General features: G+C 45.2%; 15 protein-coding genes and 2 pseudogenes across 15 annotated transcripts; 10 read left to right on the forward strand and 7 right to left on the reverse strand.

The window, feature by feature from the left end:
• Positions 1–43: 43 nt before the first annotated feature.
• LOC130485572 (olfactory receptor 52R1-like) lies at positions 44–1,036 on the reverse strand. The gene has a single exon (XM_056858788.1). It carries the CDS (start codon positions 1,034–1,036, stop codon positions 44–46), a length of 993 nt encoding a protein of 330 aa, XP_056714766.1.
• Positions 1,037–11,729: 10,693 nt separating this feature from the next.
• On the forward strand, positions 11,730–12,686 carry LOC130485573 (olfactory receptor 51G2-like). The gene has a single exon (XM_056858789.1). The coding sequence runs from the start codon at positions 11,730–11,732 to the stop codon at positions 12,684–12,686; it is 957 nt and encodes a 318-aa protein (XP_056714767.1).
• A 3,472-nt stretch (positions 12,687–16,158) lies between these two features.
• LOC130485574 (olfactory receptor 51L1-like) lies at positions 16,159–19,287 on the reverse strand. The gene is made up of 2 exons (XM_056858790.1): positions 19,259–19,287; positions 16,159–17,110 (listed from the first exon to the last, which is right to left on the reverse strand). Exons 1-2 carry the CDS (start codon positions 19,285–19,287, stop codon positions 16,159–16,161), a joined length of 981 nt encoding a protein of 326 aa, XP_056714768.1.
• Positions 19,288–29,230: 9,943 nt separating this feature from the next.
• LOC130485575 (olfactory receptor 51G1-like) lies at positions 29,231–30,190 on the forward strand. Its single transcript, XM_056858792.1, has one exon. The coding sequence runs from the start codon at positions 29,231–29,233 to the stop codon at positions 30,188–30,190; it is 960 nt and encodes a 319-aa protein (XP_056714770.1).
• A 7,291-nt stretch (positions 30,191–37,481) lies between these two features.
• Positions 37,482–38,649, forward strand: LOC130485576 (olfactory receptor 51H1-like). Its single transcript, XM_056858793.1, has 2 exons — positions 37,482–38,436; positions 38,570–38,649. The coding sequence occupies exons 1-2, from the start codon at positions 37,482–37,484 to the stop codon at positions 38,647–38,649; spliced, it is 1,035 nt and encodes a 344-aa protein (XP_056714771.1).
• Positions 38,650–43,064: 4,415 nt separating this feature from the next.
• LOC130485193 (olfactory receptor 51H1-like) lies at positions 43,065–44,003 on the forward strand. The gene has a single exon (XM_056858317.1). The coding sequence runs from the start codon at positions 43,065–43,067 to the stop codon at positions 44,001–44,003; it is 939 nt and encodes a 312-aa protein (XP_056714295.1).
• A 5,026-nt stretch (positions 44,004–49,029) lies between these two features.
• LOC130485577 (olfactory receptor 51V1-like) lies at positions 49,030–49,977 on the forward strand. Its single transcript, XM_056858794.1, has one exon. It carries the CDS (start codon positions 49,030–49,032, stop codon positions 49,975–49,977), a length of 948 nt encoding a protein of 315 aa, XP_056714772.1.
• A 2,020-nt stretch (positions 49,978–51,997) lies between these two features.
• Positions 51,998–65,211, forward strand: LOC130485222 (olfactory receptor 51H1-like; annotated as a pseudogene).
• Positions 65,212–68,401: 3,190 nt separating this feature from the next.
• On the forward strand, positions 68,402–69,340 carry LOC130485578 (olfactory receptor 51H1-like). Its single transcript, XM_056858795.1, has one exon. It carries the CDS (start codon positions 68,402–68,404, stop codon positions 69,338–69,340), a length of 939 nt encoding a protein of 312 aa, XP_056714773.1.
• A 4,433-nt stretch (positions 69,341–73,773) lies between these two features.
• On the forward strand, positions 73,774–74,712 carry LOC130485255 (olfactory receptor 51H1-like; annotated as a pseudogene).
• Positions 74,713–78,751: 4,039 nt separating this feature from the next.
• LOC130485020 (olfactory receptor 51H1-like) lies at positions 78,752–79,702 on the forward strand. The gene has a single exon (XM_056858134.1). The coding sequence runs from the start codon at positions 78,752–78,754 to the stop codon at positions 79,700–79,702; it is 951 nt and encodes a 316-aa protein (XP_056714112.1).
• Positions 79,703–83,953: 4,251 nt separating this feature from the next.
• On the reverse strand, positions 83,954–90,514 carry LOC130485579 (olfactory receptor 51G2-like). Its single transcript, XM_056858796.1, has 2 exons — positions 90,478–90,514; positions 83,954–84,906 (listed from the first exon to the last, which is right to left on the reverse strand). Exons 1-2 carry the CDS (start codon positions 90,512–90,514, stop codon positions 83,954–83,956), a joined length of 990 nt encoding a protein of 329 aa, XP_056714774.1.
• Positions 90,515–94,379: 3,865 nt separating this feature from the next.
• Positions 94,380–95,327, forward strand: LOC130485312 (olfactory receptor 51V1-like). Its single transcript, XM_056858477.1, has one exon. The coding sequence runs from the start codon at positions 94,380–94,382 to the stop codon at positions 95,325–95,327; it is 948 nt and encodes a 315-aa protein (XP_056714455.1).
• Positions 95,328–102,174: 6,847 nt separating this feature from the next.
• Positions 102,175–103,110, reverse strand: LOC130485580 (olfactory receptor 51E2-like). Its single transcript, XM_056858797.1, has one exon. The coding sequence runs from the start codon at positions 103,108–103,110 to the stop codon at positions 102,175–102,177; it is 936 nt and encodes a 311-aa protein (XP_056714775.1).
• A 3,144-nt stretch (positions 103,111–106,254) lies between these two features.
• Positions 106,255–107,190, reverse strand: LOC130485581 (olfactory receptor 51E2-like). Its single transcript, XM_056858798.1, has one exon. The coding sequence runs from the start codon at positions 107,188–107,190 to the stop codon at positions 106,255–106,257; it is 936 nt and encodes a 311-aa protein (XP_056714776.1).
• A 6,921-nt stretch (positions 107,191–114,111) lies between these two features.
• On the reverse strand, positions 114,112–115,071 carry LOC130485317 (olfactory receptor 52K1-like). The gene has a single exon (XM_056858484.1). The coding sequence runs from the start codon at positions 115,069–115,071 to the stop codon at positions 114,112–114,114; it is 960 nt and encodes a 319-aa protein (XP_056714462.1).
• A 4,273-nt stretch (positions 115,072–119,344) lies between these two features.
• Positions 119,345–121,299, reverse strand: LOC130485584 (olfactory receptor 52D1-like). The gene is made up of 2 exons (XM_056858799.1): positions 121,293–121,299; positions 119,345–120,294 (listed from the first exon to the last, which is right to left on the reverse strand). The coding sequence occupies exons 1-2, from the start codon at positions 121,297–121,299 to the stop codon at positions 119,345–119,347; spliced, it is 957 nt and encodes a 318-aa protein (XP_056714777.1).
• Between the last annotated feature and the right edge of the window lie 2,597 nt (positions 121,300–123,896).

Genomic DNA, 123,896 nt, shown 5'->3' on the forward strand with positions numbered 1-123,896 from the left:
AAATGCAGCTCTTCCTGGAATTGAACCTGGGCAGTTCTGCCTGCTAACTGTGCTCTGCCAGACATTTATGGCATAAAAGCTGTCTCTGCCCTCCTGAAATAAGGCACATAGTGAAAACTCGGTCCCTGATGGTCTTGGTTTTCACCCCGTACACAATGGGGTTCAGAGTGGGTGGGACCAGAAGGTAGAGTATGGCCACCATAATATGAACATGGTGGGGAACATTATGACCGAACCGGTGTGTGAGGAATGTGAAGAGAGCAGGAATATAGAAGGAGAGGATGACACAGATGTGAGAGGCACAGGTCCCAAAGGCCTTGAGACGTGCCTCACTGGACGGGAGCTTCAACACAGCCTTGAGGATCATGGCATAGGACGTGGCGATGACGAAGACGTCAAAGCCAACCACAATGAAAGCCACGAAGAGGCCGTAAACAACGTTGACTCGGGTATTCCCACAAACCAGCTTCACCACCGCCATGTGCTCACAGTATGAGTGAGCAATGAAACGGTGGTTGCAGTAAGGAAGTCTGCTGGCTAGGAAGGAGAAAGGACTGATGAGGACCACTCCACGCAGCAGGATGAGGCCACCCAACTTCATGATCACTGGCAAGGAAAGGATAGATGAGTGCCTGAGCGGGAAGCAGATGGCTACGTAGCGGTCCAGGGCCATGGCCATCAGCACACCGGATTCAACAGAAGAGAAAGCGTGGATGAAAAACATCTGGGCCAGGCAGATGTGGAAACCAATGGCTCTGGAGCCCAGCCAGAAAACAGCCAACGTTTTGGGCACGGTGGAAGTGGAGAGGACCAGGTCGGTGAGAGCCAGCATGGCCAGGAAGAGGTACATGGGCTCATGCAGGCTGGGCTCCGTCTTGACGAGGTAGAGAATGGTGCCATTTCCCAGGGTTGCAGCGATGTACATGATTCCCAAAGGGATGGCGATCCAGCCCTGCACCCGCTCTAATCCAGGGATGCCCACCAAGAGAAAGAAGGAGGGGTGGGAGGGGGTCCAGCTGGCATTCAGAGGAGACATGGCATGCAGGTGGCGTTATTCCTCAAGCCATGAGAGTTTCCAGCTCTTGCATCAGGGCATCTAGGAGGAAAGGTGGGCAAGGGTGGATTGTAAGGGGTCATGGCTCAGTGGTGCAGCTTTCCACTCAGAAGGTCCCAGGTTCAATCCCCAGCATCTCCAGTTAAAAGGACCAGGTAGTGGATGATTTGAAAGACCTAGGACTGAGACCCTGGAGAACTACTGCCAGTCTGAGCAGACAATACTGACCATGATGGAACAAAAGTCTGATTCAGTAGTAGGCAGCTTCATGAACCAACAAGTTGAAATTAAATCAAAAGACTTTCCAGCTAAACATTAGGAAGAACTTCCTGTTAGAGCAGTTCCTCAGTGGAACAGGCTTCCTCAGGAAGTGGTGGGCTCTATGGGAGTTTTAATCCACTTTCACTCTCAGAGTCAGGCCATGCTCAAGAGAGGACTGCAAAAACCACAATGGCCTAAAGCGTCCATCTCATGATAACCCACTGCAGAATATTTTGCATCTCCTCTCCACCACCCCCTAACCCTACGCTGCAGCAACCAGAGGGAAGAACACTCCTGTGTGGAGGAAATGTTTATGGTTTGTGGCAGGGGGATGGAAATTAGAGAGGGTGGGTGGGCTCTCCTTCTTTGGAGGTTTTTAAGCAGAGGCTAGATGGCCATCTGTCAGCATTGCTGATTCTATGAACGTAGGCAGATCATGAGAGGGAGGGCAGGAAGGGTTGCGCCAGTGTTTGGCTCTCGTGGCCCCTTCTTACACGCCCAGGGTAGTGCTGATCACCACTTTGGGGTCAGGAAGCAATTTTCCTCCAGGCCAGACTGGCCAGGGGTCCTGGAGTGTTTTTACCATCTTCTGGGCATGGAGCAGGGGTCACTGTGTGGGGAGGTGGTCATGAATTTCCTGCACTATAAACTTACAAAAGGTACCTGACTGGCAGCAGCTCTCCAGAGAGTCAGGCAGAGGAAGGTCCTTCTCAGCTCCAGAGGCCTCTCTCTTAAGCAGAAGGTACCATCTGCATGCAGAGAAGGTACCGACAGCCCCTACCCTCATAGGGGTTTGATCTTAGATGGGAGCTGCCAAATCACCACTAGGAATATGATCAGTATCCAAAGGCAACGCTTATCTCCACCCCCCAAGTCTCTGAGCTGCTACTGCCAAAATGGCACCCATAAATGCAATCTAGCTTACCTCAGTTCCCCCCATCCACTCTGCAGTGAGCATTGCTTATTGCCAAAGTAGACTTCTTCCTTTCCCTTTCCATGTGACCCCCTTGTCTGGATGCACCAGAGCATTTATGTGTTCATGTGAATTCGTTGGAAGGACAGACCCTCCCCTCCGCCCTACTGGGAATTCTCTTTGCAGGAACTAATTGCAGTGCTAATTGTGTTTATCACGGTTGGGACCTTTGGGAAGCTCCTGGCAGTCAAATACATTTAAAGAGTAATACATTTGAATTTGCTTCCTCCAATGTCCAAGCAAACTCCAGGGGCTGCCAGCAATCTGTGGAAATGAGACCAAATGTGGGACTGTCCAAGCAAACCAGCAATATGCGTAGTCATTCATCGGCATTTTGAACCCAGAAGCAAGTTTTCATCTTGGCAGCCCTCTTCTGTACTTTTCCCAGCCCCACAATATCCTTCTTAAGCTATGATGTCCCACCACAGTATTGTATGAGTACTAAAAAATGATGTTCCTCTCTAAACATGAGTCAGCAGTGTAATGCGGTAGCTAAAAAGGCAAATGCGATCTTGGGTTGTTATCAACAGAAGTATAGTATCCAAATCACGCAAAGCGACGGTATCGCTTTACTCCCCTCTGGTTAGACCTCATCTAGAGTATTGTGTTCAGTTTTGGGCACCACAATTTAAGAAGGATGTAGACAAGCTGGAACGGGTCCAGAGGAGGGCAACAAAGATGATGAGAGGTCTGGAGACCAAGTCCTATGAGGAAAGGTTGAAGGAGCTGGGTATGTTTAGCCTGAAGAGGAGAAGACTGAGAGGGGATAGGATAACCATCTTCAAGTACCTGAAGGGCTGTCATATAAAGGATGGTGCCAAGTTGTTTTCTGTTGCCCCAGAAGGTTGGACCAGAACCAACAGGCTGAAATTAAATCAAAAGAGTTTCTGTCTAGACATTAGGAAGTATTTTCTAACCTTTAGAACGGTTCCTCAGTGGAACAGGCTTCCTCGGTTGGAAGTGAGCTCTCTTTCCCTGGAGGTTTTAAAGCAGAGGCTAGATGGTCACCTGTCAGCAATGCTGATTCTATGACCTTATGCAGCTCATGACAGGGAGGGCACCTTGGCCATCTTCTGGGCATGGAGTGTGTGGGGGTGGTCACGGGGTGTGTGTGGGAGAGAGAGTTTGGAATTTCCTGCATTGTGCAGGGGGTTGGACTAGATGACCCTGGTGGTCTCTCTAAACTGCTATTACTTCCATCCCTGTTCTCTCTGAGGTAAACACTGGGCCGTGGGGTGGCGGAAGGCCTGATGGGGCTGGCCACCCCCCCCAGTTGCCTCAACAGCTGCTCATAAGAGCGAAGTTTTGTATGACAAATGTCCATTGTTTGGCAGGGACTCAGGGAATGAGACGCTGCATACCTCTCCATGCGGCAGATTGAGGGATGGGGCTCATAGCTGCTCTCGTCGGGGCATGGGCTTCCTGCCTGTGACATGTAGACAAGGGGCTGCCCCACAGCACACAGAAACCCTGGGCACCAAGCCCCCCAGTCCTCACATGCAGCAATCTCAAGTCAGAACCACTGAAAGTCCCCTTAGAACCCAAGACCAAAGTTATCTCTCCACACACACCCCATGCAGCATCTCCCACTCTCCCTCCCTCCTTCCTTCCTCTCTTCTTTCCTCTGCTTTCCTCCGTCTCAGCCACAAGAAGATGCCAAAGTGAATGGGCAGCTCTGCCCTTCTCCATTCATTCATCAGTAGTAGGTGATGCAAAAGACCTTTCTCTGCCTGAGACCCTGGAGACCGGCTGCCAGTCTGGGTAGACAAGACTAACCTTGATGGACCAAGGGGGTCTGATTCAGTAGAAGGCAGCTGCTTCATATACACATATGTACACTGGAGTTATTGTGTCTCATTTGGAGGAGCCCAATGTCCAGGTTGGACATTGCCCAAACTGTTTCAGCTGATTTGCCACCTGATTTTGCCAGCTTTGGTGAGCCCTATTCTTCCACACACACCCCTGGCCAATAATATTGGTTACCATCAAGGGGCCAAGCAGGAGACATTTGGGGGGTCTCAATCTAATTAGCAATGAATTGTGCTTATTTTTCCAATTTGAGTCACACTGTTATTGAGTTGGTGGTAATAGATGTAAGTCGTTGAGTCCTACTTAGTAGATGACTGGCTGAATAAGATAACATATCACTTCTCAGGAAGTGGTCCATTCTAAGAGTCATCAGAACAGCACGACCCGCTTCACTGGCACCCTAGATAAAGTGGGATGTCAGTGGGAGCAATGACTGAGAATGGTAGGGCTGTCAATTCGGTTCGGCCCGAACTGAAAATCAGCCAAATTTCCCTTGATTCGGCGGTTTTTAGTTCGGAAGGGGGGCCGAATTCAGTGAGTTCGTGAGTTCGCGAATAAATTCGGCCAATTCGGGGCCGTCAGTAAGCAGCATAACCTTCAGTAAGCAGCATTCTCCTCCCCCAGCCAATCGGTGGCCAAGCTGGGTCTTCTTCTGGCCAATCAGTCAGGATTGAGTACTGGAGGAATCAGCTGATGTGCGGCCAGCCGGGAAAGAGAGAGAGAGAGGGAAATCCTCATGTGTGTGTGAGGGGGTGCTTGTGCACATTCGCTCCTTTCCGTGGCTGCAGGGGGCGCATTTTTTGGGGTACAGACCCCAAACTTTCAGGGGATATTCAGACAGGTTTTCTTAAGAGACCACCCAAGTTTTGTAAACATTGGGTCAGGGGGTCCCTAGATATGGGCTCCCCCCTTTTTCTTTCCATGGCTGCAGAGGGTGCATTTTGGGGTGTGCCGACCCCAAACTTTCAGCGGAGCATCAGACAAGGCTTCTTAAGATACCCCCCAAGTTTTGTAAACATTGGGTCAGGGGTCCCGAGATATGGGCTCCACCCCTTTTTCCTCTCCCCACTTTTCCATTTTCGTGGCTGCAGGGGGCGCTTTTTTGGGGGTGCAGCCTCCAAACCTTTATCATAGCTTCAGAGAATCCCTCTTAAGAGACCACCCAAGTTTTGTAAATATGGGTTCAGTGGGGGCTGAAATATTGGCTCCCCCCCTTTTCTCTTTCCGTGGCTGCAGGGGGCGCATTTTTGGGTGTGCTGACCCCAAACTTTCAGCGGAGCTTCAGAAAAGGCTTTTTAAGAGACCACCCAAGTTTTGTAAACATTGGGTCAGGGCCCCCCGAGATATGGGCTTTCCCCTTTTCCCTATTGGGATGAATGGATCACCCTCGAGAGATGCATACATATGGATCATATTGGATACAAATGGAATCATATTGGATTACCCAGCCTCCCAGCCCCTCCTGCTGGAACAGAAGACAGCCACAGTAAGACCCCTTTGGGGGCTTTAATCTATAATTTTTCTTTTCTGTGTGTGTGGGGGGGGGAAAGCAGAGTCTGTGTGTGTGTGTGGGGAGGGAGCAGTTTCTGTGGGGGGGGAAGCCAAAGGGGGCTTTTGCCGGTTCTGCCTGGGGTGTGTGTTCCCCCTCCAGTCTCTCTCTCCCTGGTTTGAGGGGGGGCTTCATTTTTATTCTTCAGGTTTTTCCTCATTCATAAGATCAGTTAGGTTATTTTGATGCTTGCTCAAAACTGGTTTTCAAATGGTGACTTAAAGAATGCATCTGCCTGGTCCCAAGTCCAATGCAAAAGGAGAAATTCCACCCCCTCCTGCTCATTATGCATAGCTAGCTGCCTCTGTCCCTTTCCATGGTATGCAAACTCCCAGGTGTCAGGTGTTGCTTTGCACTGTTGCAAAGGTGTTGCATTGCGTGCTTGTGTTGCTTTGCAGTTGTATCGTTTTGCAAAATTCTTCACACCTGCCCCGCCCTTTGCATGTTTGCAAAGGTGTTGCTTTTCAGTTGTGTTGCTTTGCAAAGTTCTTAGCACCTGCCGCGCCCTTGCTCTCATCAGCTGTTTGTCGGGGCTGGGAGCTTTGTGCATGGGCGGCAAGCTCTGCTGAGAGATATACATTAAGGGTGGGGGGGACCCCTTTCAGGGCCCATATCTCAGCCCCCCCTGACCCAATATTTACAAAACTTGGGGAGTCTTTCAATATACGTCCTTTGAAGCTCTGCTGAAAGTTTGGGACCTCTAAGCCCAAAAATGCCCCCCCCCCGAGCTGCGGAAAGGCGCGATTGTGTTTTTAATGGTTTTATTCGGCCGAATTTTTTTCCCGAACTTTGAATTCCCGCCGAATTGAACGGATCCGAAGTGGGGGAGTTCGGACTTCAGCACGTACCGAACCCACAAGGGCCAAATTCGGCCGAATCCGAACTGTACCGAATTTTTTTTTTTTTGACAGCCCTAGAGAATGGAGCCAGCGTGGGGCTACCCAAAATGCTGGTAGCTAGGGTTGCCAACCTTCAGGTACTAGCTGGAGATCTGCCATTTCAACTGATCTTCAGCCAATAGAGATCAGTTCCCCTGAGAAAATGGTCGCTTTGGCAATTGGACTCTGTGGCATTGAAGTCCCTCCCCTCCCCAAATCCTGCTGTCCTCAGGCTCCGCCCCAAAAATCTCCAGGTATTTCACATACCCAGAGCTGGTAACCCTACTTGTAGCCATGATAGGCCATATGTTAGCCAGCAACCTGCCACCCCCCCCCAAAAAAAAGGATTGTTTAAACTTTTGCTAGCAGGGAGGATGTTATTAGCCAAACACTGGAAGCCGACTACTTTGCCGAGCCATAGAATCTGTTTATGAAAAATCTGGTTTGTTATAATCATGGATAAAATCACAACATTAAAGCTGGATTCCAATAAGAAGAATATCACTTGTGAACTCTTTGTGCAGCAGTGGTTTGTGTTTCTTGATTTCTGGGACAAGAATTTTCTCTGGAGTTGGCAAAAAAGGAAGTTCTGAGTTTGATGTCAGGTCTTGGTTTGTCACAACAGGATATTTATTTAGGTAAAAATAGGAAGAATGCTAAAGATTCCTGGATAATACTTATCTGAAATGATGTATAAAGGTTATTTAATGAATTCTGAAGTTGTACGTTTGTTTTACATACTGTTGATTGAAGCGGGTCATGCTGTTCAGATGACAGGCTCTTAGAATGTATCACTTACTGAGAAGTGAAGTTACCTTATTCAGCCAGTCATCGAGTAAGCAGGACTCAACAACTTTACCTACTTTTAAAAAGCAAGCCTTTTTATTGATATACTTCTAGTAAAATATGTGTAAATGCAGATTATCAAGTCTTTAACACTTCTATAAAAACTCTTGTCAAAGTACAATGTACGTATTTACAATGTATGAAGTAAAAGCAAGCAAGTCTTACATACTATTCAGTTTCAAAATCCAACTTCTAAAATATAACAGTCAAATTATTCTGATTCAGTTCAAAGTATCTAATTCATAAAGTCTAGAGCAATGTATTTAAGCCATACATACCAGTCAGCCTTTTCTTGAGAGCCTTTGGAAGGTTCTGATTCTCTGGGCTTACTGTGGCTGTATTTATACTGTTTCAGACTCATTAAGGGTGTTGATTTTACTATCAGGAGGGATATCTTTCTCCCCACTTTCAGATAACATGAGCAGTGCAATAATGTCTTAGTTGCAGCTGTTCAGGTTATTAGCTTCTCCCCATGACCAAATATGGGCTTCCTTTCCTTTCAGTCTATTTTGCTTAAAGTATAAACAATCATTTCTGAGCTCCATGATCACGCCATATACTCAATTTTCATACTATTCTCATCGTCAGTACAATACACATTAAATGAGACTATTTAGAAATCTACAATACAATATATAACTATATAAATCATAAAACACAATTATTGCTTACATTGTAACATTTAACCATCTGGTCAGTAGGAAACATAGCCCTCAGCAAGATTATAGAAAGCAAGAATCTTACTGCACTTTTAGCCTTGAGGTTTTTTAGTAGACCTTCTCAAGGATAGCAGGACTTTTCTGCTCTTGAGATATGAGCAGCTGACAGCTGAATCAGAATTTTAGATACACCTTTCTGGCAGATAGTGAAGAATAACTTTGTTCTTCTCCCTTCAAGGACAGGACCAGGGCAAGACAGTTAGCTCTTGAAAGAATTCAGACCTTGAGAGAATTCAGTCAGCCTGTTCTAAGGACATTTGCATTTTGCAAGCTGTTGCCAGGCTTTTCATTACACAAACTTCTACAGTTTGTGGTTCAGTTTTATATGTTGTGTTCAAGCTCTACATGGAATTAATTCTGCACATGTACACAAAATACCATAATTATGTCAGAGTCTGTGACATGATGTTTGCCATTTTTTTACATTTATAATAAAACATATGTTGTTAAGAACTCACCCATTCTTGGTAGTTGTAGGGAACAACACTTATTGCATCACTAATTACCATGCAAAAATGTCATATTTTAAAGTCTGAAATAAGTGATGTATCTCAGGAGCCCATTACAGATGTAGACGATGAATTTTCAAAAACCACCGTTCCATCAACCAACCACGTGTCCACCTGTGACTGTTCTGCAACAGAGACCAAGCCTGCCAGGGCTTTGGGCTTCTGGGACTGGATAAAGTTTGCAGCTTAGCCATGCTGGTGGGGGGGAGGGGGCAGCTCCCAGGGGTGGCAGGCCCTGAAGTCCCAGGGTGGGGCTCTCGGGAACATATAAAGGCTCTTCCCCTCTTGGAATCACAGGGACATACACGTTTGTGTGCAGAGATCGCCAGATGGACGTCTCCTCTTTGTAGAATCTGAGGCTAACCCCCGAAGGCATTCAAGACAGCCGGAACTGAGCTGCTCAGGGTCCTCCAGCTGGAGGGGAGGTCAGTGAGTATCCTATGCCATAAAGTGTCCAAATCCACAAGTATGGGTGTACGTGTCTAGGCTGCCGATTTAGAACAGACGAGGGTAGAATCTAATTCTGGGATGTGTTGGGTGTTGGCAGCATGCCTGTGCAGCAGTCCGGACACTGAATGGTCTAACATTATAAAAGGGCAAATTCCATGCTGGCCATAATTAGACAAGCAATAGAGAATAAAACTGCTGCTATCATACTGTGATGAGACCACACTTGGAATACTGTGTACAGTTCTGGTCACCACACCTAAAGAAGGATATTGCAGAGCTTGAGAAGATGCAGAACAGAGAAACCAAAATGATCAGGGGGGCTGGTGTCGTCCAGCGCCTGGAGCTTGGCACCCCAGGGCCAGAGCAACGGCCCTGTGAGGAGCGGTTAAAATGCTTAGGGCTGTTTAACTTTGAAAGAAGGTGGTTAAGGTGAGATATGATAGAGGTATATAAAATTATGTATGGTATGGAGAGAGTGAACAGGGAGAAGCTCTTCTCCATCTCTCATAATACTAGAACACAGGGTCATCTGCTGAAGCTGGAGGGTGAGAGATTAAAAACAGATAAAAGGAAGTATTTCTTCACACAACACATAGTTAAATTGTGGAACTCCCTGCCCCAGGATGTGGTGATGGCTTACCACTTGGAAGGCTTTAAGAGGGGAGTGGACATGTTCATGGAGGTGAGGGGTATTCATGGCTACTAGTAAAAATGGATATCAGTCATGATGCATACCTACTCTCTCCAGTCTCAGAGGAGCATGCCTATTATATTCGGTGCTGTGGGGCACAGGCAGGAGAATGCTGCTGCAGTCGTCTTGTTTGGGGGCTTCCTAGAGGCACCCGGTTGGCCACTGTGTGAACAGACTGCTGGACCTGATGGGCCTTGGTTTGATCCAGCAGGTCCTTTCTTATGCTCTTCTTATGTTCTTAAAGCTTTATTTAGGAACTAACAAGCTAGTGATGTGACAAGGACACAATGCAATCTCATATATTCTTCTGCGGAACTACTTGTAAGGAAGATTTCCTCCCTAAGTGGCCTTGGGCAAGATGCTTGACCAGTCTGCATAGGACTCCCTCAGTTTAAGAGAATGAGCATTCTACAGCCTTTTGTATGCTACAAGGAGAAAGGCTTTGCAGTGGGGAGGGGGCAGTGGCTCAGTGGTAGAGCATCTGCTTGGCATGCAAATGGTCCCAGGTTCAATCCCCAGCATTTCCAGTTAAAAAGACCAGGCAGTAGGCTATATGGGAAAGACCTCAATGGCTCATTGGCGCAGCACCTGCTTGGCATGCAGAAAGTCCAGGGTTCAATCCCCGGCATCTATGATAAAAGGCAGTAATTTATGTGAAAGACATCAGCCCGAGACCCTGGAGAGCAGCTGCCAGTCTGAGCGGGCAATGCCGACATTGATAGAGCAATGGTCTGATTTGGGACAAGGCAGCATTATGTGTTCATGTATCTGTCTCCACATCTGTCCCTTTGCTATCTGAAACCACCCTTGATAATGGCACTTCCTGCCAGACTGACAGCAACACCTTTTCTTTTGTCCATCTTCTGTTACCTCCGTGAAAGAGGAGAGTTACCAGAGGGAGGCTGGTCAGGTTCTCAGTCCAAGAGGAAGACTGAACTCTTGCCCTCTGAAATGCCTCTTCAAGAGGGCTTCTTGCCTTCTCAGCAGTTTCTCCCTTGCCACGCCAGCATCACAACCAAAACTGCAAAGCATTTCTGGTGGCACATTTTCTGACAGGTAGCAGACACAAGAAAAATGTAGACAAGCTGTAAAGTGTCCATAGGAGCGCAACAAAGATGGGGAGGGGTCTGGAGACCAAGTCCTATGAAGGAAGGTTGAAGGAGCTGGGTATGTTTAGCCTGAAGAGGAGAAGACTGAGAGGGGACACGAGAACCATCTTCAAGTACTTGAAGGGCTGTCACATAGAGGAGGGTGCCGAGTTGTTTCTGTTGCCCCGGAAGGTCAGACCAGAACCAATGTGTTGAAATTAAATCAAAAGAGTTTTCGTCTAGACATTAGGAAGAACTTCCTAACAGTTAGAGCGGTTCCTCAGTGGAACAGGCCTCCTCAGGAGGTGATGGGCTCTCCTTCCCTGGAGGTTTTTAAGCAGAGGCTAGATGGCCATCTGTCAGCAATGCTGATTAGATGACCTTAAGCAGATGATGAGAGGGAGGGCATCTTGGCCATCTTCTGGGCATGGAGTAGGGGTCACTGGGGGTGTGGGGGAAAGTAGTTGTGAGTTTCCTGCATTGTGCAGGGGGTTGAAGACCCTGGTGGTCCCTTCCATCTCTACGATTCTATGATTTTATGATTCTATCACATGGACACATGATCACATCACCTACTGCCTGGTTCTTTTAAGTGGATATGATGGGGATTGAACCGGGGACTTCCTGCACACAATTCAGATGCTCTGCCACTGAGCCCTCCCTAAAAGAAAAAAAGGAGGAGATATTTTTTGTTCAGAAACAGGTCTTTGGAGGAATTGAAAAGAATGTAGCTAAAAAAAGAGATGTCTATATTTCTCATTTAGGCTCTGATACTCACACTAGGAATGTATGGTTGGCTGGACCATCAAACCCAGAAGGAAGGACTGGGCTGCCAAATAACCACACTATTTTGTTTTCTTTCAATAGGGAGGTACAGAGACAAAAATCCTTGCAAGGGTGTCATGCCCTCCTCCAATCAATCTCTTGGTCCCCCAGCTTTCTTCCTGACAGGATTTCCTGGGCTGGAAAACTCCCATGTCTGGATTTCCATCCCCATCTGCTCCATGTACTTTGTGTCCATCGCTGGGAACTGCACCATCCTCTTCATGATCAAGACAGACCAAACCCTCCACGAGCCCATGTACTATTTCCTCTCCATGCTGGCACTCTCAGACCTGGGCTTATCTTCTGCTACCTTGCCCACCATGCTGAGCGTCCTTTGGTTCAACCACCGCTGGATCCACTTTGACGCCTGCCTGACGCAGATGTACTTCATCCACACCTTCTCCATCATTGAGTCAGGCATTCTACTCTCCATGGCCTTTGACCGCTTAGTGGCCATCCGCAACCCACTGAGGTACACATCAGTCTTGACCAATGAAGCCATTGTCAAGATTGGGGTGGGGGTTTTCCTCCGGGCCGCCTTCCTTGTCTTCCCAACTGCCTTCCTCCTTAAGAGGCTGCAATATGGAAGAACAAATGTGCTCTCCTATTCATTCTGTTTGCACCAGGATATTCTGAATGTGGTGCGCTCAGACAGAAGAACAAGTAGCATCTATGGCTTGATGGTGGTCCTCTCCTCCATGGCTGTTGACTCTGTATTGCTCATTGTGTCCTATATCATGATCCTCAAAACTGTGCTGAGCATCGCCTCCAAGGTGGAGCGGCTGCGGGCCCTGAACACCTGCATCTCCCACATCTGTGCTGTCCTCACCTTTTATATACCCATGATTGGTCTCTCTATGATCCACCGATATGGGAAAAATGCCCCACCAGTGGTTCACATCCTCATGGCCAACGTCTACCTTTTGGTGCCACCCCTGATGAACCCAGTTGTGTACAGCGTGAAAACAAAACAAATCAGAACACGGATCATTAGAAAGTTCTGGAAGGATAAAGGTTCAACGGAAGCCTCTTAGGTCTACCATCTTGACCAAGAAAGGGGTGGCAACGTGTCTTTGTTTTTCTCAAGTCAGGGCTGTACCACTTCTGAAATCACACATGCAGGAACAAAGACTGCTGTAGTCTGGGTTGTAGATTCTGCAGCGAGATTCTGCATTTATGCTTAACCAGTGAATAACCAGACCTGGCAGTGAAGGGCTCTTATTAGACAAGCAGGCACGGGCCAAAATCCATTCTTCAAGATTAGCCCCATTATCTGTGGTGACTCCATAGGCAGAGCACCATTTGGTGTACCTTGGGGGGCATTTCCAACTATTTTTCTCTCTTTTCTGTCTGTTGTTGATCTTCTCTAGAAGGACAGCCTACCTAGAACACCAAGCTATCCAAACTTGTTGTTTCACGAAAAACTTACCTTTTGGTGTCAATGTGTTCAGCTTTGACTCAGTTTGTTTAAGAAGCTGTTCCATATTCTGACTGTATCTTTTAGAGACTGAAACGTGTTTGAACATTGAACTTAACCTGCTTACTGTGCCTGTTTGCATTTGAGTCTAACTCCCTGTCCTCTTAGATTAGTGATTTGTTTGCAATGTAAATGAAGTGGTACACACGAACACATGAAGATGCCTTGTAGTGGATCAGACCATCAGTCCATCAAGGTAAGTGTGGTCTAATTAGACTGGAAGCAGCTCTCTTGGGTCTTAGGCTGTCTTTCTCTTTCTTTCTTTCTTTCTTTCTTTCTTTCTTTCTTTCTTTCTTTCTTTCTTTCTTTCTTTCTTTCTTTCTTTTATTTAGTGAAGTATGCAAAATATTACAGAATATACCAAAGTATACAAAATATGCAAAAAAACATAGTAAGAAAGAAAGAAAGAAAGAAAGAAAGTGAAGAAAAAGTGAAATATAAAACAATACAAAAACCAGCTTCCAACTCTCCTCATACAGAACAGAATATTATATATGTTATTTCTTTTGTGAATAACACTTTAATTTTATCTGTTTCTACTTTATTTATTATTTAGCTATTTTCATCTTAGTCTACAATTTAGTAAGTTTAGGTTCTAAGACCTAGGGTCATTTTTCTATCCCTAAAATACTGATTTATATAAATTGACCATACCTTCCAGTCTGTATTAAAGTCGGAAACCCAGCTATCTTCTATATACTTACTTAACTTGGCTATCTTGGCCAACTCCATAACTTTCTGATGCCATTCATGCAATGAGGGTACTTCTTCTGTTCTCCATTTTTTCGCCCATATGATTCTTGCCGCTGTTGTTAAATATCTAAAGATATCTCCCAACTATCTTTCAAATCATCTACGACCCAACCAGTTTTTAGCTGAAGATGCTGGGGATGGAATTTGGAACCTTCTACATGCAAAGCAGATGCTCAACCACTGAGCCACAACCTCTCCCCATTTTTTCCTGTTTTTAAAGTTTGTATCACCTAATTTTGTCTTACTCTATTTTCATTTAATTTATGTTCCAAAATTTTAGCTATAAAGAAAATATTCCATTTTTCATTAAATTCTAAAATTCATCGATTATGTATAAGAGATGTCAGTTTTGCAATAATTGTGTACTCTGTTAGTTGATTAATCCATTCATCTAAATTTGGGTATATCTCTGTTTTCCATTTTCCCACATAGATCACTCTTGCCACCATCACCATATACTTAAATAGTTCATTATGTGTTTTTGAGACTCCCCCTTAGGCGACAGCATGGGCCCCTGTGCCGTTCTGGCGCTGGCGCAGCGGTTGCACTGCCACTGGCTCTCCACACCAGCCTAACTCCTCCTACGCTGGCGTCCACACCAGTTTAGACAGTGTAAGTGGCACTTATGCCAGCGCATGCCTTTCCCCACCTCTTAAGATGATTCGGCCCTCAACCTCAGGAATGGGCTGTTATTCTGCTTCTACATTGAAACCATATTCAGTATGGTGTAGCAGATAAGTGTAGAGCCAGCGTGGTGTAGTGGTTTAGAGCGGAGTTTGGAGCGGTGGACTCTGATCTGGCAAACTGGGTTTGATTCCCCACTCCTCCACATGAAGCCAGCTGGGGGACCTTGGGCCAGTCACAGCTCTCTCAGCCATTGAATATGCAATTATAATATTCAAAGAAGGTATAACAGAATAGAAGTTATAGAGTAAGTACCATTATAATGTAAGTATCTGATGTGTATGTTTATATGTTTGTATTTCTGTAAATTTTGTAATATTTATTTGATTTTTTTTTAAAAAATGTTTTTTTTTAAAAGAGAATAGGCCAGGCATTCTTTTGGGTTCTGACAACTCATCAAGTTTCTCCTATCTTTTTGTTGGAACCCTGGAAAAGCAATCAATTCTTTGTCTCTGGCTTTCCTGCCAGCTTACCTCCTACTGCCTCAGGACTTATTTTGGGGTATAAATATTGGTCCTTTGGCCATTCATAGGGTGTGTGTGTGTGTCTTGGATCCATGCGTGCACCACCCTCATCTGTGTGAGGGTCCCTTTCCTTTTGCTCCTGGAAATGCTGGTCATTTTTCATCTTCAGTGCTGCTTTCCCTGGACGTCCCTTCAAGACTGGTAACTGTCACCCATCTCTGAAACTCTGTATAATTTCTTCTCTTTCTCTTAGTTAGCTCTTGTATGCTTTGTGTGCGTATGTTCCTTGCTTAAAATATATTTCTTGTTTTACTGCTTTTATTCTTTAATAAAACAATTTTTTAATTGTACAATCGCCTGCTCATTTGAAAATTTTCACCCAGGACAATCCTGCTATACACAGGTTATCAATCTCAGTTACCCTCCTCTCGCTCTGTCTCCCCTGCTAATTCCCCCAACTAAAGTGGAGACTGCCTACTTAGGGTAACACACTGACTTAGCTAGCATTATAGCTGCAGAAGCAAGTTAATGCAGCTACAAGAAGTCATTCCTACAACTTCATTTAGCCTGGATGATGGCCCCTGCCTTGACTTGGCTGATCTGGCCATGTGAATCCATGCTATGGTTATCGCTGGGCTAGACTACTGCAATGTGCTCTCCATGAGTTTGCCCTTAAAGGCAACTCAAAAACTCCAGTTGATGTAGACTGCTTCAGTTGGGTTACTGTCAGGCACTAGGTGGAATAGGGCATGTCAAACCCATTCTGCAAGCACTTCATTGGTCTCTATACCGGGCTCAATAAAAGGTGCAATTTATCACCTACAAAGCCCTTAATGGCCCTGAGCCCATATATAGGCAGATTGACCTTTAATGTTTTAATAATCAATTATATTACTTTCATCTGAAAGGATCTGCCCCTTTTCCAACTCCATCAGCAACATGAAATCACTCCATTTTCTTTCAAGAGTTGCCGTTGCTGGAATGTTTGACCATTGTTCGAACTGACATTTTTATTTGTGAATTGCCAAAATGCAGAATAGAATTTCGAGGAGGGGGAATGAACAAATAAGTAAAGTTTCATTGGAACCTGGCCCAAGATTTGCTGGTGGAAATGGAGATGGTCAAAACTCACTGGAAATGGGTGGTCCTTCTCCTACCAAATGCCCACAGGATCCCCTTGCGAATTGGCTGGGTTTTCACACTGTACACAATGGGGTTGAGAACAGGGGGAATGAGGAGGTAAACATCAGCCATGAGGATATGGACAATGGAAGAACTGTGCCTTGCAAAACGATGCAGCATGGACACCCCAATCACAGGGATAAAGAAAATCAAGACAACACAGATATGGGAGACACAAGTGTTGAAAGCCTTGAACCGTTCTTCCTTGGAGGCGATGGCTGTGACAGCCCTGATGATCTTCATGTAGGACAAGAGAATGAGGAGAGAGTCAATGACCAGCGTGGAGAGGACGACGCACAAGCCATAGATGCTGTTGACTCTGGAATCGGAGCACGAGAGCTTCAGTACATCCTGGTGCAAGCAAAACGAGTGGGAAAGCTCTTTGCTTTTGCAGTACCTGTATCTCCTGAGTAGCCATGGTGTCGGGAACACAATGGCCGAACTCCTGGCAGCAATGGCCAGGCCAATCTTGACCAACACTGAATTGGTCAGGATGCTGGTATACTTCAGTGGGCTGCAGATGGCAACGTAGCGGTCAAAGGCCATGGCCAACAGTACTGAGGACTCCATGAAAGAGAACGTGTGGATGAAGAAGAGCTGCACGGCACAGGCATTGAAGCCAATCTCCCTGATGTTGAACCAGAAGAGGCCCAGCACCGTTGGCAACGTGGAGAGGGACAAGCCCAAGTCTGTGATGGCCAACATGGAAAGGAAGGCGTACATAGGCTCGTGAAGACTTCGGTTGGTCTTGATGACAAAGAGGATGGTGCTGTTCCCCAGCAGTGCAATGAGATAGATGGAACAGAAAGGTATGGAGAGCCAGCGGTGATACGTCTCCAACCCAGGAAATCCCCTCAGCAGGAAGATTGGGCCACTGCTGTTGCTCAATGGAGACATGATCTGGAATCCAGAAGGGATACCGTTGCAAGCTGGAGACACAGACTTCTGGACAGAAAAAAACAATGGGAACCTTCATTGTCATACAATAACCTAGCTGCAAATGATTTATCTTTGAACACCTTGTGGACTGTGGCCCAAATCCATATGCCATAAGATATGGTCAGAGCACCAGGCGATATCTGTGAATGAGAGCCAGTGGGGTATAATGGTTAAGAACCAAGTTGTTTTCCCCACTCCTACATATGAAGCCTGCTGGGTGAACTTGAGCTAGTCACAGCTCTCTTAGAACTCTCTCAGCTGCACCTACCTCACAAGGTGTCTGTCGAGGGCAGAGGAAGGGAAGGCAATTGTAAGCCAGTTTGAGTCTCCTTAAAGGTAGAGAAAGTCAGGGTATAAAAACCAACTCTTCTTCTTTTTCTGCCCCACAGGCCACCCCTGAAACTTAGGGGAACTTATTTATTTATTTCATTTATACCCCACTTTTCTCCCCAGTGGTGACCTAAAGTGTTGTATCCTCAAAACAATCCTCTGAGGTTGGTTGGGCTGCGAGTGTGCAAGGTCTCTCTCCATGCTCCCATGGCTGAGTGTGGATTCGAACCTAGGTCTCTTACATCCTTGTCTGACTCTCTAACCATTACATCGTACTGGCTTTCCGAGGCTGCCTCCCATGTAGCATTGACAATTGCTCTTGAGAATGAAAACAGTGAAATCCTGGCGTGTGCACACAATCAGAAGTCTTTGCATGCCTAAGAAGTCACATTCTGCATCACAGCTGTTGTTCTCCAAAATATTACCCCAGGGGCATCTAGTGATCAGTGTGCCCATTTGCCTCCCTGCCTGGCCTATAATAATCAAAGGCAGGAATGCTAAACAGGAGGATGAATTTGTGGGGGGGGGGGTTGCAGGGAGAAGTCGAGGTTCCCAGGCATTTCTGAAAGAGGCAGGCTAGCAAAGTGTGTGCTTGATTGTTCTTGGTTTGAGCTACTCCTGCCCCCCAAATCCTGTACCCTCAAAGAACAGTCAGGAGGTACCTGGCAAATAACATGTAAATAGTGCATAACGTTAAGTTGAAAACCAGCAGAATAAAATCAGCAGGAGAATATCAATAAAAGTAAAAGTAAAAACAGAAAACAGAGCGCAGCTGTACCTGACCATAACAAAACTTACTTCGGAATAGGCAGGCACAGAATGTCACTGTAATATGTTGAGGGAGAGGGCAGAGAAACAGCAAGAGAGTCAAGCAAGTTGTGTTCTGGACTCACGCCAGATCAACAGCATGGGGACATCCAGCTAACCCCTCCAAAGCACCCCTTTTAACATTTAAGATTAACTGTTTGATCGTTTTACCAGCCCAGTCAAACACATTACCTATTACTGGCCCCTTGCATGCTCAGAATTGTGCCAAGTCATTGTAGAGATCCATGCATGGTTCATTGCAGACACACCCTTATTGTTAATGTGGTCTTAAAGAGAGGTAGTTGTTGCTGTGTCTATGCTGCTAAATTTGACATTTAGAGATTTTTGGATGACATAGCATCAGCACTGCACAATTTAAACTGGAAAAGATGCTAATAGATGAAAAGTTCATGGCATCTTGATGTATAATATTTTATCGGAGCTGGATCAATGCAAGCAACAACGACAGAGGGATTTTAGTTAGGCGCTAAAAAGGAGAGAATGGAATATAATTTTTAAAGCTCTGGGTGAGGTTTTTAAGAGCACAGATAAAAATTATTCATATGTAAAGTCTTATCTGTAAGCCGATTTGAGCCAGAATTTGAACAGAATTATAAATCTAATATGAAATATATTGGAAACATGTCAGAACAGGTGTTCCCATTTGTTGACCATTGCAAAGATGACATCTGCAGATGCTGCAGATAAAGTTGAACAGCCGGTGAAAAGACGTTAGGAAAAAACCAAGGGTAAATATTAACACACATTAGATATCAATAAAGACTAACACACATTAGACATGTGCATGATTCCATGCCAGGTACTTTATATTTCGTAGGAACTGTTTGTTAAGCATCTTTAGTTTGTTTTTTTGGAATGTAACAGTGGAATAAGCGAGATGAAAGCACCTCTTCTGAACTCTGTGGCTCTGGAATTATCCTAGAAAAGGGCCATTCAGAATGATGAGGAACTTGTGATCATCTCAGCTGTGCAGAACATGGGAGAATTAGGATTCACAAATGCCCCTTGTTAGTAAGCTGCAACAATAGCTGTGGAAACTGTCCAGAATGCCCTGCCCATAATAATTCGGAGTCAAAAGCCTCCGAACCAGCCCCAGGAATCTCTGATTTTGTTCACAAACTCAAACCCTTATTTAGGAAGTTTGTGTGTTTAACATTTATATACCAGATTTCAGAGGAACCCTCAAGGCAGCTTGTAATACTATGCAGTAGCAATTTAAAATAAGGGACACAAAAAGCTTTCTTGACTTTTTTGGGTGGGCAAGAAGGGCAGGTAACCCTCAAAGTTACCTTTATGTGCTCCTTATTTTTTGAGCCAAGAGCGCAGGCAGGTGTTTTGAGTCTTCTCCCATCCAGTCCTCCTGTTGATAAACCTGGCACTGCCCAGAGCAACTTCCGCTAGTTTTAGAGGCTGCCAGGCTGACCCACAGAGCTGCTCAGCCTGCAATGAAATAGGGGCCACACTGGCATGGCAGCTTCCAAAAGGGAGGGTTTTATTGCACCAGGAGAATCCCTTGCGTGAGGCATCGTTTAAGTAATGGAGGAATCCCACTGGACTGTACCTTCCTAGCTGCAAGAGAGCAGGATGCCAAGAAGAAACCTTGGAGAGCAGCAGACCTTGAAAGAGCAATTTGGATCTGGTCTTTGGGGTTTCCAGATGGAAAGTTTTATTGCATCTCTGTTCCAGCATTCCCGTGTGCAACTTTTGCACAAGCTACTCTGGTCCTTCCAGAAATAGCTCTCCTTTCACTTTTGTAAGCATTCAGTCTGAAGAAGAGTTCTGTGTCACTTAAAAAACTCACCCACCAGGTAGTGAACTTGGGTTGGTCCTAACCCAGGCATTGTCTCACGGCCCTGCTTGAATCACATTGTGGTGGACGGGCCTGGCTTCCCGTTTTCTTCTGTCATCCTCATGAAGGAGATGGTTGGGTCCCTTCCTGTGAACTGTGCAAAATGTAGTGAAGAGCCATCACCAGGAGCTGTGGATGCCTTATGTTTCCAACCAGGGGACACAGGGTGGGGAAGGGAGGGGCACACAGTTGGCTCCACCTGCAGGCAACCTTTGCGTCAAGTCATTGCTCAATGTCTCTGTCCTTGTGTGGGGTTTTTTGCATGATGGAGGGATCTTGCCCTCCCATAGACCAGTGGTCTATAGGGGTTGTGTAAAGGTATGTATGCTTAGGGAACATAAGAACATAAGAAAGGCCCTGCTGGATCAGACCCAGGCCCATCAAGTCCAGCAGTCTGTTCCCACATTGGCCAACCAGGTGCCTCCAGGAAGCCCCCAAACAAGACAACTGCAGCAGCACCATCCTGCCTGTGTTCCACGGAACCTAATATAACACACCTGCTCCTCTGATCCTGGAGAGAATAGGGATGCATCATGACTAGCATCCATTTTTACTAGTAGCCACGGATAGCCCTCTCCTCCATGAACATGTCCACTCTCCTCTTAAAGCCTTCCAAGTTGGCAGCCATCACCACATCCTGGGGCAGGGAGTTCCACAATTTAAGAGGAAAAGCAAAGATCCCTGGTGATTCTGCAAAAGGTACACTGAGTCAGTAAAAACAACTGGGAAGCTATTGGGGCTGTAAGGGTAATTTCAGAAAAAGAATTGATTTTTATACCCCACTTTTCTCTACCTTTAAGGACTCAAAGAAGCTTACAATCGCCTTCCCTTTCTCTCCCCACAACAGACACCCTGTGAGGTAGGTGGGGCTGAGGGAGTTCAGAGAGAACTGTGACTGGCCCAAGGTCACCCAGCAGGCTTCATGTGGACGAGTGGGGAAACCAGTTCGGTTCGCCAGATTACAGTCCGCTGCTCATGTGGAGGAGTGGGGAATTTCAGACTTTGGCATCTGTGTTGCCATCATAGGCAATCAGTCTCCTCCCCGCAGCCCCTTGGCCCTTCGCTGGATCCATCCCATTCTGTCTCCTGCCAGACATCTTTTCCTGCTGCAGGTCTCACAGTGGCTCTGTTGGCTGGCTGGTTTCTTTCTGACGTGTCCTCATATTTCCGGAGCAGGAGGGAGCATTTAATCAAAAAACAAGGTCTTCACTATGTAGACTTAAAAGAGAACAGATGGCCCGGGATTAGTAGGGAAAGAGGGACAAGATTGAGAACTATGAGAACAGGGGGGAGGGATTTAAGTAAGGTGGAGGGTGGATTTGCAACCCAACCCTAATCATGCTTGCTTGGAAATAAATCTGATAAGTATTGTCGAAGGCTTTCACCGTCAGAGTTCATTGGTTCTTGTAGGTTATCCGGGCTGTATAACCGTGGTCTTGGTATTTTCTTTCCTGATGTTTCGCCAGCAGCTGTGGCCGGCATCTTCAGAGGAGTAACATGAAGGACAGTGTCTGTCAGTGTCAAGTGTGTAGGAAGAGTAATATATAGTCAGAAAGGGGTTGGGTTTGAGCTGAATCATTGTCCTGCAAAAAGTATCAAAGGTAATGTGCTAACCATTGTCCTGTAAGTATCAAGATAATGTGCTAATGAGGGTGTGGTATGTTAATATGGAACCATTGTATCCTGAAGTGATCCGTTAATGTGTGAAATCCAAAGCTAATCTGCATGGCTATTGTTGACTGTAGTCTTTGTTAGTCTGGAGGTTTTCAGGACAGGAAGCCAAGCCTTATTCATTCTTAAACTCTCTTTTTTTCTGTTAAAGTTGTGCTGATGTTTATGAATTTCAATGGCTTCTCTGTGCAATCTGAAAAAATAGTTGGTAGAATTGTCCAGTCTTTCAGTGTCTTGGAATAAGACCCTGTGTCCTGTTTGGGTCAGTCCATGTTCAGCCACTGCTGATTTCTCAGGTTGGCCAAGTCTGCAGTATCTTTCATGTTCTTTTATCCTTGTTTGTATGCTGCGTTTTGTTGTCCCGATGTAAACTTGTCCACAGCTGCAAGGTATACGATATACTCCTGCAGAGGTGAGGGGGTCTCTTTTGTCTTTTGCTTATTGTAGCATTTGTTGTATTTTCTTGGTGGGTTTAAACACTGTTTGTAAACATAACCTACAGTTGCTGGCGAAACGTCAGGAAAGAAAATACCAAGACCATGGTTACACAGCCCGGATAACCTACAAGAACCAATTGATTGGCAGGATCCCCCCCCCCAATCCCTAATGCCATTCCAAGCCCACCTGCACCCGAACGCCTCAACTAGACGCTAATAACTGTGCAGCTCAGGGGGATGTTGGCTTATGACTGCTCACTCAGTCATAAGCCACCCCAAACCAAAATTGCATGCTGAAAAAAATACAGCTGCCCCAAAACTATACATCATCTTGTTGGAGATTAAAGGGATCGAGTAGGATAGGGACCAGTGTGTCAAAAAGAAACCAGCAGAACCCACAGGAGCACCACAAATAATGAAGCTAATCTGGATGTGTTTAACATTCTTCTTTGCAGGGGTGGGAGGTGAAAAAACGAGAGCCAGTGACGAAGAGCAGCTGCTGCACCTTAGGCTCCTCCTCTGAGGCCGTGACAGTGTGCAGAGTGCTGAAAGAGGAGCGTCAAGGGGCACACAGAACCCCCTTCCCTCACATTTCTGAGGCCTTCCTTGGGGAAGTAATGGTATGTATGCTTGTTGGTTGATTGCCATTGGTTATGCTGGGCTTGCAAAAGTGCACCATACCTTAAGTTTGTTTTTGCAGAGATTCTCTGGTTTGATATAGGTTCTGTTAGGTTTGCACTGCCAGATTGGGCCTGGTTTCTGCTTGGAATCTGTAAATTGCAATTGGTTCTGTTGGGCTTGAAAAAGTTCCCTCCCTCCCATGCTTAAGTTTGCTGTGCTGGGCTTCTGTGGATTGCCCTTGATTGTAAATAAATAAATAAATCCTGGGATTTTCTGGTCTGACATTGGTTCTATTGGGCTTGCACTGCCACATTGGCCCTGGGTTCTGCTAGGCTTATCTATTAGACATTGGTTCTGCTGGGCAAGCAAAAGTGCCCGCCTTTGCTTGATTTTTTTGTGCTGGGAGTCTCTGGTTTGACATTAGTTCTGTTGGGCTTGCCACATCAGCGGGTGGTTCTGCTGGGATTCATGGGTTCTGCTTTGGTTCTGTTGGGCGTGTGTTGGTTCTTGGGATGGGAGGCATTGTAGAATCATAGACTCATAGAGTTGGAAGGGACCACCAGGGTCACCTAGTCCAACCTCCTGCACAATGCAGGAAATTCACAACTACCTTCCCCCCCACACCCCCAGTGGACCCCCCCACTCCATGCCCAGAAGCTGTCCAAGGTGCCCTCCCTCTCATGAACTGCCTAAGGTCATAGAACCAGCATTGCTGTCAGCCATCTAGCCTCTGCTTGAAAACCTCCAGGGAAGGAGCGCTTACCATCTCCTGAGGAAGCCTGTTCCACTGAGGAACCGCTCTGTTAGAAAATACTTCCTAATGTCAAGATGGAAACTCTCTTGATTTAATTTCAGCCCGTTGGTTCTGGCCCAACCTTCTGGGGCAACAGAAAACAACTCGGCACCATCCTCTATATGACAGCCCTTCAAGTACTTGAACATGGTTATCATATCACCTCTCGGTCTTCTCCTCTCCAGGCTAAACATGCCAAGCTCCTTCAACCTTTCCTCAGAGGACTTGGTCTCCAGACCCCTCACCACCTTTGTTGTCCTCCTCTGGACACGTTCCAGCTTGTCTACATCCTTCTTAAATTGCGATGCCCAAAACTGAACACAATACTCCAGGTGAGGTCTAACCAGAGCAGAGTAAAGCGATACCATCATTTTGTGTGATCTGAAGTTGGTGACAAACAGCCTGCTGAAGGGAGACGATGCCATCTTCAAGAGCCACACCAACCCCCACCTGCCCCATGGCCAGCTGACATGTGCCACAACTGTCCAACCTGACCCCAATCAGTGTCTCAGGCTTCATCTGGAAAACTGCACCACAACTGCAGGGACTTGTGAAACTGGCTTTTAAAGTCCAATTTCCAAAGTTCCTTCACCGTCAGAAAACATTTTCTGTGCCATTGACTCCTCCTGGTGACCCAATCTACTCTCCAAGATCTGCAAAGGACAAACACACAATGACTTTAACTGTCATTGAAAATGTACCTGCCGCTAACAGCATACGTGCCCTGCTGCACAGAATTAAGGTGGCCAACTCCTGGCTCGATGCGCACTTTCCACCCACCACCTCCTTTTGTTATAATTTGGACCCATATAATCGAGTCCTTTTTCTACACGTTTGTGAGTCTCCCTTTTCCTTGTGCTTATTGATGAATGTCAACAACTTTTACACAAAGTGCTTCAAATTTTTTCCCCTCATCACTCAGTAGAGGAGAAGATGACAATGTAACTCACTCTGGGACCCTGTTGGAGAGGGCGGCCTGATGGAGATGATGTTAATTTCCCTGGCGAGGTCTGACTCCCGCACAAAGTCTTTATTTGAGTTACCATCTATTTTTTTATTTTACTTAAAGATCCAGGAGGAAGTCTTGGAGAATATCTGTCTCTCCACAAGCAAACTCTTATTCTGATCCAGTTGCACAGACAGGCAAAGGGGTGAATGCCGAAAGACAAGGGGGGGGGGGGCTTGATGTCAAAGGATTTCCTAACTAAGATGGCAGCCTAACAGGTGAGGAAACTGTGTTCTGAAGAGCAAACAGATGCTGGGAATTAACAAGAAAGCAGATTCGATATCAAACCGTTTCCCTTGTGAGGAAAGATGGTGCATTTGGGGAGGTGAATAATGGATAGTGACTAGATTCAGATCCATCAGGACAAGTCAGGGTGTTGCATACAGGCAGGGACCAGGCTGAGGTGCTTGGCCTCTGACCCCACTCCCAGCAATGGAGGGTCCTGGGGGGAGCAGAGCCTGTTGCGGTTTACTCTTCCCGGTAGTGCGGGCGGACTAAGTGCGGAACCAAGGCAGCACTCTAAACATGGAACAAGGTCACTCACCAGCACGAGTTCCTTTTCTTCAAGCTCTAGGCTAGGGCCTCCCAGGTTCTGCGGGGATGCTGGGGGGGGGGGCAGGAGCTGGTACCTAAGCAGGACAATACTGTGCACAGAGATCTCGGCATGAGCAGCAGAGCCTGGACTAATCAGCAAAGTTGTTCCCACACTGAATGACTTGACAGCCCAAGTTTTATGGCTCTTCCTCAGCACTCCCTTCCAGGGCCAGCTGTTCTGCATCACTCAATGGTGTCAGTTCTTGTAAACACTTACGACCAAGAGCTTCTGCTTCTAATCTCGCGCTTCAACTCCTCTCCCGTAAACTGAGCCGAACCTTTGATCTTTGCCAGGTAACTGGGCTGGGCGGGTCTGGAGGCAATAACTTTCTCTGTTCCTCTGCTCCCTGCCAATATGCACCACCATCTTCTGCATCCGCTGTCTTGCTGGCTCAGAGTTAAGGTCTAGTCGCCCTGGTAAGTCTTCCACAGGTGCAGAACCCTGTTCTGCCGTGCCTTCCTCCTCCTCTTCCGAGGAGAGTTCAGGCTGACTCACAACACAGGGATTCTTATGCCACTGCAAGAGAAGCAATCTTTATTTATTTTTTCTGGATTTCCTCAGAAGATCCAAATGTGCTCCAACCACTTCAGTTTTTGCACGATCCTGTAAATCTCCTTAAGAGCCAACAGTGGGATATTTATATATAATTTATTCATGTAATTTATCATCCGCCTTTCTCACTGGGACTCAAGGAAGTTGACACAGCATGAGTCTACACTGTCCACAGGCTGGGACATTCAATAAGCAATACACTGTAGTACAAACCACTGTCCCCAATCAATTATCCAAGTCACACTGTGAATTATTTTTGTACATTGCAACCCTATTGCCTGCGCAGAAAAACCCTCTTGACTAATTCCGTTTTGCACGGTTTGTGGAAAGCCAGAATCAGTGAAGTGCAAAGACGTTTAAGAACATTAAACAAATTTATAAAAGCCATGACACATTCACAAAAATGAAGGGGGAGGTTACTCATCAGTATTCCCATCAGACAGAAACACCTTATCCATCAGGTGTCTATGCTGTTCCACCATCACATTCCATACAGCAATAAACAAAAACCAATGAATGTGGAAGGAGGTCTAAAAGATGCACCATATTTTTTTGTGGTGGAAATATCAAGGTTTAAGTGCAAGGAAAGGCAACATCCTGATGAGAGAAGTGTAGTGTGGACTGAGCACAACAGGTGAGAAATGGATGCACATTTGGGGGCAAAATCCTGATTGCTTTTTCTTTCCAATTTTGATGTTACCAGGAGAGGAAAGCCTGAAGACTCTGAAAACGGCTTCTTGGATCTTTTTTGTCCTCACCCCATAGATAATGGGGTTCATCATGGGTGGAACCAGGACATAGATGTTGGCCACAATGATGTGGGCAAAGGGGGCCACACCGTGACCGAATCAGTGGGTCAGAAAAGAGAAGAATGCTGGAGTGTATGTCACCAGGATCACGCAGACTGGGGAGCCACAGGTGCCCAGGGATTTGAGCCGGGCTTCCTTGGAGGGAAGCTGGACGACGGTCCGCAGGATCGGTACGTAGGACAGAATGATAAGGATGAAATCCAGACCTCCTGTCAGAAAGGCAACAGTCAAACTGTAGGCTTTGGGTGCCTGGGTGTCAGCACAGGTCAGCACAGGTCAGTTTCACCAGGGCCATGAACTCACAGTAGGTGTGGGAGATAACATGGTACATGCCAAGGAGACTAGGTGAAATTCCTAGAGCGGCACCATCAGTGCTGTTTCCTCTCATTTTTCCCTCCTGCTTCTCAGATTATTGAGGGTGGGGCATTCAAGGTGGGAGCAAAGGGAATGGCTGCTACCAGAGGGTGTATGGCAAACCAACCCACAAGGGCCTACACTGCAGGAGACCCTGAAGGAGTTCTTGGTGCCACTCCCTCATGTTTGTTTGTTCAAGAATGAACTCTGTACCAATCTGTACAGTCCTTGTCAAGTTTTTGTTTGTGTTGCATCCAGTCCAGGGAAGGAAAGGCCAACTCACCTCCTCACCACCACTAAAAAGCCATGAGGGCCTGATCCCACCCCCCATGGCCGTTTTGGCACTTGAAAATGCATTGGGGTGGGTTGGGGAGGTGGGCATGGGCACCACATTAAGCCCTGGTGGCATTTCAAAATTATTTTTAAATAACCGCAGCATGCTCATGGGGGCCACGAGGATGCCGTTGCGTCTTGTTTGACCTTTCAGAAAAACACTTCTTCCTGACCCAGGAGCCTCAGGTTGGGAGGGACCCCCTGGTTACTGGGAGCATTTTTAAGTTGAGTAAATAGCCCTTTCACTGCACCAGCAGTTCCACCGGCTGGGTCACCATTCTCCTCCTCTTTTCATGGATCCTAAACTGAGAGGCAGTCTTGCCCAAGGCCCCCATCCAAGTCCCAGGCAGAGTTGGGACAGGATTTGGCCCCAACTTCGGAGCAGGCAGCAGGCCAGAAAGCAAGCAGGTCTTCCCTGGGGTTTGGAAGGTCTGCCTTGGCCTGCTGAGGGACTGTCCTTGACTTCTGAAATAACAGCGGTGTTTTGTCGTGTTCTTGCAAGCACAGCAACAATATTCCCCGAGTCCCTTGTCCACCAGCACCAAGTATCTTACGTCCAGCCCTGCTTTCCCCAAGGAGACTGCTTGCATGTTCCATAAAGATGACTTCATCATTCCTGTCTTTTACTCTCATGTCTCTCATGTCTTTTACTCTCAAGAATCCCTGTGCCAGCAGCTCCTATCACTTGCTACAGGACATGAGTAAGTTGGCCGGATCTGCCACCAGAAATGCTGCTGCTGGAGATTCGCTTCCTAAACTGGGTTATGTGTATAAACAGGCTTGCCTATGGGGTGTTGTTGAGTAGCCTAAGACTCCTGCCATGTTGAGCAGCCTAAGACTCCTCCCTTATGGCAACAGAGATTAGCTCTCTTTCAATATTTGAAGGGCTGTCACTTAGAGGAGGGCAGGGAGCTGTTCCTGTTGGCAGCAGAGGACAGGTCTTGCAATCATGGGTCTAATTTACAGGCAGAAAGGTACTGTCTGCATATTAGGATTTTTTATTATTATTATTATTATTTTTTACAGTGAGAGAAGTTCAGCAGTGGAATGGGCTGCCTAGGGAGGCGGTGAGCCTCCCCCTCTCTGGCAGTCTTCAAGCAGCAGCTGCACGAACACTTGTCGGGGATGCTCTAGGCTGATCCTGCCTTGAGTAGGATACTTCTATGATTCTATCTCCCCTTAGCTTCTCTGATCAGGTAGAGCTGAAAGCAGCTTCAATTAGAGCCCCACAAAAACCCTGTAAGCAGCAGCTCAAAGGCTGGAGATTTGGGACCCCCCCCCAAAGCACGCACGCACGCACGCACACACACACACACACATCCACGGGCATTGTTTCAACGAACCACCACATCAGGCACAGTGTCCAACCATACACCCATGGAAGGCACACAGACATTTCCCATGCTCCTCTTTCTTCCTGCAGCCCCTTCCAAACCCCAGAAAGATCATTCCTGGGGTCATGGCACCTACATGGAGGAATTGCTACTTGGAGAGCAGGAGGCTGGTGTATGGGCTGAAATCCCCCCCCCCCAAGCAGGGCTGTACTTACAGAAGGGGGGGAAAGCAATTTAACCCCCTTGTCCCAGACTGGCAATCCACCTAGCTCTTCCTCCACTGGGGTCCTCCACTTCCTCCCACAACCCCTGGAATGATCTTTTGGCGGGGGTGGGGGCAGAAAGGGCTGCAAGACTGGAGAGAAAAGGCAAAAAAAAACATGTTGCCTTCATGTGCAGCTGGTTGGATAAAAACTAAAGTCTCCATACATAGATGGAAGACGTTAAACAGCCCCTTAAAAACCCAAGCCACAAATGCCAGCCAAGGGCAGATTAATGCATCCAGTGATCTTTGGTGGCCTTTTTTCCACCTCCAGGATTCCACAACAGAGCCTGCTTGGGAGAGAGATGAGCCTCTTGCCTGTGGGAAACACCAGTTTCGACCCCACAACGTTCCTCCTGACGGGCTTCCCGGGGCTGGAATATGCCCACCGCTGGATTTCCCTCCCCTTCTGCCTCATCTACATGACCGTCATCCTCGGGAACTGCACCATCCTCCATGTCATCAGGACGGATTCGAGCATGCACCAGCCAATGTACTATTTCCTCTCCATGCTGGCGCTGACGGACCTGGGCTTGTGCCTCAGTACTTTGCCCACAGTGCTGGGCATATTTTGGTTCGATTCCCGCGAGATCCCCTTTAACGCCTGCTTTGCCCAGCTGTTTTTCATTCACTCCCTCTCTCTGGTGGAGTCCTCGGTGCTCCTCTCCATGGCCTTTGACCGCTTTGTGGCCATCTGTGACCCGCTGAGATACGGCTCCATCTTGACCACACAGCGGATCTTGAAGATGGGGCTGGCTTTTGTCTCCCGGAGCTTTGTGCTGATTTTCCCCCTGCCTTTCCTTCTCCGCCGGTTCCAGTACTGCAGGACCAACGTCCTCTCCCACTCCTACTGCTTGCACCTGGAGATCATGAAACTGGCCTGCTCGGATATCATCGTCAACCACATTTACGGGCTCACGGTTGTTGCCTTCACGGTGGGAACGGACTCTCTCCTGATCCTCATCTCGTATATTTGCATCCTGAAGACGGTCCTGGGCATCGCCTCCAAAGAGGGGCGCCGGAAGGCCTTCAACACTTGCGTCTCCCACATCTGTGCTGTCCTCTTGTTCTATGTCCCCATGATTGGCCTGTCCTTGATCCATCGCTTTGGGGAACGGGCCCCTCACATCGTCCACATACTCATGTCCTACGTCTACTTGCTGGCGCCACCTCTGATGAACCCGCTTGTGTACAGCATCAAGACAAAGCAGATCCGGCAACGCATATTCAAGAGGCTGTGCCCCAAGAAGACATTCCAGTTGTAGAGACAAAAGGCCAGTTGCTTCTCTTTCTCTTACAAGGCTTCCACCCACTACTAGCATGCTCAACAAATACATAATACAAATCAAGTAATGCTCAGCATATTATTCTATGTGATTTATTCTGCTTCTCAAAGGCATTCAGGGCCCATAAGCACACCTCAGGCAACTAGATTTCTGGGCCCATCATGTCTTCTTGGGCTAAAGGTAAAAGGTAAAAGTAAAGGTCCCCCGTGCAAGCACCGGGTCATTCCTGACCCATGGGGTGACGTCACATCCCAACGTTTCCAAGGCAGACTTTGTTTGCGGGGTGGCTTGCCAGTGCCTTCCCCAGCCATCTTCTCTTGGGCTAAAGGAATGGAAATTAAGGTTGTTGTGTCACTGGCTCATGGTGAAAGCACAGCAAACTTTATTGAGGAAAACGTAATGGAATGAAAAATCAACTGGGCTTGGGCTGTTGGCGTTGGGAAAGGGTTGACATTGTTGAAAAGGTGGAACATTCTCAAAATCGAAGGTGCTCAGGCTGCCCTCTACAGGTGTCTCCCACGGGTTCTTCTGGAAGGGCACACAAGCAGGGAAGCATTCATACAGACACCCTTTGAGCCAGTGAGTAAAGCCAACCAAGCAGATCTTGGTTGGTCTTACTCAAAGTGATGCACTGTAGGGAAAAGCAGTAATGCCTTTTTGCTTGGAAGCAGGCCAGCAGGGGCTGTGACCTTTGAATGCTGAGTCTGGACTGTATTTGCAGCCCTGGAAATGAGGACTGCCAGGTCTTTCACCAGCACCCACACTTCTTGACACTTCTCCTTCAGGCTCAGGAGGGGGAAATCACCATCATTGTGCATGACATGATGTCACTTCTGGGGGAACCATAGAGATTCCAGTGATTCCTAGAGTGACATACATCGCTTCCAGGTTTTTCCTTAAAGTGATGTACAAGACAACTACACCTAGGCTTGCCATTTCTCCATGCTGAGCTTGGAGCCAGGCTGGGTTGCCCAAATGCTGGCGTAACCCCCAAGAACTCGTTGATTTAGTCCATTAGGGGTGGGGTCAATACATGGAGCTTAGCAGTGGAGGAAGAAGCTGGTTGCTAGGGAGCTTGATAAGGTTTTCTGGGCTCTGATCACTTTATATAAGGTAACTGGAAGACTTTGTGAAAATTGGTCATTGAAGGGGGGTTAAATTTAGTTCAACTGGTATTGCTGTAGTAATTATATTGATATTGCAGGGCTGCATCATGCAAGCTGCAGATTGCAGTTAGATTACTGCTGTTTCCATTTTGTTGAAATTGAATCCTTTTGGAGGAGAAGTGGATGAGAAGAATTCTGAACTTTGGTGGACTTGGGGAAGTGGGACTTAACTCACCACAAAGTATTGCGAGCAAGAACCAGTTGTTTAGTTGAACTCAGAGAGACTATCTGTTGCATTTCCTCTTCTGTGCAATATTTTTGTGTTCCCTACCTCCATGTTGTTGCATTGTTCTGCAGGGTGGGAAGGCTGAGCTAAAGATCATGTCTTTTAAAAATCAATTTGTGTTGCGAGTTCTGTTCTTGAATTAGCCCCATAGAACCCACACAAATAGGCAGCTCTTAGGTAGCCCACACAATGGGGGGGGGGTGACTTTAACATGCAGTTCATATTCTAACAAATAAACCCTAGTTTAACCCATTTTGTCTGGTGTGTTCATTTTGGGGTATGGGGGCAAATGTCACAAAAGAATCAAAGGATATTTAACCAATTCCTCAGCATAGAATCATCAATGTTGATTCTATGACCTTAGGAAAGTCATGACAGGGAGGGCATCTTGGCCATCTTCTGGGCATGGAGTAGGGGTCACTGGGGGTGGGTGGTTGTGAATTTCCTGCATTGTGCAGGGGGTTGGACTAGATGACCCTGGTGGTCCCTTCTGATTCTTTGATTTGTGGTATGTTGCATCAGATTAGGCAACAAGGGTTTGCCAGAGCAGCCATGGGAGAGGATTGATTGATCATCCCATCTGATTAATTAGCACGCCTCCACAGTTTGTACCCAAAATGGATAGTGTCTGTTCCATGTACAAAGATGTCCCTAATCCCAAATGAATGTAAAATCTTAAAACACCAGGATAGTTTATGAGACATTCTGCAGACCCAAATTTTCCTGTATCGTCCCTCCCCGTAGATTGCTCCACAGACTTTCAGCCTGACGTCTTGGCAATCCCTGAGCTTTCCTCTTCCCCCTGGTCCAGATTGCAGAATGCCTGTGTTGTGGTGCTGCCACAATGGCCACTGCATTCACTGGATTATGACCATGACATCGCAGGCTGGGCTCAGGCACTCAAGGGGCCAAAAGGCCAGGGAGGTCCTTTACACCTCCACATGGTGCTGGGACCTTAGAAAGCTGCTGGTTACATCTTATTTGTCCATCTCTAGAACGCCAGGCTTGTCTCATGCAGCAGGGTCCAGATTCCCTAATAATTACTGGGCTGGATCCTACACCCTACCCTACCACTCCACTGAGCAAAGTTTATTGATTTCCTGATTTATTACCCACCTTCGTTTTGATTCAAATTTTAAGCTTTCTCCAATCCAAGGAGCCTCTGAACACATGAAGTTGCCTTATATGGAATCAGACCATCAGTCCATCAAGGTCAGTAGTGTCTACTCAGACTGGCAGCAGCTCTCCAGGGTCTAAGGAGGATGTCTTCCATATCACCTACTGCCAAGTTTTGTTTTTAACTGGAGATGGTGGGGATTGAACCTGGGAGATGGTGGGGATTGAATCTGGGACCTTCTGCATGCCAAGCAGATGCTCTACTACTGAGCCTAGCTTCCTTCTACTGAATCAAACCCTTGGTCAATCAAGGTCAGTAGCTGGCAGCAGCTCTCCACGGTCTCAAGCAGAAGTCTTTCACATCACCTACTCCCTGGCTCTTTTAACTGGAGTAGCCAGGAGATAAACCTGGGCCTTTCTGAAGCCACAGAGCCCTACCACTGAGCCATAGCCAGTGGTCTCCAGGGTCTCAGGTGGAGGTCTTTCTCATCACTTACTGCCTGGTCCTATTTTTTTAACTGGAGATGTCTGGGATTGAACTTGGTACCTTCTGCATGCCAAACAGATGCTCTACCACTGAGCCTTGGCTCCTTCTGAATTAAGCTACCTTCCACTGAATCAGGCTCTTGGTCCCTCAAGTTCAGCATTGTCAACTCAGATTGGCAGCAGCTCTCCAAGGTCTGAGGCAGAGGTCTTTCACAGCACCTGCCACCTGACTCTTTTAACTGGCGATGCCAGGGATTGAACCTGGGACTTTCTGCATACCAAGCAAATGCTCTGCCAACGAGCCACAGCCCTTCTCCAATGTAAGTGGCTCTTCTGTTGAAGGCTACGTGGGGGAGGGTTGGGCCTCACTGCCAGGACTTAAGATCCTCCCTCCCACTGGGTTTTTTCCTTTTGGTGGCTTGGGCCGCCTCCCTCCCTGAAGGGGAAACACAGCAGTGTTTGAACGAAAGCTCGAATGTGATAAAAAGCGCAAGCAGGATCTTCCTGGCATCAGCTCAGGCAGAGTCGCCCTGTGCAGCAAGAAGAAGCAAGACAGATTCACAGTCTGTGCTGCAAAGTCAGGTAGGTGCTAGAGGCTCTTTGTGATCTTCTTTTTAAAATAAATTTTATTATTTTAAAACATAAAACAACAAAACAAACACCACAAACATACATACAACCCATGCATACCGAAATTCCACACTTCCAAAGTATGCCTACACCTATCATATCATCAATTGCTAACCTCTTGAATATTGATAATAAAATCCATTTAACAGATACTATATTTAAGAACCACTAATGCTATATTAATACTGATTGTTACTGCTTTTAATTTCTGCTTTTCTACTTAATGTTGTTCATCTTAATAGTGATACAAAAACATTCTATCTAAAAATAGCTTTCTATATTCAAAACTGCTCATTAGTATCTTAAAATATCTACTCTAGCATTACAGGAAAATACTGTTGAAAAAAGAAACCATAACATGTCTAGCTTTGTATAAATTTCTAAGTCTCAGTTTGGGGCTCTTTGTGATCTTGAGACAAAATGCTCGGTTCTGGGGGCTACATCAGGACAGGAGCGTGGGAGGTTCAGGATTACACAGAAACCTGCAGCAGTCAGAACCCTACGACAAGGACAGAGCAGGAGTCTTTAAGCAGCTGCCTCCTCCCCATATCCATTCCAGGAATGCTTCCACTTCAGGAAAATTTTCATTGATGGAGCAAGATGTAAATATCTTAAATAAATGATGTTGCCCTTTAAGGAAGTTGTTCTTTTTAAAAGTTCTACTTCATTAAATGTCCTTCCTGTGCAAATCCAGCACTGGAGCAGCAGCTGAGTCCCCTTTTTCTTTCAAAAAAGTACCCTTTCCCTTTGCCCATCTGCAAGACTCTAATCTTAACCTCTTGATGAATTCTCGCAATAGTGTAGCTAGAACAGGGCTTGCAGGCGGAGGGATTTCTAAGTGCAGCATGTCGCAGTGGGCAGAAAGTCTTCTGGGATCATTTTAGCTATCAGTGTTTTTGCAGAGTTGCACTGATTTCCACGAATTCCCCCTCAGGACTTGGGAGACACCCCCCCCCCAAAGTACCAGTTCCCAGTACCAGTGAGTACCACCACAAACATTGGGAGTGGGAGAGGAGGGTATGGTTGCCAGATCCCTCTTTGCCACCAGTGGGAGGATTTTGGGGGCAGAGCCTGAGGAGGGCAGGGTTTAGGGAGGAGAGGGACTTCAATGCCATAGAGTCCAATTGCCAAAGTAGCCATTTTCTCCAGGGGAACTGATCTCTATCGGCTGGAGATCAGTTGTAATAGCAGGAGATCGTCAGCTAGTACCTGGAGGTTGGCAACCCTAGAGGAAGTATCAGTCCTTAGGAACGTACAGAAATAGCTCCCATGCCTGGTGGAAAGTAAGGTGACTAGAGACTCCTGAACAATACATAAATACACACAGAAACAAATAAGCTCCAATCTCTTTGTATCCCCTGCTATGTGTAGTGGTTAAGAGCAGTGGTTTGGAGCAGTGTGGACTCTGATCTGAACAACCAGGTTTGATTCCCCACTCCTCCACATGAACCGCAGAGGCTAATCTGGTGAACTGGTATCAGGTCCCAGGGCCAGAGGAGCATGGTCAAGAGAAGTCCGAATTCAAAGCCAAGAGTCAGAAATAGGTAAACCCACTGCAAGAGAATAGTCAAAATCCAAAGTCAAAGATTCCCGAAGGGTTTCAGGTTAGTAACTCACAGGAAACACAGAGTAAAAACACACGTTGTTCCCACACCAGCCTGGCTGCTAATGTTTGTTTAAATAGCCTAAGAGGACCCAGCTGTTGCTGATTCCTCTGACTCAGGAGTCCTTGCCAGAGGGAGCTCATCCTCCTCATCGCTGTCAGCTGGCAGGGTTCTCTGTAGAGCTTGCAATCTTGCACTTCTCTTACACTGGAGGAGGAGGCTGATGGAGCCAGGAAAAGGGCAGAGCAGAGGCACGGCTGAGGAAAGCACACACCAGTTGGCTTCTTGGTGCAGCCTAGACTTAGCTGGTGCAAGCACGCCCCAGTCAGCCTCCTGAAGAAAAGGGAAACGGAGGCTGGGCACTGGGAAAGAGCCAGGGGATGCACTAGAGTTGCCAACCTTCAGGTGGTGCCTAGAGATCTCCTGCTATTACAACTGATCTCTAGGTGACAAAGATCGGTTCACCTGGAGAAAATGGCTGCTGTGGAAGGCAAACTCAATGGCATTATACCCCACTGAAGTCCCTCCCCTCCCCAAACCCCACCCTCCTTAGGTTTCACCCCTCAAATCTCCAGGTATTTCCCAACCCGAAGCTGGCAACCCTAGGAAGCATGTGTTGTTCTGCAGTAGAACGGCTAGATTCAAGGAGCACCTTAGAAACTAGCAAAATGTTAGGGATCTGAGCTTTGGAGAGTCAAAGCTCCCTTATTCAGATTCAAGAGGAAGTCGGGAGGGGGGGAGAGAAGAAGCAAGGATCTCCCAGCCAAGCCCTGTGGAAGTCGGCTTGTAGCTGGGAAGGCTCCCATCCCCGTTCTAACTCCAAAAGTAGAGCCAGCAGAACTGAAAAGCTGTCAGACCCCACGGAAGCTGCTTGACCCTGAAGGCAAGGGGGACTAAGGACTAGCAAGGGGTGCTGGGAGAAGGACCACCAAGAACCCAATTTCTCTGACCTGCTACACTGACCTGTCCACCAGTCGGGGATGAGTGGGGTTCTCCTGGGCATCGGCAAATAGATGATGCAGCTGGAATGAAACATTCCACCTTTCTGAGGCCTTCTCCAAAGGAGCTAGAGACACACCACAGCCAGCCAAAAAAACTTCCAAAGCCTCTGGGATGTCTTCAAGTGCATCCTCACCAAGGCCGCTGCACTAATCCAATCCAAGGTTAATGTTTGCAACTTTGCATTGATTAGGATGGTAAGACGGACCAGGTCTAAAAGGACAATTCTCTTAATCATATGTAACCAACGAAAGGCACTTTTGGCTCCTATCTGGACCTGCTTCTCGAAGAGTCATGCGGGGCCCAAAAGCACTGTGAGACGGTTTACTTGTTGGGATAGGGATAGGTTTGCCTCAGTAAAAATAGGAACATGATCCTCCCTCTACAGCATCGATTGTACTGATCAGTATCACCTTTGTTTTTGTCTGGATACAGTTACAGCTTCCTGTCCCACATCCTCTTGACCACTGATCCAGGCATGGGCTCGAGATAGAAACAGCTCCATCAGGGGACTTAGTTAGAGAAATACAGAGCAGGGCATCATTCAGATATTGTCTGTATAATTGGAAGAGGAACAAATATGGAAAAATTGTGGGCTACGTTGGGCCATCCAGCAAATGCGTGACTGAAGAAAATATTAACCAGGGGCTTCACAGCTCACAGTTCAGACACATAGCCACCACATAGCCACCACATGAGGCCATATCTCTGGTACGAAGTCTATAGCAAAAGAGTTCTCCCAAGGTTCAGATCTCGTTCTCTACCTGTACACCACTTTGGCTCGGGAGATGACAGGTTGCATGCATTAATGCTCCAATTTGTACAGGATGGAACTGAGGGAATGTCAGAATTGGACAAGGGTAGAATCTCATTTGGGTAGTATTGCATAATGGATAGGAGAATAAAGTATTGGTCTACATATTATTTGTCACCTTTTATGTCTGCTGAGGAAGACAGTTGATGTTTTGCAGGCTCTGTGACATGCCATATTCACACAATCCTTAAAATTCAATAGTCTCACTGTACCAGAAGTCCTTTGGAGGATGAGATCAACCATCAGCTTCAACGGCAGCACCGTGAACCACCAAACCTTTGTCCTTGTTGGCATTCCTGGCATGGAGGAGCGCAACTCTTGGATGGCCTTCCCTCTCTGCCTGCTCTACGTCCTAACTCTCTTTGGAAATGTTGTGATCCTCTTTGTCATCAAGACAGAGCAAAGCCTCCATGAGCCCATGTACCTCTTCCTCTCCATCCTTGCCTGCTCGGACCTGGGCCTCGCCGTTTCTACCATGCCAACAATGCTGGGTGTTTACTGGTTCAACTCCAGAGAAATCTCATTCAATGCCTGCATCACTCAGATGTTCTTCATCCATCTGTTTCAATGGTTAGAATCTGGCATCCTTGTGGCAATGGCTTTTGACCGCTTCATTGCCATATGCAACCCCCTGAGATACAGCTCTCTCCTCCAAAATTCAGTAATTGGGAAAATTGGACTAGCCATCTTGGCCAGAGGATTCTGTGTCTGCTTCCCTGCCCCCTTCCTTATTAAACGGCTACCCTTCTGTGCTCTCAATGTGCTCTCTCACTCCTATTGTCTCCACCAGGATATGATGAAGTTGGCCTGTGCAGACACAAGAGTGAACATGTTGTATGGACTGATCATAGTCATTTGTACGGTATGTTTGGACCTCGTGATCATTCTTGTCTCGTACTTCCTGATTCTGCAGACTGTCCTGAGCATTGCCTCCCGTGAAGGACGTTCCAAGGCTCTGGACACCTGTGTCTCACATATCTGTGCCATCTTGACTTTTTATGTTCCAATGATTGGTATCAGTGCAGTTCATCGATTTGCAAGACACCTCTCTCCCATTGTTCACATGATGATGGCCAACATCTACATTGTGGTCCCACCCGTTCTTAATCCCATTATTTACAGTGTGAAAACACAACAGATTCGGCAAAGGATACTCAAAATGTTCCAGCAAAACAAATTCAGGAGCCAATTTTAAATAAACAAATAAACAAATAAAGTTTTGTTAATTAAATAGGTTTCTTTGTAATTGAAAGCCTTAAGAAGCAATCAAAGCCCAATTCAATGTGTTGAGTTTGACCCGTCATGGCTTGGGACCAGGTTATCTGAACAACCATCTTCTTTCCTGCCTGGGAGTTAAAATCGCTGGGAGAGGACCTCCTAACTGTCCCGCCAATTAAAGATGTTTATTTGGTGGTCACATTAGAAAGGGCCTTTTTGGTGGCAGCCCCACATTTGTGGAACAACCTTCTCATGGAGGTTCACCTGGCCTCCTCACTTTCAACCTTTGGGAGGCAGTTGAAGACGGTTCTATTTAGGGCTGATTTTGGTTAAGTTTAGTAGCAGTCCTAAGTAGTGGTTTTAAATTTTGGTTTTATGTTTTCAGTGTATCTTATTTGGTGTTTTCAAATCTACGTTTGTCAGCTGCTTTTAGCTCTGCAAGCTAGAGGCCGCTAATAAATGTTTGAAACAAACAAAATATCTTCATCAGATGCAGCACAAGCAAAGTTAGAAATACTTTTCAAGATAAAAAGCTTAAGCTCGTATTGAAAGTATCTTTAGGGAAACAAATTCTCTGAAAGACTTTTCTGAAAAAATTCATAGAATTTTATTTTCCCTTTATGCACTCTAAAAACTTAAACATTTACAGTGATGCAAGCATTGTTGTTTCGTGCAGGAACATTAAAAATGTGCACCTGCACACATACCTCAAGCGCATAGGGATGCCAACCTCCACTTCGGCAATTGCACTCTTTGGCACTGAAGTCCCTCCCCTCCCCAAACCCCGTCCACCTCAGGCTCCGCCCCAAAAACCTCCCGCCGGTGGTGAAGGGGGATCTGGCAACCCTACAGACACGCTGGATTAGAGCCCACTAGCACCATATTGGTTTCTAAGTGAAGATGGGATGGAATCAAGCTCCTTTCATGCAGACCGACTTGGCTACCCTGAGAAGAACCTCAGAAGAGCCCTGCTGGATCCGACCAGGGAGGGTCCATCTCGTCCAGCCTCCTGCCTCTGCCTCGGTGTATAGATACTTTTTCATCTGAGTGAAATTAACCTCTGGGAGAAAAGGCAGTTTAGGTAAATAATCCAAACTTTTGGCTTCCTTTAATTTGTCTTTTTGCTGACATGCACTGTAGTGGAATGTAATCTTAATTAAGAAATAGGAACAGGGGAGGAACAACTAACAGGAAACAGGACGTTACAAGGAGCCTGAGAAGAGAAAGAGCAAGCAGGCACGAGGGAGGAACTGTTGACTTTCCTTTTTATTACAGAAATTCAATAAACACCTTGTTATACAAATACCTGAAGTCCCTGGCATTAATAAGACATGCATTTGATTTTAACAGAGTAATCCTGAGGTGCAGCTGCTAGTCCGGTCCTTATAGGGTTTCGTTTCATGGCAGCCGGCAGGAAAATAGTGGGGAAGGGGCTGCCTTTCTTTGGTCATAGGGTTGCAAGGCCCCTCTTTGCTACCGGCGGGAAGTTTTTGGGGCAGAGCCTGAGGAGGGTGGGGTTTGGGGAGGGGAAAGACTTCAATGCCATAGAGCCCAATTGCCAAAGTGGCCATTTTCTCCAGGTGAACTGATCTCTATTGGCTGTAATAGCAGGAGATCTCCAGCTAGTACCTGGAGGTTGGCAACCCTATTTGGGCTCAACCCCGTTAGCCTCCCCAGCAACCCCACGGCTGCATTCCATGGAGGTGTGGTGGCAAGGCAGCAAGGGGTCTGATGGACAGGGCAGCCAGAACCAAGCAGGGGTTGCTGGGCACGGGGCCGAGCCAAGCGCCCGTCACAGCCCAGGGGCTGAGGGACGTGGCCAAGGAGGCTCGCTGGCCGTCAGCAGCCACCCCCAGCCTCTTAAAAGGACCGAGTTCAGTCAGACCCTTGTTGAGGCAGGCAGGAGGGGAAGGGGGCAGCCGGGGTTGGCAGGGAGCTGCCCCACTAGCTCCAACGGATGCGGCTTTACTTGTGCAGGCACGCACTCACATTTCTTTAAAATGTAGAGCATCCCCGCCCCAAAGGTTCACACAGAATAATCATGAAGTCTTCAACAAAACAATTGCTCCAATTTTTCCACACCTCTAGCTGAAGTGCCTGTGTTATCGTATTAATTTCCAATGGCAGTAACACGGGAGGAGGTTGAAGAATCAAAGAAGTTGTTTATTGGATCCAATATACATACCGGGTGAAACTGCCCAGATGCGCAGGACAGCTTGCACACCAAACAAAGGATGGTAACAACGTTTATAACCTCTGGTCAGGGGTGTTACAATATAGTAGATTCACTGTACGTTGGTTGTCTACATTACTTTAATTAGCATTTTGGATAGACATTGGCTGAAGCTGTTTCTAAGCAAGCATGAGGTCCTGGGACCACATTCCTAAGTGTGAAGGTAAGATGAACAGTTGTACCAGGCAGCGATGTAGTCTTTGTTCTTGCAGCTTATAATGGCGTTTGCCAGACTCATGCTAACTTAAATAATCTTACATTAGGGCCTTTGTTCCAAGGATTAATACTGTACCCCTTATACCTGGGGCTGCATGTCAATTACATATATGTGCTCTCACATGGTATTGTGCTAGATGCTAACCCTTATATTTTGGGCTTAGCATCTTTATAAATGTGAGTATGCGGACTGAGCATAGAAGCATACATTTTCAATACATTTCCCATAGCATATAATGATTTCAGGCATTACATAGCAAGTAAGAGATCTCCACACACCCTCTAGTGAGCCAGAACCAGTGCTGTTTTTACACAGGCTCCGCAGGGCTACCATGATCCCGGCTTCTGGGACTTAGGGAAATCCCCCCATGAGGTTTTCTTCAGAGGTATTTGGGTAGCCTCCCAGGAACACACAGTCTTTAAATTTGCCGAAGAAACCTGACTTCGGCTCTCGAAAGCTTATACCCTGAAAGTCTTGTTGACCTCTATGGTGCAACTGGACTGAACTGTAGATGTTCTACTGCAGCCCAATGTGGCTACCCTCTGAAGGAGCCTTTAAACAAGACCCTCCCGAAATAAAAAGTGCAGGGAGGATTTGTGTTGCAGCCGTTCAGGCAGAGGCACCCTTTGCAGCAAAGGAAATGGGGGCAGCAGGTTCGTGGTCTGTCACAAAGTGAGGTGAGAGCGTTTGAGATACAGAGGAGACAAACCTTTTGGTTTCTACGACTGCCTCTTTTCTTTTCTTTTTGACCCAATAGGGGTCATTGGGTGTGGGGGGGGAGGGGGGAAGGCTGTAGTGAATTTCTTGCATTGTGCAGGGGGTTGAACTAGATGACCCTGGTGGTCCCTTCCAACTCTATGATTCTGTGATCTTGCTGGTATTTAAGGTGCTTCTGGATGTGAATCTAACAGGAACACTTTAGGTACAGAGTTTAGCAACACACTTAAAAGGAGGGGAAAGGGGCAGATTCTAAATGGGCAATTGGCTGAAATTGAGATACTCCATTTGTATTACTCATCAAACTAAACCAGTATAGTCCAGAAATTCAAATGCACCCTTACTGGACAGTGTTTTGGCCATGATAGCAACTAGTCCCCCATGCTAGTTGTCTGAGGGTATTTTTAATTGTGTGTGAGTGAGTGTTGGTGGGTTTCCTACCCTTTTTTAATTTCTGAAGGAAGAGGGTGGTCCTTAAGACTTCTCTGCCCGGACAGTTATACAAATCATGATTTACAAAGCACTTACAATTCGACAGCATAATGATTATTATTTCCATTTGTCAGATGGTTTGCCAAACAGCAGTTCCATCAACATTTTTATTCCTTAGCAACATTTCATCAAATACCTTTGGAAGATTTCATTGTGATATCAATCGTTTTTTACTTCAGTGAGAGGCCTTTTGGATAGATGCTTTTGGCACTATGCAACACAGTGGTCTGAATGACCATTTGGATTTGTCGTCCTTTATCTGATTGATGTTTGGCCCCTTCACGATGAGTAGGTTTGTTAATTAGGCCTGAGTCAGCAGTTGCTTTACAGCTGTGATCTTGCACTGAGTAAGAGAGAAACTTGCCTGTTAGAAAGTGGAATCATCTGCTCTTCTTTTAATTGGCAATTATTTGGCTTTCAAGCTTATTTACTTTTGTGAATTTGATATGAACTAAGCATGTTAACGTTGTCTCACTGTGTTTAATGGTTACTTTACTGGCAAATATTTAATTCTTTCAGGTGGCTTTATACAAGACAGAGAGAAGCACGCTTTATATCCTAAGAAAAGAATAACATTTATCTGAAGAAGTTAATTCAAAATGTCCTGCTAGCATCTGTAATCTATATGTGTTATTCATAAGGCTTTCAGATTTTTGTTTTGTGACTAACTATGCAATGATGTTAGTCAGTTCTTCATGTGCAGCTTTCTTAGTCATGTTTACTTGTGAGTAGCCACTGGATTTTTGTTTCTAATATATATATTTTTCCATGTAATTTGTACAGGTTTTTCTAAGTAATTTAACATGATTTTAAAAATACATTTTTTGTATATTTTTCATTGGTAGTGGGTGGTTTTTTCCCTCTTTTGTGGGGATACATTTTTATAGGTTGTTTGGAGGGACTGCCTTGTTCTTTAATTTATTTTATTTTGAGAAATGCCAACCATCAGCTTCAATGACAGCACCGTAAATCACCAAACCTTTGTCCTCGTTGGCATTCCTGGCATGGAAGAGCGCAACTCTTGGATGGCCTTCCCTCTCTGCCTGCTCTACATCCTAACTTTCTTTGGAAATGTTGTGATCCTCTTTGTCATCAAGACAGAGCAAACCCTCCACGAGCCCATGTACCTCTTCCTCTCCATCCTCGCCTGCTCGGATCTGGGCCTCGCCATTTCTACCATGCCCACGATGCTGGGTGTTTACTGGTTTGACTCCAGAGAAATCTCATTCAATGCCTGCATCACTCAGATGTTCTTCATCCATATGTTTCAGTGGTTAGAATCTGGCATCCTTGTGGCAATGGCTTTTGACCGATTCGTTGCCATACGCGACCCCCTGAGATATACCTTAATTCTCTCAAATACGGTAATTCTAAAAATAAGCATAGCTATCTTATCCAGAGCATTCTGCCTCCTCTTCCCAATCCCTTTCCTTATTAAACGGTTGCCTTTCTGCAAGTCCAATGTCCTCTCTCACACCTATTGTCTCCACCCCGATACAATGAAATTAGCCTGTGCAGACATAACGGTCAATATACTGTATGGTTTGATTATCGTTGTTAGCACGTTGGGGTTGGATGTCGTGGTCATTCTTATCTCGTACATCCTGATTCTGCAGACTGTTTTGAGCATCGCTTCCCACACAGAGCGTCTGAAGGCCCTGAACACCTGTGTCTCCCACATATGCGCCATCCTTATTTTCTATATTCCAATGCTTGGCGTCACGGCGGTTCATCGCTTTGGAAGACACCTGTCTCCCATTCTGCACATGCTAATGGCTAACGTCTACATTGCAGTCCCGCCAGTTCTCAATCCCATTGTGTACAGTGTGAAAACCAAGCAGATTCGGCAACGGATTTGCAAAATGTTCCAGTAAGAGAAATTCTCATGTGGTCCCCATGAGAAAGGTTTGATGAATGGATAAATAGGTTTCAGTGAAACCAAAACTTATGGAACAATAAAACAAATGAAATAAAATATTTACATCAGTTTCACTACTAATGAAATTAAAAATACATTGTACAAGGGGAACTATCACCTTGGATGTTATTTTATAATTTTTCATAATAAATCAGAATATTTTATTGCTCAGTCTTTTGATTTCTGGAGATGTAGAGACACCCATTGTCCCATATTATTTGAGAAGACATCCTCATTCTCGTTTTAGCAATAATTTCTGTAAGAAATGATTACATTTCATGTTTAGCTAAATGGACCTTGCTTGTTAAGAGTAAGCATGAATCCTGGCTGCCGAGTCAGGGGACAGAGCCAGCCACCAAGTTCGTGCCCGGCACGGGAGGTCCCAGCAGCTTCTGTCTGAGTGTGGCCGGGATTCATGGAGCTGAATCTGATCTACTCTGGTCCTTCTTGCTGTCATATGAATGGTGTGGACTGAAATCTGTGACTATGCCTTCACTGCCACTTGGGGTTGTGCCCAGTCCTCACAGATCAACCGGGGATGTTTTGCATTTTCCTCAGCTTGCAAAGCTGTTGCTATGGCTGGTACCAGTTGCAGCTGTCACCCCCTGCCCAGAATTATATTGATAATTGGGTCCTGATGACCCCTGAAACTTACCACTGGTGGTGGAAAGTGCCATCAAGGCAAAGCCGACTTATGGTGACCCCATAGGTTTTTCAAGGCAAGAGCCAGACGGAGGTGGAAAATATCACTACTAGGTTACCCCAACGGAGTCATGGTGTTCAGGCTTGAGCCGGATCTGTCATAATTTCATCTGTGAGTAAACCCCAAAACCAGTCTGCCAAGGCCGCCTCGGCAGTTCAAAGGCACTGAAAACATTATCAAGAACAACCAGGCAATCAGGAGGGGGCAAACAGAGGATGCCGCCGTATCTCTCCTGGAAGGGTGAATAGTCACAGTAAAGTAAAAGTAGAGGAACATTCATGTGCCCAAAGAAAGGAAAATGCTGAATAAAGATTATCAGGAGGAGGATCTTCTTGCAAACCTGGGTTTTCTTTATGAAAAATATGACTATTTAAAGTTTTTGTTATTCTGTTTTTAAATCATTCACCGTGAGATTTGAGTCCAGTAGCGCCATAGAGACCAACAAGGTTTTTGGGGTATAAGCTTTCCAGAGCCAATGGCCCCATCAATAGATACTATATCTGATGAAGTGAGCTTTGCCTCTCAAAAGCTCATACCCTGAAAATTTTGTTGGTTTCTAAGACGCTCCTGGACTCGAAGCTTTCTCTTCTACAACATGGCTGCCCTCTGAAATTACCATTCACAATGCCCCCCGGAGAAAACAACTGGGTAAAAATTAACTGGCCATCAGGGAAACAGGGGGTTATGCCCAGATGTTTCACTCTTGATATAATACCCCCGATCAAAGAGAAAAGTAGAAACAGGAGGGGGTAGGCCATGGTTTGGTAGCCTGTCAGCTTCCATCCCTGTCTCTGTTGTGACAAGAATTTCCCTCATTGGCTCAGCTCTGCAAAGAGAGTTGCAGTCCAGGGTGCTGAAGAGGAGAAGGAAGAGAGGAAGAAGAAGAAAAAGAACAATTGGTTGTTATAAGCTGATTTTCTCTACCTTTTAAAGAGAATCAAACCGACTTACAATCTCCTTCCCTTCTCCCCACCTACCCTGTGAGGTAGGTGAGGCTTAGTGAGCTCTAAGAAAACTGTGACTAGCCCAAGGTCACCCACAGAGTTCCTGGAGAGGAGCCTATGCATAGCATGAACCTTAAAAGAACTGAGGAGACTTTGCTTAGTTTATCTCAAGCTAATTTAGTCCAGGTTCCATGTGCTATAAGGCAGATGTTCTGCCCTGTCAGCAGTTCTTTCTGTTGGTTTGCACATCGTTCCTTGGCTCTCAACAGTTTTGGGAAATCTCTGGGTATGACAAGGGCAGGCTTTTGGAGAGGCCCAATCACATCCAGCTCTTCCAAAACTTTACATGTCCAACTGAGGGCCAAACTAGACTACATTTTTTGAAGAGTAAAATCCAGGTTTGCTGGACTCTTCCCTCTCTCCAAGCCACAGAACAGTAGCTGTGGGGACAGTCTGTTTAAAAATAAAGCAGAGTCCAAAATGTTACAATGAGGGGAGTAGGGGCTCTTTCCTTTTGCTCCAAGCCACAACTCCCCCTACCACCCCAAACTCAGCTTTTCCAAAAACATATCACCTAGTCTTGCCCAAAGGCAGGCCCTTGGTTATAGAATCATAGAGTTGGAAGGGACCACCAGGGACATCTAGTCCAACCCCCTGCACAAAGCAGGAAATTCACAACTACCTCCCCCACACCCCCAGTGACCCCTACTCCATGCCCAGAAGATGGCCAAGGTGCCCTCCCTCTCATCATCTGCCTAAGGTCACAGAATCAGCATTGCTGACAGATGGCCATCTAGCCTCTGCTTAAAAACCTCCAGGGAAGGAGAGCTTACCACCTCCCGAGGAAGCCTGTTCCACTGAGGAACCACTCTGTTAGAAAATTCTTCCTAATGTCTAGATGGAAACTCTTTTGATTTAATTTCAACCTGTTGATTCTGGTACGACCTTCTGGAGCAACAGAAAACTCTGCACCCTCCTCTCTATGACAGCCTTTCAACTACTTGAAGATGGTTATCATATCCCCTCTCAGTCTTCTCCTCTTCAGGCTAAACATACCCAGCTCCTTCAACCTTTCCTCATAGGACTTGGTCTCCAGACCCCTCACCACCTTTGTTTCCCTCCTCTGGACACGTTCCAGCTTATCTACATCCTTCTTAAATTGTGGAGCCCAAAACTGAACACAGTACTCTAGGTCTGTCAAGATCAGTCTACCAGGATCGCTCTGACTGGCAGTGAATATCCAGGGTTTCAGGCAGAAGACTTTCTTGTCATTTGACATTTTTAACTGGAGATGCTGGGCACTGAACCTGAGACCCTCTGTATGCAACGCAGGGGCCCTGCCCCTGTGCCTCCGCCCTTCTCTAAATGAAGATGCCATGTCCTGAATATGGTGCATGTCCCTTAGAGGGCATTCCTAAGCAGAGTTACATACTCCTAAGTCTACTCTGATGCAGCAGAACATGGGGCTCAAGAGAGTATTATTATTACTGCTGCTGCTGTTGTTATATGCATCTGCAGGTGCATGGGCCCTTTTCTAAAACATCCAGTCCAACACACTAGCCTCTCCTTGTCTCTTTTAAATCATATTCACCCACAATTGGGTAAACAGGTAACACTAGCTAAGGTGTTGGTAGCGTGGAAGGTGCGTGCCCCCACAGGTTTCTGATTTGGGACCCTGCTAGAATGCTGTTGTAATGATTTGTGCTGTGAATAGGAATCCCTTTTTCTGTAGGGATTTTGAATGGACAGATACACCACAGATGGTGCTAGCCCACAAGTTTTTATTTAACAGAAAACAAAATATTTCACGGGGTAAATGTCCTGAGTGGAATGCTTCAGTTTATAAACTGAAACTGGCTCTCAGCTTCACCCGCAGATGTTACCAACGTTCACAATGAGCATGAACTCTTTGTAAATGAGCCATAGTTAGTGTAAATAAACACTATGGGGAGATTCGGTTCTCCTTTCTCCAGACAGTGTAGCTCAGCTTACGAGGTTTCAATGGAACCTGTTCCCACCACCAACACGATTCTGCAAAGCCTTAAAGTTGCGCTGCCAACACTTAGGGCACTTTCACACCGCCCAAATAATGCACTTTCAATCCACTTTCAATGCACTTTGAAGGTGGATTTTACTGTGTGAACTGGCAAAATCCACTTGCAAATGATCGTTAAGGTGCACTGAAAGTGTATTGAAAGTGCATTATTTGGGCGGTGTGAAAGTGCCTGATATTGTCTCCTGTCCCCAGAAGCTGCAAAAAAAAGTTTGGGATTTGGGGCCCTTCACAGGATGCTTATTTGCTTCAGTAAAACAAGCTTTTACTATGCCAACCCCCAAATCCTATTGAAAAGCAAAACTGACATTTGAATTTGCATGAGGCCTCTGTGCAGCTCACACACACCCTCAGCCAGCCACATACATCTGTGCCCAGGGGTCGTCTCTTCCCAGGGAATGGGAAGGACCTCCAGGCAGCCCCGAGTCCCAGCACCTGCCCTGGGCATATAAATTAATCCCTGGTTGGCAAGGCCAGCAACAGAGCCAGAACTTGCTCAGATGAGGCTCCCCTGGGAGGGGTTCGTAGATCATGTAGTGGACCAGCTGTTGCTCCCCTGTTGGCTGAGGGTCCCTCAACTGCAGCATAACTCCCAGGCTATAAATCCTCCCAGCCAGCCCCATCAGCCAAGGCAGCCCTCAGGTGCTTCGTTCAGAGCGTGTCCTCCTTCTTCAAGGGCCTGAAGATTGCAGACAACAGAGAACGCTGTTTTTCTTGGAGCTGCCTGGAATGGAGGGGGACAAACAACAGTGACAACGGGGTGTGTGGGTGTGTGGGTGTGTTCCTGCCCTGTGCTGGAAGAACATCGGCACAGTTCCAGGTAAGACAGCAGCTTTCTGAATCAGACCAAAGATCTCTTCAATGTCCTGGCTTCAGAACTAGCCAGGAAAGGAGCCTCAGATCGATGCTCTCAGACTTTTCCAACTTCTTTCTTGATCACAAGGAAAGGTTCTCCAGCCTAGCCACTGTGTCCTAACAGATGGGCACATTCTGTTGCCACAAAAATAGTTGTGATTTGCATAGATGGTGAGTGATAAAAAAAAAATACAGAGATAATTTTATTACTGTAGGGAAGAAACAAATCAGGGCACTTTTCAAGAGCAACGTCTCTTGAGACAAATAGCTCTTTTCTCCCGCCGTCTGATCAGCAGGGCTAGGGATCATCTAGGCAGGTGCTTGGAATTTGAAGAGGGAGACTCCAAGTAGAAATCCAAAGTGACTGCGGCTTCAGTACTTTTTTTTTTCATTTCACAGAATTTGGAAGTCCTACTTGTGGCTCAACATGGCACTGTTAACTCCCGCCAACCACAGCACCACACTGTTTACCCTGCGTGGCTTCCCAGGGGTGGAGGCAGCACACTGTTGGATTGGCCTCCCCATCTTTTCCGCCTACCTGTTCGCGGTGCTGGGTAACTGCGCCATTCTGTACATCATCCGGGCAGAGCCCAGTCTGCACCAGCCCATGTATTACTTCCTGGCCATGCTGGCTACCACCGACCTGGGACTCTGCCTCACCACGGTGCCCACCGTCATGGGGGTCCTCTGGTTCCAGCTGAGGAAGATCAGCAGGCGGAGCTGCATTACTCAGATTTTCATCATCCACACTTTCTCCTTCATGGAGTCGGCGGTGCTCTTTGCCATGGCTCTGGACCGCTTCCTGGCCATCTGCGTCCCTCTGAGGTACACGGCTCTGCTGACCACCAGTAGAGTGGCCAGAATTGGTCTGGTCCTCCTGCTGAGAAGCACCCTGCTCTTAATTCCCTCCCTGTATTTCCTCCTGCAGTTTCCCTACTGTCCAGTTGCAACCCTTTCTCACTCCTACTGTGTGCACCAAGATGTGATCCGCCTGGCATGTGCCGACACCACCATCACCAGTTACTATGGCCTCACCCTCATCCTCCTCACCATGGGCTCTGATCTCCTCTTCATCCTTATTTCCTATAGCCTGATCCTGAAGGCGGTCCTGGGAATGGCCTCTGGGAACGAAGGCCACCACAAGGCCCTGGGCACCTGCGTCTCCCACCTCTGTGCCGTCCTGGTCTTCTACATTCCAGTGCTCGGGCTGTCCGTTGCGCACCGGTTTGGCAAGCATACGTCTCCCTTTCTCCACATCATCATGGGGAACATCTACATTCTCCTCCCACCCCTGATGAACCCCGTCATTTACAGCATCAAAACAAAGCAGATTTACAGCAGGATCATGAGAATAGTTTCGTTCAAGAGAGGCTGAGGAACCAAGATAAGGCGGAGGGAGCTGCGTCTCTCCTCCTTACCCTCCTTTTATTTCACAGTCATTCAGCATCAAGTCTGTGCCATAAAACCGGCATTTTCTACCTTCAGGTCTGCCTGAACTGTAGCTCCTTTTTGCATGGCAGTTCTGTGTTTGTTGACTTGTGCTTGTGATGTTGTTGTTCTTCTTAGGGGAGGGGTGGTGTCTTAGCGGAAGAGCCTCTGCTTGGCATGCAGAAAGTCCCAGGTTCAGTCCCCAGCATCTCCAGTTAAAAGGACCAGGCAGTAGGTGATGTGAAAGACCCCTTTCTCTTCCTGAGACCCCCGGAGAACTTTGGCCAGTCTTGAGTAGTCAAGACTGTCCTCAATGGGTGTCCTCGATGTCTTGTTCAGTATAAGACACCTGTATGTGTGTCCATTTGTGTGTTCTTCTGCTTTCCCTGAGGACACCTCTCTGCCCAAGATTAGGAGTTTTGCCCTGAGCTCACATACTTTTCATCCTGCTTCCTTTCTATTCTAGCTGTGCAGCATTCACTAAGAGAGTGGAAAGTGATATTAGAAACGTTCATTGTTAAATGGTGCGTGTTTGGGCACAGAAATTGGGGCACTAGACTGGAAGCAAAATGTTTTAAGCTACAACGTACTTTGCTGTATGGCAAGTGAGGTAGTCCATTTGAAAATGGTCAAAACAAACAATTAAATGAGCTCCCTTCATCTGCGAGTTGAATTTTCTACTTTTTCTCCTTGTGTGGATGATGGAGGACATGTGATTCCATCAGTCAGAGAATGGCAGGAGGGGTGATAGGCTTTGGACTTCCTCAACGTTTGGCTGTTGCAACAGCTATTTTCTCCCCATCATTACTTTTTAAATCAGCAATTGAATAGCATTATATTGATATTTATTGATATTTATTTATTTATTTATTTATCTGTATTATTAATAATCCACCTTTCTCTCTTGCAGTCAGGGTGGATTAGAACCATAGAATCATAGAGTTGGAAGGGACCACCAGGGTCATCTAGACCAACCCCCTGCACAGGAGTCTGATCTGCAGAACCAGGTTTGATTCCCCACTCCTTCACATGAGCGGCGGAGGCTAATCTGGTGAACTGGATTTGTTTCCCCACTCCTACATACAAAGCCAGCTGGATAACCTTGGGCTAGGCACAGCTCTCAGCCCCACCTACCTCACAGGGTGTCTCTTGTGGGGAGGGGAAGGGAAGGTGATTGTAAGTTGGTTTGATACTTAAGTGGCAGAGAAAGTCGGCATATAAAAACCAACTTTTCTTCTTCTTCTTCTTCTTCTTCTTCTTCTTCTTCTTCTTCTTCTCATAGATCTGCCTCTCATCACCACAGAGAAACTGAACCCTACCCACAACTGATTTATTGAGCTAATTAATTATTCTATTTCTAAACTGGATTTCCATTAAAATGCTCTCGGCAGATCACAATAGTAGCATAGAACAAACGTCTAAAACTAATTGAATTATTAGAATCCAAAATTACTTCAAACTAATTTACAGAGTAATCCTAATCAGAGTTACACCTTTCTAAATCCATTGAAATGGGTTTAGAAGGGTGTAATTCTGCTGATTGAAATAATATCCACAAGGGCAGTCTGGAAGGAGTAAATTTTCAAAGATCACTGGAATGCTAAACTTGTGAATTGGGACAGGTGGTTCATTAATCTAGGGGTAATGGGCAGTCATAGCCTTTTAACAACAGAAAACTGCCCAGGTTCAAATACAGATCTCTATCAGCTGAACCTGCCTGGCTTTGGTGATCATAGGCTGCCTAATCTATGCGAAATTAATCGCATAGGTGGAGTTGAAGGGTGGAGTTGAAGACTAGCATAGCTTCAGTTTTAATTCAAAGACAGTGAATGTGATGCCAGAATTGAAGCAGTGTACAGACCCAATATATAGAGGAGGGGGCTTAAGAACTGCTGCAACTTTTCCTGTAGGACTTTTATGTCTGTTGAGATGATGGTGGATGTTTTACAGGATACCACCATCCAAGCATGATGTCCACCATCAACTCCAATGACAGCAGTGTGAACCATCAAACCTTTGTCCTCATTGGCATTCCCGGCATGGAGGAGTGCAACTCTTGGATGGCCTTAGCTCTCTGCCTGCTCTACGTCCTAACTCTCTTCGGAAATTTTGTGATCCTCTTTGTCATCAAGACAGAGCGAAGCCTCCATGAGCCCATGTACTCTTCCTCTCCATCCTCACCTGCTCGGATCTGGGCCTCTCACTGTCCACCATGCCAACGATGCTGGCCATCTACTGGTTTGACTCCAGAAGAATCTCATTCAATGCCTGCATCACTCAGATGTTCTTCATTCACACGTTTGGAGTGGTAGAGTCGGGCATCCTTGTGGCGATGGCTTTTTTTTTTTTTTTATAAATATTTTTATTGATTTCTGATATTAAATGGGGATACAGGAAAGGAAAAAGGGTAAGGGAGATTATTAACAAAAGGAAAATACATGTTTTTACCCCCTTAACAGGATTCAAATAGTCAACGTTTTTTAACATGTCATACTTTGTCTCCTTTATTTTCATAACGTCTAAGTAAAATTAGAAAAAAGAAAAGAGCAGAAATTTTTTTTTTATCGTTGTTTTATGGTTTGAATAAATTTGTAGAAACTGTGCCATTTGTCTTTATTTGAATTTTAGGTATCTGGTTGTAGAAGTTCTGTTAGATGCGCCATTGTTATGAATTCATATGCTTTATCAATCCAGAGTTCAATTTTTGGTATTTTTTCTGTTTTCCACAGTGAGGCTAGGACTATTCTTGCCGCTGTTATTAGATATTTTAATATAATCTGATGATCTTTACTGCATTCGACTGGTACTTTAGGGTCATATATAATAGGTTGGCCAATTATAGTTTCTATATTCTTATGGATTTTTTTCCAAAATTTTTGGACTGATGTACATGTCCACCAACAGTGATAAAAAGTGCCTCTAGCTTTCCCACACTTCCAACACAAGCCTGATGTTGAGCTGTTCATGTTCTGGATGTCGCTCGGCGTTATGTACCACCTGTGTAACATTTTCAGCCAGTTTTCTTGAATTCCTTGGCATAGAGTAAATTTAAGGTTGGCACGGAATAGTTGTTCCCATTCGTCCGTTGTTATGATCTCTTTGAGATTTTCCATCCATTTGATTTGGCAAGATTTTATTTGTTCGTCTTCCGTGTCATATGTCAGCAACAATCGATAGATTTTGCCTAAAAGGTGATCTGTTGGCTTACTTATCAGCTGTTCGAAATCTGTTTTACCTTGTAAGACTCCCCGCGTCCAACAATCTTCTTTAAATCTTGAGATTAGTTGGTAATATATCAGCCAAGACATCTGCAGGCAATCATTTTGTAACTCAGTTAGTGTCTTGAGAGAGCCATCTGTTTTTATCAAGTCCTGATATCGTATTGTCCCATACGTTTTTCTATCAGTTACAGAGCCATAAACATTAAAAGGCGCCATCAATAGTGATCTTTCAAAAGTCAATCTGGGTTTCAATTTTCGCCACACTGCTATCATATTTTCTACTGTTGGATGGCCTCCCATTTTTTCTAGGCACGTCTTCCAGTTTTTTCCCCATAGTAAATGATGTACTCCACCTTGTAGATTTGCCAGTTCTAATTTAGTAGTTCTTTCGTTAGTTTGCAAAATCCAGTCTTTGATCCATACCAAGGTCGCTGCTTGATGATATATAGTTAGGTTTGGAAGGGACATACCTCCTCTTTTCTTTGCATCTGTCATAATTTTAAATTTTATTCTTGGACGTTTTTTGTCCCAAACAAATCTATTAATTTTCTGTTGCCAGGATTTTAATGTCTTATCTGGCACTTTAATGGGGATTGTTTGAAATAGAAAATTAAATCTTGGCAGTACATTTAATTTAGTTAGGGATATTCTGCCCAACCAGGAGATTTTTAGTTTAGTCCAAGTTTGAAGTTCACATTCAATCTTATTCCAGACTGTTTGATAATTATAGTTGTATAGGTCCTGAGATTTTTTTGGAAAGGTTATTCCCAGATATTTTATTGGTTTGGTTGATACTGTAAATCCTGAAGTGTTATTTCTGATTCTTCTTCTTTTGTTAGGTGTTCTAAGAAGATTTTTGTTTTAGTCTTGTTAAGTTTGTAACCCGCCAATTGTCCATAGACCTGGATATCGCTCATAAGTTCTTTAATGCTAGAGTTTGGTTGCGAGATTGTGAGCAAAACATCATCAGCGTATGCTCTGATTTTAAATTCTTCTCCTTGTACACTTAGGCCAGTTATTTTCTGATTTGTTCTAATTTTATTTGCCAGCACTTCTAATGTTAGATTAAATAACAAGGGTGATAGAGGACATCCTTGTCTCGTTCCTTTTTCAATATTAATATCTTTGGTCAGGGTGCCGTTTATTATAAGTTTCGCTTGTTGATCCGTATATATACTAGATATCCAGTTAAGTAAATTACCGTCGTGTCCTATACTGTGGGTCACCTGTCTTATAAAGTCCCATGAAATATTGTTGAAGGCTTTCTCTGCATCCACGAAAATAAAGGCCATTTTCTCTTTTCTATATTTCACAAGCTCCCGCGCGTTAATCAAAAACCTGATGTTGTCCGCCATATAACGTTTTGGTATAAAGCCTGTCTGATCTGGATTTATCAATGTTTCTACGTGAGCTAACAGTCTTTGTGTAATTATTGTTGTGAATATTTTATAGTCTGTGTTAAGCAATGAGATTGGCCTATATGAGGAGGGTAGAGTTGGATCCATTCCTTCTTTAGGAATAAGCGTTATGTATGCTTCTTTCCAAGAGTCTGGTACCTTCTTTTTCTTGTATATTTCATTCATTACTTTCACTAACATTGGAGCCACTTCTTCCGTGAATGATTTATAATATATAGCCGTAAAGCCGTCTGGCCCTGGCGTCTTTCCACTCTTCAGCTTTTTAATTGCCTGTTTCACTTCTTCTATAGTGATTTCTTGGTTTAAACAGGCTATATCTTCCTTGGAAAGATAGTTCAGATGATTTTGTTGAATGTAAGTTTTTATTTCCTCCATTTGTTCGTTTTGCTCGTTTTTTTTATAAAGTTCCTTAAAGTATTCTAGGAAGCACTGCGCTATTTCATCTTCCTTGTGTGTTATCTGCCCCTTCAGTCTTGCCGCGTGAATTGTTCTTTTCTGTTTTTCCGTTTTGACCATAGCTGCCAGGTACTTGCCCGGTTTATTTGCGTGTGCAAAATGTCTTTGCTTTATAAATTTTAATTTTTTTGCCATTTCCTCTGTGTAGACAAGATCAATTTCGTGTCTGATTTTTTTAAGTTTTCTCAGAATTTTTTTGCTATTTGTTCGCTGGTGGATTTTTTCTAACCGAGCAAGATTGGTTTGAAGATCTGTCATATGTTTTTCCCGCTCTTTTTTATTTTTTGAACTTAATGAAATATAGATACCTCTCATGTAAGCCTTTGAACAGTCCCAAATTATTGCTTGGCTCATTCCTTGCGTTTCATTTCTCTGTAGAAATTCCCTGAGTTCTTCACGACCTATGTTAAGATCTTTCTCTTTGTTGAGTAATACATCATTTAGCCTCCATCTGAATATTTTCTTCTTTTGATGCTGCCATTTTATTGTTATTGGGTTGTGGTCTGACAGAATCCGAGGTAGTATTTTGATATATTCTAGATTTTTCATTAAGGTAGTCGACGTCCAGCACATATCAATTCTGGAAAAGGTTCTGTGTCTATCTGAATAGAATGTGTAGTCTTTGATATTAGGATTTTTAATTCTCCAAATGTCCAACAGATTGAGGCGTTGCATATCTAGTTTTACATTTTTGGGAAGCTTGCCACTTTTTTGGTTTTTTGATCTATCCAATTTGGCATCTAGAACTCCATTCATGTCCCCGATGATGATGATCTCATATTCCACTTGTTCTTCCAGTGTTGAAAAGAGTTCCGTAAAATTTTTTCCCTTTGATGTCGATGGCGCATATATAGAAGTTAATATTTTTATTTCCCCTGTTGGAAATTGCAATTTAAGTGTTAACTGTCTGCCCTTGGTGTCCTTTATAGTTTCCAAGACTTTAATAGCTGGATCTGTAATATATATTGCAACGCCCCTTTTTTTTTCTAGCGCTGACGATGTGTACACTGTACCAAGTCGTTTATTATTTAACAAGTAATTGTATTTTCTTTTTATATGTGTTTCTTGCAGACATATTATATTCGCTTTGTATTTAGAAAGCGCGTGAAAGGTTTTATTTCTTTTTTGTGGTGTGTTCAAGCCATTTATATTAATAGATATTATTTCTAAGCCATCCGTCATGTTGTGTTCTATTTGTAGGCTGCCGCCTCGTCCAATAGGCTTTCTTGGTCTGTCGCTGAGTGTCTCTTTTTGTTCCGTGGCGAATTTGTTCCATCAGTTCTACTGTCTTTTCCTTTGGTCTTTGTTTTGATTTCATCCTCTAAATCATAAGCTTCGTCTATTGTTCGTATTAGGACCCTGCCCGAGGGGAGTTGAACACTTAAGAAGTATGGGCCCACCCACCTATATCTTATCTCCCGTTCACATAATAGCTTACGTAGAGAGTCGAGTTCACGCCTTCTTTTCCTTACTGAGAAGGGTAGGTCCGGAAAGATCTGTATTTCTTTACCTTTATATACTAGTGGGTCAGCTCTGTGTTTATTCAATATGTCCTCTTTTATTCGTTTATCCGTAAATTTTATAAGAATTTCCCTTGGCAGTTTGTTTAAGGTTGCGTATTTAGAGTTGACTCTATAAATTTCCCTGATATCCACGGCTTCTTCATCGATCTCAAGATAGGTAGCGAGCAGCTGGGTCATAGTTTCTTCCAGACTTTCTTTTTTTTTTTTTTAATAAATTTTTTTATTGCATTTTTATAATAAATCAAAACAAAAAAAAAGTATACATGTAAAAAGAAAAGAAAAGAAAAAATGCATATACATATATAGAGCGTAAATTTCTATTATACATTGTTATTCATATAAAAATAAATATTACGCCCTAGGTCAAAAACCCTCCCCCCACCACTGTGCCCATCACCAATGGACTTCCGATGAGGTGTCATGACAAAGATTAATAAATCACATTGTTATAGATTAGTTAAAATCACTTTATACTATAATTCGTTAACTAAATTCTTAAGATCCTTTTTTGCCGATTTATCCCAATATGCAGTGGCCTTTGACCATGTAATTTTAAATTCCTCCATGTCTTTACCATGTAAAGATGCTGTAATTTTGGCCATCCGCATATACATCCATAATTTCTCTCTCCATTCTTTAATTAAAGGTTTATTTGTTTGCTTCCATTTTTTAGCAATTGTAATCCTTGCAGCTGCAAAACTATATTGACATATGACTCTGTCAGCTTTATCCAATTCTTTTTTTGGAATGCCCAATAAGCAAAAGGCGGGATCTCTCTTAATTTTTATTTTAATCAAATTATTAGTCTCATTCAAAACTAATTGCCAAAATCTCCTAATTTTTTTACAATACCACCAGCTATGCATAAATGTGCCTATATCGGTACCACATTTCCAGCAAAAAGCTTTATAATCTTTTTTCATTTTATTTAATAATGCTGGAGTTATGTACCATCTATAAAACATTTTATATAAGTTTTCTCTTATTTCATTCGAGATTGTAAACCTAAATTCATTTTTCCATAATTTTTCCCAAATCTCCATCTCTATATTATATCCTAAGTCTCTCATCCATTTCAGCATAACTGGTTTGACCCTTTCCTGTTCTAATTTCATTTCTATAAGTACTTTATAAATCCTTCCTATCAAACCTTTATTACCCTTTGATAATATTATCTCAAGTTTAGATTTGGATCGGTTAAATCCCAATCTATTATCCTTAACAAAAATATCTTTTAATTTATAATACATAAACCAATCTTTTATCTGTAGTTCTTCACGTGTTTTCAAAACCAATATCCCATCTCTGTAATCTATCATTTCTCTATAAATATCACAGTCCAAATTTAAATGTGCACCTCTTCTAATAAATGCTTCTATAGGATTTAACCACCCAGGGGTTTTACTTTCTAAAGCATCTTTATATTTATTCCATATCTGTAATAAATTTTTCCTTATAATATGAGAATTGAATTCTTTATTCACCTTCTGTTTTTCATACCATAAATAAGCATGCCACCCGAACCTTAGCTTATATCCTTCTAGTTCTAATAACTTTGGATTCTCTAAGAGGATCCAATTTTTGATCCAGGTAAAGCAGGCCGCATGGTAGTACATTTTTAAATCTGGTAAACCCAAACCTCCCGTTTCCTTCAATTCTATTAAATTATTATATGCTATCCTATGTTTTTCTTTACCCCAAAGAAATCTCATAACATCTTTTTTCCAATCTTCAAATATGTGTGCACCTGTCACTATTGGTAAATTTTGGAACAAAAAAAGCATTTTGGGTAATAGCATCATTTTAATTACTGCTATTCTTCCCCATAATGATAGGGGTACTTTTTCCCAATTTATCAAGTCTTTTTTTATTTGTTTCCATTGGTTTACATAATTATCCTGAAATAGATTGAGATTATTATTCGATATCCATATACCCAAATATTTAACTTTATTTTCAATGTTGAGTCCCGTCTTTTTACTTAATATTTGTTGCTGTACACGAGTCATATTTTTCACTAAGATTTTTGTTTTAGCTTTATTAATTTTAAAACCTGAAAGCTTTCCATAAACCTCCAAAATGTTATTCCATCTATCAAACTGTTCAATTGGATCAGTCAAAAAACATACTAAATCATCAGCATATGCTTAAGTTTATAATGATTTCTCCCTATTCGTACCCCTACTACATCATTAGACTTTCTAAAATTATTCAATAATATCTCTAAAACTAAAATAAAAAGTAAAGGGGAAAGAGGACAACCCTGTCTGGTTCCCCTTTGAATTTCAATCTTTGGTGATAATACTCCGTTTACAATCAAATTAGCTGTTTGTTGTGTATATATACCTTTTATAGCAGTTTTAAAACTCTCACCAAAATCCATAAACTCCAATACCTTAATCATAAACTGCCAATTAACATTATCAAAAGCTTTTTCAGCATCCAAAAATATCAAGGCTATTGGTGTTGTGTCTTGTTCCGCATATTCTAAAAGATCTATTACCACCCTTACATTCTGACTAATCAACCTCCCGGGTAAAAATCCAGCCTGATCATCATATATTAATTGATTCAATACTCTTTTTAACCTATTAGCTAAAATTGCTACATATAATTTATAATCAATGTTTAATAATGAAATCGGTCTATAATTTTTAACTTCCAAAATATCAGAGTTAACCTTTGGTATTAATGCTATGTTTGCTTGTTTCCATGTTTGAGGGATAGTACCTTTTGTCATGCCTATATTCATCACTTCCAGAAGATAAGGAATTAATTGCTCTTTAAATGTTTTATAATAATATGCTGTAAAGCCATTTGGTCCAGGGGACTTATTGAGTTTACTTTTACTTATTGCTTGTTCCAGTTCCTCCGTAGATATTGGAGAATCTAAGAATTCTTTATTTTCAATTGTTATTTTCCCCCAGACCGATTTAGTAAGATAGGCTTCCATCTCTATCTCTGAAACTAAATTTTTTTTGTATAAATCTGTATAAAATTTCAAACGTATCAACTATCTCCTCTTTAATTCTTGTTATCTTACCATTCCTTCTAATCTGGGTTATTGGAATTTTTTTCCTTTTTGTTTAAGTTGCCAAGCTAACATTTTACCCGGTTTATTCGCGTGTTCAAAAAATCTTTGTTTGTTATATATAACTTTTCTTTCAATCTCTTCAGCAATTAAAAATTCATATTGTTGTTGCCAATTTCTAATCTTATTTTGTTGTTCCTGTTTAGCCCCTTTATCCTGCATTCTAGATAAATATCGTTCCGCCTGTTTTATTTCATCTAATATACATTTTTTCCTTTTCTCCCTTTCCCTATAATATCTTGTATTTTGTTGAATCAAATGTCCCCTAATTACTGCCTTACTGGCATCCCAAACTATATCTTCACTGGTACCTTTATTTATATTTTCTTTAAAATAATTGGATATTTCCACCTTCAATTTGTTAACTATTTTATTATTTTTTAAAAGAAAATCATGAATTCTCCAGGGCTTGTAACCTCTATTTTCCATTTTAATTTTAACTAAAACCGCATTATGATCTGATAACACCCTAGGCAAAATCTCTGAGTTCTCTGATTTCTCTACCAGACCCTTTGACATCCATATCATATCTATCCTGGAATACGTAAGATGTCTCTGTGAAAAAAAGGTATATCCCTTCTTGTTACCATGTGTCAACCTCCAGACATCAAACATATCCCACTGATCTATAAGGGCATCAAAATTCCCTGGTAATTTTCCTTCATTAACTGCTTTTTTCTTTTTCCCTGATCTGTCAATCTTAGGTACCTTAACTCCATTAAAATCCCCCATCCAAATCAATTTTTCAGTAGCATGTTCAGCTAATAGTGATGCTAATTTTTCATAAAAAGACCTTTGATTTATATTAGGTGCATATATTCCCATGAGCAATATTCTTTGAAAACCATACATTACTTCCAGCATCAAAACTCTTCCCTCTATATCTTGATAAATAACTTTTGGTTGCAATGAAACAGGTATATACATAGCTATTCCATTGGTTTTCTTACTATCATTACATGCTGTAAATAGGGTACCCAACCTTGTTTGTTCCAACCTAAATGCATCCTTTGGGAGTATATGTGTTTCCTGTAAACAAATAATGTTAGCATTAGTTTTTTGTAGATGATGAAATATTTTCCTCCTTTTGTTGGGAGAATTCAATCCATTCACATTCCAAGATAAAACCTGTAACATATCAAATTTCAATTAGATCCCATATATTTCCACAATCAATTTCAACATGCTTGCCACCTACTACTGCCACCCCCCCTACCCCCCATATTTCTGTTCAGCCTTCTGTATCTTCAATTGAAGAGTCCTCTGATGTTGCTGGGATGTCTCCACCTCCAGAAGCCTCAGATGCCTTTTCTTCCTCTGTGGATTCTCTGGTTGGAACTTGTTTAGCTGATTTGGAAGGTTTAACCAGATCAGTGTCATATCTTCTCAAAAACTGGTCTGCCTTATCAACTTCTGTAAACTTGAACCTTTTAGCCTTGAAAATAAAAGACAGGCCCTGCGGGAATTCCCATCTAAATTGTATTCCACTGAGTCTTAAGCGTTGAGCAATCTCCATAAAATCCTTCCTTTTCCTCAGCAATCTTGCAGGTATTTCTTTCATCAGTCTCAAAGGCTCATCCCCAATCTTCAATGGTGTCTTGTAGTGAGTATTAAGTATTAGGTCTCTGTGACTTCTAGAAAACAATTGAAGCAGGCAATCCCTCGGTACTTTATTCCTTGTTGCATATGCTGAGTTTATTCTATACGCTGTCACTATCATCCCTGCAATAACTTCTTCAGATTCTTGTAAGAAATCCATCAAAAGAGCTGTCAGGTATCCACGTAGGTCCCGATCCTCAATTTTCTCTCTCAAACCACGTATACGTAGGGAAGATTCCTTTATCTTAAGCTCAACCATCGCCAGTTGATCATTTTGCCCCTCCTCTCTGTCAACTACGGATGCTAATGACATCTCCAAGGTATCCACCTTCTTCTTGATTTCTTTAGTCTCCTGTGTATTTTTTTTGAGCTTGGTTTCAACCTTATCTTGTCTGACAGCCAGAGATGAAATTGTATCCTGCAAAGCAGCTATTGCAGCTGAATTCTGAGACGTGGTAACTGTATTCTGGGATAATTCCTGCTTCATTTCTGTAACGTCCTGGTGAGTCTTGGTTAACAGTTCAAACACAGAGTTCAAAGTCACTTCAGGTTTAACATCAGGTTTAGTTTTTAAGGGCATCTTGGTGCTAATAGATGTTGTTGCTGTTGGAGAAGTCGTCTGTTTGGATATTTGAGCTATTTGAGTTACAGAGGACCGTCTAAGAGGAGGCTGTACCACCAACTTTGTATCCTTAAGTATATCTTTAGTATGCTTCTCAGCCATTGATAGGCTAGGGGGAAAAAAACAGCTAGCAATTGTAATCCAGAGGAGAGTGGGGGGGGCAGAGAGTTCTTTTTAGATCATTGTAAAACTCATTCAGATGGAAAAAATCAGTTAGGAGAAACAATCACTATGACCACTGAGATATTTTATGCCATGTCACTTGATTATTCTCCAACTTCTTTCCTTTGAGCCAAAGATCTTGTTTGCAAAAAAGTTTTTCTTTTAAGTGCGTCACTCAACTGGCAAAAAGCCAAAAGACAAAAAAACAGAGCGTAACTGAATTATAGATAGTTCAGAGTTGTCTCTTAGCAAAAAAAAAATACTGCCACACACCCCAAATTAGTGCTCCACAAATCAGTAACCTTTATTTAATCCAATTTAAAAGAAAGAAAAAATCGGGTCCCACCTCGCTCTCTCCTGCCGTCTCTTGAAGATGGCGCCGGCTCTTCAGTGAAGTCTGCCAGAGCAACCGCCGCCGATTTCTCGGCGGCTATCGCTCCCATGGCAGTTCCACCACCGGCGCCCGAGTCCACATCCCCTCTTCCACCGAGGGGTGCCACTTGCCGGTTCTTAACGGGGCTGTTTGTATGCCCCAAGGCAGCGAACGGCAGGAGCGCGGCTTCGCGCTTGCAACGGGGGGGGGGGGTCGCCCGACCCGGAAGTCTTCCAGACTTTCTTGAGGCATGTCTTCTGACACTTTTTGGAAACGCAAGTTGTTCTCACTTATTTGCATTTCCGTTGTGGCTAATCTGTTTTCTGTTTCTTCTGTCCAAACTTTATATTGCTGTTGTGTCCTTTCTGTCTTTATTTGTCTTGTTTTGAGTTTTTTGATGTCTTCTCTGTTATCCAGTATGTCCTTAGCGTTTTCCTCTATTTTTTGTTGAATGTCCTGGAGTCCGGTCACCAATTCCTGTTTGACTGTCTTTACTTCCGTCTGTACTGTCCGTACATCTGTTCTGACCGAGTTACATTCCTTGGTCAACCTTTCTAATTCTTTATTTATCTTGTCCATTTTACTGTTTATTTGGTCTACTTTTGCTTCTAGTCTTTGTTCTGTTCCAGTTAACTGAGTTGTCAGAGCCGTCAATTGGACCACCAGTTTGTCCAGAGCCTTCTCCATATTAGCCTCTGCTTTGCTAGATCTGTTCTGTTGAGGTTGGAGGCTTATAGATTCTTCTGCGCTGTCAACCTCTTCTTCCTTCTTCTCTTCTTCCAAGTGTTTCCTTGGGGTCAAATTATTAGCTTTATCTGTTTTTCTGTTTTTTTTTCATTAGATTGTATCTATATATTTTTCTTCTGGTTTGTAATTCTGTATAGTTACCAGACATGCACAACTATAGAGGGTAAGAATTAATGGCTTTTGTTTGTTTGTTTGTTTGTTTAGATGCTAATCAGTCTTGTTTAAATATTCAAGTATTCAAATCAGATCACTTATATAACAATTAATTGCTTAAAACCACATTGATTTTAACACATACAGCTGGGTATTTTAGATCATTAATTATTAAATTATTAATTGTTTGTATAAATTAGGCTCATTAGAATTCAATAAGTTCATACATATCCTTAGTTATCACCAAAGTATTTAGTTATTTATAACACTTCCTTTCGCCTTTAATTTATATTCTATATTGCAGCAGAAACCCCAATTGACAGTGGTTTCTTCTTTCCCCCCCCTATTTAGGATTGTTAGGGCTAAATGCTGAGTATTCTGGGAGTTGTAGTCTTTAGCAGGGCCGGTTAACGTCACTGGAACTGCTGCAAATTAATCTTGCCTGCGCCACTAGTTTCTGCCTCCTCGGGAGTCAGCGGGGGCTTTTGTACTCCAGGGACCTTCCTCTCGAGTCGTTGCCGTCCCGTTTGCCTTCCAGCCCTCTCTGTCCGGAGTTTACTGTCCCCCCTTTCTAGACCTCCAGTTTTTTGGGGGTAGCTTTCATCACCCGACGTCGCCGTCCTGGTTTTCTCCTGCTTCTCCGCGCCGCCTCGCCCGTCCTCGGCCAGCTGCCTTCCTTCGTCAGCCAGCTGCCGCCGCCGTCACCAGCCACACCACTGGTCTCCCCGCTGCCGCGGCCAGTCTTGTCGCCAGTCCTCGGCGCCCTCTTCCTCCCCGGGGGGCTGCACCGCCGTTCTCACCCCACCAGACAGTTCCAAAAGACCATCCAAAGACAGCCGGTAAAGAAAGAGGGGGGGGGAAATAGGAGTTAGTGAAGCTCTTATCAGTCAATAACCTGATTGTATTATTTTCTTTTATACCGAAGGCTAAGGGGGTAATATTCGAAATAGAAAGGAAAGGGAAGGGGAAGGGTTGGGGGGGGGGTAGTCAGTTGGGAGGTCGGAGCTTTGTAGGACTTGCCTGAAATTCGCCTGCTGGTACGTCCAAAACCCCTTTTTTTGGGGTGGCGACGTTCCTCCTCTCGTTGAGAGTTGAGATTCAGAAATAATTTCTAACTCAGGGCTAAAAGTATTGAGTTTTTAGCCACAGCACAGGTAATTTTCACTCCCGCTCCCGAAGGTGCGGTCACTCCGCCATCTTGCCCAACCGGATCTCTGTGGCGATGGCTTTTGACCACTTCATTGCCATATGCGACCCCCTGAGATACAGCTCTCTCCTCCAAAATTCAGTAATTGGAAAAATTGGACTAGCTGTCTTGGCCAGAGGTTTCTGTGTCTGCCTCCCTGTCCCCTTCCTTATTAAACGGCTACCCTTCTGCCGCTCCAATGTGCTCTCTCACTCATACTGCCTCCATCAGGATGCAATGAAGTTGGCCTGTGCAGACACAAGAGTAAACGTGTTGTATGGACTGATTATAGTCATTTGTACCTTGGGATTGGATGCTGTGGTCATTCTTTTCTCATACCTCCTCATTCTGAGAACCATTATGAGGATTGCTTCCCACACAGAGCGCCTGAAGGCTCTCAACACTTGTGTCTCCCACGTGTGCGCCATCTTGATTTTCTATGTTCCCCTGATAGGCATCACGGTAGTACACCGATTTGCAAGACACCTCTCTCCCATTGTTCACATGATGATGGCCAACATTTACATTGTGGTCCAACCCGTTCTTAATCCCATTGTGTACAGTGTGAAAACTCAACAGATTCGACAAAGGATTCGCAAAATGTTCCAGCAAAAGAAAATAAGAGGTTGACATTTCTCCATTGCAGAAACTGTGATAAAGGGAAATCAGGATAATAAATTGCAATGAAAGCAAAGACTAAAAAGAGAAAAACAAGAATTTCAATAACATCTCCCTATGAAGTGGAAAATGAATGAAGTTCACCATAGATTTTAAATAAAATGGTTCATATTGACCATAACTTTGAGGGAAATACAGTTGTTTGACATCTACATTTCTGTTGATCCAGCATAGCATAATGGTTAGAATATTGGACTGGGAGCATTGTGGCCACCGTCTCTCAGCCAAAGTTACATGATTCTGTTGCTGTGAGGATAAAATAGGAGAGAGATGATCCATGTATGCTGACTCTTATTTATTTTGATATACAACAGTTATATCCTGCCTTTCTGACCTCACAAGGGCCACCAAGGCAGCTAAAAATTGAAAACATGAGCTCACTGAATGAAGAGGACAAAAATGCACCAAATAAATGCATAAACAGTACTTACTGGGATTAGATTGTACTGTTTATTAAGGTTGGGCACACTGGCCCTATTAGTTCTGCTTTCCCCAAACTCTACCTTCAAAATGGTATGGATAAAAAAAGAGAAACCAGGTGGGAGGTTTGGGGGCTTGAGTGCTAAAGCAGCCTTGGCGATGCGGCACTTCCAGGGGTTAACCCAGAAATGGCGTCATTGCATGCGTGCAGTTGTGTGCACAAGCAGCTGTGGCTCTGGATTATGGTATGTATAATTGGGCATTCATCTACTTACCCCATGAATATCATTACAGTACATTCTATTATTAATTTTACATAATACATACTACATATAATCTACTTACCCCATGAATATCATTACAGTACATTCTATTATTAGTTTTACATAACATACATTTCATGAAATAACCATGGAATAAACAGGTCATGTATTAAAGACATATAGATTCTTTACTGTACATATCACGAGAGATCATCAAGCCACCCACCCAGACACTAAATGTCCAGCGTCAGGCCCATACGGAGTTGGCAAACCCACGGTGTACTTTCTGGTTGATGGATTAATTACACATCTCCTCATAACCATAGCATCCCCACACTGCTAGATTATGGGCTTCTTATCCAGAAAAGAGAAATTCAGGAGCCCTAGCACCTTTTCTTTCAGGAGGTAGCATTTTTTCAGAAGCCCTGGCAACAAAACTTTTGAACATTTGTAGAGTGCCTTTAATTTACCACTATGCATATGTGGAGAAATGAACTCCATTCTGGGATTCATCAAACTATTTAGAGCTTTGTGGCTACAACACCCCACATTCATTCTAAGAAATTTTCTCGTGGCACACAGAAAGGAAACAGGAGATAGACAATAGAGGATTGCATTATAAACCTTTTCTTTATATCCTTGCTCCAGCAATTGCTGAGCAGAGTATGGATGTGGTCATTTCCTTTTTGATAAATTCCTTATTCCTTTGAATGTTGGAAGGCTATTCTCTATAACCACAGAACAGTTTACTAAAAGGGTGAACACAGCAAAGGATTTTGCGACAACGACCACAGCAATTGCTTCCAAGGAAGCCTTTTTTGGGAGAAATCAGGATGTGCCATCACAATGACAGCAATTAAGCCACACCAGGCAAGGAGTACCCTGTGACAATCTGGAACTTCCAATTCAAATCTTCCCATTGTGAATTATCCTGATTTATAATTCAATTAAAAACTTCCCTTCCTGTTGCCCTTCCCCGGTGCCACTTAGTCAGTTCTATAGTTTTCTGCCGATAAATTGTCCAACTCAAGTATTCCTTTATCCTCTGTCGATTGCAGAGTATGGGGACTTCCATTTTCCATGTAGTGCTGATACCATGACATTCACTTCCAGTGTGACCTGGAAGTGACATAATTGTCCCAAAGTGACACTCTAGTATTCACTCCAAATTCTATGGTTTAATCATAGAGCTTTGGGCAAATGCTTGAGCATCACTGGACATGATGGAATCACTTCCACATTGCATCAGAACTGCCCCACTAGGCCTAATGGGTGATTCTCCACTGATGCAAACACATTTCTCTGAAACAAACAACATCTCCAACCCAAAACTCTTCTGGGCTTGCCCAGAATTATCATCAAAACTATTGATCCAATTTTTGCCTCACCCCAAGCAAGTAAGAGATCTCCACACACCCTCTAGTGAGCCAGAACCTGTGCTGTTCTTGCACAGAATCCACAGGGCTTCCACAATCACTGCTTCTGGAACGGATGGGAAGGCCTCCCGTGGGGTTTTCTTCAGAGGTGTTTGGACAGCCTCCCAGGGGCACGCAGCCTTTAAATGTAAATCTAAAGTAATTAAAAGCTCAGAAAGGATTTCTCTTGCTGCCCTTCAGGCAGAACCACCCTTTGCAGCTGAGGAAGGCGGGACAGGTACATGGTCTGCCACAAAGTGAAGTGAGTGTGAGAGAGAGTGTTTGAGATAATGAGGGGACAAAAGCTCTTGGTTTCTAAGACTGCCTTCAGGAGCATGCAAACACCTGAGTTACATAGCATCCTTCAGCAGTGCCAATGCTATGTGAAGGACAGAATGTAGTATTTGAGGTATGATGTGGGGCCAGGCCTGCTTGCATCCCCCCCCCCCCAATTGTCTTGTGTTACTCTAACAGTAACTCTGACTTGTTAAATTTCCCTCTTGGTTAATCACAGCTTGTACTCAGTGCCTCAATGATACTTTTTTGGTAGGGGGGTTCCATGCGTGGAGGGGATTGGTACTTGGAAAGGAAAGGATCGCTGTAGCACTTTAGCTATGTATTTTGAAAAGAAGGAAGGGCCATTTTTTAAAAAGGGTAATTTCCCTGAATTGTCGATAGGTCGGTTGTATTATTTACCAAACTAAACCAGTATAGTCAACAAATTCAAAAGTGCCTTTATTAGGAGGAGGATTTTGGCCAAAATTGCAACTAGTCCCTGACATCAGTTGTCTGAGGGTATTTTTCATACAGTGTGCATTGATGGGTTTCTTACCCTTTTTTAATATCTGAAAGAAGTGGGTGATCCCTAGGATTCCTCTACTTGGTCTGCTATCCAAGTAATGATTTACACCACACTTACAGTATGACAATGCAGTGAACCATTATTTCCATTTGGCAGATAGTGACTGAGAAATCTGACTCAGAAAATTACCAAGGCCATAAAACAGCAACATCTCTGCTCTTTATGATCAATGCTTTTAGAAGATGTCGACCAACACCTTCAATGACAGCACTGTGAACCATCAAACCTTTGTTCTTATTGGCATACCTGGCATGGAGAAACGCAACCCTTGGATGGCCTTCCCTCTCTGTCTGCTGTACTTACTTACTCTCTTTGGAAATGCTGTGATCCTCTTTGTCATCAAGACAGAGCGAAGCCTCCATGAGCCCATGTACCTCTTCCTCTCCATCCTCGCCTGCTCGGATCTGGGCCTCGCCATTTCTACCATGCCAACAATGCTGGGCGTTTACTGGTTTGACTCTAGAGAAATCTCATTCAATGTCTGCATCACTCAGATGTTCTTCATCCATATGTTTCAATGGATAGAGTCTGGCATCCTTGTGGCAATGGCTTTTGACCGCTTCATTGCCATACGCGACCCCTTGAGATATACCTTAATTCTCTCAAATACGGTAATTCTAAAAATAGGAATAGCTATCTTATCCAGAGCGTTCTGCCTCCTCTTCCCACTCCCTTTCCTTATTAAACGGCTGCCTTTCTGCAAGTCCAATGTCCTCTCTCACTCCTATTGTCTCCATCCCGATACAATGAAATTAGCCTGTGCAGACATAACAGTCAATATACTGTATGGTTTGGTTATAGTCATGAGTACATTGGGGTTGGACGTCGTGGTCATTCTTATCTCATACATCCTGATTCTGCAGACTGTTTTGAGCATCGCTTCCCACACAGAGCGTCTGAAGGCCCTGAACACCTGTGTCTCCCATGTGTGCGCCATCCTGATTTTCTATATTCCAATGCTAGGCGTCACAGTGGCTCACCGCTTTGGGAGACATCTGTCTCCCATTGTGCACATGCTAATGGCCAACATCTACATTGCAGTCCCGCCAGTTCTCAATCCCATTGTGTACAGTGTGAAAACCAAGCAGATTAGGCAAAGTATTTGCAAAATGTTCCAGTAGGAAAAGTTAATGTTTGTTCCCCATGATAAATGTTTGATGGTTGGATACATAGGTTTAAATGAATCCGATGGTAAGGAGCAATGAGACAAATGAATTAAAATATTTCAATCACTCTCAGTACTAATTAAATTAAAATACATTGTACGGGGGGGATCATCACAGTCATTATTTCCTAATTTTTCATAATAAGTTAGAAATTCTTATTGCACAGTCTTTTGATTTTTGAAGATGTAGAGACGTCCATTGCTCCAATATTATTTAGGAAGACATCCTCATTCTCTTTTTAGCAATAACTTCTTTAAGAAATGATTAAATTTCACATTTGACTAAAAGGACTGTGCTTGTTAAGAGGAAGCATGAATCCCTACTACCAGGTCAGGGTACAGAGCCAACCACCAGGTTCATGCTCTGCATAGGAGGTGCCTACAGCATCCATCTGAGTGTGGCCGGGCTTCATGGAGCCAAGCCTGATCTACTGAGGTCCTTCTTACTGCTGCCTTATGAATGGTATGGACTGAAATCTGTGGCTGTGCCTTCACTGCCACTGGGGTTTTTGCCCAGTCCTTACAGATTAACCTGTGATGCTTTGCATTTTCCTCTGCTTGGAAAGCCATTGCTATAGCTGGAACTAATTGGAACGCTCACCCCCCTTCCCAGGACTGTATTGTTGATCAGGTCCTGTTGACCCCTGAAAAGTACCACTCATGGTGGAAGGCACAATCAGGTCACAGCTGAATTATAGCAACCCCATTGGTCTTTTAAGGCAAGAGACAAACATATCACTTGGTTACCCTCAAGGTACACAATTACACAATCCTGACCCAACGATGGGGCCCTAACAAAGCCAGTCAAAAAAGAAAGAAAGAAAGAAAGAAAAGGGAGAAAGCACAGAACCGTGCCCCTGAGCAAAGGTGAATAGCTGAACCCAAAAAAACAAATAATTGTTCTGTTTTTTCGGGAATCGTCTATTCAGCTTTAGGCAGACCCCCAGGTTTTGGCGTTCGGTAAACCTGAAGCCTGAAAATTACAGAAACGGCTATTTTTGGGTTTATTTTTGTTTCAGGTTTATCAATATGCACAACCCTAGTGAAGACGAATCCAAGAAGCAATCTGCCAAGGCCGCCTTGACAATTCAGAGGCACTGCAAATATTCTCAAGAATAACCAGCGATGAGGAGGAGGCAAAAAGAAGATGCTGAGACTCTGTAGTGGTTTTAGGGGGAGGGAAGAGAGAGAATGTATTTCGGAGGCATCAGCACATGGGGCTTACTTTTTAAGGTTGCCAGTTCCAGGTGAAGAAATTCATGGAGTTCTGTGGAGCCTGGGGAACGTGGGATTTGAGGAGGGGAGAAACCTCAGCTGAGTATAATGCCATACAGTTAACCCCGCAAAGCAGCCATCTTCTCCAGAGGAACTGACCTCCACTGGAGATCAGTTCTGGGAGATCTCCAGGCTCTACCTGAAGGATGGCAACCCTACTTAAGGAGTCACTTTGTTTATTATGTACCCCACAGGTACATCTTATTTGGGACCCTGCTACAATCCTGTTGTATTTATTTGTGCTGTAAGTAGGAAGCCCTTTTCTGTAGGGATTTTGACTGGGCAGACACAACACAAATGGAGGTAAACTACAAGTATTTACTTAACAGAAAACGAAGTATTTAACTCCCTTCTTGGATGCACACTTTAAGATGATGAGGGGGGTTGTGTGTGTCAGCAAAGCTGAGAGTAATACTGTAAGGGGTCTAGACTCTGTTGAAATTGTAAAACAAGAAATGGAATGCTGAAACATTACAATCCTGGGAGCAAGTAAACTAAAGAGGACTGGATTAGGACATTTTCAGACAGAAAATTAAGTGTTTACTTGGTGAATGACAAACACAGAAGAAATGGAGTTGCGCAATGGTGTGAACCCTTTGTACCTTTGGGACCACCTCTCCCTATATTTCTTCCCAAGAATGCTTCATTCTTCTTCCAGTGGTCTACTGGTGGTGCTCAGCCCAAAGCAAGAGCATTTTCATTAGTGGCCAAGCAAAGAACAGATTTGCATTACTAAGTTCAAGTGAACAGAAACCAGAAGAGCTATGGGTTGCAGCTAGAGATATTATCAATGAAGAATGTGCAAAGACTGTTCCTGTAGCCAAAATAAATGAAAAGCCTTGATGGATAACTAGGGAAATTCTTAAAATTGCTAAAGATAGACAAGAAGCAAAAGTAAAAGGCAACAGAAACAGAGTCAAAAGTCTAAATGCAACGTATGATCTCCTCCAGCTGTCTCTGGAGTGACTTCAGAATTCTCAACACTCAGGGCAACTTCTTATAGTACTACTTTGGAGGTGTGTAAAATTTGGCCCTGACTTAGATGGCTCTGGCTAGCCTGATCTAGTCAGGTCTCAGAAGGAGGGTGTACAAAAAATGGATAAACCAAAATAAGCCAAATACTCATACCAGTAAATTGGTATTCAGCCTTATTTTTGAGTTTCCTGAAAAAATATGGGTCCATTATCGTCTATGGAATTTATTTTCAAGGCTCGGGGGGGGTGCGTTTTTCAAGGTAGAGCCCCAAATTTGCAGCATAGCTGCAAGGAACTCTCCTTAGATGGACACTGAAGTTTGGTGAAGTTTGGGACGGGGGGAGCAATTTTATGGGCCAGCAAAAGGGCCACCCCCATCCTCCAGGCATTTGTGAGAGCCAAGCTGTCAATCGGTTTTCAGGTTCAGAAGGTCAGCATTACCACAGACTGGCGGAAAGACCCAATTGGCAGGCTGGCGCCTCAGAGTCTGGTGGCTCCGTTCATATCTGGGTTGCTTTACATAATGTCCATTCGGCTTTTCGGGAATCGAGTATTAGGCGTTAGCCAGATTCCCAGGTTTTGTTATTCGGCTGAAAATAAACTTGAATATTGCCAAAACTGGCTAATTTCGGGTTTATTTTCAGTTTGGGTTTACCGATGTGCACAGCCCTCGCTAGTACTTAGATGGGAGACCACCAAAGAAGTCCAGGGTCACTCCCCAGAGGCAGGCCACAGCAAACACCCTCTGAAAGTCCCTTCCCTTCCAAAACCTTATGATGCTGTAGTTGCCACAAGTTGCCAGCAACCTGAAAGCACTTTCCACCACTAAAGTCACATATAGGAAGGAGGCTTTGGGCTACATGTAGAAAATGAAGGCATTCATTCAAAACGGGACGATTAGCTACATATGACCAACCCAAGCCACTGGAAATCTGTTCTGCGCCTGCACAGAAAAATCATGAAGTCTTCAATAAAACTGTCGATCCACTGTTTGCCTCACCTCTAGCAGGTGCAAAATCGCCGCTCACTGTTCTAGTGAGCCAGAACCTGAGTTGTTCTTGCACGGGCTTCCACAATCACTGCTTCTGGAATGGATGGGAATGCCTCCCATGGGGTTTTCTTCAGAGGTGTTTGGGCAGCCTCTTCCCTTCAGGGACCCACAGCTTTTAAATGTGACTCTAATGAAATAAAAAGTTCGGAAAGGGTTTCTCATGCTGTCCTTCAGGCAGAGTCAACCTTTGCAGGTGAGGAAGCCAGGGAAGGTTCACTGTCTGCTACAAATGAGGTGAGTGTGAGACAGCATATGAGATACCAAGGTAATAGACCTTTTGGTTTCTAGGGCTGTCTTCAGAAGCATGCAAATGCCTGAGTTACACAGCATCCTTTAGTAGTGCTGATGCTATTTGAAGGACAGAATATAGCCTTTTAGATATGAGGTGGAGCCAGGGTCTGCTTGCAACCCCATTGTCCTTCGTTACTCTACCAGGAACTCTCACTTGTTAAATTCCCTCTTGGTTAATCACAGCTTGTTCTCTGCCACATTAGTGATGCAGTGAAACATTTCCATTTTTTGGTTTGTTTTAAAAACATTCATGGGTGGAAGGGGCTGGTACCTGGAAAGGAAAGGATCGCTGTGCGACTTTACTGATGAAGGGAGCTCCTACGAAGGGACCTTTGTCTCTCAAAAGCTGATACCCTGAATATCTTGTTGGTCTCTAAGGTGCTACCAGATGCAAAGCTCGTAGTAGCACTTCTACTACATAGTTTAGCAACACATTTGAAAGGAAGGGAAAAGGGCCCGTTTGTAAACGAGCAATTTCACTTAATTTTAGTTAGTTTGGTTGTGTAGTCCGGAATTCAGAGGCCACAATAGCAGCTAGTCCCTGACACCAATTGTCTGAGGGAATTCTTGATGGAGTGTCTGTTGGTGAGTTTCTTATCCTTTCTTAATTTCTGAAGGCAGCCAATGATTCCTAAGATTCCTCTATCTGGTCTGCTATCCAAGTGACGATTTAAACAGGACTTAAAATTTGACAATACACTGACCATTATTTCCACTTGGCAGATGGTGACTGAGAAATCTAATGCGGCCTCTGAGAAATCTAATCTTTAGCATCAATTGACCAAAAGACTTTGGGAGATGTCAACCATCCACTTCAACGTCAGCACCATGAACCACCAAACGTTTGTCCTCATTGGCATTCCTGGCATGGAGGAGCGCAATTCTTGGATGGCCTTTCCTCTCTGCCTGCTCTACATCCTAACTTTCTTCGGAAATGTTGTGATCCTCTTTGTCATCAAGACAGAGTGAAGCCTCCATGAGCCCATGTACCTCTTCCTCTCCATCCTCGCCTGCTCAGATCTCGGCGCCACTGTGTGCACCATGCCAACGATGCTGGGCGTTTACTGGTTTGACTCTAGAGAAATCTCATTCAATGCCTGCATCACTCAGATGTTCTTCATCCATATGTTTCAATGGATAGAGTCTGGCATCCTTGTGGCAATGGCTTTTGACCGATTCATTGCCATACGCGACCCCCTGAGATATACCTTAATTCTCTCAAATACGATAATTCTAAAAATAGGAATAGCTATCTTATCCAGAGCGTTCTGCCTCCTCTTCCCACTCCCTTTCCTTATTAAACGGCTGCCTTTCTGCATGTTTAATGTCCTCTCTCACACCTATTGTCTCCACCAGGATGTAATGAATTTGGCCTGTGCAGACATAACAGTCAATATACTGTATGGTTTGATTATTGTTGTTAGCACATTGGGGTTGGATGTTGTGGTCATTCTTGTCTCGTACATCCTGATTCTACAGACTGTTTTGAGCATTGCTTCCCACACAGAGCATCTGAAGGCCCTGAACACCTGTGTCTCCCATGTGTGTGCCATCCTGATTTTCTATATTCCAATGATAGGCGTCTCGACGGTACATCGCTTTGGAAGACACCTGTCTCCCATTGTACATATGCTAATGGCCAACATCTACATAGCAGTTCCACCTGTTCTCAATCCCATTGTGTACAGTGTGAAAATCAAGCAGATTCAGCAAAAGATTTGCAAAATGTTCCAGTAAGAGAATTTAACATTTGTTCACCATGGGAAAGGTTTGATGAATGGATAAGTAGGTTTCAATGAAACTAATGCTTAAGGAGCAATGAAAAATGTGAAATAAAATATTTAAATCAGTCTCAGTACTAATGAAATTTTAAAAATACATTGTGTGTCTGTGTGTGTGTCTGTGTGCGTGTAAAGTGCAATCAAGTCACACCCAAGTTATGGAAATCCCGAAGGGTTTTCAAGGCAAGAGATCTTCACTGGTGGTGGTTTGTCATTGCCTTCCTCTGCATAATGACCCTGGTATTCACAGGGTGGGGTGGGGGCTGAAAATCAATCTTGTAATTACTTTATAATTGTTTATAATAAATTAGAATATTTTGTTGTTTAGTCTTTTGATTTCTGGAGATGTAGAGACATCCATTTCCCCAATATTATTTGAGAAGACATCCTCATTCTCTTTTTAGCAATAACTTCTGTAAGAAACTATTACATTTCATGTTTAGCTAAAAGGACCGTGTTTGTTAAGAGGAAGCATGAATCCCAGCTGCTGGGTCAAAGGACAGAGTCAGCCACCAAGTTTGTGCCCTGTATGAGAGGTCCCAGCAGCATCTGTCTGAGGGTTGCCAGGCTTCATGGAGCCAAGCCTGATCTACTCAGGTCCTTCTTGCTGCTGCCATATGAATGGTGTGGACTGAAATCGGTGGCTGTGCCTTCATTGCCACTGGGGATTTTGCACAGTCTTCACTGATCAGCCTGTGATGCTTTGCATTTTCCTCTGCATGGGAAAGCTGTTGCTATGGCTGGAACCTGTTGCAGCTCTCTCACACACACACACACCCGCCCAGCATTATATTGTTAATCGGTTCCCAGTGACCCCTGTAAATTACCACTCATGGAATGGGAAATTTGGCATACATGCATTCATCCACTGCCGAATGGAATTTTTTAAAACTCCCTTCCACTGTCATTCATTTAAATGGTGCCTCCTGACTGCACGGGCACCAAGGGAGGGTGATCTGCAAGTGATCTGTGCTCAAAACATAGGACAACGATGCACCCCTTTTCCCCTGAGAGTCAGGTGCCTTCACTGCTTAAGCAGGCCAAATGCACAGGCAGAAAAGCTTTCCTCTACCCATGTTACCCACACTCTGAGCCTTCTCATGAGTGCCTTGTAGTGGTGTGCATGGGGGGGGTGGTAAATTTCTCGGTTTGTGTTAAATGGACCCAATTTTTGGGAGGAAACCCAAAATAAGCCAAATACCCATACAGGTAAATCAGCGTTTTTCCAGATTTTCCGGAAAAAAACAGGTCCATTATAGGCTATGGGATTTTTTTCCAAAGCTCGGGGGGGGGGGGGGCATTTTTTGAGGTAGAGTTACCAAATGTTCAGGTTAGCTACAATGCTTACAATGCTTTGCTATGGGAAAAGGGGGTGACCCCTTCAGTGCCCCATAACATTGGACCCCCTGTCCCAAACTTTACAAAACCTTGGGGTTCATACAAGGGGGGAGTCTCTTGCAGCTACCCTGAAAATTTGGTAACTCTATCTCAAAAGATGCCCCCCCCCCACAGCACCAAAAAATAATTCCCATAAAGAAAAGCCTTTGGAAAGCCGAAGCCAGAAAAGTTGAATACCTATTTGGCTTTTTCAGCAATCGGCTATCCAGTTTAGGCTAGATTATCCGCTTTAGTATTCAATGCAAAATAAACCTGAATAAAGCCGAAATGCCTTTTTTCGGGTTTATTTTCGGTTTGGGTTTACCGATATGCACAGCCCTAGTTCCCTGTTATGTGGTGCATTCGTTAGACTCCAAGGAGAACCAGTGTGGTGTAGTGGTCAGAGAGTCTGACTGGAATCTGAGAGGCCTGGTTTTGGATCCCAACTCTGCCACGGAAGCTCACTTGCTGATAGTGCACTCTAAGCCTAACCAACCTCACAGAGTAGATAAAAAGGACAAATAAAAAGGAGGCAGAGGGGACAATGTTAAGTCAGTAGGGGAAAGTGGGGTAGAAATACCTAAAAATTAAATAAAAGAAGTGTGTTTGTTTCTGTCCTGCCCTGATGCACCCATCACGTGCCTGTCTTCCAATCTGTGTGTGCTTGAAAAAGATCCTCCAGCCTATTTGCTATCAGAATTACACCACTTCTCTCACCAGTGAAAACTGCACCCAGTGCCCGTCACTCCCACTTCCCTGATCCTTGGGGGACTGCATCTGAGAAGAATGGGGCCGCGAAGAACATACGCCCCTCCGTCAGCCATGTACATCTGAGCCCAGGGGCCGTCTCTTCCCAGCGAAAAGGAAGGACCTCCAGGCAGCCCAGAGTCCCAGCACCTGCCCTGGGCATGCGAATTAATCCCTGGTTGGCAAGGCCAGCAACAGAGCCAGCTCTTGCTCAGTTGAGGCTCCCCTGGGAGGGCTTCGTAGCTCACGTAGTGAACCTGCTGTTGTTCCCACCATTGTGGGTTTTCTGCCACCCCTGCTGGCTGAGGGTCCCTCAACTGCAGCATACCTCGAGGGTCCCCCAGCTATAAATTCTTCCAGCCAGCCCCATCGGCCGAGGCAGCTCTCAGGTGCTTCATTCAGAGCGTGACCTCCTTCTTCCAGGGACTAAAGATTGCAGACAACACTGTTCTTGTCAGAGCTGCCTTGAATGGAGGGGGACAAAGAATGGTGACAAGGGGGGTGTCCATCCCTGGGCCGTAAAATGGCTTGTTTATTCAGTCCCTGCATGAAACACAGGCACTGTTTCAGAATGGAGACCAACCCATTGGGTCTTCTTCCAGGGGATTCTGGGAGCTTAAGAGTAAAGAATTGATGGTTACATCTTATTTGTCTCTTAATATGCAAAAGTTCAAAGCCTGCCCTTTCTGAGGCCAGAACTTCAGGGTCTTCTTGCACAAGATCCACTGAGATCCCAAGTAATTGGGACCTACTTGCTTTTTCTCTCCCTAGAGGTAATTGGGGCAGCTCCCCTCCCTGAGAGGCAAATACAACAGCATTTTCATTAAAACTCAAATGCACTAAAGAGAGCAGACAGAATCTCCTTTGAAATTGCTCAGACAGAGTCGCCCTCTGCAGCAGGAGAAATCAAGTCAGGGTCACGGTCTACGGTGCTGCAAAGTCAGGTAAGCATGAGAAACTGTTTGAGATACTAAGAAGACTTTCTGTTTGTTTGTTTCTTGGACTGACTTCAGGAGCATGCAAAATCCTGAACTATACGGTACACTTCCTCAGCCAGAATACAACAAAGAAGACAAAGTGTTTGTCGTTTGGCCATGAGGGATCTCTCCCCCCCACACACACACACACGCACGCACATCCTGCATTGCACTTCAGAACTTTTACATGTCACATTTCCTTCCTGACTGTGCATTCCCTTGCAGCGCTGGACTATTCACTGAATCCTTTTAAAAAAAAAAAAACTGTAGCATGACTACTCCTTCTGGTGGACGTCGGGGCAGCCAAGGGAAACAGGTTGGTGCATTAGCGATAGCTTTGGTATGATCCAGAAAGGCTCTTCTTATCTTCTTGAGTTCTTTCATCATTACCAGAAGACTGCTTAGAAGAGCAAATTTGTAAGTATAAAATGTGTTTGTGTGTGTGTGTCTTCCACACACTTCATCAGTCCTGGTTTTCAGTCCTGGTTTTATACAATAAAACTAAACTCTGGGTTGGAAAATTCCTGGAGATTTTAAGGGTGGAGCCTGGGGGTATAATGCTATAGAGTCCACCCTCCAAAGCAGCCATTTTCTCCAGGGGGGCTGATCTCTATAGTCTGGAAGTCAGTTCAATCAGTTTACTACAACACGGCTACCCTCTTAAACTTTTCATGGAAGGCTTCAATTTATGCCATATTCATCCAGGATGGAGTTGAGAAATGAGCAAACCTTCACTTTTAATTAAAAGACAGTGAATGTGATGCCAGAATGGAAGCAGTATACAGACCCAATATATAGAGGAGGGGGTTTAAGAACTGCTGCAACTTTTCCTGTAGAACTTTTAATGTCTGTTAAGATGCTGGTGGATGTTTTACAGAATACCATCATCCAAGGATGATGTCCACCAACCCCTTCAACATCAGCACTGTGAACCACCAAACCTTTGTCCTCGTTGGCATTCCTGGTATGGAGGAGCGCAACTCTTGGATGGCCTTCCCTCTCTGTCTACTCTATGTCTTAACTCTCTTTGGAAATGTGGTGATCCTCTTTGTCATCAAGACAGAGCAAAGCCTCCACGCACCCATGTATCTCTTCCTCTCCATCCTCGCCTGCTCAGATCTGGGCGCCACTGTGTGCACCATGCCAACGATGCTGGGTGTTTACTGGTTTGACTCCAGAGAAATCTCATTCAGTGCCTGCATCACTCAGATGTTTTTCATCCATCTGTTTCAATGGATAGAGTCTGGCATCCTTGTGGCAATGGCTTTTGACCGATTTGTTGCCATACACAACCCTCTAAGATACACTTCACTTCTCCCAAATACAGTAATTGGAAAAATTGGACTAGCCATCTTGGCTAGAGCTTTCTGTGTCTGCTTACCTACCCCCTTCCTTATTAAACGGCTACCCTTCTGCCGCTCCAATGTGCTCTCTCACTCCTATTGTCTCCATCAGGATATAATGCATTTGGCCTGTGCAGACACAACAGTCAATATCTTGTATGGTTTGATTGCAGTCATTTGTACATTAGGTTTGGATGTCATGATCATTCTTGTCTCGTACATCCTGATTCTGAAGACTGTCCTGAGCATTGCCTCCCGTGAAGAACGTTCCAAGTCTTTGAACACCTGCGTCTCACATATCTGTGCCATCTTGATTTTTTATATACCAATGATTGGTGCCAGTGCCGTTCATCGGTTTGGAAGACAGCTGTCTCCCATTGTTCACATGATGATGGCCAACATCTACATTGCAGTCCCACCCGTTCTTAATCCTATTGTTTACAGTGTTAAAACACATCAGATTCGACAAAGGATACGCAAAATGTTCCAGCAAACAAAATGAGGAGCTGATATTTCTCTGCTCGGGAAACTGTGATAATGGGAAATCAGGGTAAGTACATTGCAATGAAAGCAAATATAAGAAACAAAAAGAACTTAAATAAAATCTCTCTATGATGTGCAGAATTAGAGAAATTCAAAACGGATTTCAAATAAAAAGGTTCATATTGATAATAAGTTTGGGGAAATACAGCTGTTTTACATCTATATTTCCATTGATCCAGAGTAGCATATAAAGGTAAAGGTGGAAGAACCAGGTCATTACTGACCCATGGGGTGACGGCACATCCCAATGATTACTAGGCAGACTGTGTTTACAGGGTGGTTTGCCATTGCCTTCCCCAGTCGTATACACTTTAACCCCAGCAAGCTGGGTACTCATTTTACCGGCAGACAATCTTAGGATATAAACCAATGATGTGTGTGTGTGTGTTAAGTGCCGACAAGTCGCTTCCGACTCATGGTGACCCTATGAATAAAAGTCCTCCAAAATGTCCTATCTTTGACAGGCTTGCTCAGATCCTGCAAATTGAAGGCTGCGGCTTCCTTTATTGAGTCAATCCATCTCTTGTTGGGTCTGCCTCTTTTCCTGCTGCCCTCAACTTTTCCTAGCATGACTGTCTTTTCCAGTGACTCTTGTCGTCTCATGACATGACCTAAATACGACAGCCTCAGTTTAGTCATTTTAGCTTCTAGGGTCAGTTCAGGCTTGATTTGATCTATAACCCACTGATTTGTTTTTTTGGCAGTCCACGGAATCCGTAACCCTCTCCTCCGACACCACATTTCAAAGGCATCTGTTTTCTTCCTATCAGCTTTCTTCACTGTCCAGCTTTCACACCCATACATAGTAATAGGGAATACGATGGCATGAATTAATCTAGTCTTGGTGGCCAGTGACACATCCTTACACTTCAAAATCTTTTTTGCTCCTTCATGGCTGTCCTTCCCAGTCTAAAATCTCCTTCTGATTTCTTGGCTGCAGTCTCCCTTTTGGTTGATGGTGGAGCCAAGGAATAGAAAGTCTTGAACAATTTCAATTTCCTCATTGTCAACCTTGAAGTTGTGTAATTCTCCTGTAGTCCAATGAACTGTCGAATGATAAACCAATGATAACTGCAACTATATTTTTAAGAAGTCAATAATTGCTTGCTTCTATAAGACGTTATAATGTTTATTTATAGCTACTACCACATGTGGGCATATTATGTATTGCGGATCTAGCAAACATAGCAACAATAGATATAGCAGACAAGTATGACTTATCTTAACTAAGCAGTTATAGTAGTTAGCAATGTTTTTCCATAAATGGTGTGTCAAATTGATAATGGTTTAGATTAGTTAAGTTTCTTTATAATCAGTGTTTTTGGGGGTATGAGCGACTAGCTTGAGCACTGTCAATTTGTAAATTATGCTTTTCTTTCCCCCCAAATGCTTTACCTTTTTTTCCCTTCTGTATCCTTATATTGAAAAAAATAAAAAGTTTTTTTTTAAAAAGGGATCAGGTGATGTGAAAGTCTTCAGGCTGAGACCCAGAGAGCAGCTACCAATCAGAGGAGAGAAGACTGACCTAAGTGGACAAATGGCCTGATGCAGGAGAAGGGGGCATGGCTCAGTGGCAGGGCATCTGTTTGGCATGCAGAAGGTCCCAAGTTCAATCCCCGGCATCTCCAGTTAAAGGGACTAGGCAAGTTAGGTGATGTGAAAGACCTCTGTCTGAGACCCTGGAGAGCTGCTGCTGGTCTGAGTAGACAATACTGACTTTGATGGACCAAAGGTCTGATTTAGTATAAGACAGCTTCATGTGTTCATGTGTCTTCTCATCCCCACGTGGCACAATTTCATCACTGCAAATGAATGATATTGAAGAAACACTTTGAAATTGACAAAATATTTTTTTTTATTCCACATCACATTATTGTGTAATAGTACACATAATACCAGAAGGTGACAAGATGGAGACAAAACAATGATGCAATCTACTGAACATTCCCTTCCCCAATTCTGCCCTCCACACAGTGGGTGGGTCAAGTGTGGAGGGCAGAACCCCCCTCCCACTGATCAGCAACTTCTGCAGAGGCTTCTCTCCATGATCTATCAATCTATCTATCTATCTATCTATCTATCTATCTACCTACCTACCTACCTACCTACCTACCTACCTATCTACCTACCTACCTACCTACCTACCTACCTATCTATCTATCTACCTACCTACCTACCTACCTATCATCCTTCCTTCCTTCCTTCCTTCCTTCCTGTTTTCCTGCTTGCTTGCTTTCTCTCAATGTGAACTGATTTGCACTATTATTTTTATGGCACCCTGTCATTCACCTCCCCATCCCCCACTGCTACACATGAGCAAATCCATGAACTCTGCATCCAGTTCCCAGGGAGCAACTGTGCAATCTCTCCTTCCTGCTCATGAGGGCTCATGCCCAGTCATCCCAAACATAATGGGGAAAGAATGGGGATCAGTCGTAAGAGATCGATGACAGCTTCTAGAAACACCATTAGAAGTGCAGGTCACAGTTCTCTCCAAACTCTCTCAGCCCCACCTACCTCACAAGGTGTCTGTTGTGGGGAGGGGGAGGGAAGGAGATTGTGAGCTGCTTTGAGACTCCTTGTGGTAGAGATAAAATGGGGAATAAAGAACAACTCGTCTTCTTCATCATCGGGCTTCTTCAGATATGTTGACAGTCCACAGGCTGGGCTGTGGACAGGAAGGGAGCTGAGAGACATTGTGATGTACTGTACAGGAGAACGAAACTTCAGGGACAAATGGAAGGCATGCTTGGTAGCAACAAACTAGAGCTTTAGACCAGGGACGGGGAACGTCAGGCCCACGGGCCGTTTACGGCTCCCTAGGCCATTTTTGGTGGCCCTCTGAGCTCCAGGGCCCTGCCACAGAAACACTGCGCAGCACGGCCCTCCCTGAAGCCGCAGCGTGCAGGAACTCTGCTGCCCCTTTAAACCCCCTCTCGCCGGAGGAGGGAGAAAGACGCTTCCCCCAAGGGAAGGCAAAGTGTTCCTGCACGTTGTGGCACAACAGTTTAAACCTCTCTCGCCGCTGAGGGAGGGGGGGGAGAAGAGGAAAAAGCCAACCTCTCCTGGCGGCGGAGCATGCGCGTGGGAGCCGATCAGGTGGAGGACTTTTGTGCTCTGGGGGGGGGAGGTGGGAAAGCTGAAGCCTGGTCGCATGGAGCCAGCTCTGTGTGTGTGTGTGTGTGTGTGTGTGTGTGTGTGTGTGTGTGTGTGTGTGAAGACTTTTCTCTCTTTTCTTTCTTTTCTGTCACTCTCTCTCCTATTCTTTCTCTTCTCTTTTTCTGTCTCTTTCTTTCTCCCCCTTCTCTCTTTCTCTATTTTTCTTTTTTTCTCTCCTTCCCTTTTCTTTCTTTCTCTTTCTTTGCTTCCTTCTTTCTTTCCTTCTTTCCCCTCTTCCTTCCTTCTTTCCTTCCTTCCTTCCTTCTTTTCTTCCTTCTTTTCTTCTTTCTTTCCTTCTTTCTTTGCTTCTTTCCTTGCTTGCTTCCTTCTTTCTTTCCTTCTTTCTTCCCTTCCTTCCTTCTTTCCTTTCTTTCCTTCTTTTCTTCCTTCCTTCCTTCCTTCCTTCCTTCCTTCTTTCCTTCCCTGCAGATTGACCGCAGGCTGCAAGCTGCACCCCCCTGGCACCTCGGTTGCCTGGGCCCACCGCTGGCTGCCCTCCCACCTGGGAGGAGGGTGAAGACCTGAGGGAGCAGAGGCACCCTTCAAGCCTTCTCTGCATAGCCTTCCCTAGGGTTGCCAACCTCCAGGTGGTGGCTAGAGATCTCCAGCTATTACAACTGATCTCCAGCCAATAGAGATCAGTTCCCCTGGAGAAAATGGCCACTTTGGCCACTGGGCTCTTTGGCTATGCAGTCTTCCTCCCCAAACCCCGCCCTCCTCAGGCTCCACCCCCAAAACCTCCCGCCAGTGATGAAGAGGACCTGGCAACCCTAGCTTCTCCCCCCCACACCAGGAGATGGACGCCCAGTATGGCCCCCGAACGATTTAATAAATATGCAAATGGCCCTTGGCAGAAAAAAGGTTCTCCACCCCTTCTTTAGACTTATTTCATCCCATTTTGCACAGCAGCATGATTTTCTACATGATTTGGTTTAAGCAAATGTACAGGTTACGATACTGGCCAGTGAATCATCACTGGCCTAATCCATAACAGCTTTCTCATGTAGCTGAACCAAAGCTGCACTGAAGTGAAACATTTTCTGGTTTTAATTCAGACTCCCTGGAGAGAAATAGTATCCCTATTTCTGACAGTATTCCTCTTCCAAAGCAGCATTCTCCAGATAGCTTTCCGGATCGGCTTGGATTTGATGCTGTATATGACGGGGTTCAGAGCAGGAGGCACTATGAGGTAGATGTAGGCAACCACGGTGCTTACAATTGGGGGGACATCCTTGCCAAATCGGTGAATCATGGACAGGCCAATCATAGGGATGAAAAAAACGAATACAGCACAAATGTGAGAGACACATGTGTTCAGCGTCTTCCAACACTTCCCTTTGGCCCCCAGGTTGACAACGGTCCTGACAATCAGGACGTAAGAAAGCACAATGAAGATGAAATCTATGCCAGCAGTTGAGAGGATGACCACTAAGCCATACAGAATGTTGACCGTGATGTCATCCTCACAGGCCAATTTCATCACGTCCGGATGGACGCAAAAGGAGTGAGAGAGACTGTTGTTGGCGCAGTACGACAGCCTCTTGAGTAAGAATGGAATTGGCAGGAGGGAGACAACTGCTCTGACCAACATGGCTAGGCCCATCTTGATGATGGTCACCTTGGTCAGGATGGCTTTGTACCTCAGAGGCCGCGAAATGGCAACGAAGCGGTCAAAGGCCATGGCCAGCAGCACGGACGACTCCAGCACAGAGATGATGTGGATGAAATACATCTGAGTGAGGCAGGCATCGAATCCAATGGTCCGGATGTCAAACCAGAAAATGCCCAATGTGGTGGGAAGAGTACACATGGTCATGACCAGATCCACAACGGCCAGCATGGAAAGGAAGTGGTGCATTGGCTCATGGAGACTTGGCGTTCTCTTAATGATGAAGAGGATGGTGCAGTTCCCAGAGAAAGCAATCAGGTAAAACAAGCAGAAGAGGATGGAGAACAATCTGTGGTGGATCTTGCTCATTCCAGGAATGCCGATCATGAGAAGAACTGAAGGTTGATAGAAAGAAACGTTGGCTACTGTTGTGACCTCCTGGAGTGGTTCCATCTTGTCTCAGGTGGTGCATGACCTACAAATAAGAGAGAACCAATGCTATGTGATTATGTAAAATGTGGTTTATGTCCTATATTACTGTTAGGTGGATCTGTAACTGGTTGACAGATCGCACACAAAGAGTGCTTGCTAATGGTTCCTCATCCTCTTGGAGAGGAGTGACAAGTTAAGTGCCTCAGGGATGTGTCCTGTGTTGTTCAACATCTTTATAAATGAATTGGATAAAGGAATAGAGGAGATGCTTATTAAATTTGCAGGTGATACTAAATTAGGAGGGGTAACAAATATGGTAGAAGACAGAGTCAGGATACAAGATGATCTTGACAGGCTTGAAAACTGGACTAAAGCTAATGAAATGAATTTCAACAAATATAAATGTAAAGTTCTGCATTTAGGTAGGAAAAATCATATGCATAATAATAGGATTGGGGAGACTTGTTTTGGCAGTAGTGTGTGTGAAAAGGATCTAAGAGTCTTAGTAGACCAAACACTGAACATGAGTCAGCAGTGTGAAGCAGTAGCTAAATAGGCAAATGTGATGTTTGGGTTGTATCAACAGAGGTATAGTGTCCAGATCACACAAAGTGATTGTATCGATTTACTCTGCTCCAGTTAAGACCTCACCTGGAGTATTGTGTTCAGTTTTGGACACCGCAATTTAAGAAGGATGTAGACAAGCTGGAATGTGTCCAGAGGAGGGCAACAAAGATGGTGAGGTGCCTGGAGTCCTATGAGGTTGAAGGAGCTGGGTATGTTTAGCTCCTGAGGTTATACCTAATCTCCAGACCACAGAGATCAGTTTCACTGGAGAAAACAGCTGCTTTGGAGAGCGGACTCCATGGTATTAGACTCAGCTGAGGTTCCTCCTTAAACCACACCCTTCCCAAGCTCCACCCCCAAATCTCCACAAATTTCCCAACCCACTCTAAGTTCAAAGAAAACTTCTTGAAAATGTTCCATCAATGGTATCTCTCTCTGTATAAAATAAGATCACCTTATATGAAGCCAAACCAGAAGTCACAAAAAGCAGGGCCTTTTTGATGATGGGACCCATAGTTTGGCAGTAACTCCACAAGACGTTTATCAGACCTGCTCTGCCTTATGCCTTGGAAAGATGGAGGACTTGTTTGTCTTTATGCTTGAGGGTAGGGGTGTTGCCAGATTTCGTGACAAATCTGGTTAGATTCTAAAGTCCACGTTTCTCATATGATTTTTCATAACAAAGTTTGATAGAACTATTGCCACAAAAGTTGACGTCTGCTTTTTCCATCAATGGCATAAAAATAAATGAATGAAAATGGGGAGTTTGCCAAAGAAAATAGGCAGAGCAGAAATGGCCTTCCTGACAATGCAGGAAGATCGGGAAGGAAAAACAAACAAACCATCCTTGTATGTCTCTATTTAGGGCCTGCAGCTGAATTTATTGTCTCTGACAAATGGTCTGTTGAATGTTTTCGTGTCAGCTTTAACTGGTTTTCTCCTTTACCTAGGCTTAGTTCCATTAAAATGTCGAATGTTATTAAATATTGTGTCCTTGCCCTAAGTCATGAGTAGGGTTGCCAACCTCCAGGTGGTGGCTGGAGATCTCCCGCTATTACAACTGATCTCCAGGCGACAGAGGTCAGTTCCCCTGGAGAAAATGGCTGCTTTGGTAATTGGACTCTGTGGCATTGAAGTCCCTCCCCTCCTCAAACCCCACCCTCCTCAGGCTCCGCCTCAAAAATCTCCAGGTATTTCCCATACCCAGAGCTGACAACCCTACTTGTAGCCATGTTAGGCCATATGTTAGCCAGCAACCTCCCTCACCCCCAAAGCCATAGAGTACAATTACCAAAGCGGCCCTTTTCCCCAGGGGAACTGAACTCTATCAGCTGGAGATCAGTTGTAATAGCAGGAGATCTCCAGCTAGTACCTGGAGTAGGGTTACCAGGTCCCTCTTCACTATTGGTGGGAGATTTTTGGGGCGGAGCCTAAGGAGGGAGGGGTTTGGGGAGGGACTTAAATGCCATAGAGTCCAATTGCCAACACACCCATTTTCTCCAGGTGAACTGATGTCTATCAGCTGGAGATCAGTTGTAATAGCAGGAGATCTTCTGTTATTACCTGGAGGTTAGAGCAACCCAAATAAACACCTCTGCACTGATACCTAAGGTAAGGAAGATAGTGCAGGAATCTCTTGCAATAACAGCTAACAATACTGACAATGCTAGTGAAATGACAAGGTGTATTTGTGCATCACAAAATAGCAAAGGACTAACAAATATTTACAATATATTCAAAACAATTATTTCAATAGTCCACATAGGTACAAAGTTCCAAAGAACTGCTTCAATGGCAATGTTGCAAAGGCTTTTCTTGATTAAAGATGAACAGGAAGACGATCGTTTCTTTTTTCTTCTTCAGTTCTGTTCAATGTAATTGCTCAATGCATGCACACAAGTACATCCAAATACGATTCTTTTTCTCCCATTCAGGATGAAAGAGCAACTATGTAAATTTCAATAAGTAAATTCCAATACAGGATTCATTGTATCGATTGCATAGTTGCACAGACGTTTCTACAAGTTGAACTGTTCCCAGTGGGATACTACAAGTCAACAGTCCATGCTCTACAAGCTCTACAAGTAGGATACTACAAGTCCATGCTCTAACCAGGCAAGCTTGGAAAGCAGAAGTAGGCCTGGATTCTATTTTGCTTTTGGAACGAGGCATCTCTGACAGGAATGTGAGGCTCTGGAGTGAGGCTGCCACCTTTCTTCCCCCTGGCAGGATTTCATTTCCATGCCTTATAAGCTGATTCAAAACAGGTGTAGCTTTACCACTCTTTGATGCACCAGTTGGATTGCTGCCTGTGAGGTAATGGTGCAGAATTATTTCAGCATATCCCTTTGACATATCCCTTTGTTGTCGACCATCTTTCACAAATTTTAAATAAAATAAATTAGGGTTGGTGGGAGAAATCAGGGACCGAGGCATGATTTGGGGAGGAATGGTGAGGTGGAGGAAAGAGTGTAGGGGACATTATTCAAGAAATGGGTCTTTTGAAGGAGGAAAGGGAAGCCACTTTGGGAGGTGAAACTTGGTTAGGGTTGGCAGGTGCCCTCTGGCCACCAGTGTGTGTGTGTGTGGGGGGGGGGTAGGGTTGCCAGCTCCAGGTTGGGAAACTCCTGGAGATTTTGGGGAGGACAGGGATTTCAGTGGGGTACAATGCCACAGAGTTTACCCTCTAAAACATCCATTCTCTCCGGAGGAACTGATCTCTGTAGTCTAAAGATGAGCTGTAATTCCAGGGGATCCCCAAGTCCCACCTGGAGGTTGGCGTCCCTAAACCTGGTCAAGATGGGGGTGGAATCCACAATCTGCATGTGGAAGGTCCACTCAGGTTTAACCCCCAGCATCTCATATCTGGCAATAAAGGGTCTCAAGAAGCAGGCCTGGGAAAAGGTCTTGGAGAGCCGCCGCCAGTCGGAGTTGACTGCACTGGGCTGGCTGGTTTGTGCCAGCAGAAGGCAGGTTCTCAGAGTCAGGAACAACATTGCTGTTCTTCTTCACAGAACCATCTCCGCCCTTCCCAGGGCCAGCTGAAAACCCAGCTCTGCCTACGGACACAGGCAACAGACTTCTGAAGTCACCAACTCATCCGCTTGGGCTCCACTGAGCTCATTCACTTTTCCACTGACACCTCTCTGAGTGGCAGATGCTACAGACACACTATTGGGAAGGGCCACAGCTGGCAGTCGTTTCAGAGGGCAGCCATGTTGGTCTGCAGCAGAACAGCTGGAATCGAGTCCAATAACTCCTTAGAGACCCCCACAAGATTTGGGGGAGGGTATGCGCTTTCAAGAATCACAGCTCTCCGAAGAAGGGAGCTTTGACTCTGAAAGCTTATACCAGAAAAATCTTGTTGGTCTCTAAAGTGCTACTGGACTCAAATATAGTTGGAAATGGCATACCAGGCCAGGTGTCCTTCCACCTGAATAATTCCAAGTAGTGAGCTGTGCAAAGTCTATGTGTGTGTGTTAAGTGCCGACAAGTCGCTTCCGACTCATGGCGACCCTATGAACGAAAGTCCTCCAAAATGTCCTATATTTGACAGCCTTGCTCAGATCTTGCAAATTGAAGGCTGTGGCTTCCTTTATTGAGTCAATCCATCTCTTGTTGGGTCTTCCTCTTTTCCTGATGCCCTCAACTTTTCCTAGCATGACTGTCTTTTCCAGTGATTCTTGTCTCATGACGTGACCAAAATACGATAGCTTCAGTTTAGTCATAGCAAATCATAGCAAGGTCTATAGCAGCAGAATAAAGCAGGAGTCCAGTTGGCACCTTAAAGGATAACAAAATTTATTCCAAGTTTTGTGCCAGACTCACACCATCACATGCACTGAGCTCTCTCTCTCTCTCGCTCTCTCTCACACACACACACAATTTATGCTGGAATAAATTTTGTTCAAGGCGTCTCTTGACTCTCACCTTATCTCTCATCAGGACTTTGTTTCTTATAGTCTTAATCACTCAGCTTCCTAAAATCACACATTTGTTTCATGATCATTCGCCTGCAATATCTACCAATCTTGCCACAATGAATATACGTTAGAACCCCATTCCACATATTGGACCCATTCACCCTAACCGTAACTCCAACACACAGCAGTTACAAACTCCACCTATGTACATAAGTACTGTCAAGTCACATGACTTATGGCAATCCCCAGCAAGGGGCTTTCAAGGCAAGTGATTAACCAGAGATGGTTTGGCCATTGCCTTCCTCTGTAGAGCCTTCCTTGGTGTTCTCCCCAAGTACTGACCCTGCTTAGCTTCAAAGATCTGACGAGATCGGGCTATACCGCACCATCCCACATCTCAAAGCAAGGCAAGTTATTCCCATAAAGTTATTTATTTACTTGTTTAAAACACCCCAGAACCAGACCTCAGGAATCCAGTCATTGATCTGACCCAATATCCTGTATGAATGCAAGATAACTTTTGTCTACAGAAGGGCCAATGTAGTCTCCTCCCACCCCCAGAAAGAAGAAAAGTTGGTTTTAATATGCCGACTTTCTCTGTCTTTTTAAGGGGAATCAAACTGGCTTACAATCTCCTTCCTTTCATCTCCCCACAACAGACACCTTGTGAGGTAGGTGAGCTAAGAGATTTCAGAGAGAACTGTGACTGGCCCAAGGTCACCCAGTAGGCTTCATGTGGAGGAGTGGGGAAACCAACCCAGTTTACCAGATTAGAGTCCGCCGCTCATGTGGAGGAGCAGGGAATCAAACCCGGTTCTCCAGATTAGAGTCCACTGCTCTAAACCACTACACCATGCTGGCTTTCAGAAGAGTTATCGAGAACTTTAGGAGTACATCACCAAGTTTCCTCTGCACCCACTCTGGCTGTACTCCACTCCAAACCATTGTGCTGCCGGAGGTGTCAGTTTGGCTGCTCCATCATGGGCCACAGGAGTCACTACAACCCAACAAGGAGCCCTGGCATGCATTTTTGGGAGCACTCACCCTCCCCTCCCAATGCACTGCTGCTCAAAGTGATCATGGGCATTTGTTTGGGCAGTCAGGCCAGCCCTGGCCCTGCCTCCCTCCCTCCCTCTCTCTCTCTCTCTCTCTCTCTCATCTACTTACTGATCTCCGGGGGCCTCCTCTGCTATCATGAGCAGGGCTTCATCCAGCTTAATGATCCAGAGTGGCTGGTTCCCAGGCTGGGGTGAAGGTTTTGATTCAGCATCTGGAAAAAGTCCAGCTGTCACGGTTCAGCCAATCAGGAGACATTAGCCCTGGGATGCTGTGTGGAGTAAATTATCTTTTTTTTCCATCTCTGACTCGGCCTTGGCAGGGTAGCTCTTCCTCTCTTCCTTCGCTGGGCAAACTGTTTATCGTTCCCCCTGATTTACGAGCGGCCGAGCAGCCGGCAAGCTGGAGATACAAATAACTTTATTGTGAGAATCAGCCCAAAAGATAAACAGCTGGCTGGAACAAGAAAGCTTCTCGATATTTGCCGAGAGAACATTGGCGGAGGAGAGGTTCCACCCAAATGGCTCAGCTGCCGTAAATGGTTTAATTAAAAGCCACAATTAAAACACTTTATGCTGAATTTCTTAATTAAAAAGAATAGCATCTACCTATAGTGAAGGTGTGTGTTCCTTTATAAGTTGAATGGCCCTGTAGTACCAGACCAGGGTTGCCAACCTGGTTCTCCTGGAATTACAACTTATTTCCAGACTACACTTCAGCAGCACATATACTAAAATTGGAACTTATTTCCAGACTGCCGAGATCAGTTTCCCTTGAGGAAACGACAGCTTTGGGGTGCAGACTCTGTGGTATACTATTGAGTCTAGGAGAAATTGAAGTCCTAGAGTGACATCACATCCCCACTGAACTTCCTCCCCTCCCCAAACTCCGCCTTTCCCAAGCACCAAACCAGTGTGGTATAGTGGTTAAGAGCAGTGGTTTGGAGCGGTGGACTCTGATCTGGAGAGCTGGGTTTGATTCCTCACTCCTCCACATGAGCAGCGGAGGCTAATCCGGTGAACTGGGTTAGTTTCCCCACTCCTACACATGAAGCCATCTGGGTGACCTTGGGCTAGTCACACTCTCTCAGCCCCACCTACCTCACAGGGTGTCTGTTGTGGGGAGGGGAAGGGAAGGGGATTGTGAGCCGGTTTGATTCTCCCTCAAGTGGTAGAGAAAGTCAGCATATGAAAGCCAACTCTTCTTCTTCGTCTTCTTCTTCACCTCCAGGAATTTCCCAAGCCAGAGTTGGCAACCCTATGCCAGACCATTCATAGACAGAGCCCTAGCAGTGAGTCTTTCCCAAAGCTTGGGGCAGACCATTCTCAAGGAAGAAAGGACGTCACTGTACTGGTGCAAGTGGTGCTATGAGCAAGGAACTATGCGGTGAGCTCTGTGCTCCAAAATAACCTTTGGGCCTCTCCCTAATGGCCTTCATGCCTGCACCTAGAGAAACTCTTGGTCCCCTTCCATTGTACATATGTGCCATCCAGTTGCAACCTACTCATGGCAACCCCAGCAAGGAGCTTTTGAGGCAAGTGAGAAGCGGAGGTGGCCATTGCCTGCCTCTGCAAAGCCTTCCTTGGAGGTCTCCCATCCAAGTACTGACCCTGCCTGGCTTCCAAGATCTGACGAGATCTGACTATAAACCATGCCGCCTTCCCTCACCCCCCCTTTCTTTACGATAGTTAAACTCACAAGTCAACATTCTCCTAGACCCAGTGATGTGCTGGTTTGCATTGGCAGGAGGGCAATTTGTTAAGCTACACTTGGGAGAAAAGTGGGGTCTTATGGTTGTTATTATTGTGGACAAGTCCTGGAGAGATCCTTGGGCTAGTGGTGATATGGAAAAACTAATCTAGGCAGCTTCCTAAAAGCATGGTTACATAAAGAAAGGTACAGCAGCAACATTTGCCAGAGAGTGGATGGCAAGAGGATTTTACCTGCAAATCCCTGACAGAGGTGCAGTGATATTTGTACCTCAAAATCTGGTGCCCTCAGCTATTGTGTGGGTTTGCTCAGTGGCTGGGCTGGCCCTGGCAACGGCGGTGATGTGAGCTTTGCTTTGCCACCATCTGCACCACAGAGTAGGCACTCTAATGTACCTACTCTGTGGTACCCCCACCCCCATGCTCACTCACATTCACTTCAAAATTGCCTCCCCTTGCAAGCCCTCTGCCCAACGCCTTCATCATCCCAAACTCCTCATTGATGCAGGGGCATCCCAGGAACTGAACCATGGTGGAACACAGTATAAAATCTTATACTGAACCAGACCATCAAGGTCCATCAAAGCCAGTATTGTCTACTCAGACCGGCAGCAGCTCTCCAGGGTCTCAGGCAGAAAAGGGTCTTTCACACCACCTACTTGCCTGGTCCCTTTAACTGGAGACATAGGGGATTGAACCTGGGACCTTCTGCATGCCAAGCAGATGCTCTGCCACTGAGCCACATCCCCTCCCCAAGGCTCCAGAGCCATCGTGTCCACCACCTGGTCATCTCCACATGCCCCCGAAGGACCAGGGCTGTGGTAGGAGCACCAACAGACCATTTGTGAAGGTGAAATGACCACTGCTGGCTCCAATGAAGCTCTCCAGGGAGTGGCTCATAGTACCAGTAGCTAATTAGCTATTCCAGACATTGCCAGTTTTCTGCCTCATCTCAAGGGCTCCTCTCCCCTCTAAAAATAGGCTCAACCAAGGCACTCCTCTCATGCTTTGCTCAGAGCAAGTCCCTTCTCAAGGATCCAAAGACAGAAGCACAGACAACACGGAGCAGAGAGAAGGCAAAGGAATGAGACAAAGGTGTTCCCATCCTCGGTCCCCATCATAACTGCATAGGTCCAGGTGAAAGAGCATTCTTCCAGAATCAGATCAAGGGTCCCTTCAGAACTTCAGCAGCAGGACTGACCAGGGAAGGGCCCTTGAATGGACAGGCTGGGACTTTTTCTGAGCTGTTTCTTGTTTGTGAAGAAGTCTCCGATGGATGCCTTCCTTGTTTCACCTGGGCTGGCTCCAATGCGGAGCTGAGACTTCAGAAACAGCGTAGTGGGTGTGGAGTTTGGAGAGGTACGGGCCGGCTCCTTCCTCAGCAAGGCCATGCATTGCTGAATGAAACTCTAGAGAAAGCCTGTGGAATATCTGTCATTTCAGGTCAGTTTTCCAACAGACATTTAAAACATCCATTTTTTTTATCATGAGTCAGTCTTAGTTGCTTTACAGTGGAGCAAGGACAAATGACAGGTTACTCTCAAAGAATGAGAAAGTCTGAGTGTCTTTATTGGCCCCACATTTTTTGCCTTTGAGTAATCTAGTATCTGGGAATCTGCCCAGACAGAGGCTCATCTCCACAACTTGCTACTCAACGTCTTTCCATTGCCTGTTCAGATTCTCCATCATTTGATGGCCAAAATCTCCTGAGGTCAATGGCCCATTTGCCCAAACTGCTCTTTAGTCAGGCAGCATCAGAGAACATTGAGGTCAGCATATAATCTGTTAGCTCAGAGCTGCAAGTAGAGGCAGGACCGTAGGGAAACATGGTAGATTTGACTTTCCCTGGGAACTTTTTCTCCCCTGCAGGGGTCCAGCTAGATGAGCTGCAGGCACCAGAGTCTTCTAGCAGCAACATGGGCCAAATTATATCGAAGGGAGTAACACAACCAGTCATGTCCTGGACATGATCGCAGGGAACAAAAGGGTTGGATCTGCCCTTCTCATGCCCAGGATCAGAGTTTTCTTTGGATGCATCCACTTCTCAGTTTAAACCAGAAATTGTTAAAATGTGATGCCGTGTCTCTCCCTATTGGATTCCTAAGTGGCTTTTGAAAGTGTCATTTGTTCCAGTCCCCTTTGAATTCCAGAGGAATTGGAAAGATACACTGGTCAGTCATCATGGCCTCATCCACCCCAGCCAATCTCAGCGCCACACTATTTACCCTGCCTGGTTTCCCAGGGCTGGAAAAGGCACATCAGTGGATTGGCATCCCCATCTTTTCTGTCTACCTGGCTGCCATGCTGGGTAACTGCACCATTCTGTACGTCATCTGGGCAGAGCCCAGTCTGCACCAGCCCATGTATTTCTTCCTGGCCATGCTGGCTACCACCGACCTGGGTCTCTGCCTCACCACGGTGCCCACTGTCATGGGGGTCCTCTGGTTCCAGCTGAGGAAGATCAGTAAAGGTGCCTGCATCACTCAGCTTTTCATCATCCACTCCTTCTCCTTCATGGAGTCCGCTGTGCTCTTTGCCATGGCTCTGGACCGCTTCCTGGCCATCTGCTATCCCCTGAGGTACACGGTTCTCTTGACCACCAACAGAGTAGTCAGAATTGGCCTGGTCCTCCTGATGAGAAGCACCATGCTCCTGGTGGCCCCCATGATGTTTCTTCAGCAGTTCCCCTATTGTCCTGATGCAACCCTTTCTCACTCCTACTGCCTTCACCAAGATGTGATCCATCTGGCATGCGCTAGCACAGTCTTCAACACTTTCTATGGCCTCATCGTCATCGTTCTCACCTTGGGCTCTGATCTCCTCTTCATCCTCATCTCCTACAGCCTAATCCTGAAGACAGTCCTGGGCATGACCTCTGGGAACGAAGGCTACCACAAGGCCCTGGGCACATGCGTCTCCCACATCTGTGCCGTCCTGGTCTTCTATGTTCCAGTGCTCGGGCTGTCCGTTGTGCACCGGTTTGGCCAGCATGCCTCTCCCCTGCTCCACGTCATCATGGGCAACTTCTACATCCTCCTCCCACCCTTGATGAACCCCATCATTTACTGCATCCAAACAAAGCAGATCTACAGCAGGATACTGAGAATAGCCTCACTCAAGAGAGTCTGATGAGGGCTGTGGCTTCCTTTACAGAGTCCCTCCACCTCACGTTGGGACTTCCTCTTTTCCTTCTGCCTTCTACTTTTCCTAGCATAATTCTCTTTTCCAGTGACACTTGTCTTCTCATAATGTGATCAAAGAACTATAGCCTGAGTTTAGTTATTTTAGCTTCTAGGGAGAGTTCAGGCTTGATTTGATATGGAACGCACTGATTTGTCTTTTTGGCAGTCCTCGGTATCCGTAACGCTCTCCTCCAACGCCACATTGCAAAGGAATCTACTTTCTTCCTGTCAGCTTTCTTCATTGTCCAGCTTTCACACCCATACTTAGTAAAAGGGAATATGATGGAATGAATTAACTTCACCTTTGTTACCAGTGACACATCCTTACACTTAAGGATTTTTTCTAGCTCCTTCATGGCTCTTCCTAGTTGCTATATTGCTATAGTCTGATACAGCCCTATGGCTATTACCAATTGTGTTTTTTTTTAAATTTCAGCAGTGGTGAGGGGGAGAGGGGAAGGAACGGCTGCTGCCCAGTGGTGTAAGGGGAAGGAACAGTGGGAGCACAGGAAACAGTGCTGGATGTGGCAATAGAGATATTGCCTGTTATATTAGGTGCTTTGGAACCCAGGCAGGATGGTGCTGCCGCAGTCGCCTTGTTTGTGGGCTTCCTGGAGGCCCCTGGTTGGCCACTGTGTGAACAGACTGCTGGACTTGATGGGCCTGGGTCTGATCCAGCAGGGCTTTTCTTATGTTCTTGTGGAGGATGGGGCTATCCATGGATACTAGTCATGATGCATACCTATTCTCTCCAGGATCAGAGGAGCATGCCTATTATATTAGGTGCTGGGGAACACAGGCAGGATAAATGCTGCTGCAGTCGCCTGTTTGGGGGCTTCTTAGAGGCACGTGGCTGGCCATGGTATGAACAGACTGTTGGACTTGATAGGCTTTGGTCTGATCCAGCAGGGCCTTTCTTATGTTCTTATATAAGAAAGTGCTTTGGTTGGGTACAGTCTTTCAGAAGCTAGGGAAACCCAAATGATGGATGACCAACCACATGTTGGTTTCATGTAGAAGAATCAAAAGACCCGCTGCATTTGGGGGAGTGGGGGGCATGGAGGACAACCCATAGGGAAGCAACCAGAAACTCTCATTGATCCTGATCAAATCATTATTGTCTGGAGAGACGTTCAATCTGTTTCTTTGCCTAAATGCAAAGTTTAAATCACAGTATGGGGGCAGATTGTCCCAGCTGCAGCCTTTTCTCAGGAAGAGACCACACTAAGCTAAGAAACATCTCCTCCGAGCCTCTGCAACCCCTTGCCAGGGCCCTCGCTCTATTCTGTGCTGCCCTTCGTGCCCCGTGGTGTTTGGTTCCTGGGAGCTGTGTCCCTCGTGTCCTCACTATGGCCCTTCCTGGGGCCAATGGACAGGAGGCAACAGGAATTTTCATGGGGCCCTTGGAGGAATCACCCCTTTCTTTCATAGACATCATAATATTGTGCAACATGTGTACATTGATTTAATCTGTAACCATGAAGAAGCCCCACTGCACAGATGGCTTTGCATTTTAACAGTGTAATGGGGCTCATGGAAATGCTTGGTCTCACCTCTGGTACCTGGTAATGCCAAGAGTATCTCAGATATCTGTCTGTGTCGGCTTTCACAAGGCTTGAATTCTGCCCCGCACCCCCTTCAAAAAAAGACATCTGGGGAGATGTCCTCTTTTCTGGAGCTCTCTTTCCTCTTTTAACTCAAATGCTTAACCCTTCTCTTTCTCCAGTTGCTTTTTCACTAGCACCTTGAGAAAGACTAGGAAGGATGATCCTGAGCTGAACGTCCACAAAGCAAAGGTGGGAAGAAGCCTAGTCTGGGTTTAAAAAATGCAGAGGAAAGAACGGATCCATGTGCTACTGCCCCTTCTTTGCGTAGGAGACAGTCCTGGCCAGGCCTGTGTCATGTGCTAAGAGCCAGCATGGGATAGTCTTTAGAGTGTGAGCAGTGTAGTGGCCAAGTTTGCAGATAACACAAAATTATTCAGGATGGTGAAAACCAAGGATGATTGTGAAGAGCCCCAGGAGGAAGTCCACAAATTGGGTGAGTGGGCAACAACATGGCAAATGGGTCAATGTTGGTAAGTGTAAGGTGATGCACACTGGGACAAAAAAAATCCCAACTTCTAGGATAGGCTAATGGGGTCTGAACTTGCTGAGACCCAGAGGGAAAAAGATCTCAGGGTCATAGTAGAAGCTCAACCAAAGTGTCTACCCAGTGTGCTACAGCAAAGAAAAAGGCAAATTCTATGTAGGGGATTATTACGAGATTAAAAATAAAATAGCCGATATTATAATGCCCGTTTAGTTCTATGGTGCAGCCTCACTTGGAATACCGGGTGCAGTTCTGAGTGACCTTGAGCTAGGCACAGTTCTCTCAGAGCTCTCTCAGCCCCACCCACCTCACAGGGTGTCTGTTGTGGGGAGGAGAAGGGAAGGTGATTGTAAGCCAGTTTGATTCTGCCTTAAGTGGTAGAGAAAGTCAGCATATACAAACCAACTCTTCTTCTTCTTCTTGATCCAAAGTGCTCTTTTCTCTTCAGTTGCACCTGAAATGCCGGTCAAGACTCTGTGACTCCCTCTGTGAGCAACTTTGGAAGCAAGGCGAGCAGAAACATAGAAACATAGAGCTGGAAGGGACCTCAAAGGTCATCTAGATCAACCCCCTTGCACAACGCAGGAAATTCCAACCCCTTGCACATTGCAGACCCTCACTGAACTTTAAATTGCAAGGTGTGCTGAAATCCTGTTAAGGAGTGGGGTTATTTAAACCACCAATGGTACCTCCCACATTCTTTTCTAGCTCATGGCAGATACTGCTTCAATAAATATGTCAGCCTTTAAGATGCTCCAAGACTCCTTTTTGTTTCCACGTCTATGACATTTCTGTCTAGGCAGGAAACATCTCCAAGAAAGGATGCAGTCTGTTTAAGTCATTGATTCGCGCTGCCCCCTCCTTTTTGCCAGGGATAGTTTTGTTCTCAGAGGCAAAAATAAACCTATTAACAACACAATCCTATGCAAAGTTACTCGTCTAAACCCATTGAAACAAATAGGTTTAGACTGGAGTAATTCTCCTTAGGATTGCACAGTAAGTCGCTGCTCTCTGGCTCCAGTTTGCAGCCTTTGCTCTCACTCGTGGGTGGGGGGCAGCGGTCATTCACTGGATGGTCATTCTCCACCCAGAACCATAGTTGGAGGGAGTTTCAGCCCCTCCCGCTGGTCATCTGTTAAGTCTACAGATGTTCCTCTCTGCCTGCCTCCCCCAGGGAAAATTTCCCTGTAGCCGGCTAATCCCCACAGTTTATGGAGCTATTTATTCCGATTTTTACAGTCCATCTGGAATATCCTCACATGACTGCCTTGGGAGAAGCAGCCTGCCCTCTTGCCCACCAACAGTTTGGGTTCCACGTTTCCCCAGAAAGCCTTAAAAAACGCGGGTCTGATCCAGATTCCAGGACCTCCTCCCCTCCAGGGAGAGGAAAACTGTTAACGATGGGAAGCTGTTTAGGGAGATAGCTGGAAAGGAAGGGGGGAAAGGCTGATGTGGGAAATTCCCCACCTTTCCCTGCCTGAGGTCAGCTGCAGCAAACAGATTCTGGGGTAGAGTGGAAGCCAGGAAGCATCCCTCTTTCCTGCATTCCCCTTGACTGGCCTGGGTTTGGGGCTTCCTGTTCCAGATCTAGAGTTGCCAACCTCCAGGTACTAGCTGGAGATGTCCCGCTATTACAACTGATTTCCAAGCGACAGAGATCAGTTCACCTGGAGAAAATGGCCACTTTGGCAATTGGACTCTATGGCATTAAAGTCCCTCCCCTCCCCAAACCACACCCTCCTCCGGCTCCGCCCCAAAAATCTCCAGGTATTTCCCAACCCAGAGCTGGCAATCATAGAATCATAGAATCACAGGCCATTTATGCTTGGTAATTAGCAGCTCATTACAGGCTGAAGTGCCCGGCAGCTTTTTTTTTTAGTTTTGCACGCTGAACCGTCATTCAGGAAGTGACTGCGAAGCCGGAGCATACCTGCTTTGCATTTCTTAAGAGCCCCTTTAACCTGACCTTTTGTGTTTGTTCTGCCCTCGCCAAGAAAAATCCCCTCAAAGTAGCTTGCAAAATTCACAACCGCACATTAGCTATGCAAACGGAGGTTGCTAATGGAAGGAACAAAGGAGCAGGCGAGTGGTATGGGGGTGTGTGGAATTTCTCCTTTTGCGTAGGGACCGTGAATAAGCATTGTAAAGGTTGCATTTAAAAAAACAGCTTTGAGTGAGCATCAAAACTGACCCTGCATAAATGGTCCCAGAGTTGGGAGGGGCCCTATCTAATCCAACCCGCTGCTCAATGCAGGATCCCTGACAAGTGTTTGTCCAGCCGCTGCTTAAAGACTGCCAGAGAGGGGGAGCTCACCATCTCCCTAGGTAGCTGATTCCACTGTCAAACAACTCTTACTGCAAAAATGTTTTTCCTAATATCCAGCCAGTACCTTTCCACCCGTAATTTCAACCCATTCTTGCGAGTCCTCTCCTCTGCTGCCAACAGGAACAGCTCCCTGCCCTCCTCTAAGGGACAGCCCTTCAAATACGTAAAGAGAGCAATCCTGTCCCCCCTCAACCTCCTCTTCTCCAGACAAAACATTCCCAAGTCCCTCACCCTATCCAGATCCCTAAACTTGGCCTGTTTTTCTGTGGACAAGCCAAGCAACCCTTGCATTCGGGGTGGCGGGGGTCAGCAAGTATCACAGTGGGCAGCCCCGGCTGCGGCCTCCTTGTCTCCCTCCAGCAGGCTCAATATTATTCTCATGGGCAGGACGGCTTTCCAGTGGCCTGAGCAGAGGAGGCAGTCAGTGTGTCTGTGGAATCACGGGGAAGGGCCATGGCTGGCTCAGTGGCTGAGCATCTGCTCAGCAAGGAGAAGGTCCCAGGTTCAATCTCCAGTTTAAAAAATTTTCAGAAGGGCGGCCGTGTTGGTCTGAAATAGAAGAGCTAGATTTGAGTCCAGTAGCACCTTAAAGACCAATAAGATTTTCAGGGTATGAGCTTTCGAGAGTCAGAGCTCCCTTCAAGTAGGAATGAGCCCTTATATCTATTCTGAAGGTGAGAGGGGTGTTGCAAAGAAAGGTACCAGGATGCAGAGGTACAATGCAAAATAGAATCACATGAACACATGAAGCTGCCTTATACTGAACCAGACCCCTCTTGGTCCATCCAAGTCAGTATTGTCTACTCAGACCGGCAGTGGCTCTCCAGAGTCTCAGACTGAGGTCTTTCACATCATCTACTTTCCTAGTCTCTTTAACTGGAGATGCCAGGGATTGAACCTGGGACCTTCTGCATGCCAAGCAGATGCTCTACCACTGAGCCATGTCCCCTCCCCTTAATCAGCTAGATTACGGTAGGGAAGAAATGCTTGGGGGTAGAAAATTAGCATTTGTAGTGAGATAAACCCCCTCCTCCTCTTGCACGCACACCTTAACCTGGTTCAGAGGAGTTGTGTGTGTCAGCAACGCTGGGAGCTATACCATAAGGGGCCTAGACTCCGTCAAGAGACTAAACTCCTAGCAGAGTCATTCAGGGTGGAATGGTCACAGCTGAGACACCCGACTAAGATGCATCCACCCCCTTCAGGGATCAACAGCCACATCAGCAGAAGAGAAAAGACACTTCCAGAGGTGATGGAGGTGGGGAAATACGGACTTGGATGGACCAGGGCGGGGGGGTCTGATTCAGTATAAGGCAGCTTCATGTGTTCATGTGTGCAAGGATACCACAGGGAACACCACCATACAGGAACTTTATTTTATCTCATTTTATTTATGTTATTTGTGTTTTATTTATGTTGTTTATGGTCCACCTTTCTCTCTGGGGCTCAAGGCAGATAACACAAAAAAGTTAATACAATGATATGGGGATGTATTCAATGGGCAAGGCAATAGGGTTTGCCTTTTAGAGATCTGGAAACCAACCAGACCTGAAGCACGCAGAAGTATTAACATGACACATTAAACAAATGCACAAATTACAGAGCAGGAACCTACTTACAGCCACAGATAGTAGGAACTACATGCTGTGGTGTAGTAGTCTAGAGTCCCTAACCCATTACCCAAAGCTTCTTTCTGAACCATATTGTTACAGTGCAGCCCTATTTCCTGTGTGAAAAACCCTCTTGAATAATTCAGTTTTGCATAGTTTGTGGAGAGCCAAGGGGGTGGGGGCCTTCCTGACCTCATCAGGCAGGTTGTTCCATCAGGTAGGGGCACAACAGAGAATGCACAAGTATGGGCAGCAGTTGACTTTGCCCATTTGCAGGGTGGCACCCACAGAAGGCAACTTTCTTGCGGCTTCCAATGTCATAGAATCATAGAGTTGGAAGGGACCACCAGGGTCATCTAGTCCAACCCCTGCACAATGCAGGAACCTCACAACTACCTCCCCCACACACACCCAGTAACCCCTACTCATGCCCAGAAGATGGCCAAGATTTCCTCCCTCTCATGAACTGCCTAAGCTCATAGAAGCAGCATTGCTGACAGATGGCCATCTAGTCTCTGCTTAAAAACCTCCAGCGAAGGAGCACTCACCACCTCCCGAGGAAGCCTGTTCCACTGTGGAACCACTCTAACTTTAGAAATTTCTTCCTAATGTCTAGATGGAAACTCATTTGATTTAATTCCAACCCATGGGTTCTGGTCCGACATTTTGGGGCAACAGAAAACAGAAGGTCGGAACAGAACCAATGCATTTGTACTGGCAATGAAAGCAGAATGGGGAATTGTCCCTGTGTGGAAGCAGAGTCTGTTTCAGGCTCTCCTCAGTGGCTTCAGGGCCCTTCTGCGTATCTCTTTGGTCCTGGCCGCATAGACAAGAGGGTTGAGGACAGGAGGCACCAGTAGATAGACGTTGCCCATGGTGACGTGAACCAGCAGAGGCAAGCCCCTCCCAAACCGGTGCACCACAGAGAGCCCAACCAGGGGCACATAGAAGGCCAGGACGACACACACGTGGGCCACGCATGTCCCAGAGGCTTTCAGGCGTTCTTGCCGAGAGGACAGCTGCAGGACTGTCTTCATGATCATCACGTAGGTCATGAAGATGAGCAGGGCATCCAGGCCCATCACTGCAAGGATGGCCGTCAATCCATAGACCATGTTCGGCATTATATTGCCACAAGCCAGGTGCATCACATCTTGGTGGACACAGTAGGAATGTGTGAGGACCCTGGGACCACAAAATGGAAGTCGGTTGATCAGCAAAGGAAAAGGAAGGAAGAAGATGACTCCTCTCAATACCGCCACTAAACCAATCTTGGCTGTCTTTGAGTTCGTGAGGATGGCAGAGTACTGTAGAGGGTGGCAAATGGCCATGTACCGATCCACAGCCATGGCCAAGAGGACGGTGGACTCAACTCCTGAAAGGCAGTGGATGAAGAACATCTGGGCAAGGCAGGCTTTGTATCCAATCTCCCTGGCATCAAACCAAAAGAAGGAAAGGATCTTGGGCATGGTGCAAGTAGAAAGCACCAAGTCCACAGCAGACAGCATGCAGAGGAAGAAGTACATGGGCACATGGAGGGCTGGCTCTCTTTTAATAACAAACATCACAGCACAGTTGCCCACAATGGCCACAACATACATGGCACACAAGGGGAAGGCCAGCCAGAACTGGGCAGTTTCCATACCAGGCAAACCCACCAAGATGAATGAAAAGCCGTTGCGAGTTCCATTAGCGAGTGGCATGTTTCACTCTGGGATATGTTGTTTTGTGCTTCTGGAAGAGAAATGATATTCTTAATGTCAAAGGAACAGGTGGCGCTCTGTAGAATGTCACTCACAGACAGATGTCAAGAAAGACAGAAGCAATTCTCTAATCCTTTCCTTTCCTTTCTCCTCCATCAGTGCATTTCAGAAAGGAACAGTCCTCTATCTCTACATCAATTGGCAATGCATACAAGGCAAACATGAAGCATGTGTGTGCTTTTCCCCACATCCATGTGTAAAGGGAAATGCAGTATTCTTGGCATTTCATCATGTGTCATTATGCAATATATTCTTGCCTTTCTACAAGTCCACCACATATGATAAAATGTTGTGTCTGTATTTTAGCATTTCCTACATTTCCCTTTAAAACCCTTGTTAGCCTTTGCTACGTCTTTTGGTGTTATAGACCATATAAAATACATTTTATACCAATTCACTCTTAACATTTGGCATTCTGTAAACTTAATTCCTTTTGACCATAGATTCTCCCACTGAGTCATATTTATAGTTCCTCCCAGGTTTTGCATCCACTGCTCTTTTCTACTGCTACATTCACCTATTTCATAATTTACTTCATTTCAACTCAACCTTCTTCCCAAGTAAGCAGCTTACATCATTCTCCTCTCCTGCGTTTTTTCCTCACAACAACCTGATGAGGTAGGCCAGGCTGAGAGTGTGTGATTGGCCCAAGGTCACCCAGCAGGCTTCACGTGGCAGAGCCTGAGTCCTCCAGGTCCTAATCTGACATTCTAACCACTGCACCACCCTGCAGAAATGCCAAGTCCAGGTTTGCACAATCCCTAGTTCCAGGCGGTGAGCTGAGCACCTCCCCCTATACCTTGTTCTCCAGCAGCCATTGAGTTCCTCCCTTCCAGGCGTCCGAGGAACCTGCTGGCAGCGCAAGCGGCCCGTTCAAGTGAGCAAGAGGAAGGAGGCTGGTATATAGAGGCCAGGCAAGCAAAGCAAAGCCCCTCTGGGCCACTCTGCTGACCCGAGGGAGCAGCAGCAAACCCTGGGCTGTCTCCGCAGAACCCTGCTCCAAAGACAAACACACACTTGCAGTTTGCTGCTGCCCCTGGTCCTTTTTTTTGCATGGGACACAGCTGGGTTCATGTTCTGGTGTTGCCAGTTAAGCGGCAAGAAGAACAAATAAGTCTTGTGATGGAGCAGCTTCTGAAGCTGCGCAGAGAAACCTGGATACACAGAAGATCAGGGGAAAGGGGACCCTTTTCTCTTTGTGTGTGTATGACCCACCCCCATTCTGATGTCTTAAGGATAGGGTTGCCACCTCCATGTTGGGAAATACCTGAAGATTTGGGGGTGGAGTCTGAGAAGGGTGGGGTTTGGGGAGTGGAGGAACCTCAGTGGGTTATAATACCATACAATCCACCTTCCAAAGCAGCCATTTTCCCCAGACAAACTGATCTCTGTCGCCTAAAGATCCCAGGAGATCTCCAGCTACCACTCTGAAGGTTGGCAACCTACTTGGGGAGGATAACATTGAAATAAAAGAGATTTAAATCTCATCCAGTTCAGTTACAGGACTGATGGAAAGATCTTCTCAGTCAGACCTTGGATACCCCCAATGGTGTAGTGAGCCTCTGTGGCATAGTGGCTGTGGGACTAGGATCTGGAAGGCCCAGGTTTGAATCACCACTCTGCTATAGGATCTTGCTGAGTGACCTTGGGCCAATCACACACTCTCAGCCTAACCTACCTCACAGGGTTGCTGTGAGGATGAAATGGAGAAGAGGAGGATGTTGGAAGCCACTTCAGGTCCCCATTGTGGGGGCGAAGTGGGTTATAAATGAAGTAAATAATAATAAACAGTCCAGTGTTCTGGTTCTGACAGCTGGCAGCCAGATGCATTGGGGGAGCCCAAAGGTATTCGGTTTCGGCCAGATTCCCAGGTATTTGGCCAAAAATAAACCTGAATATTGCCAAAAATGGTTAATTTCAGGTATATTTTCATTTTGGGCCTACCGATATGCACAGTCCTGGTTAGTTCTTACATGGGAGACCACCAAAGAAGTCCAGGGTCACTATGCAGAGGCAGGCAACAGCAAACACCCTCTGAAAATCTCTTGCCTTCAAAAACCCTATGATGCAAATATTCCGAAATAAAGAAAGATCTGAAATATGGAACACTTCTGGTCCCAAGCATTTCTGATAAGGGATACTTAACCTATAGGAGGTTCTGGCGGACATTAATTCATAGGGTCACCGTACATTTAGGGGAGGGGCTGTGGCTCAGTGGCAGAGCATCTGCATGGCGTGCAGAAGGCCCCAGGTTCAATGCCCGGCAGCATCTCCAGTTAAAGGGACTGGGCAGGTAGGAGATGTGAAAGACCCCTGCCTGAGATTGGAGAGCCGCTGCCAGTCTGAGTAGACAATACTGACTTTGATGGACCAAAGGTCTGATTCAGTATAAGGTGGCTTCATGTGTTCAGGTGTGCAAGGATGCCACAGGGAACATCACCGTACAGTAACTTTATTTTATTTCATTTTTTAATGTTATTTATGTTTTATTTGCATTATTTATAGTCCACTTTTCTCTTTGGGGCTCAAGGTGGATAACACAGAAAAGTCAATACAATGAACCGGGGGAGGGGGGTATTCAATGGGCAAGGCAATAGGATTTGCCTTTTAGAGATCTGGAAATCAACCAGACCTGAAACACGACAGAAGTATTAATATGACACATTAAATAAATGCAAAAAAATAAATGCAAAAAGTAGGAACCTATTTACAGCAACAGATAGTAGGAACTAGTACATATTAGTGTAGTCTACAGTCCCTAACCTTTTACCCAAAGCTTATTTCTGGACCATATTGTTACAGTTCAGACCTATTTACTACACAAAAAGCCCTCTTGAATAATTCAGTTCTGCTCAGTTTGCAGAAAGCCAAGGAGGTGGGGGCCTTCCTGACCTCATCAGGCAGGTTTTTCCATTAGGTGGGGGCACAACAGAGAATGCACAAGTACGGGCATTACTTGACTTTGCCCATTTGCAGGGTGGCACCCACAGAAGGCAACTTTCTTGCTGCTTCCAATGTCCGTGCATTTGTACTGGCAATGAAAGCAGAATGGGAAATTGTCCCTGTGTGGAAGCAAAGTCTGTTTCAGGTTCTCCTCATTGGCTTCAGGATCCTTCTCCGTATCTCTTTGGTCCTGGCTGCATAGACAAGAGGGTTAAGTACAGGGGGCACCAATAGGTAGACGTTACCCATGGTGACGTGAACCAGCAGAGGCAAGCCCCTCCCAAACCGGTGCACCACAGAGAGCCCAACCAGGGGCACATAGAAGGCCAGGACGACACACACGTGGGCCACGCATGTCCCAGAGGCTTTCAGGCGTTCTTGCCGAGAGGCCAGCTGCATGACTGTCTTCATGATCATCACGTAGGTCATGAAGATGAGCAGGGCATCCAGGCCCATCACTGCAAGGATGGCCGTCAATCCATAGACCATGTTCGGCATTATATTGCCACAAGCCAGGTGCATCACATCTTGGTGGACACAGTAGGAATGCATGAGGACCCTGGGACCACAAAATGGCAGTCGGTTGATCAGCAAAGGCAGAGGAAGGAAGAAGATTATTCCTCTCAATACCGCCACTAAACCAATCTTGGCTGTCATTGAGTTCGTGAGGATGGCAGAGTACTGCAGAGGGTGGCAAATGGCCGCGTACCGATCCACAGCCATGGCCAAGAGGACGGTGGACTCAACTCCTGAAAGGCAGTGGATGAAGAACATCTGGGCAAGGCAGGCTTTGTATCCAATCTCCCTGGCATCAAACCAAAAGAAGGAAAGGATCTTGGGCATGGTGCAAGTAGAAAGCACCAAGTCCACAGCAGACAGCATGCAGAGGAAGAAGTACATGGGCACATGGAGGGCTGGCTCTGCTTTAACCACAAACATCACAGCACAGTTGCCCACAATGGCCACAACATACATGGCACACAAGGGGAAGGCCAGCCAGAACTGAGCAGCTTCCATACCAGGCAAACCCACCAAGATGAATGAAAAGCCGTCGCGAGTTCCGTTACCGAGTGGCATGTTTCACTCTGGGATATGTTGTTCTGTGCTTCTGGAAGAGAAATGATATTCTTAATGTCAAAGGAACAGGTGGCGCTCTGTAGAATGTCACTCACAGACAGATGTCAAGAAAGTCGGAAGCTATTCTCTAATCCTTTCTTTTCTCCTCCATCAGTGCATTTCTGAAAGGAACAGGACCCTATCTCTACATCAACTGGCAACACATACAAGGCAAACTGAAGCATGTGTGTGCTTTTCACCACATCCATGTGTAAAGGGACCCTTTGTTAACAGATGGCCTATTTCTTTTTAAAAAAATGATTTTTTTAAACTAAACATATAAACATCAAATTGTTTCATTGTATTGGAAATTACTCTGTAGTTACAATCCAATTATCACCTTCTTTGACTTACAGTTTTCTATTTTCTAACAGAATGTTTTACTTAAATTCTTACATTCTGTTTCTTTTATTGGTTATCAGCTGTATATTCAACTAGGACTTTCATTTTTTCATTGACTCGGGTTGATCTGTTATCTGTTAACTTGGCCGTAGTTACATATTCTACTAATTTGTTTGCCCATTCAGTTACATCTGGGTATTCCTCTGCTTTTCACTTTCTTGCATACATCTTTAGGTGTTACATACCATCTAAAATACACTTTATACCAATTCTCTCTTAACATTTGGCATTCTGTAAACTTAATTTCTTTTGACCATAGATTCTCCCACTGAGTCTTATTTATAGTCCCTCCAAGGTTTTGCATCCATGGCTCTTTTCTACTGCTACATTCATGCTTCCATGACAGAGCCTGTGAGCGCCTTCCCCCATACCTTGTTCTCCAGCAGCCATTGAGTTCCTCCCTTCCAGGTGTCCGAGGAACCTGCTGGCAGCGCAAGCAGCCCGTTCAAGTGAGCAAGGGGAAGGAGGCTGGTATATAGAGGCCAGGCAAGCAAAGCAAAGCCCCTCTGGGCCACTCCGCTGACACAAGGGAGCAGCAGGCGATGGCAAGCAAACCCTGGGCAGCCTCCACAGAACCCTGCTCCAAAGACAAACACACACATGCTGTTTGCTGCCCCCCCAAGTCCTTTTTTTGTATGGGACACAGCTGGCCCTGTATTAGGGTTGCTAACCTCCAGGTACTGAGTGGATTTCTTAGGAAGCTAGGGCTGCCAGGTCCCCCCTCTCCTCCAGTGGGAGGCTTTTGGGGCCGAGCTGAGGGAATCATGCACACGCACGCCGACGCACCAACATGCACGTAACTTCCGGTTTACTGGGAGTTTGAGTGGTATAAGGCTCCTTGCGAGGCGGCACTTCCCGTTGTAAACCGGTTGTAAACGTGCCGCGATGTGTACGCGTGTGTGTACGTTTGCCCGCCAACCCTCAGCTGGTCGACGGGCAGAGGGGTGAATTGCCGGGGGTTTGCCCGCCACCACCGGGCACCTGGCAACCCTATCTCTAGCCCATAGAGATCAGTTCACCTGGAGAAAATGGCTGCTTTGGCAATTGGACTCTATGGCATTGAAGTCCCTCCCCTCCCCAAACCCCAACATCCTCAGGCTCCACCCCTAAAATTTCCCAATCTGGAGCTGGCATCCCTAGCCTTGATAGACAGATGGGGAGGATCTGACAGTAGAAGGCAGCTTCATGTGGCTCGATCATGTGACTGGGGTGGGCCAAAAGTAGGGTTGCCAGGTCCCTCTTCGCCACCGGCGGGAGGTTTTTGGGGAGGAGCCTGAGGAGGGCGGGGTTTGGGGAGGGGAGAGACTTAAATGCCATAGAGTCCAATGGCCAAAGCGGCCATTTTCTCCAGGTGAACTGATATCTGTCAGCTGGAGATCAGTTGTAATAGCAGGAGATCTCCAGCTAGTACCTGGAGGTTGGCAACCCTAGCCAAAAGCCACTTTGGGTACAGCTATTTCGCGCCAGGATCTTCCTTCATCCTGCAACTCCATCATTCAATCAAACTGGTAATTGCCAATAAGGGCTCGGGAATTCAGAACTAATCCCAGGTGTGAATGTTTCTTGCGGTTGTTTCAAATGTAACTATTTTTTCCTGAACTGCATTCAAATTGCTGCAGGGGACCACCGGTCCCTAAGGCACTGTGTCAATAACCCTTTTTAGTGACGTTTTTAAAAATCCTGCCTCCGGAGAATATCCAGGCCACTCTCTGCCATGTCTGGTTTCTGATGCTGTCCAGGCATGGAAACATTCCACCTCCTTAGCCAGAGCACGGGAGTTATTCCTGCCAGAAAATGAAAAGCAATGATTTTACTACCCCAAAAAGCTGTAACATTTGTCTTAGTGTAAATGTTATGTTTTGTTGAGATTTTATTAGATGTTCTAGATACATTAGTGACTAAGGGTGTTTTTCCTTCAGTGGCTTATAAAATTAGAACAAACACACTTAATCATGGTTCTTACGTTTCCTTGACTTTTGCTTTAGATTGAAACACAGCTTTTATGCAAATGTACATTCGGATACTGCTACATTTTGCCACACCTTTTGTCTTTTTTAAAAAAAATTAATTTTATTCAGTAAAAAGAAAGTTGGGACACCTGCATGGTATAATGCCATAGAGCCCACCCGCCAAAGCAGCCGTTTTCTCCAGGGGAAACTGATCTTGATCGTCTGGAGATAAATCGTAATAGTGAGAGATCTCCTGGAGGTTGACCACCCTAGTTGTTCAAGAGAGCACGTCTGCACAGGCAACGGGGCGGCACTGTTACAAAAGGCTTCACAAGGTTACTTTAATAAATTATTGGGGACTGTGGTCTGTACTACTGTGTATAGTTTGCTCAAACTAGGATCCTACGATGTAATTGTTGCATCATTTAATGTGTTGTGTAATCACTTATGCTTTGATTCAGTTCTGTTTTTTAGACTTCTGGTTGGGTCCCAAATCCTAATTCATTGTTTAGTTGCATTCCCCACCTTATTGATTGTATTGACTCACTCTGTGTAATCCACCTTGAGTCCCTGTGAGAAAAGAGGACTATAAATAATGTAAATAAATGAAATAACTAAATAGCAGCCCGTAGGGTTTTCAAGGAAAGAGATAGTCAGAGGTGGTTTGCCATTGCCTGCCTCTATGTAGCAACCCTAGACTTCCTCAGTGGTATCTAAGGTTGCCAGCCTCCAGGTCATGGCTGGAAAATAAAGTCCCTTCCCTCCCCAAACCCCACCCTCTTAAGGTTCCACTCCCAAAATCTCCAGATATTTCTTAACCCAGAGTTGGCAACTCTAATGCTCTCCCATCCAAGTACTAACCAGGGCCAACCGTGCTTCACTTCTGAGATAGTGGTCAAGGAGAGTACAGTCAAGTCAGAACCAGTTTATGGCCACCCCTCATGGGGTGCAAGAGACAAAGAGAGGTGGTTTGCCATTGCCTGCCTGGGTGTAGCAACCCTGGACTTCCTTGGTGGTCTCCCATCCAAGTACTATAGGGTTGCCAACCTCCAGGTATTAGCTGGAGATTTCCTGCTATTACAACTGCTCAGGCATTGACGTCATCTTTAAGGGACCGTGGCTATCCGACCCGTGTAGTCCAACAAGCTAGATATAGAACCAACACAAGAAATAGGGAGGAATTTCTTTATTGCAATGAACAAAAGGAACATGTTACCAATAAACCACTCACTTTTGCTTTTCGTTTCAATCATCTTTCGAGCCACATTACTGCAATCATCCGCAGACATTGGCACCTTCTTTCCAACGTTCCCGGTTGTCAACAGATTCCAAAAATAGGTTATAGCAGAACCTTGTCCATTCGAGACAAGTTGGTTCATGCCGATTTGAGTTGTGATAATAATGAGGGTGTGAGTATTAAGGGCCATTACCGCTGCAATAAATGCCTTGCGTGTAATTTGGCTCTGGAAGTCAAAGAGTTCAAAAGTATAGATAGCAATTTTACTTTCAAGCTCAACAGTTTTTCCAATTGTAATACCAAATTTTGTGTTTATTGTTTACTTTGCCCGTGCCAGTTGATTTATGTTGGTTCTAGTATTCGGCCCATAAAAACCAGGATTTTAGAACACAAATCTAGGATCAGAGCAGGGATTCGCTCTGCACCCATTGTGGATCATTTCCTCAAAGCTCGCCACAACGAGAATGAGCTCCGTTTCTTTGTAGTTTGGTGGCTTAAGCGCAAACTGTTTGACAAAAGGGACAACAAACGACTTTTAAGGCAGAAGGAGGCTTATTTCATTAATTTATTTCAATCTCTAGAACCCCAGGGATTAAATGTTGAAAATGATCTATCTTGTTTTATTTGAAGCTGTTCCTTTAAGAAACTGGGATACCATATGCGCCACCTGTAACTCATTTAAGCATCTGTAACTAGCGGCCGATCATGCAGTCTTTGTATCCCTTTGGGAACGGTTAACCTTGCAATGATGTCTGTTTAATTTTAACTATATCCTTTATATATCATAATTAACATGGAATGCTGTAACTGCAAATGGATATAGTTGAAGGATCTATCCCGAATGGGAAGGAACGAATTGTTTGAACGTATTATGTGCATATTGAATTACAGGAATTGTAAGTATATGGATTTTTTAATATATTGATCCATTATGCATACGAGCAATATTTTAATGAAATGATTTTTGATATAGGAATGGAACTGATGAAGAATAAAGAAACGATCGTCTTCCTATTTATAACTATTTTCTACAAACCTGCTGAGTTCATATAACCAGCTATTAGAGTCTTCTCTGGATCAGTGTACCTTTGTGGACTATTGGAATATATTTGTGTGTACCTTTGTGGACTATGGGAATATTTTTGTAAATAATTGTATATATTTGTTAGTCCTCTTTCACTTTTATATGCACTGAATACACCTTGATGTTTCACCAGTTTAAGTTGTATATATTGTTGCCTGAGATTCCTGCACTACCTGGAGGTTGGCAACCCTAGTTTTGGAGTTTAGCATCATGCTGGTTAAGAACTCAATGGCTGCCTTTGCAAGTTCCCCTGTACAGGGCTTTCTGTGTGCTTCAGGTCTATGCAAGGGTAAAAAGAGCCAAAAATGTATTATTGGGTGCAGAATTCATTTTACTGTGAAGTTTTCATTTGCTAAAACATCTAGTTCTTTTATGCATGGCTGTTTCATTCGCTGTCAACCCTCTGACGACTTCAGGTCCTTGTTTGGATTATGCGTGCCATTTCCAACTGTCAGAGGCCGCCTCGCTCTCCCCCTGCTCTTCCCCACGTTTTGCCTGTGTTTTATCTTGAATTTGAAAAAACAGGGAAACGCAAGGGGAGACCAAGGCGACCTCTGATGGTTGGAAACCACATGCATAATCAACACAGAGACCTAAAGACGTCAGAAGGGTGACAGCAAGTGAAACAGCCATGCATAAAAGACCCTGGTTTCTCGTTTCTCAAATGTGTGCACACAATATTTACACCATTTCCCGAAAAGAACAAGGGGGGCCGCTGGTAACAAAGCTCCAGAGATCAGGGGCAAGATTTATCTCCCCCTCTTCCCATGACTATCAGCGGCCACAAAAGCATTTTCAGCTCTTTTTCTAATATATAGAATATTTCAAACATGTCCAAGTTGATCCATGATACAGGAGGGAAACGAGCAAGATTAACAATTCCTGAAAAGATGGGTACCCACACCTGTTACTCTTCTTAGTCCCTTGATGTTTGTATCAACAACAGCAATGCCACAAAGTTCTTCAAGGGCATTTAATGTGCAGTCTAGGATCTGCTGGGATTCACACCTCAGGAGTGGTCAGTTACTTCTGGAGGCAGGAGAGGCTTCTGGGTTTTTCCTTTATAGACTCTGAGAGATCCCAAAAGGGGGAGACTGAAAGTAGGGAGGAGAATCCCTGGAGCAAAAGGCTGCAGGATCACACATGGGTGAGTTGTGCCTGAGTCCTGGGGGAAGGGATGTTCCATTGTTGAATTGAATAGTTTTTTGGCACAGCCCATTGGGGGAAAACATTTGCTTTCATTTTATTTCACCTCAGCGCCCGGGGTGTCCTATCCAAGTGAGATCCAGGGGAAGCCCTGCTCGGATTTTAATAAAGTCATCTGTACGTTTTGCACTGTGGACTTGTTGTATTGTGTTTGTAAATCAATGCACAATCCCTGCAGATGCCAAGGTGGTTCTTAACTGTTGCTAAACTTGATGAGCCATCTTTGGTATAACACAGCTCTGTCCTCATTCTTCTCTTTGTTTTCCCCCAGCAGTGGGTGTTCTCCAGAACAGGAGGAAATTCAGTTCAGCCCTGGTGGCAATTAATTTGGATTTGTTGCAAAGAAATACTCAGATAGAAGAAATCAGAATTTATAAGGAGGATTTTTATTTGTTTATTTGTTTGTTTGTTTGTTTATATCCCGCCCCTCCCCAGTTAAAGTCAGGTGTGGGACAGCTTACAACCAATATAAACAAAATCTTGTACAGTTCATTAAATAATCATATTAATGCGCATAACATTACCATTTAAAGTTTCCAATAAAAAACCACAAGTTACACAGTATCAGATCCAGAGGTGACAATGAAGCATCTATAAACCCTCAGTCAGGAGAGACGAACTGATCTTCTACAAGCTGTCATGAAGATGACAAAACCACAATCGTAGAAGCTGAAGAGGGACTCTAGACTGCCATTTGGGCTGACCAGCCACAGGGCACTTGAGGAGTTTTCCTTTGCTGGTCAGTCTCTGGAGCCTCTACAACTCATCTGACTGCTTAAGCACTAAGACCTCCCTCCACCTTTCCCCTTGGCAGCTCCACAGCAGAAAGGAGGCCCTGCCTGTGTGAATCTCCCTCTCCTTTTGACTACCTCTTCCTGTGAAGCAAAGCTGTCCTTCTTTCCAGGTGCTCCACAAACTGTTAACCAAAGGCTGCAGCTGTGGGGAAGGATCTATCCATGGTACAATGCTAGTTATGGGGAGCATCTGCCAGGCATTCGCATCCTTCAGAAGCTTTTCCGGTGGAAGAGGTGGAGGACTCTCTCTCTAATTTGTTTGGTTTTCACCCCATAGATGATGGGGTTCATCATGGGTGGGAAGAGAAGGTAGAAGTTTGTGAGCAGGATGTGGATGTGGGGAGCAATATGGTGACCAAACCTATGTATTATTGATGAAAGAATCACTGGGGTATAGAAAATTAATATGGCACACAGGTGTGAGATGCATGTTCCAAAGGCTTTGAGCTGCTCGTCCTTCAACGCCAGGCTGAGAACGGTTCTTAGGATCTTGGCATAGGACAGGCTAATAAAAGTCAGGTCCAGGACCACAACCAAGAAAGCCACAATGATCCCATAGATGTTGTTGAATCGTGTGTTGGAACAGGCCAGCCTCACCACCGCCATGTGCTCACAAAAGCAGTGGGAGATGACATGGGAGCCACAGTAGGGCAACCACCGAAGCAGGAAGGGCAAAGGAGACATCAGGAGAACACCCCGCGCCAAGGCCACCAGCCCAACCTTGACTATCAACGAATGGGTGAGGATGGTGTTGTACCTCAGAGGGTGGCAGATGGCGATGTATCGGTCAAAGGCCATGGCCAAGAGCACAGCAGACTCCATGATGGCAAAAGTGTGGAGAAAAAACATCTGAAGGAGGCAGGCATTCAAGCTGATCTCCCTGTCCCTGAACCAGAAGATGGAGAGCGTCTTGGGCATGGTAGTGAGGGACAACACCAGATCAATAGAGGCTAACATGGAGAGGAAGAAAAACATGGGTTTGTGGAGGGTGAGGTCTGTCTTGATCACATATAGGAGGAGGGTGTTACCAAGAAGGGCAATAGTGAACACAGAGCAGAAAGGGATGGAGATCCAGAGGTGGAAGGTTTCCAGTCCAGGGATACCAGTCAAGAAGAACACTGCAGGGTCAGTGTTGGGAGCAGAGGCATTATGTCCAAGGGGAGCCTTCATTTCAGGAGAAGGAGAAAGCTGTCTTCCCTTTCAAAAGTAACATTATCTCTTACAAAATGTGGATGTTGCTGTCAATAACCGCAGGTGGGGTCCGCCTTCCTTTTAGCTCTGCAGAGGGGAAATCTGTTGGCAGAAAGCACAGGTAGGCTGAGCTGTGCTGGCTCAGACCAAATTCCATCCAGTTCACCACTTCATCCCCTGCAATGGCCAAAGAGGCACCTCTGGAAACTCAGAGCGGAGCATGAAGGGCTTAAGAGAACTTCGCTCGCGCACATTGAGGTTCCACCCTGCTCTCACAGCTCATAGCCTAGCCATCAACAGACCTGTCCTCCACCACTTTGCCAAAGCAATGTATAAACTCTATTGCAGTTTGAGTATCCCTTATCCAAAATGCTTGGGACCAGAAGTGTTCCATATTTTGGATCTTTCCATGTTTTGGAATATTTGCATATACATATATATCTTGCGGATGGGACCCAAGTCTAAACACAAAATTCATTTATGTTTTATATACCCTATACACATAGCCTGAAGGCAATTTTATACAACATTTTTAATAATTTTGTGCATGTGGGCCATCATGGGGAACCTGCCGTTGGTGCAACCGGCCTGCACTCATGCCTTTTTATTACCCTTTGTGGGTGCTCAAAAAGTTTTGGAATTTGGAGTATTTTGCATATTGGAATTCCAGATAAGGGATACTCAACCTGTACACAGAATGAAATAACCCTTTTGTCTGTTTTGAATCTCTCACCCTCCAGCTTCAGCAGATGACCCCGTGTTCAGGTATTATGAGAGAGGGAGAAAAGCTTCGCCCTGTCTACTCTCTCCATACCACACATAATTTTATAGACCTCTATCATGTCTCCCCTTAACTGCCTTCTGCCCAAGCTAAACAGCCCTAAGTGTTTTAACTGCTCCTCATAGGGCAGTTGCTCTTGCCCCCTGTTCATTTGGTTGCTCTTTCCTGTACCTTCTCAAGCTCTGTAATATCCTTTCTTAGGTGTGGTGACCAGAACTGTGCACAGTATTCCAAGTGTGGTCTCACCATAGATTTGTACAAGGGCAGTATGATAGCAGCAGTTTTATTCTCAATTCCTCGTCTAATTATGGCCAGCATGGAATTTGCCTTTTTTACAGCAGCTGCACACTGGGTTGACGTCTTCCTCAAGCTATCCACTACCACCCCAAGATCCTTTTCTTGGTCTGTTGCTGCCAGCACAGATCCCATCAGTGTATATGTGAAGTTGGGATTTTTTGCCCCAATATGCATCACTTTACACTTGCTCACATTGAATCTCATTTGCCATTTTAATGCCCATTCCTCCAGTTTGGAGAGATCCTTTTGGAGCTCTTCACAATCCATTTTTTGTTTTAACCAACCTAAATAATTTGGTGTCATCTCCAAACCTGGCCTTTTGCATCTCAACCCCAGCTTCCCATACAGAAAAAGCACTGGTGGGAGTTATTTCCCTGTTTTGGCTGCTCCATGTACACAAAATACTCCACATGGAGCAACAAAAAGGGGAAAATAACTTCCTCCCAATGCTCTTTCAGTGTGGGAAAATGGCTCAGGAGGAAGGCAAGATCCTTTCCTCCCCCACGGCAGCATTTTGAACCCATTTGGGCTCTCCTTTATTTTTGAAAAGCCATTCCCCACAGCTGCTGAGGGGTTAAAGTGTAGAATAGCTCCTAAGACCTCACCAGGATCCTGCAGAAGAGATGTGCTCCTTTGTCTTCTCCACTGCCGAATATTTGTCTCCTTATAGTCCCCAGCAGCTGCCAAATGAGTTCAGGATTTATAGCACCGCCACCTCCCTCCTCCTGCTCCTTCCCCACACCCCTCCACCCTCTCTAGAGGATGTGGCTTTCCCACTAGTGATATCCTGCAATGTTTCTATAGAATAGCAAGTATTAACTCCTTGTTTTCTCGGTGGTGTTTGAGTGCCGTGTTCTTGGCTAAGGAACCAAGCTGTGAAATGGGAAGTGTGTATATGTAAGGTGCCATCAGGTCGCAGCTAACTTATGGCCACCCAGTAGGATTTTCAAGGCAAGAGACATTCAGAGGCGGTTTGCCATTGCCTCCTCTGCATAGCAACCCTGGTATTCCTTGGTGGTCTTCCCATCCAAGTACTCACCAGGGCTGAACTTGCTTTTCTTCTCAGATCTTATGAGATCAGGCTAGCCTGGGTCATCCAGTTCAGGGTTAAAATGGGAAGACCCTGGTTCAAATCCTGCCCTTACTGTGACCTGTATAGATGTCCTTATGCAGGCCCTTTAAATGCCCCACTGGGAATAGGAGTAACAGTTTGCATTACTAAGTTGTTGAAAATACGATTGACTCAGAATACAGTACAAAAAAGGTACATAATATTTATTTAATTCAAATATTTCTATCCTCTCTTTCCCCATGGTACAGGGTGGCTTACAAATCCAGTTAAAAACATACAGAATACAATAAAACTCCAAATAACCCCATCATCCTTTTTTTAAAAAGACTGTAGCCTATACCAGAAGAAGAAGAAGAAGAAGCAGCAGAAGCTGCAGCAGAAGCTGCAGCTGCAGCAGCAGCTGCAGCTGCATGGTGACCCCATCCACAGGGTGTCCCAGGTAAGTGACAAGGGGAGGTGGTTTGCCATTGCCTTCTTCTTCATAGGAAGTCCTGTCTTCCTTGGTGGTCTTCCCACCAAGTACTGACTAGGGCTGACCCTGCTTAGCTCCCGAGCTCTGACCAGACCAGGCTAAGCTGGGCTATCCAGGTGGCTTTGCACCCCATGAAAAGGCCCAGCAAATAAAACATTCTTGCAGTGCCTCCTACATGCTTCTATGGACAGTCCTGTGCCCCCAACCGCCCCAGAGAGCCCCTTCCATAGGATGAGAGTTGTCTTGGAAATGGCATGGGTTTTGGTCAGTGCCAGGTGGGCTACCTTAAGCAGGAGAACAGCCAATAGGTATCAGCCTGAGGACCATAGCTGGTGGTGCATTGAAGACATATGCAAAGAGATGGTTCTTCAGATATGTGGGCATTTCTACCTACAAACTAACATTAGACTTAAGAAAACCAGAAGCATAAAAATAGATACCAAAGATCTAAGATGAAAGAAGATATTGCCCAGAGCATAAATATTTTTGCCAGCTGTGGGAAAGATAATATTTATTTTTATTACACCTGTTTCCCATCATAAGGAGCCCCATGGCGCAGAGTGTTAAGCTGCAGTACTGCAGTCAAAAGCTCTGCTCACGACCTGAGTTCGATCCCGACGGAAGTCAGTTTCAGGCAGCCGGCTCAAGGTTGACTCAGCCTTCCAGCCTTCCGAGGTCGGTGAAATGAGTACCCAGCTTGCTGGGGGTAAAGGGAAGATGACTGGGGAAGGCACTGGCAATCCACCCAGTAAAACAAAGTCTGCCTTGGAAACGTCGGGATGTGACGTCACCCCATGGGTCAGGAATGACCCAGTGCTTGCACAGGGGACCTTTACCTTTACCTTTTTTTTCTATCATGGCCCCAAGGCAGCTTTTCTAATTTCATTAATAAATACAGCAAAATAACAAAGCTGCTTCAACTAATAAAATCCCTCTGCCTGAAATTCTCCTGGCTCTTTAAATGCCCTGGTGGAGATCTCCAGCAAAGAAGAGCCAGTGTGGTGTAGTGGTTAGGAGCAGTGGACTCTAATCTGGAGAACTGGGATTGATTCCCCTCTCCTCCACGAGTGGCAAAATCTAATCTGGTGAACCGGGTTGGTTTCCCCACTCCTCCACATGAAGCCAGATGGGTGATCTTGGGCTAGTCACAGCTCTCTTAGAGCTCTCTCAGCCTGACCTACCTCACAAGGTGTTTGTTGTAGGGAGAGGAAGAAAGGCAATTCTAAGCTGGTTTGATTCTCCTTAAAAGGTAGAGAAAGTCGGCATATAAAAAACAATGCTGCTGCTTCTTCTACCCTCCTTATCTTCTCTGGGAGCCCTTTCCATAAAGCAGGAGCCACAGCTGGAAAGGAACATGCTCCAGTGGATGCTGGGAGAGTAGACCTCGGGGGGAGGGGGGATGGCTAGAAGAAGCTGGCCTGATGAACACAGTGGGTATACAAGAACAAATGTAAAGAGGCTGCCCAGATAATAGGGGATGGACCAGGAGAGCCTCTTTCTGAAAGGCATTCCAGACTGCGGCATCACCACTACAAAAGCCCTGCTCCTTGCATCTGAGGGCCACTGTATTCACAACATAATATGATCCAATCAATTGGGTCCATAAAGGAATCATACGCCACACAGGAGCCTACAGGACGTTCTTTCTTATTTGAAGTGCCCCCAACACCCGGTCACGGATCTCCTTGGTCTTGGCGCCATAGACAATGGGGTTGAGCATGGCTGGGACCACCAGATAAACATTGGCAAGGAAGATGTGAACGTGGTGGGGGATGTTGTGGCCAAAGCGGTGGCAGAGGAAAGAAAACAGTCCAGGAGTGTAGAGAATCACAATGACCCCCACGTGGGCCCCGCAGGTGCCCAGGGCTTTGTGCCGGGCTTCCAGCGAGGGCAAGCGGAAGACAGCGTGCAAGATCAGCCCGTAGGAGACGAAGATGAAGAACAAGTCACTGCCAGCGATGACAAGGGAGAGAATCAGCCCGTAGAGGTTGTTGGGGGTGGTGTCTCCACATGCCAGTTTAACCAGGGCCATGTGCTCACAGTAGGAGTGCGAGATGAGGTGGGAGCGGCAGAAGGGCAGCCTCTTCACTAGAAAAGGGAAAGGCAGGACAATCACCAGGGCTCGCATAGCAATGGCCGCCCCCAGCTTAGCCACAGTGTTAGCGGTCAGCAGTGAAGTGTAGCTGAGTGGGGCGCGGATGGCCACGTATCGGTCATAAGCCATGGCAGTGAGCGTCCCAGACTCCACCGCACAGAGTGAGTGGATCATGAACATCTGCACCAAGCAGGCGGCAAAGTTGATTTCTTGGGGCCCCATCCAGAAGATGCTCAGCATCTTGGGGACGACGCAGGTAGGCAAGGCCATGTCCGTCAACGCCAGCATGGAAAGGAAGAGATACATGGGCTTGTGCAGGCTGGACTCTGTCCAGATGATCCACAGCAGGGTGGCGTTGCCCAGGAGAGCCATGAGGTAGATGAAGAAGAAGGGAACGGAGATCCAGACCTGCTCACTCTCCAGCCCTGGAAGCCCCAGAAGGAAGAAGGAGGAGGAACCAAGCTGGGTGCTGATGTTGACAGCAGCTAAGGAGAGAAATGTAGAGAAAGCAAAGATTAGAAACAGATGAAAAGTCATCAGACTTCGCTGATTCCTATCTGCCATAATGCATTCAAAATTTCAGATTGAGACTTGGTTTGCTATCTGGTGGGCCAGTCCTTCAGTTTCTTTTCTGGGCATGCTTAAGTGGTCAGGCCTCCCCTGTGGAAAAACACATCCTCCCTCCCTACCTCACACAATCCCACACATCCCCAACTCCTTTGGCTTCACTGAAATCCCGCAAACATTTTGCTGTTTGGACAGCCAGCAGAGGTTCAGGTTGGGAATGGGGAAAGCTATTTAATCCCAAAGTCCGGGACTAGGCATAAATATTGACACCTTTTGTGCACAATTTTATATATAAACTGATAATGTTTGGCAACTGAATAAAACAGGAGAAGAGGAGAATGGTCTTGGGGTTCTGCCACCGAGGAGAAAAGTAGGGTAGAAGTTAAGTAAATAAATAAATTTCACCCATTGACTTGAAAATAACCCACTCAACCCATCAAGTAGAAAAGGGCAAGAGTCCAGTAGCACCTTAAAGACTAACAAAAATATTTTCTGGTAGGGTATGAGCTTTTTTTGTTAGTCTTTAAAGTGCTACTGGACTCTTGCCCTTTTCTACTACTGCGGACAGACTAACACGGCTACCCACTGGGAATTATCAACCCATCAAGTTTGAGTCAAACCAGCAAATCTGCAAAATTCTCCTGTATTTCTGTGTATTGCCTTACTAACATCATCTGATTCTAACAAAATATTTCTGATTTTTGGAAGTAACCTGTCATGGTCTCTCGCTACAAGAGACCTGTACAGTGGACAATACGCAAGTAATGAAGAGGGCCTTATTCAGGTGCTTTCCTAATGGGATCAACTCAAAATTGTTCGAAGGCCCACAACTCTCCAAAACAACTCACTGTGAGAAGAATGGGGAATTTGCCCATCTCACTCTCCGATTCCTTTCTGAGATTTTCTTTCCACTCACCGCCCATTTCTGAGCTCTCATTTTGCTCCCATGCCAAAAGGAGATTTCTCTTTGGCTTTGTTTTTCATTTCACTTATTTTCTGAAACAGGAGCAATGGAGTTGTGGAGAAAGTGTGATATCACACCACGCAACCTACAAAAAAAAGAAGACAGGAACAAAGAAAGACAATTATTATGAGGGAAACATTCAGACAAGCTTCCTTGGAACATCTTCCTTCGAGGGAGTATCTCCTTCCTTCCCTGGACTTGAGATCTCTCCTGTCTTGGATGGGGTGACAACCCCCTTGAAAAGCCAAGTTCGCAGCTTGGGAGGGCTACTCAAGAAGCAGAGTCACCTTCGAAAACCAGATGGCTGAGACAGTTCAGAGTGCTTCTGCCCAACTTTGGCTGGTGGCTGGCTGCACCCATTCCTGGCTCAGTTTGATCAAGCCACAGTGCACATGAACATCCATGAAGCTGCCTTCTACTGAATCAGACCCCCCTGGGTCCATCCAAGTCAGTATTGTCTACTCAGACTGCCAGCAGCTCTCCAGGGTCTCAGGTCTTTCATATCACCTCCTACCTGACCCTTTTAACTGGAGTTGCCAGAGATTGAACCTGGGACCTTCTGCATGCCAAGCAGAGGCTCTGCCACTGAGCCACGGCCCCTCCCAAACATGTAGGTGAACAGATGAAGCTGTCTTATACTGAATCAGTCCATCTGTCCATCCAAGTCTGTATTGTCTACTCAGACTGGCAGCGGCTCTCCAGGGTCTCAGGCTGAGGTCTTTCTCATCACCTACTCGCCTAGTCCCTTGAACTGGAGATGCCGGGGATTGAACCTGGGACCTTCTGCATGCCAAGCAAATACTCTACCACTGAGCCACAGCCCCTCCCCTAATCCAGTACGATTCTATGCAGAGTTACTCAAGTCTAAGCCCATTGAAATGAATGAGCTTACACTGGAGTAACACTCCTTAGGATTGCACTGTTAGTTACATCTAGGCTGGACTATTACAATGAGGTCTACTTGGGGCTCCCCTTGAAGAGCGTTCAGAAGCGACAGCTAGTGCAGAATGCTGTGGCTAGACTGCTGGTCAGGGCCAGCCTTCAGGAGAGTGTGACACCGATATTGCAGCAATTTAACTGGCCATCGATCTACCCCCCAACTCAACTCAAGGTGTTGGTTTGGCCTTTAAAGCCCTACATGGCTTTGGACCAGGGTATCTGAAGGACTGCCTTCTCCCATATATTCCTACCCGGGAATTAAGATTGGGGGGGGGCTCTCCTGACTGTCCCACCAATCAAAGTGGCTCGTCTGGTGGGCACACAAGAAAGGGCCTTTTCAGTGGCAGCCCAGTTTTGGAACAGTCTTGTCAAGGAGGTGCGCCTGGTCCCCTCACTTTGCTTGCTGGGTGACCTGGGGCCAGTCACACTCTCTCAGCCTAGCCTACCTCACAGGATCGTCGTGAGGATGAAACAGAGGAGAGGGAAATTATGTAAACTGCTTTTAGTCCCCACTAGGGAGAAAGGCGGAATATAAATAAAGGAAATAAAATCTTTAGGAGGCAGCTGAAGACAGTTTTATTTAGGACTGCAGTTGATTACAGCAGGCCTAAATTGTGCTTTTAAGTTTTGGTTTTTATGTATTTTGTGTACTCTTTTTATAGATTTTATTTATGATGTAAGCCACCTTGAGCTCCACAAGGAAGAAAGGCAGCTAAATAAATGTTGTAAATAAATAAATAAATCTTCATAAGACCTCAGCTTTGCCTCAGCAACTCTAGCAACTCTGCTAGAAAAGTCATATCTGAAGTCCTGTATGTAGACCCAGTTGGAGATACCGAATTCAGAATTTACACAGAATAAACAACTGTGGCAAGAAGTATCTTTTTTTTTCATTTTCTTTTTTTTGCATACAGTTTACAATTTGTTTGAAATGAGTGAGATTTCCAAGTTCCCACCTCGAGCTTTCTTTTCATCCTTGGTCAGGATTGGGGTCTTGAGGCTGTGTCAAAATCCTTCTTTTTTTTATTTTCGGCATTTGGCAGGCTGCATTCAGACTCCGGTTACCCAGCTTTATCCATCAGGGTCTGCTACCAACATTGTACAGTCTTTGGTCCACCCCCTAAGACCCCATGCAAAAGTCAGATATTCCTACAAAAGAAAAAAAAATCCACATCTTCCAACGATCTCAACCACTGCAACTGAATTTTCTATAGATACCTTTGAGCATACAGGCCAAACATGTCCTGGAATACACAGAGTCAATACACAAAATAATAAGAAGAAGAATCCATGAAAATTTACACACCTGTTGGTCTGCTCAGGTTGGTTTGTTGACTTCCTTGGTGGTTGTATCGACCACAGATCCACCACATAAATCCTCCCAGTGTACTCTGAATTCCTGTCAAAGATCTGCTGGAGCACACTGAGTGTGTGGCTTGTGTACCTCTAGCCTATAGGCTTGGAGTCAGCCCAGCATTTTGCTAAAAATCCCCATCAGGGAGAAATTAAAAACAGCTAGGAGAGTCCCCGGAGACCACCACCCCCCTGGTGCCATGAGTATCACGCCCTGGGGTTTACAAGGATCATAAGGCATCTCCCTTAACGCCTCAACTAGAA

This window comes from Euleptes europaea, chromosome 12 (genome assembly GCF_029931775.1).
Source record: "Euleptes europaea isolate rEulEur1 chromosome 12, rEulEur1.hap1, whole genome shotgun sequence".
NCBI lineage: Eukaryota > Metazoa > Chordata > Lepidosauria > Squamata > Sphaerodactylidae > Euleptes > Euleptes europaea.

Excerpts from the sequence above, each read along its gene's own strand:
- LOC130485572 (XM_056858788.1), bottom strand. The coding sequence starts at position 1,036 with ATGTCTCCTCTGAATGCCAGCTGGACCCCCTCCCACCCCTCCTTCTTT.
- LOC130485573 (XM_056858789.1), top strand. The coding sequence starts at position 11,730 with ATGCCCTCCTCCAATCAATCTCTTGGTCCCCCAGCTTTCTTCCTGACA.
- LOC130485574 (XM_056858790.1), bottom strand. The coding sequence starts at position 19,287 with ATGTTCTGCACAGCTGAGATGATCACAAG. Across the intron at positions 17,111-19,258 it reads ACAGCTGAGATGATCACAAG|CATGTCTCCATTGAGCAACA; the intron begins TTCCTCATCATT and ends TGGATTCCAGAT.
- LOC130485575 (XM_056858792.1), top strand. The coding sequence starts at position 29,231 with ATGAGCCTCTTGCCTGTGGGAAACACCAGTTTCGACCCCACAACGTTC.
- LOC130485576 (XM_056858793.1), top strand. The coding sequence starts at position 37,482 with ATGAGATCAACCATCAGCTTCAACGGCAGCACCGTGAACCACCAAACC. Across the intron at positions 38,437-38,569 it reads CCAGCAAAACAAATTCAGGA|GTTATCTGAACAACCATCTT; the intron begins GCCAATTTTAAA and ends GCTTGGGACCAG.
- LOC130485193 (XM_056858317.1), top strand. The coding sequence starts at position 43,065 with ATGCCAACCATCAGCTTCAATGACAGCACCGTAAATCACCAAACCTTT.
- LOC130485577 (XM_056858794.1), top strand. The coding sequence starts at position 49,030 with ATGGCACTGTTAACTCCCGCCAACCACAGCACCACACTGTTTACCCTG.
- LOC130485578 (XM_056858795.1), top strand. The coding sequence starts at position 68,402 with ATGTCGACCAACACCTTCAATGACAGCACTGTGAACCATCAAACCTTT.
- LOC130485020 (XM_056858134.1), top strand. The coding sequence starts at position 78,752 with ATGATGTCCACCAACCCCTTCAACATCAGCACTGTGAACCACCAAACC.
- LOC130485579 (XM_056858796.1), bottom strand. The coding sequence starts at position 90,514 with ATGATCACTTTGAGCAGCAGTGCATTGGGAGGGGAGG. Across the intron at positions 84,907-90,477 it reads CAGTGCATTGGGAGGGGAGG|TTCTTCTCATGATCGGCATT; the intron begins GTGAGTGCTCCC and ends ATCAACCTTCAG.
- LOC130485312 (XM_056858477.1), top strand. The coding sequence starts at position 94,380 with ATGGCCTCATCCACCCCAGCCAATCTCAGCGCCACACTATTTACCCTG.
- LOC130485580 (XM_056858797.1), bottom strand. The coding sequence starts at position 103,110 with ATGCCACTCGCTAATGGAACTCGCAACGGCTTTTCATTCATCTTGGTG.
- LOC130485581 (XM_056858798.1), bottom strand. The coding sequence starts at position 107,190 with ATGCCACTCGGTAACGGAACTCGCGACGGCTTTTCATTCATCTTGGTG.
- LOC130485317 (XM_056858484.1), bottom strand. The coding sequence starts at position 115,071 with ATGAAGGCTCCCCTTGGACATAATGCCTCTGCTCCCAACACTGACCCT.